This window comes from Argopecten irradians, chromosome 4, assembly GCF_041381155.1.
Source record: "Argopecten irradians isolate NY chromosome 4, Ai_NY, whole genome shotgun sequence".
Classification (NCBI taxonomy): domain Eukaryota; kingdom Metazoa; phylum Mollusca; class Bivalvia; order Pectinida; family Pectinidae; genus Argopecten; species Argopecten irradians.
The window spans coordinates 22068483-22190053 of NC_091137.1; the positions used below are offsets into that span (position 1 = coordinate 22068483).

General features: G+C 34.8%; 5 protein-coding genes across 22 annotated transcripts; 3 read left to right on the forward strand and 2 right to left on the reverse strand.

The window, feature by feature from the left end:
* Positions 1 to 3193: 3193 nt before the first annotated feature.
* LOC138320963 (uncharacterized) lies at positions 3194 to 18158 on the forward strand. Its single transcript, XM_069264293.1, has 4 exons — positions 3194 to 3562; positions 13674 to 13860; positions 15264 to 15452; positions 16569 to 18158. The coding sequence occupies exons 1-4, from the start codon at positions 3542 to 3544 to the stop codon at positions 16592 to 16594; spliced, it is 423 nt and encodes a 140-aa protein (XP_069120394.1). The 5' UTR covers positions 3194 to 3541; the 3' UTR covers positions 16595 to 18158.
* Positions 18159 to 25522: 7364 nt separating this feature from the next.
* On the reverse strand, positions 25523 to 33790 carry LOC138320966 (MKI67 FHA domain-interacting nucleolar phosphoprotein-like). The gene is made up of 5 exons (XM_069264312.1): positions 33632 to 33790; positions 28372 to 28503; positions 28042 to 28150; positions 27012 to 27229; positions 25523 to 26150 (listed from the first exon to the last, which is right to left on the reverse strand). Exons 1-5 carry the CDS (start codon positions 33752 to 33754, stop codon positions 25563 to 25565), a joined length of 1170 nt encoding a protein of 389 aa, XP_069120413.1. The 5' UTR covers positions 33755 to 33790; the 3' UTR covers positions 25523 to 25562.
* A 34-nt stretch (positions 33791 to 33824) lies between these two features.
* LOC138320964 (putative malate dehydrogenase 1B) lies at positions 33825 to 40267 on the forward strand. Its single transcript, XM_069264294.1, has 6 exons — positions 33825 to 34098; positions 35363 to 35475; positions 35909 to 37004; positions 38416 to 38546; positions 38961 to 39135; positions 39430 to 40267. The coding sequence occupies exons 1-6, from the start codon at positions 34077 to 34079 to the stop codon at positions 39615 to 39617; spliced, it is 1725 nt and encodes a 574-aa protein (XP_069120395.1). The 5' UTR covers positions 33825 to 34076; the 3' UTR covers positions 39618 to 40267.
* Positions 40268 to 41143: 876 nt separating this feature from the next.
* LOC138320965 (uncharacterized) lies at positions 41144 to 94238 on the reverse strand. Of its 18 annotated transcripts, XR_011208267.1 has the most exons (7): positions 94110 to 94238; positions 91767 to 91923; positions 90295 to 91236; positions 89336 to 89718; positions 75563 to 75672; positions 73489 to 74604; positions 69951 to 72252 (listed from the first exon to the last, which is right to left on the reverse strand). XR_011208267.1 is itself a non-coding variant. In XM_069264308.1 (6 exons), the coding sequence occupies exons 2-5, from the start codon at positions 91900 to 91902 to the stop codon at positions 55933 to 55935; spliced, it is 1554 nt and encodes a 517-aa protein (XP_069120409.1). In that variant the 5' UTR covers positions 91903 to 91923; positions 94110 to 94238; the 3' UTR covers positions 52227 to 52357; positions 55928 to 55932. The 18 variants fall into 18 exon arrangements, 14 of the variants coding, with proteins under 14 accessions (XP_069120410.1, XP_069120400.1, XP_069120409.1 ...); XM_069264308.1 differs by lacking the exons at positions 69951 to 72252; positions 73489 to 74604; positions 75563 to 75672 and adding exons at positions 52227 to 52357; positions 55928 to 56025; XM_069264297.1 differs by lacking the exon at positions 69951 to 72252 and having other exon boundaries at positions 72259 to 74604.
* Positions 94239 to 97965: 3727 nt separating this feature from the next.
* On the forward strand, positions 97966 to 105447 carry LOC138320967 (protein CDV3 homolog). The gene is made up of 5 exons (XM_069264313.1): positions 97966 to 98310; positions 101869 to 101951; positions 102494 to 102621; positions 103271 to 103508; positions 104307 to 105447. The coding sequence occupies exons 1-5, from the start codon at positions 98089 to 98091 to the stop codon at positions 104413 to 104415; spliced, it is 780 nt and encodes a 259-aa protein (XP_069120414.1). The 5' UTR covers positions 97966 to 98088; the 3' UTR covers positions 104416 to 105447.
* Positions 105448 to 121571: the final 16124 nt, after the last annotated feature.

Sequence of the window (121571 nt, forward strand, 5' to 3'; positions counted from 1 at the left end):
TTTTGGTCTTGAGTTGAGCGTTCGCCCCTGTGAGGAAGGCTTTGGGTTCTGTCCCCTGGCCGAGGCGCACCAAAGTCTATAAAAGTGGTAGTTTCTGCTCCGGCTTAGCGATCAGCATACAGGGAGTGGGCCGAATGGTTCGCCTGTTGTTAGTATAATGTGACCGGGTGGGGTATGTTGCTTGGTATTTTCGGCAGCATGCTTCAGTGATATAGCACTATAAAAGGACAACAGTTTCACTATACAAGAAGACAACATGAATATACGCAGTCTTCCAAAACACTAAAACACGCACTTTGCACAACATACACGCAACACACCCCATACATGGGAGGCCGTCCTTACATGACCATAGCTGTTAATAGGACGTTAATAAGTCAAACAAAGAAAAGTCTTGCCAAATGAAATAATAAGGTAACACGCTACTAAATTATTGAGCTAGGAACAGATGTACAAGAAAACCTAAATCAGTTTACCACCCCTAATATATATCTTGTTATGCAAAATAAAATTGGCTTTAAAGATAAAATATATTTTGAATGACTAACGATTCATTTCATTCAGTCTCATTATAGAGACAAATCTTGCTACCATTGTACCTAACTTTTATCTCAGACAGTTTGTATGTATTCTCATCATTATATGAGGCACATACTTAGTAAATTCATTATTCGAAAGCTATATACGTATGGTTGTATCGTCTTATTCATATATCGGGCCCGAGTGAGATTTTGTAAATCCTAAGTAGTGTTGTTCTCATTGTAAGTGAAAGATAGAAAATACATTTAAACCACGAAATCAGTTAGGATTGATTGATGTTATAAAAGCAGGGGATAAACAAAGTGAATGTGATGATTTTATAATAATTAATAGGAACGAATGTAGCCACATGGACAAAACGTTGATTGACCAGTTAGTAAGTCTATTTCACTGCCACTTATTCCAGATCAAATGTATTATTTATGAAGAGTTTCAAATAAATCTCGACCGTTTTGCACGCTGATGGAAAAACGTTTAAATTAACTTCCTTTCACGTCGTTGAAAATGAGGAAATCTTCTTTTACGACGCGACCCCCCCTTCTCTCTCTCTCTCTCTCTCTCTCTCTCTCTCTCTCTCTCTCTCTCTCTCTCTCTCTCTCTCTCTCTCTCTCTCCCCCTCTCTCTCTCTCTCAGATTCAACTACAGTAACAAGTTAACTAGAGCGCTTTAATCGTAAATCTCGATTTAATCGCCACGTCAAAATCGTTGAGCAAGAAAATGGGAAATTTAGTCACAGTGTTAATGTGATGGTTTACGATATCCATATTATATATCCGCGTGTCAAACTTGATGAGTCGTCTGCTCCCAAAAATACTCAAGTCATAATTACTGAAAGTCTTTGTTTAGAGTAAGGGCGTCGGCGATAACAACAAGTTGATATAAAATGATCGCTAACGCCGTTAGATTTTTTTTCAAGCAGGTACCAATATTCTTGCAAATCATCTATTCAGAAAATAAATCGAACGAATATTTAACCCTGAAAAAAGCCAAACTCAAAATGTTGGCCACTTGGAATCGTTTTACATGTATCTGCAGACAAGGTACTATAAACTTCGCGAAGACAGATCACTTGTTAAACTCGAGATATTGCAATGAACGCTTACAGCATTCAAAGCCATTGATTTAGCCTGTGTATGGCTTTAGCCAAAATTCTAAGCTCATTAAACGGTGAAAGAGGAGTATTCGAGCCTGAAGGGAAAACGATAGCTCAATTAATGTGACATATATCTACATTGGCGTGTATGAGGCTAGGATTGGAAATCCAATCATTATTTAATGAGCTATTTATTAGCTACCATCAAACTGTCTTCCTTCAGTCAATGAATTGTTATGTTATGTCTGTCTATAGGGACAAAAGACTAAAAGAGAGTTTAAGTTATCTTGTCGATTTATCTTCCAGACCCCGGTGAAATCTGACTTCAGTCATTGCTTTACATATAAGTTATACATAGGAAGAAAAACTCCTTTTTACTTAAGTTTTCACTTTTGCTTTGAGAAATCGGAGTCAGCTTTGGGAGAAAACTACCCTTTCTTAACAAACCAGGCTGTTGAAACGCTATCCCGATAAGCTAAGCTAATAGATGCCCCCCCCCTAAATTTGCCGAGGGTATCATGAGATATCAGTTAACAGTAAAAAATACCGTGACCCTCGAAAGAAGAAGGTTGGACGATTTAAGTATTTTATCGACTCCTATGTCTCGATAGTTTCATATTAGAATTCCAAACATAGCGACTACACATACGCTTCCCTGGCATAATATCCAATTTAATAAGTAAATGCAACATTTGTTTTTGAAAAAAAATCGTCAAATTATAAATCATGACATTAATACAAGTTAAATATTTCCACAAGAATAATAATTAAACTGATAGTTTAAATCGCTTAATTTTCCTAAGCAATATCGACCACTGAGGAAACAAATCGGTTAGACATTAATCCTTTAAGCATATTGTCAAATACTACACGTGCTGTTTACCGAACCGTAGATATTAGCCCATGGTAAAAACCAAAACAGGGGATGGGTCTAAATTGTGTCCTAATGTAATTGTACTGACAACTACGATAATCAAGTCACCATTGGAAGGTACCAATGCTGGCATAATACACCGGAAGAGTTTCTAAAGATTGGCTATTACATGACACATGATATTGTTATCAGTTATCACGGATGAAACGTTATCATAAGTCTTTTGGGGGCTGACCTGTTGATCAATCAAACACACTCATCGGGTTGTGTGAATAAAGAGCATTTTCCTGTTATAACCAAACATTACGAATAATAGACTTCACTTCTAGATCCCATTATTGAAAGGGACATAACTTTTGGGGACAATGGTCAACTACTGACCTAACGCTTTAACGACAATTTCTCAATAGTCTATTGCACCCATGATAATGGCGCTATGTAATGTAATAAATATTTAATTTTCTAAATGAACGATATAACCGAATTCGCAGCACTTCCTAGATACCGCTAATAAGTTTCTGTGGTATGTGGACATCCCTACGGTCAAATAACCTCACGAAAGGTTAAATGATGTTGGTCACAGCTATCCCATGGCGCATGCGTCCCATACATGACATTTGAGCACAATTAGAACTTAATATACAAACAAAGCCGATATGATATACGTCTTATCGTAAACTATGATGACAGTATATATCGTCTATTTCCATAGATATTTCTGTCACCTTTGTGACTGTAAAAATGTGGTTTTTATCTATTGTATTCAATAATTCGTCCCTCGATGGAGGACATTGGGGGATGACCTTTCTGAGGGGGCGAATAACGATATAAGTCTATATCTTAGGTGATGCTAAGCTATTCACATTGGCGTGTGTGTGCGCGGGGGTGTTCCACGTCTATATGAAGCGTGGCCATACTTTTAACACGACAACTACACGCCTTTTAGACGGAGAGAACCAATGGACTTATACCAACAGAAATCTAATCAATCCTCTAGGCTTTGAAGAAGTGACAGGAACCTTTTCACACTTTTGATGTTTTTCAAATTCAGAAAGGTAGGTGTTTAAAACCATCCTCAAGTGATCCTAATTATAAAATGTTAAGTGTGATTTCAGACTTTACAAACCTATTTTATAAAAAAAAGTTGAGTTACTCTAAAGTACTGTTAGCTTTGATTTTGAGCTCTTGCTAACGTTAGATTAAATTAAATTAAAATAAAGGAAAACATTTAAATAATATTAATTCCATACTTTCAAAAAATACATTGGAAATTCAAGATGAAGTTTTACTTAGCAGGCTTTTGATTCCATGTGCCAGAGGATGGTTAATGAGTTCGAGAATTCGCAAAAAAGTCCTTCAAATTATTTTAATTTTTGTAACTTCTTTCTCTAGAGGACACCCGTTTTGACATTTACCAATGGTTTATGAACGACGTACAACACAACGTCACGCTAAAACCATTTATCATACCAATAATCAAAACGGATTCATCTAATAACCCAAATCTTTAAAAAGTGAAAATTTTGTGACCCAATTCTAGACTTTCAACCTCGTTGATTGACAAAATTGGATGAGCGCTTGCGTTAAAATCGTACATGTAATATAATCATGTTGTTGGCTACATGTGACTTAATGTTCGGTATTAACATTCATATTTATTAAAGCAAAGATATTACAAACATACCATATATATAATACTTGTCTAAATATTATATTTAAGCATTGATTTCAGTTTTTCTTAATATTAGAGGTGGATGAAAACGAATTCTTGGCAACCTACATTTTAAGACGATTTCATAATTTTTTCAAAGGATTTTTTCCGAATCAATACGCAACGTCGATGTCGCTATTATGATATCACGATTACGTTAGGTTTCCGCGCCATTCTCTGAATTTTTCATAATAGTATGAAAAAAAGAATTTCCCATTTACAAAGTCAGATTTGGTATACAAACAAAGAAAAATGTATTAAAAAGAATTAATTACAAAACATTTAGGATAATTAATTTACAACTAATTGTTAGGATGAAAATAACCTCTAAGTTCCTGTCCTGTGATATCTATTATATATCTACTATTCAATAATGTCTTAATCTACTATCATAAAGTAAAAAAAAAAAAATAGTTACTGATATTTGAGCACATCCTTATGGATGCTTAAATATATATATATAAATAGAACATATAGACATACAGATTTTGGCGTAATTTCGCGTAATAACTCATGGTCAAACGCGACCAAAATGTTTCAAGAAATATTGTATGAACGTAAATATGAATTCACAATTGTCAGGAAGGGTTCTTGGTCGTGGATTTATATATTCACAAATGTATTGACAATAACGACGACAAGGAGTATATGTGAAAACTTATTGGTTAACAGTATATTGTAATTGTTGAATTTGTTGACTTTATTTCATGCTTTCATTAACAACAAGGTACCCGAATATAAAATACAAACTGTTCTTTTTCCTCTAAAAAAACTTAATTTTGAAAAATGTGTCTCGCAGACTAGAAAATATTTTCATAGTTATGTTGATTCTGTTAACATAGTTTTCACATTAAAACGTCGATTTTGTATATAGGTCTGATATAAGCAACCAGTATTAAGCTCAAGACATTCATGTACATGGGAAACGTATTCTATGGGAAAACGTATATTTTTACTTGCTATAAAACCCTAAATTGTAAGCGTTTACAAGTCAAAATTGTCTAATTCAATTGTTATGCGGTTTATGATTGGGTTAGTCAAAATAATAAAGTTTTCAAGTTATAATCAAATTCTTAGAGACGTTATTTATCATGTTTTGAAACCATATTTCGTATCAACAGTGTGTGATTAAGAAGTCAAACTCCTTTAATGTGTCGTACAAAAGTATACTGATATCAACCCAGGTTTTAAATATTGGCTCACAATGATTCATACATTGTAAGGTAATCCGAATCTTATTACATTACCGTACAGCTTATCTGTCCTCCATGGACTCGTGTATCAGCGAGTGATACTAAAGATCAAAATCATGGAAAGTTAAAGCGACTAAAACTAAAATCAGGTAACAAACCAACAAAATAACATAGAATGCACGGGAAGGGTAAAATTACATTGTTAAAGAATTAAGAAAATTAATAATTTCTAACTTTAAGCTCAATGAAAATTCTTGGATGAACGGAACATTTCAGACAAGTCCTAAAATATCACCACAGTTGTATAATCTTTAACGTGATTCCTAGAACCACGACAAAGGTAAACTTTATTTTTACCTATATAAATTTGACTTATAACATTATCACACTTGTATAATGTATTTTACATGTCTACACATGTGTTCTTCATACTTACCTGACGAGTCCTAAAACAACATAAAGAGTATGACGTCCTCTAAGCATCACTAGGCATCGCTGACGAGTCTTGCTGGCACTGGTTTATGGTGTCCATGAGATGATTTATTAGTCCGGAAATAACGACACAAATATATATTCTGCATATTACTCCTCTTACCGGTATGTTGATTATGACGTCATCTGTTATTGAGTTTAACGTCATAAAACTTTTCCAATATCTCCCAGTGTTCATTGCGGTTCCCAGATTTCTTCCCTGTAAACGGCCCACGGATATTTCAAGTTTTGAAGTATTTATACTTAATCCTCTAATGCATAGTTTATGTTTTCTTTTGTATCATTTGCCTATCAGCGACAGCTAGTTCTTACGACGCGAGTTTATTCACAAAATAATGACATCACAATGGATACATACCCAAAGAGGAGTTAACTTTTAATGTGCAAATAGTCCCAAATAGCACGTAGGAGTTTCATGATGACGACAAAGGTGATCGATATATATCATAGGTTGACGTTATAACGTAACAACACTTTTAAATCTGTATATTTGTTTTCGTTTGATCGAAATCTCTCAAGAAAAACTGCTTTAAAACTGAATCACGTTTCTTGAAACATGATATCCATAAATTGCATCAAGCTTTTAACACAACAGCCATGTTAAATGAAGCCTGTCTCGTTTGTCAAATAGAGCTGTATTATGTTTTAGGATCAGAATATTTATTAGGCAATATTTGAATTGTATTATCATATCACCACTAGACGCTCGTGGAATAATAGTAAATATTAAAATGTGGGAGTTATGACAGAGACGTCAGTTTGCATTCTCGAATGAAGACGCGTGTTACAGGCGAATATCACCATATCCATTTGATCTATGTTTTAGCATCATACGGCTCATAACTTTCTTGTCTATATATATGATAATTGGAAATTGATACGATTATTTTATACATTTTTATGTATGGTACAAAGTATTAGCAGAGGTTTTATTCAGAAATGGTTTGATATGATTCTGACTTACAATGTACCAATAAATAGGAAATGACATTAAAGATATGTCAGGTTGACATCTATAGAGCATTCACAAATGAAACATACACCGTTATTGACATCTAAGATATAGAGGTAGTGGATAACAATTATGATACATGTATATTGATTTACCTGTTATAGGAAGATTTATAACTTTAGTAATATGAGCATACAATAAAATACATTTATACAATCAAAGAAGAAAATATCAAAGAAGAGATGAGAAGCCCTGTAAGTATTATTCCAGCTGGAGGATAGGACATAACTTAAAGAGAAAAATTTCACTGAAACATTGAAAACAAAAACATACCTGCATTGCTCGTACTTTATTATCAACATGTTTCCTAAACAATTTGTTCCATGTTTTTTGCGTAATTGGTTTCTCCAATAGGAAAACATAAATAAAATGACTTGATGATGAACTTAAATATTTCACATAAAAAATGGATGTATGTTAAAATATGTAAATCAATGCAATACTAATTAGCTCAGTAGAATATACCAAAAGTAATACGTGATAATAATATAATTTAATATAATCAAATAAATCACATGACGAGTTACAAATTAGTAGTACATTTTTGTTAAATTGATATTTTTGCATATTACCTGTAAGAAATAATGTTAGAGGGACATATCTGTCAATGGATATCGCTGTAATAGGCATTATATAAAGTTATTCACATCATCCACCTATTGTGATATGATATATTTGGAAAGCAATAATACGTAAAGAATGGCGTTCCTACCCAAACGAACTATTTCTAAGATTGTAACACGGATGATATCACCAACTGAATAATTCCTAATATGGCAGAACAGGGACAGATACAATGATAACTTTGATTCTGTGACATCGACCAATCGACGGCTACACTATTAGCGGTCATTTACAGACTCTATAAATAGAAATTAAAACATCGCTCATAACAGCTCCACAGAACGCAAACCTGCAATCCAAATGTAAATTGTACAAGGGTGTGTTTCCGTAGAGAATATCAAAAATGGAATTAACAATACTCCTACACGTCCGATCATATTCTCATCATTGTTATATAATTCCAACAATAAGGCTCTAAATCATTTAAATTTAAATGCTTAAATGGTTTTTAGATGGTAAAATAAAAATCAAATAAAAAATGATATGAAAATTGTGTTTAACAAATAGTGAAATTGAAAGCACTTTATGAAGTTCTTTTGTTAATCCGTGTTCGTGCATGGCCGCCTCTATTACCTCCCAATCGACCATACTAACCTTGATAGTATGGTAGCCGATTGAAATTTACAGCACACTACAAGTATCGCCATATTCGTTCATTCAATTTCTGGTCATTAAGTCACCATGCATGTATTTCAATCATTTATGAAGTTGAAATGAGACAACCCTCCAGTTAGTGTAACTACCAACAAATGATTTCATTTGAATTATAGTCTTTATGGCATGTTTTTAGATTTCCCAATAGAGTTTAGACATCGGAAACTATAACATTATTCCCACGCACTACTTGTCTGAATTTGATACTCCCTCAAAATTTGTATATATATAGGACCAATGATATTTCGTGGTCTTGTCGCTGTCATTCCTCTTTCTAAGGCCATCTTTTACGTTCCTGCTTTTTGTTTCGTTTTAGCTAAGGTAAGTTTGGTATGTTGATACGTTTATCTGTTAAAATTGTATTGTCTTATTATATTGCTTAATACAAGCAAGTTATTTGAATGTGAGATATGTATTTCATTTCCAATGTGTTGTTTACTTGACGAAAATATTTGGAACAAATATGATAGTTTTCGTCATTGATACCGATATAACAATGCCAGTCATTAATTTGTATCCAATACTCATATTTAAAGCAGTGTAATAACCCTACAACGTAATAACATTATATGTATTATCTTTTCACATAGGATAAAAGAAAGCTTAATATTTTCGTTAAGGACCTAACATTATATGTATTCTCTTTTCACATAAGATAAAAGAAAGCTTAGTATTTTCGTTAATGACCCTTTGTATCTAAACGTGCCAATCTCACTCAAACCTTTCTTTAATTGCGGAATTTGAATATCTTTTCCATTTTGATGCTTTTTGCTTTACAAAAATATTTGGAACACTATTGTTCAATGTAAGGAAGTATTATTGCTAAATAACGGAAGATGCAATCATTTTAGTTATTCTTACAAGATAAAATAATTTCGTTCACGCAACAATTATTCAACATTATCTTGACAAGTTCATATTTCTTTGAACTTCTCTTGTTTACACATAGTATTGAAGACTTCATATGGCAATTTGTTTTGCTGCTTCACAAGATTTTAATTTATTTCGGGAATTTTTTTTTCTTGTTCTAGTTTCTAGTTGGATTTATTATTATTATTTTTATACTTTACAGAAGTTGTATATGCATTTTAGCATATCTGTCGTACAATACATTATACTTAGTTTCGAAATCACAAATAATCATATTGATCATATGCAATTTAAGTTTGAAAACGTCTTCGTCCCATGGTATGAAAAAAACAACACCAGAAATAAAATACATTATCATCAGCTAGTCTACACATTATTCTTTGTTTAATATGCTCTTCAATAACCATTTAAGGGACTAAATCGTTAAAAAATCATGTAATACAAAAAGATTAAAAAGAATTATAGTATTGAAAATAATTGTAAAAGTTGTGTACTTTGTGTTAAAAAAGAAAATTTAAAAGTTTGTATAACCATTTTGTTCAAAATGGAGAAAAACTGAAAATAAATAGAAACGACCGAATTACTATTTCATATTATTATCTTTCGGCGAGTGTAAACAATCCCTATGTGCATGCGCGATGCGGGAACATTTAACCGAAGGATATCTCATCTGTCTAATGGACATTTCTGCTATCGACTGAAAACACCAATTTATCGACTACAAGTTCCTGATTACTGTGTTAAATCTAATAAACGTTGAAACGTATGCAGAAGTATTTGGAAGAGTTTCTAAGTGTAAATATTCATATACTGTACAGTTTTTTGTAGCTATAAAGAAGAGTTTGCATTATATTATATGGTTTTATACTTGCTTCTACAATTATTTAATTTTCATTTGTCAAGCTATAAGGTACTAGTCCGCTAAACCTGCCAATATTATTATATTACTATGCTTTTAAAAAAATATTGGCCTAATATGTAGATTTTATAATAAGGAAAAATTGGAAACAAAAACTAATAATATAGGCATGTTTAGCGGACTAATTAGGTGCATGTATTTTTTTATCATTATAACAATTGACATTACCTATATATATCCTTAGTTATAATGTCTATCCGTCTAATGGACATTCCCTATATATCTCTAGTTATAATCTCTATCCGTCTAATGGACATTTCTTATATAGCCATAGTTATGATAAATATACGTCTAATGGACGTGCCGGATTCGAGATCTATAAAGCTAGCGCGAAATTGAGCGTGAACCTTTGTGACGTCATTATAACGTAACTCACTTCCTCGGAAGTTATTTACAAAGCTAGAAAACTAGAGCGATGTGTTCCTAAAGCCATGCATTATAACATCTCGAACCGAGCAATATTCCGTTTCAAAAGAAGCGTGCAATATAACTTCGAACTGTGCAATATAACAAGGTTTTATCGAACAGTCGGGATAATAGTTGAAAACATTATATTTCCTCATATATAAATTGGTGTAAACAAATCATGTAATAAATATACCTATTAGTCACCCACGTCGATTATGTATTTTGTAATCCGCGTATTGGATACTATACTATTATGAGTTCAGTAAATATCATGTGACGTCATCAATATGAAATAATTCGTATATCAATACAACACTTCTATGCGAGGCTATATACACAGCATATAAAAACATCCTTCACGATTCTTTATAAACGCAGTCTATAAAAACATGCTTTATGTTTATTTATAAACACAGCCTACAAAAACATCCTTTAAGATTCTTTATAAACACAGCCTAAAAAAATATCCTTTATGATTCTTTATAAACACAGCCTATAAAAACATCCTTTATGATTCTTTATAAACACAGCCTATATAAACATCCTTTATGATTCTCTATAAACACAGCCTATAAAAACAACCTTTATGATTATTTATAAGCACAGCCTGTTTAAAAATCCTTTATGATTCTTTATAAACACAGCCTATAACAACATCCTTTATGATTACTTATAACCACAGCCTACATAAACATCCTTTATGATTATTTATAAACACAGCCTATATAAACATCCTTTACGATTCTCTATAAACACAGCCTATAAAAACAACCTTTATGATTATTTATAAACACAGCCTATATAAACATCCTTTATGATTACTTATAAACACAGCCTATAAAATGTCCTTTATGATTCTTTATAAACACAGCCTATATAAACATCCTTTATGATTACTTATAACCACAGCCTATAAAAACATCCTTTATGATTCTCTATAAACACAGCCTATAAAAACATCCATTATGATTATTTATAAACACAGCCTACATAAACATCCTTTATGATTATTTATAAACACAGCCTATATAAACATCCTTTATGATTCTCTATAAACACAGCCTATAAAAACAACCTTTATGATTATTTATAAACACAGCCTATATAAACATCCTTTCTGATTCTTTATAAACACAGCCTATAAAAACATCCTTTATGATTCTTTATAAACACAGCCTATATAAACATCCTTTATGATTACTTATAAACACAGCCTATAAAAACATCCATTATGATTATTTATAAACACAGCCTATAAAAACATCCTTTATGATTATTTATAAACACAGCCTATAGAAACATCCTTTATGATTCTTTATAAACACAGCCTATAAAAACATCCTTTATGATTCTTTATAAACACAGCCTATAAAAACATCCTTTATGATTCTTTATAAACACAGCCTATAAAAACATCCATTATGATTATTTATAAACACAGCCTATAAAAACATCCATTATGATTATTTATAAACACAGCCTATATAAACATCCTTTATGATTATTTATAAACACAGCCTATATAAACATCCTTTATGATTCTTTATAACCACAGCCTATAAAAACATCCTTTATGATTCTTTATAAACACAGCCTATAAAAACATCCTTAATGATTCTTTATAAACACAGCCCTTATAAACATCCTTTATGATTCTTTATAACCACAGTCTATATAAACATCCTTTATGATTCTTTCTAATCATTTGACGGAAATGATACTCTGTCAATATTCATCAGCGAATTAATCGCTTATAGAAACTACCAAAGGAAATGTCAGATTTGAAAACCTTATCATTAACCAATATTGGTTTGGCCTAAATGACGGTCATTTTCATGGCATTTTTCTCGTGAGAAATTTGATATTCTGCATGTTACAAATTATAAATCCATGCAAAAATATTTGTTTAAATATGTTGAGGAATAAGCAACATGAATTTTCTTTACTTTTTTATTTTCTAAATTTTTCTGTTTCCCTTAAACTTTACTTACTCTAGAAACCAGAAACACATTATTCAACGTAATTTGAAAACCAGACTTAACCAGAACATGGCAGAACATCTCATTTGACTCAATTTCTCTACGCTAGTTTTGGTTTTACATTACATACATACATTTGTATCAAATATGTCACCTCTGTATGGACACAGGCTGCTAAAAAATCAGTAGTCTTTAAATGAAACACACATGTGTCAAACTACTAGATTATTCTATAAAATCGTTTTTTTCTCTATCTTCCCCTTCTTTCTTGAATATTGAATACTGATACAAAATAAAACTTAGGTAATTATTTGGATGTTACCTACATTTAATATTGCATTTAATGTTGAAGCGTCTTCGTTTAGCACTTTTGATCAATTGGTCGTTAATTCAAAATGACTTCTTCTTCACATGTCTGATATCTGGAGTTAATACACAATCTGAAATTTAATATCTCTGGGGAAAACGAAATAGACTGTAACGACAGTAAAAAATATTAGTCCAATCTTCAATTGTCGTTATGGTTTTTAATGCACATTGAAAGCTATTAAGATATGTAAATAAGTATTCTAATCAAAAACTTGTCGTTTAAGTTAGCTATTATCTCTGTAATTTGTTTTACAAAAACATATGTTTTGTGTTTTGTAGTATGAATTAATACAAGGAAAAACCCATTTATCATCTCCCTCAAATGAACGTTTTGCACTGGCTTTAAAGAGCATAGTGTACATAATATTAAAAGCATTTTGTAGACTATTGATTATTCTTTATGACAGAAAAGTAATAGAAATGCAGCTTTTAAAATTGAAAAGAGTCCACAATTTTTGCCGTTAACTGTGACATTTTCTGTGTAATTGGAACTTACTGTAAGGATATAGATTTTAAGACTTTTTCCATTGTGGTAAAACCCGATGCTTGCCATGATCCTGTATGAAATAGTATTTTTCTCTTAAACCTTGATGTTTTATTGCAATTTTACTACAATGATTTCCCGCGAAATAAATTCGAAAAATCTTCATTATATCTTGTTAACTCGAGGTCATTAAAATATTGTAAACTCGAGGTCATTAAAACCTTGCTAACTCGAAGTCGATGGGAACATATTCACACTTCGAATTATCCTTAGTATTTAGATTAAGTGTACTTGTGTGTATATTGAACAAATTGAAGGGTACCAACAAATTATATCGAATTCAGCATGGTCTTCGAGTTTTAAAGGATCGATGACTAACATATAGTTATGTAGTTTTTGTACTACTTTTCATTTTTTTAATCACGACTTCGTCTATTTTTTTCATTTTCAGGTAATGAAAACCCACACGATAAGACAGATTTACAGTGCTACTGTCATCCTCGTTATAGTCCTAAGTGTTTACTGTGAGGCGGCGGTCGCCCGATCTTTGTGTGAAGGCAGATGTGAGTCGTCAACGCCAAATCTACAAACGTTGAAAAATGTGTGGCACACCATGTCCAAACGGATAGGAAAACAGGGCAAGTATTTACACCTGTAAACACTTCTGAGGGGAACTGTCTGTTACCTACAAATGCTTCAATGTATGGGGCTCAATATATTACTTACAAATTAATGTCAGATTGGACAGGAGTCTCATTTAATTTTTACACACAGGAAAATACGTGTTACAAAATTTTACTTCAAAATGAAGCAAACTTTTGAATGGTGCTAGACAAATATAAGTTTTGCAGCAGAAAAAATCAAACTTGACTGGAAAACAGGAAAACAATACAACCAAATTAAGATCATCCATAAACAATATGGTAGCTTCGTCATTGATTGTGCATATTCGATTTCAGTTTGTTTATGCAATCATTCAAGAGAGTAAGTTGCTGAATACTGCATCATCGTACCATTGACTTCAGGATTTTAAAAACATGTATCCTTTGAATTACGATTTACTCGCATATATCATTTATTATAAATAAACCGAATCTCAAATTTCACTCATGAATCCATATTTCCTAGAAGCAGTTTCTAATTGTACATATTTTATAACTAGACTGATGCTAAACAAAATTAATTATAACCGGCAATGAGATATACCATAGAAGTTGTCGAGTTGACGATAATCCGACAATGTCGTTTGGACCCTTCTGCACCTAGTGCTATTCTCTTGTCGTTCTGTGATTGTGCTTTGACAATCTGTTTAGCACTAATTAGGTTATAATAGACTTTGAAATTGGCAGACGATACCAGTAAATTTGGCGCGGGAGTAAAACGTGATTGGCCGTCGGGGGCAGTAATGGGCTATAAGTCAAGTCAATGTCTTAGGCTGCGATATATGGCTGATGATTAACGTAGAAATAGCTGTATTTATTTCTGTAATAGACAATGCAATCCTACATATACTGTGTATAAATACGTTTTGAAACGTTCACCGTTATGGCCGATCTATCATTTTAACAAGATTATTCAATGATTATTTCAAAAGTGCAGGCGACACAATTCGTGCATCGCGTGATTTGTACATGTAATTTGTAATGGCTAGCACTTTTTTTTTAAATTTTACCAAACACCAAAACTATTCATGTTTAAACTTAAAGCAAAATTCTCTTCATTTTATTCTTAATGGTAACTTCCTGAGTATGTACAAATAATTTGCAATTTTGATTTGTATTTCATTTTGAAGAAACAGGAGAGATAATAATAGCAATCTTTTGAATGTAATTAGAGGTTATCATATGTCTGTAAGATATTTGCAAAGTTAAGGAATGTATTTTACATGACAATTGGGTGAAAATCGGGTGAAAATGGCCAATATGATCCATTTTTCACATTGGTATGAGTTATGAATCTCTAGGAGAGTTGCCATGAAGTGCATTAAGCAATTATACCTGTATATAAGTTTTCTCCTAAAAGTGTCGTTCTCAATTTACAGATATGTCATTTGAGACGTTTGTTAAGTCACTAGTTGCGGCCTCTGAGAAATACCCATGGCTAAAGCCGGTCCGTGGAGATCTTCTCGGCATGATAGCGAAATACCAAGACTGTGTAAAAGCTTGTGAACATCAACACAGCAAGAGGACTTTCGAAAGGGCATCCGACGCATACGTCCGACCAGCAATATGTAAGCAGAATTGCGGATGGATTATGATAACATCCTCTGTATTCCAGGGATTTTTATCACTGCCGTTACATTCGATGCTTGGATATGTCAAAGTTAATCTGAAGGCATTTAAGGAGAAAAATTGACTAATCAGAAGTATATACAGAGATTTCTTTTGAAGATTTACAGAGAACAACGAACTATAAGCTCATGCATGCATTGTCGGACACATAGCCTTCAGTTTTGCAATGACATATTCCAGGGATAGATGGTACGACAGTGACAGTGACCCCTAGCTCCAAAATCACGAAACTTTCTTAAGTGTAAAACAGTCTCACGTTTAGACCTAGCCAATCGCAATTAATGCTACAAAAATGTTACGGCATGTTTCATTGGCAAAGTCTAAACTTAACTTTAAGATTATTTAATGACCCTTGAATATTGAATACCGATGATGTTCTGATAGGTGTATGAGCATAACTGGATACTTTTTAAAGCATAAAACAGACTAATAGATAAAAGTTATTGTAGTTAAAGTCGGTATTGTTTATATATCGAGGTAAAATATTGATATAATATTTATAATGCCAACATTATTCCGTAACAGCACATTGTTTGGAACAGTTTGATTCGAGTTGATGTAAAAGTTAATTATTAGTTGTTTTATTTCAAAATTACTATTTCCGCGGATTCTCTGTGTAGAATTTAAATGCGTTATTTATACGACAGGCTATAATATATGAAAACATCAATTTGATAAATTTGGCGAGGTACTTAACTTCGCGATAATGGATGAACCCAGAATTTCATTACCAACTATTGTGTAGTGTCTAAATAGAAAGTCAATAGTCTATTTAATACTTTAGGCCAAACGAACTATACTTTAAATACAATCCGGAGTCGAATCTCACATGCAACTAATCCGAATAAAACCGGTTGGGGCTGCACAATGAGAGGCGTCGTAGGTGTTTTCACATCTGGGGTATGAACGATAATCAACTGCTATGGAGTCTATCACATGATTTTTTTTTTCCATTCTGAAAGATGCATAGTCCTGGGATAAAACATTTAACCAAAACTTGTTTCCAGAAGGTACATTAATTAATTGTTCTAATATTCACTTATTGTTTTTTTCAGGTATAACAAAAGATTTCTGCCTTTAGCTGTCAGACTGGATCAGAAGGTTGCCTTGCTTCAATCAACAGATTTCCACAAAAATATTGTGACGGGAATTAAACAAAAATCTATCGACTGGTTCAAAAATGTTACTTCAAATCATTAAAACATGCAATGAAAATTGAAATACAAAATTGATGTCATTAATTGTGTCTTAGAATTCAAATCAAAAGCTCTAAGTATCAATGTCCAATCATTGATGTTTCAACACATGGTTAACGGTAGTATGTAATCAGTAAACCAATACTACGTTACGTTTTGATTGCAACCTCTGTCATTATCTTCATTTTCGTTATGTACAATACATGTAAAATTTACCAAACTTTGGAACATGTGCTTTATGATGGTGTGAAATAGAACAGGGTGTCTTCTAATCTGATTAGAAGATATATGTTCATAGCTTCATTTACAAAGTACTACGTATGCCTGGATTGTGTTCAGGCAACGGAGACAATGAACAAGCCGTGAACAGGCGAGTTTATAATCACATTGGGTGTCTTAGGCAGTATCATCTCTAAAAGAATTAAACGTTAATTGATTTTACTTTGATTGCGAAATAAATTGTTATAACATAACTTATAGAAGGATTACATGGCTCGGATATAGGTGCGTACTATACAACAGAGATTTTCAGGGGAAGGAAATTGTACATATTGTGCAATTTAAGTCCAGTTTATTTATAAATAATACTGACACGAGAATAAAGCATTATGTATCTTCATTCTCTCGTAATTTATCCAATGCGGTAAGCAATACAAATATAGCATTGTATTCTACTGTGACAGAAGGCGCTTCGACTGGAGAACATTATATTTCGTTATACAAGCAATTCTTTCTACTACTAACACATCATTTATACATGTTACAACAAAATGAACGTTTCTACTTTAAAACTTTTTTAAAGGAAGGTGACTATTTTGCAAAAAGCATGCATACCATGTGTTCTTGGTTAGACAAGGATGCATTAGTAAGAACGCAAAATGTCTACGTTCATGTGATACAGTAACATGTAGTTATATTAATAATAATTTCGAGCGTATTTTTATGTATCTACGAGGAAAATATGGATATGAACAAAACTAAGGAAGTTTTAGCGTTTGGCATGAACATATCTAATAAAACACAGATAAATTAATGCGAAATTAATTTAAAATCTTCTTTCATGTAACCGCTTTTCGTTGGTTACTGTATTTAGAACTGAATCAGAATTTTCATCCTAATGTTATATGCCTTTCATACAGTGCAAATCAACTGTCTAAACTTGTACTTCTTGATCAATGAATAAAATACGATTTTCTCAAGAAAAGTTGTTGAATTTTCAAAATACCTTTTGTTCATAAAAATGGTTGTAAAAAACTTTTGTTCATGAAAATGATTGACAAAGTTTTTTGTTAATATCTAAAGTTTTTGACCATAAATATGATTGACAAATGCTTTTGACCATGTCTAAATCTTTTGACCTTAGATATGATTGACCAAATATTTTTACTCACTGTAACTCACCGTTGTTGACGTTATACCGGTATGGCTACTAATAAATTTTGAAATGTGTTTTGTTTTTTCCATGTTGTGTTCAGACGAGATTTAAAGGGGTTCGGAGTTTTAACACTGACTACAGTTGATGGTAAACTATTCAGGTTTTCAGTGTCATGGTTTGAAAAAGGTTTCACGTAGCTTGGTTCTAAACCGCTTTTAATATACTTTTCTTCTGTAGGTCTTTTTCCAAGTTTCTAGGTTGTTGTCTCCCTGCCTCCCATCCTCGATACTCCAGGGGTTCCGATCACTTACGATATCTACATCCCTGGACAATTGAAGGCAGCTCAGCGGAAAACATTTGACCAATCCCAGGCTAGCAAAGATTTCCTTTAGACTACAGATAGAGCGACGCCCAAGCCACAGTCAACCACAATGTACCGTTATACGGCTCTATCTGTTCTGTTGCATCCAGTTTTATTATGAGATAGTCCAGGGGTGTAGAGATCGTATGTGATCGGAACCCCCGGAAAACGGAGGATACCTGCCTCCTTGAATCGAGTAAAGATGATTAGATGTGTCATTCCTATGATAGATTTGCATTTTTCCTGTTTGAGGGACATCCATGTATGTTATTGTCTTAAGCTTTTGTCCGTGAAAATGATTGACCAAAACTTTTATCTGTGAAAATGATTGTCCTAAATTTTGTCCGTGAAAATGATTGTCCAAACTTTTATCCATGAATATGATTGACCAAAACTTTGTCCATGAATATTATTGACCAAAACTTTGTCCATGAATATGATTGTTCAAAACTTTGTCCATGAATGATAGTCCAATTTAAGCTTCTGGCCATTAATGTTAATACCCTTCAAATCCAGTGGGGATAGAGCACAGTAAATCCTAGCTGCAATATTGTAGCTCAAAAGACTTTTAGACAGAAAATGGTGTCGTCTTAAGAGCTACAATTGGTGCCTATTACTGCTAATGGAGCAAAGTAATGATTATGCAAACCGTTATAAAACGTTTATTTGCATTTTATCTTACTTGTTCGATATCGCTTACTTACTAGGCAATAAAACTGAACCACATAGATTATCAAATTCCCACCGAGGCATTATTTTTTTACGTAATACATATGAAGGTCTTTCTGAAGGGGATTTTTACGGTAAGTCCAGAAATTGTGAATATGACGTTGTGTGAGCGGTACGGTATATATTAAGAATGGTAGTTATGTTTGTTTTGGACAAAAATGATATGTAATGCATGTATACGCATAAAATAATTGGAAACCTACAAAAAATATAGAAAACTGTGCCCGAGTGATTTTCGGAGGCAGTGCTCCACTACGACACATAGGGACCAATGCGTACCCGGCCGAAAGGTATAGCAGGCCGGGTACGTATATTCGTTCTAAGTAAATCCACATTCTACTTGATATGGGTTTTATCATACTAACAGCTGTCCCGTCCCTGTGGGAATTGTCGGAGATTCAAGAATTTTTGATGAACTGTTGTAACATCAAATTGTGAAATCAATACCGAGTTGTCAATTGATTATTCCATTCTGAATTAAATCTTGCCTTTTATAATTGATATAATACTCTGCAGTTTCTGTCATGATAAATTGTGCATTGCCAATGTTAATATTCCGGAAAGGGTCTCTGCTAACGTACAGTTATGATAATGATTAAAATGTTGCAGAGTCAGTACTTCACGGTGTAAACTATAGTCAAAACCCTCTGAAACAGTTTGGAATATCACAGAATTGCCCGAAATACAGTAAAGTAAGTATATATGACATCACAAGTCTTCAAAACTCAGTTTTTCAGAAGGTGATTGGGCTAACCAAAATGTAACGACAATTTAAGAATCAAGATTAGATAATATCTGGTAATACGAAATTCACACAAAATTATCAGATTCGTTAAAAAAAACTTCATTCTTTACCTGCTTGCTGATTTTGATAAAGATATGATCACAAATTTTGCAGCAAATATAAATAAGAAATAAAATATTCACTAGAATTTATTTGAAGATTTTTCCTGTCGCTTCGTGGTTTTTATATTCACGAGTTTGTACATTTACACGGTTATTCTTTTCATTTCTGATATGCGCAAAAACCACCAGGGCTGCACTAAACTTACAATATGCATTTATCAACAAAACACTGTGCAATATGAAATCTTCGTGGTTTTTTTTCTAACTATTTCATGAATAGAGATACTCTCGGTTTATCTGTGTAACTATGATTCCATTGTTCAGTTGCATTAATCAAATGGTGTTATTTTCATCCATGGCGCAAAAGCACCGACGACGAAATTCTATAACAATACATGATGACCTCAGTTATAGCGTCATCCTCGAGAACATATGTTTAATTATAATGTTTATGATCACCATATCAAGAAATTCAAGATGAATGTACCTGAGGATGCCCAAGAGGCTGAAAATTTGTAAAAGAGGAGACATTTTTAAAGATGCTCCATCGCTGACAAATGGTATTTTTTCACTATAAAAACAGGAGCAGACGATTTAGTATTTTTCTTCAGTTACAAAAATTACTTACTTTACACCATTACCATCATTGAAAAGTTTGAGCTTCTAATTTTACTTCAAGTTAAAAATATGAAAATAATTAATTGCATCCCGAAACAAGAGATCCCAGAGGGATCTTGGCGCCCACCAAAGATTGATCTATGTCTGACAAATGAAAGAGGGATCTTTTCTCTGCTTTTCAAACTTACACTTCTTTTTTCTGCTTTTCAAACTTTAAACTATCAAAATCCAAGACAGTGGTCGCAAAATGCAATAGGCAGAACTAGGGTCCTAGAGGAACCTACATATGATATTTGAGAACAATCCCTTCAATACTTTCTGAGAAATAGCGGTAACAAACTTTAACTATCAAAATCCAAGATGGCCACCAGTCGGCCATCTTGTTGACCGATCAGTCCCAAAATGTAATATGCACAACTGGGGTCCTAGGGGAACCTACATATGAAATTTGAGAAAGATCCCTTCAGTGCTTTCTGAAAAATAGCGGTAACAAACTTTAACTATCAAAATCCAAGATGGCTACCTGGCGGCCATCTTGTTGACCGATCAGTCCTAAAATGCAATATGCACAACTGGGGTCCTAGGGGAACCTACATATGAAATTTGAGAAAGATCCCTTCAGTGCTTTCTGAGAAATAGTGGTAACAAACTTTAACTATCAAAATCCAAGATGGCTACCTGGCGGCCATCTTGTTGACTGATCAGTCCCAAAATGCAATATGCACTACTAGGGTCCTAGGGGAACCTACATATGAAATTTGAGAAAGATCCCTTCAGTGCTTTCTGAGAAATAGCGGTAACAAACTTTAACTATCAAAATCCAAGATGGCTGCTGGTCGGCCATCTTGTTGACCGATCAGTCCCAAAATGCAATATGCACAACTGGGGTCCTAGGGGAACCTAAATATGAAATTTGAGAAAGATCCCTTAAGTACTTTCTGAGAATTAGCGGTAACAAACTTTAACTATCAAAATCCAAGATGGCGGCTGGTCGGCCATCTTGTTGACCGATCAGTCCCAAAATGCAATATGCACAACTAGGGTCCTACGGGAACCTACATATGAAATTTGAGAAAGATCCCTTCAATACTTTATGAGAAATAGCGGTAACAAACTTTAACTATCAAAATCCAAGATGGCTGCCTGGCGGCCATCTTGTTGACCGATCAGTCCCAAAATACAATATGCACAACTAGGGTCCTAGGGGAACCTACATATGAAATTTGAGAAAGATCCCTTCAGTGCTTTCTGAGAAATAGCGGTAACAAACTTTAACTATCAAAATCCAAGATGGCTACCTGGCGGCCATCTTGTTGACCGATCAGTCCCAAAATGCAATATGCACAACTAGGGTCCTAGAGGAACCTACATATGAAATTTGAGAAAGATCCCTTAAGTACTTTCTGAGAAATAGCGGTAACAAACTTTAACTATCAAAATCCAAGATGGCTGCCTGGCGGCCATCTTGTTGACTGATCAGTCCCAAAATACAATATGCACAACTAGGGTCCTAGGGGAACCTACATATGAAATTTGAGAAAGATCCCTTCAGTACTTTTAGAGAAATAGCGGTAACAAGAATTGTTAACGGACGGACGGACGGACGGAAGGACGGACGGACGGACGGAAGGACGGACGGACGACGGACCACGGACGAAAGGCGATTTGAATAGCCCACCATCTGATGATGGTGGGCTAAAAAAGCCATTACACTATATCCTATAGGTGATGCGCATGCACCAAAGGCGAAATAAATTAATTTATATTATTTTTTGTGTTAATTAGGCATATATATACACGATTAAACATCAATTATTGCTGAAATGATTAATATCATTTATGATCTGTCGGCGGTGGAGCATATTTAAATTACAGTATTATTCTCCCTCTGGAGGACAACTTTGCTAGCCAAGGGTATTAGTCCGATTCTCTCGGACTAATACCCTTGGCTAGCGAAGTTGACTTGAGGATTGAATTATTATAATTCTATAAAATGTCAACATATATTCAGACACATTTTAATGTAGCCTAATGGATTGATTCAAAGGTCATTTTATCAATATCAGTCAAATGTAAACGACAAAGAACGTTTTGATGACATCGTTCACCCACTTTCATTTGTAGAGAAAAGTTAGGTGATATCGGCCACACCAGCAAACATAATTCCTATAGACATATACCAACCTTACACTACTTCAGATTTAATTCAAATTAATGGTCAGATTTAATTCAAATTAATGGCATTTGAATGTGAATTCTTATTTAATAAACAATATAAAAATCGTCTTCCTACTCCTTTTTGAGACCATGGCGAACAACTTTTACTTAATTACGTTTCCGTAGTAACTGTTATTAAAGCACGTGATGTGTCTGTATTGACAAGGTTCGAAGAATAAAATGGATGATCAGTTATTGGCCATTTTACAAATCTTGTGCAAAGTTACCTGGTTACCATGACAACCATGAAAATAAAGGCATTGTTATTGTAAAGTTTCATTGAAATTAGCCCGAGATACTCTGGCCCTGACACCAGACTTAAACATTATGACAGATAGATGTCTGTCATAATGTCTTAGTCTGGTGTCAGGGCCAGAGTATCTCGGGCTACATTGAAATTAGTCCAATAGCATAGAAGTTGTTGTTTATAATGCCCTGCAGGTAGGGCGTCAAAATTGTACCTGCTGCCCCTATTGCATGATCGTAAAAGGCGATTTAATTTAGGGTCTTGTTTTTCTTTTCTTCCAAACTGACTTTGTTCTTTCTTGCATCTCGATCCTTGTCACTGCCTTACTTTTGGCCTTTTGTTGAGCGCTCGCCCATGTGAGGTAGGCTCTGGGTTCTGTCCCTTGGCCTAGACACACCAAAGTCTTTAAAAGTGGTAGTTTCTACTCCTGCTTAGCGTTCCGCATACAGGGGGTAGGGCGACTGGTTCGCTTATTGCCAGTATAATGTGACTGTGTGGGATGTGTTGCTTGGTGTCTTCGGTGGAATGCTTCAGTGATATAGCACTATAACAAGAGGCCCAAGGGCCTTAAGTAACGGTCATCTGACTACCTTGACAATAATCATATAGGGAATTAGTTAGATATAGTGTCATGGTAGCCATCTTCGATTTGGGATCAACCAGAGACGTAACAACACTTTGTCGGGACCATGTCAGGATCATTCCATGCAAGTTTCAGCCAAATCGCACTGGCAGAACTTGAGAAGAAGTTCAAAATGTGTTTTCAAGATGGCGGCTGTGGTGGCCATCTTGCATTTCGGATCGACCCGAAAAATAACAACACTTTGTCAGGACCATATCAGGATCATTTCATGCAAGTTTCAGCCAAATCGCACTGGTAGAACTTGAGAAGAAGCTCAAAATGTGTTTTCAAGATGGCGGCTTTGGTGGCCATCTTGGATTTCGGATCGACCCGAAAAATAAGAACACTTTGTTGGGACCATGTCATGATCATTTCATGCAAGTTTCAGCCAAATCGCACTGGTAGAACTTGAGAAGAAGTTCAAAATGTGAAAAGTTGACGCACAGCGCACGGCGGACGACAACGGACGAAAAACACAACGACTATAGGTCATTCTGACCTAAAAAGGGCAAGAGTTCTACTATACAAGAAGACACAACACTATACAAGAAGACACAACACGAACATACCGCAGTCTCCCAAAACACGCACCTCGCACTTCACACACAGCATACATAGCTTTAGCTTTTAATAGGACGTTAAAATAATAATAAAAAAAAAAAAAAAAAAAAACCCCAGACAAATGTCTTTCACAAAACGAAAACTTGTGTTTAGTAAGCCAGGTGATACCACAGGAAACAACATTTCCGAAAACAAAAGACTTTTTGCACATCTGCACACAGTCCTCAACATTTTTGTGTAATTTTACCAAGATGAACCCTGTAATTTAGAAAGCCTTTTCAGACATTTTGTTTCTACAAAAACTGTTGTATAGTAACCTGGTTACCATGGCAACTAATGGAAAATAATAGTGTCTGCACATCTACATATGGCTTTCAACACTGCTGCCAGTTTCATTGAAATTGATCCAGTAGTTTAGGAGGAGTTCTTGACTTTTTTTTTCCTTCGGACAGACAAGCTGATTCCAGCATATGAGCACAGCCCTTCCAGCAAGGCACAAAGTGTGAAGCACTTCAAAGGTAACACATACATGAAAATATAAGAAAAATCCCATTATTCAAAATTTGCTCCTACATACTGACAGCTTGAGTTTGCAGCCGGCATTATTTTAGCCTACATATCCACCTGAATGTGATGCTTTGTAGTAAGCCCATTATATAATTGAGTGGTTCAAACGCGGTTATGATCTGATGAACGTAATCTTCATCCAGCAGAAGCTCAGGGCTATAGCTCTTTATTTGCAAGTGTTCAAGTGATTTGGACCACCTTCCAATATAATCAGCTGACCAAAAACGAAATATCTGTTACGGAAATAAAATTCCTTTCTTCTCAAATGGGAGTTAATTGGGACAAGGATAGTGTGTGAAAATGTGAATAAAAAATAAACAGAAAATTCTGCTCCGTCATTTCCATAGATTGCACTTTTTAACATTGCATAATTAATAGTTACTGAAACATCTGGCTGTGCCCTTTAAGGCTTTGCCTTCAGTAATATTACCCCCTAACTTTAAAGGGTGGGAGGTGGGGGGAGGTTAACTTATAAAGATGACTTAAAGCTGATCAAGGTAGGGAAGACTAAGCATTATGATCAATTAATGCAGAAACATATGCTTTTTGGTACTTTCTCATGGTAACCAGGTCACTGCATACAATTTTTAAGTCCCCTGTGCGCTTATTTTGTCAAATACAGTACCAGCATTTATAGACAGATAAATTAACAATAGAAGAAACAGCTGAGTTGTTTTAAAACAAAGATTTAATGGTCAGCCAGCTGATGGTTACAGAGACTTGCGTGTAGATTTATTTTTTTTCACTGATAAAGCTGGTCGAGTGACAGATTTAGAATTTCTCTTTTTCAGTTTTTTGGCTGTAGTCACAGGCGTTGACTCCTCCACACTTTTCGCCTGTGTGGATTTTGAAGGCATGGACTGGGCTAACTTTCGTTTTGAAATCCTTACAGCATTTGGGGGTGTCTTAAAACTGATCTCATCCTCCTCACTATCACCCACAAGAAGGGATTTCTCTGCCTCCCTGGGCTCTGACCCAACATCTGTCCTTGATGTTTTGGACTTTTTGGCCACTCTTGAAGCTGATTTGCCAGACTTATCTGGAGTTTTCACGGTTTCAACATTTTGCTGCTCAGAAGCTAGTTTTGAATTTGAGTTCATTTCTTTTGATGCTTTGATTTCTTTTTTCTTTTGTATCATACGTTCCTTATGCTTAGCTCTCCTTTCCTTTATATGTGCTATCAAAGCTTCTTTCTCCCGTCTCTTGAATTCCTCTTGTATCCGTTTTCTGTCTTTGTTTTTCTCATGATTTTTTTTCACTTGAACTGCAAGCTTCTCTGATTCTTCCTTCAGATCATCCTATAGAGTAGACACAATGACATTGTATAAACATATTATAATTGGCATGAAATAAATAATATCATCTGTGCATATATGCGAACATTTAGAAAGTAAATCCTTTAAACATGATGCATTAAATGTATATATAATGTGACTCTGTTATGTTGTCAATCAAAACATAGGTGAATACAGTTCACTATTCAATTAATTTCACCTGATTACATAGTACAACCAATCATCACTACAAGTTTATCCACCAACATTTTACCATCTTGTCATCCTAAATTCTACCATCTTCTATGGTATACATACCCATTCAACATCGTATTGTATATATTGTAAACCATGTTTATAACGAACACATTAACAACTATTTTGTGGTTATAATGTAGAAATGTTCATCTACTGTGGTTCCTATAAAACATATTTGAAAATGTGTATACCAAACTATGCTAACAACAAAGTAATTCATTGGTCCCCAGGTGTTTGTAAAAACCATGTTTAAATGTGATTTCCTGGTCTGACAGATGAAGATTACACTTGCTAGAAAACATCACAATCACTTTGTTAGTAAATCTAGTGAATACATTTCTTTCAATGGATTGCCTTCTTGATATAGATCAGAATGGATACCCAATCAATCAAGATTTCTACTCATTTTTCCACAAAATCCCCTGACTTGTAAAGTTAAAGTTTCCATCTGTATAACTGTGTCTGTACATCTGTACAGAATAGTGAGGATATATCAGCTACTTGTCAAACTACCGAGATTTCCTTTAGTTAACTAGGTTAATGTCAAACTACCAAGATGTCCTTTAGTTAACTAGTTTAACATTCTGTGTCAGTGTTATGATCAAATTGTCACTCCCATTTACTTACCATGCCAGAAAAATTAAACTCCATTCCCAACGCTTTCAGCTTTTCAGCCTTCTTCTTGTTTTTTGACATGAATGTTTTCATACTCTTTAGTTGCTCTTTTTTAGATTTGGGTTTGTTGTAAATATTGATGTCCTTCTTCCTGCTTTTAAAAGGCACAATAGTTTTCTTTGCTCCCCTGAATGTATCTTCGTGAACTTTTTCATTTGGAACAAACTCACCTGCAAAAACAATAGCAGTAATATAACACCTATGTACATTTTAACATGGAAATATCTCTTAAGATTTTAATTGTTGACAACTGCAAATCACAAGAAAAAATTCCAAATGCAGAAATAATGCCCATGCAGATCAATTTACATCTGCTCTATTTTTGCATATACAAAGTACACTAAAACAAACTTAAATTCCCATAGACAAAGAGCTAGATCGAGGTTCAGACGACTTGTGTCGTAGTGTTGCAACGATACGCTTCCCCCACAACACAATACATATTTGTTTTGCAATACTTGTCTCAAGATATACAATGTAATATGAATCACGGTATTTAGTAAATAATTAATCAGTCAAAAAGTAAATAATTTTAGTGTCTCTGGGTATTTGAAGAGCTGTTTAAATTTGTAGCAAGATACTCATAATCACTGAAAAATTCTGGATTTTGTCAAATCTTGAAATTTGTGGGGCGTACCGTGATATAAGGAAACAATACCGTGAACCAAACCATGTAGTTTATATAGCGTGATATATCATCCCACACTTTATCGTTGCAGCACTACGTATATATACTCTGTCGCTCATATGGATTTTTACAAAGGAATCACTTCTCTTTTCTGCTTTTACAGGTCTAGAGAGGGGGATGGGGGATTCTGTCAGTACCAGAGTCACCTTTTAGACATGTTTCTCATTAAAGGTTAAAAAAATTCATTGTGATCGTTGTAGTATATATATTTGTAAAGTACCTCGGAGATGAGCTAAAATTCAGAAATCTCTTTATGAAAAAAATCAACTATTATTAACTGAAAGGTTCGCTTACATTTCAGAAGTCTTTCAAACATGAGATAGTTATTCATTGTCTCCACTACAACTTTTGCTACATCTTCATGTAAGAACTCCACAAAGGCATAGCCTTTACTGTGCCCTGTCTGAAATGAGAAAAGTACTTATCAATTTTCTTACTATATACATAATTTGCATAATTATGTTGTTCTCAATTAATTCTATATCAGCAATTTTTCATTCCTTATCAGATCATACAAAAAATATAAAGCCATTTGGACTTGAAATTTTAGATATATAAACAATAGCCTTAACATCAGTCAGGAGGTTTTTTTTGGAATGATTTTTTTTAACAACAGTGCAATACCTTTTTGCTTCTGGAGAGTTTAAGGCGTGTTACTGTGCCAAATTGTTGGAAGAAACTCTTCATTTGTGGCTCAAAAAATCCACGAGGAATGTGGCCAAGGTAGATAACTCCTTTGGGTGCTTTATTTTGGGTCTGTAATGGAAATGATCAATAAATTAAACATGAGAAATTTATATATTTCTTTAAAAGTCATGATTATTTTTTTACGAAGTAACTGAATTTCAAATTCTGATCAATCCAAAGTGTATTAAGGACATTCCGAACAGTGATCGAATTAGCCGTTCGTTCGGACCTCCTCGGGTCAATGAGTGCATTCGGAACTGCACATGAAAACTCTTTTGTGACTAAGATTATGAAGAATAGTGATCTACATGTTACCCGTCTAACAATATCTTACCTTTTAAAGTTAAAATCAGGATAGTATAGTCGACAAACGGCGTATTTGTCGATATTGTACTTAGTTCGGTTTGCCGGAAGCTTGATAACGGGTGAAATCAAAGTTTGTACGGTAGGTGTAGGACCTAGTTTCAACAAAACTAGAAATTTGAAATATGTCTGTTAGACATTAATTGCTCGCTAAATACTTCCTAACCTTAATTTCCGCTATGAAATCATCCTCTGCAACAGGTGTACGTAGCGTTTTCGCTCATTATCCTTGGGACTATTGCAAGGAGATGGTTTACGCCCTTGGTGCATTGTAATAAATTCTTTCCTTTACTTTATCAGAACTTTAAATGTGAAATTACTTTGAAGTTCTTTGTTAAATAAAAGTGTGCTCAGACACTCAGACTGATATTTTATATTTTTTTTTATTCTGTTTCTCTCACACAAAGCTATGTAATTTTATACATATTACAGTGTGAATAGAACTACAGCAAATGCGGTCTATGGTCACAGGGTTTAGTAAGCTATAGTGCAACGTACACCTAGGACCTAGGATGACGTGAAATAAATTAAATATGTGGCCGGTATTAAAAGTTATCCGTTTTGTCACTTTCTTTTATTGACTATATAAACCTGAATTTCATAGTAATGTTCGGGAACTTTCCAAAGTTGATCAGATGCTTAGAATAATTTGTGACCAATGCAAGAGTTTGTATGATACACCGCTTGAAGTTTACACAAAATAAATTCGTCTATCACTATGAAATATCACTGTTGTTTATTTATAGTAGATTATCGCTGCCAAGTATATCTTTATATTTTTTTTTGAAAGTTTGGTGTCACTAAATCAAGGTGAAATCTATTATGGATGTTTTCTTCTGAGGTTTCAGTCCCGTTGAAGTCTCGTTTCGACAAAGATTAAAGAAGTTATGAGATTTTCAAATATATTTTATCAATATCTGTAGCAAGTTGCCAGATGCAAATTTTGTCAAAAAATTACATTTCTATTTTCAGTAGATTTTTTTAAACAGGGATTTTAAGAAATGGCACATTTGGCGGCCATTTTGAAATTGTGTCTTTTTCCTCTTTAAGTAGAGCCATAGTTTAACCATTTTTTACTGAAATTGATTTTACATAAATCATCACTGCACCAGCATTTTTAGCTGTATCGAGTTTGCTGTTAATCTTTACTAGGTTCGTGTTTATTAAAATATTGAGCATTATTGCGTGAAATGATACACTTTTATCACTTTATTTTTACATTTAATGGTAATTCGAGCACTTTTATTTTTTATCTAAAATACTGAAAAATAACACATATTCAAATGGGGCAAAAAAGTAAGCACATGGACCCCCCATTTTTCTGCCTAATTTAGAAAGAACAACCCATTCCCTATTGATATGCAAAATATTAACAAAAGTTTAATACCACAACTGTTTCTATAAAGGGTTAAAGATGCTCCACCGCCGACAAATGGTATTTTTTCACTATAAAAAATAGCAGCAGACGATTTAGTATTTTTCTTTAGTTACAGAAGTTACTAACTTTACACCATTACCAACATTGAAAAGTTTGAGCTTCTAATTTTATTTAAAGTTAAAAATATGAAAAATAATTAATTGCATCCCGAAAAAATTCTGTGGCACTATATTCTATATATGGAATGAAGTACTGATTGCACATGCACAAAAGGCAAAATGAATTATTTTATATTACTTTTTGTGTTAATTAGACATATATATACACGATAAAACACCAATTATTGTTCAAATAATGAATATCATTTATGCTCTGTCGGCGGTGGAGCATCTTTAAATGTGGCAAAAATGGCTGAAAATGGTGTATTTTGTAGCTCAAAATTAAGGTGCAGGGGTAGCATATGTTGTTATTCTGAGAAAAATTATGAGTCTTATTAATCAAAATTTGCATATTTTTAAAGAAGACTACAGAAAAAAAAAAATTGGCAAACTTCCATACATATCAAACACCTAATTAGGAAATTATGGCTTTAAATTCTTGTGTACATGGTCAAAACGGCAAAAATCCCCAAAAAACAAATATTTTGTCAACTTGGTATCTTTGAGTGACAATAGCTCAAAACCAACCACACGGACATATGTTTTTTCTTCCATTTTCTTTGATGGTATGAACTAATATTTCCAAAAATCTATATGAGAAAAAAAGTTTAATACAAGAAAATTTTGACTTCTCAGAGGAGTACATCCTTAAACGCCATAAGACAGTGACTTCCGTTATCGCGTGTGCAGTTGGAATCTGCACATAACGGATGTACACAGACTCTACATCCGACAAGGAAAATAATAGTACGAGTACACTCGCACTGAAAATACTATTGTTAGATCTTTGAATTTGGCTAGGCTATATATATATAGCTAATATAACATGAAGCTACATGTTTCTTTTGAGAAGCAAATTAAATTACATAACTCATACAAACAGACTGATATATGCCGCTGATATGGTCTTGTACTGAATAAAATGATATTTCATAACCATCAAGTGATTAAAACATTTTCTGTTCAACTCTGTTAAACTGTGAATATTTGACACTTAATATACATGTGTTTTAAGGTGGTTCGATACAGTTAGGCCTAAAAATTTCCCCCCAAACTTTAATTTTCTTTAAAATTTGCTCATTGAAAGATTGGTTGATAAACTGTTTATTAAGACTTTTAATTTGAAATTTGACCGTGCGGTTTTGGAAATATTGTACATTTAATAACCCTACTTTACCGTCAGTTTTTCTCAGAATACAATTTTACACACATATTTTCAAAGCTTGATAATTGACTGAAATATTACAAACAACAACATTTTTTATCTTTAATATGTAAGTTTATATGGCTATCAATGACATCAATGTCGTTTCCACTCTTAAAAATACAACAATTGTGAATTTTTCACGCGAATGCGTGTAAATGAGGCCTAAAAAAGGCCAATTTTTGAATTTGAATTTCAACTTAAATACTTAATTTCAAAAAATTGTGTTGTTTAATTTTCTTTATTTTTTGTCCACATAGTAAAACAGTTGTTTGGGTTATGATGAAAGAATATAAAAAAAAAATTGACGACAGAATTTTTGAGTAATTAGCCTTTCTATACCCCTACCCCCTAAAAAATGACTTTTTTCACAATTATATTATTAGACCAAAATCGAGCAGTAATATTTTTATAAAGAACATCTTAAATATTGAATATTATAAAGTGTAATAGTCTGATAATATGAATTGTTATACCTGTTAATTTTATGTCACGATACCACTGATTTGATGATATACAAAGCTAAGAAATGGCACAAATAAGCCATTATTTTGCCTGTATATAATATCTGAAAAATGAATATGGAAAATTCTGTGTAAAGATTCTACTTCAATTACCCTTTAGACAATCCATGATTTTATATTGTTTTAGCAGAAAAATATTTTATCAAAATCTATCTTTCCATCGTCAAGATATCTTAGCTTCAATAGTTGTTTGAGGCAGATATTCAAGCATAAATTTGAATTTGGCACCAAAATTGTAACGATGAAAAGCGTCAACGTGACAACTTTATCATAACAATGTCAATAAAATCGATGTCATCATACACAACTGTATGTCTTTGTATGTTTTTTGAGGAGATATCTGCATATCTAATACATTTAGATATATATTTATTATCCGAAGTAAACTAAAACAGATTTTTGGATCCTCAATATAACCTATAGGGCAAGTATACACCTAAGAAAAAATCTCTTACTCTGAATCCTCAATCTATGTTCAGCTGATTACTGTAGACAGGAAAATAATTAGTCTATGTCTACATGTACATATTTAGTTTCTATATCACAGATATAACACTGATGTTGACACTAGCTTACATGTGCTTTTTCGTAAGATAGTATTTGATCAACTGAATCAGAGTACTTCCATGCATTTTCTAAAAACAGATATACATGCATCATCTTATTACAGTAGTTGGACCTATTTCTTATTGTACATGTGTAGCGGGATTGGACTGGGTCGATCATCTGTGTTCAGGTAGCTCAGTTGGTAGGGCACTCGGCTAGTGTTCGGAGGGTCCCGGGTTCGAATCCCGGTCTGGCCGCTACATTTTCTCCTCTCCTGTTACAAAATTGGTGTCCAACTAAATAACCCACGGTTGGGATGTTTGGAAGGGTCTCGTATGTCTTTGAGGATGAAGACTTTGAGAAAGGAGGGTGGAGTGTAGCGAGATTGGACAGGGTCTTTCATTGGTGACCAGGTAGCTCAGTCGGTAGAGTACTCGGCTAGTGTTCGAAGGGTCCTGGGTTTGAATCCCGGTCTGGCCGCTCCTTTTTCTCTTCTCCTGTTACACATGTATACAGTAAATAAAGTCTTGTTTCCCGATCATGTTAGTGCTTATTGAAGATCATATTAGCTAAACATGACACATGTAGATATCATACGCATGAAATATACTAGCTTGTACAAATTGAACGAAAAGCAGGGGTGGGGCGATGGAGAGATGAAAATATTGGGTAACTTATTGATTACTACAAACAGGTAACTGTTACTCAAATGGGTAACTATTACCCATGTGCAGGGTTGTGCCCAACCTCTCTGATTTAATAGTATTGAAGAATAGCATTTAATAAAAAGCAATGGTCGGACTTACGAACTATAAGTTTAAACAGTTTTAATCTCGTTCTGAGGTTACAATCCTAACTATAACATTGTTTACACGTAGCTGCGCTCTTATGAGGCTTTGCCTTAAATTCGTATTAATTTATTATATCGTCACCTAAGACCAAACGCATGTTGGGGAAGTAAAGTCCTAACTGGATTGTATGACGGCCCGAAAGGCAAAAGCGGAAGAAAAAATTCCTAACTTACCTTCGCTTTGATGTTCTTTACTTTGTTCTCGAATTCGACTTGCTGATCTGCTTCTAAACAGACATTTGGGGGCATTTCAAATTTGTTTTCTTCTGGTCCACGTTTCTTAATGGAGGCTGCCATCTTTGTTTCGTCAAAAAGGAATGGTGCATTGTGGGGAAATGTAAGGGAGACAAATCGTACATGGTGCGTTAATTTAAACTCCGAGTCAAAACACTTTCTTAAAAGGGCCAATTTATGTGATAATGCATAAACATGCGAAAACAGAGAACACATGGGCCTCCATTATTTTTTAACTGCTGTTAACAGTGGACTAAATCCGGATCAAAAAGTCCTGTTTTGCCATATTTCTTTAGTTTTTAATTTGATACACTTCGGACTTCTTCATCGACCTTGGTGAAAGGGTGATGTGTTCCGATAGTATGCCTGGCAACGACTAAACAAGATGGCGAAGGTGGTCATTGCAGGTAGGAAAATAATTGATATCTAAATGTTTTTACTGTATTCTGATAACCAATTCGCTTTTGTGATACACTATCGAACAAAACAATGGCTAATTAACATTGATTTCTACGCAAAAACCGCAAACTCGGTAGTTTGACTCTACGTTACTGAATCTTGCCCATTGACTCCTTACCACTGATGTAAAATATTGTTTATGTGAAGCAGGATGGGATCATATGTACTATTTTCATACTGTGCTATGTATAATATGCTTTGATGAAATAAAAGATATTAAAACATTGGATCTACTATATTGTTTCATACAAATTGAATTGGTAGGCTATTACACAATTTTTGATGCTCCAAGGGTTACTCTTACTGTCGTTAGTTATATCCACCCCTGCACAATCTCATAGTAAAACTGGAAGCAACAGAATAGAACAGGTAATTTAGCCCTTTTTTGTAACACAAAATAATAGAATAACATTACAATGTGATTAATTCTGTCGCCTTGTAGTTGGGTATCAACATTGTTGGAGTAAGTCCAGGGATGGATATAACAACAGTAACATTAACCCATTGAGTTTTGAAGATAGCTATAGCTGTAGCACAGAATATTGCAGGATACATGTTGTGAACAAGAACATCTACTGACATTTACACACAATAAGAAAATCTACTGTATTGTAAGTGTAACTTGTCCCTGATGTGTGAAAATATCTCAAATGGCACATGCCCTCTTGCTGATAGAAGCAAATACTTCTATATTGTACTATGTTGTTTTCCCTTCAAAATTGACAATGAATTAATTAATTATCAAGTAGACTTCAAATAATTTGGAAATAAAATGTAGACTTATTCCACAAACATTCAAACAAGATATGATAGCTAATCACCAATCTTTTCTAACTTTTAGTCAGAAAACATTCCTTCGGTCTCAGTTAACATGTCATCCTTGAACAAATCAAGTCTGCTTTTCTGTCAATGTCAAACCCAAAATTTCAATAAAAACATGCTGCCATCCATTTGTCTATTCCATAAAAGTCTGATCTCCAATCTCTCTCAAGTCATTATCTTCAACTTGCTGAAGTTGGTCATAAATGCCATGCAATCAGAAGTGCCTGACATTTTGTTTTCTCTTTACACATGTCTCAGTTGGCACTAATTTATTACTAATAAAATTTATTAGATTTTGACTATAAATTGGGCAAATTCCACATTTTTCATCATGGTCGCCTGTTACTCGTGTTACTTAGTTGATTTCTCCTGTTTCTTTACCAATTTCAGGGAAGGCTGACTGTCCATACTATGCCCGATGTGAACTGCTTGGAGACAAATTAGCTAGAAACCTCCCAGACTTTAAACTCCACAAAATTGTGAAGCAGACTGGTGAATGGGAGGTGAGGTTTCTATCTCAAGAACTCTCATTTTTTTAGTGTTCTATGCTATCTGGAAACTTTTTTTTATTTAAGGGGGTTGATCAATATATAGAGAATGCATGGTCAGTATAAGTTGTATTTTGGTGAGGGTTAAGAAAAAGAAAAGTGGAGAGCCTATAATAATTACAGATGTACGTACATATAAAATTATCTAAAATGCTATTTCATATTATAAGGCATATGTCCATATTTTCAAAGTCATCTCTTTGAACAGAATGATTCGTCTATGAAAAATAACACAAAGATTAATACTTATAAGCTTACATTTGGAATATTATGTAAAGTAGACAGTACCTCACATGTAAACAATACTGTTTGGTTATTTAGATCAATTCACTACATGTGAAGTGATGTTACCTTTAAATGAATGAACCTTCTTTTCGAATTACCACAGAAATGGCTGAAAACAACTTGTAATGAGCGTGGATGGTCCCACGTGAAGTCACCAATAGTTTGGAGGGAGTTGATTGACCGTGGTGGGAAAGGTGTCCTGATCGGTGGTGCCAATGAGTTTCAAGAGTATGCCAATGGATATTATGGGATGGAATCAGAACTTATCAGTTCTGATATGATTAAAATCTCAAAAGAAAATCTCCAATACAAAACAGAAATGGATGAGGAAGAGAGAGAAATAAAAGCACAGAGCAAACCTCTACATGTATGTATTACTGTAGCAGCAAGCCCTGTGTGTTATGCCATGGTGAATGCCATTGCCAAGGGCGATGTTTTTGGAAGCAAGCAGGAAATAGCGCTGCACTTACATGATGCCAAGGACAAAATGGAAACTTTGGAGGGATTAAAGATGGAAGCAAATGATCTGGCCCATGGACTTCTGAGGGATGTGACAGTTGAAACGAACGTGCGTAAAGCTTTTAGCAACTGTGGTGCAATCATCCTTATGGATGAGGTTGTCATGAAAGATGGTGAAAGCAAGGACGCATGGTACAAAAGAAATTCAAATCTGTTCTCTGGTTATGCTAAAATTATTAATGAAGTAGCCAGAAAGAATGTGAAAGTGCTGCTAACAGGAGATGGACCAATCAATTTTAATGTGTTTATGATGATTCAGAATGCTCCCGATATTCCCCGTCAAAACTTTGCTGGACTCTCCAGGATGTTGGAGAACCATACCAAGGCTGTGATTGCTGACAAGTTGAATGTCAATTCTAGCGGGGTTGTTAACGTTATAATCTGGGGCAATATCAATGGTGAATACTACATTGACCTTGACAACAGCCGTGTCCATGGTTACGAAGGTGCTATTTGGGGCCCGCCATCATTTTCATTACCAACTAAAGAAATGATCTGGGACAAACAGTGGCTTACTAAGGAATTCCCAGAACTTGTCCAAACAAGGAAAGCTACTGTTGAGGGAGAGCTCAAGCATGGAGCCTCCATGTCAAAGGCAGCAGCCATTGCGACCATGCTGTGTCACTGGTGGAGCGGGTCTCCAAATGGACAGACCTTTTCACTAGCTGTGTGCTCCGAGGGTAAGTCTTCTATGGGGAAATAAATTCCATATACATGCAACCACTTATTTTTACTACATCAACAATAAAACTCATTGAGTAAAGAGAAAATTGGGCTGTAATTTGTAAAGGTCTTTGTTATTTCAAACAGTTGTCCTCCAGAGGAAGGAATTCCAAATTACATATTAAATAATCAATAAGAATGTCTCTTCTTCGCACATTTTCAAATTAAAGATAGATTTCACCTATCTGGCTTTTGATTCCATGTGCCTGAGAATGGCCAAGAGGCCAAAACATTTTGAAATGAAGAGACTTTCTTATTGATTTGTTTTTATCCCCCGCTTTCTCCGAAACGGCGGATATAACTGTAAGAAATGTAAACCGATTTTCTTTAAACTTAGTAACAAGGTTAAATGCCTTAAGGACACGGCCAAGTTTGATCTCGACTTTCAACGGACCTTATTTAGTGGAGTTATAGCCCTTTGCTTAAAGATGCTCCACCGCTGACAACTGGTATTTTTCACTATCAAAAACAAGAGCAGACGATTTAGTATTTTTCTTCGGGTACAAAAGTTACTTACTTTACATCATTACCACCATTAAAAAGTTTGAGCTTCTAATTTTACTTCAAGTTAAAACTATGAAAAATAATTAATTGCATCCCGAAAAAATTCCGTGGCACTATATCTTACATGGAATGAAGTAATGATTGCGCATGCACCAAAGGCGAAATAAATTATTTCATATTATTTTTTGTGTTAATTAGGCATATATATACACGATTAAACATCAATTATTGTTCAAATGATGAATATCATTTATGCTCTGTCGGCGGTGGAGCATCTTTAAATTAAAAAAAAAAGTCAGTTTCTGCCACTTCTGTGCAATAACTGTAATAAATTTTCTTCAAACTTGGTATTAAGTTTGAATGCCTGAAGTGCCTGGCCAGGTTCGATCAACTCTTTCAGCGGATGTTATTTATCAGAGTTATGGCCCTTTAATTTACTACAAATGTCATTTTTCTGCAGTTTCTGTGTAATGACTAACAAATGTTAAAACTAATATTGTTAAAACTTGGTAACTAAGTTAAATGCCTCAAGCGCTTAGCCAAGTTCGAGAGATCTTAATTAGCAGAGTTATGGCCCTTTGATTTAATAAAAAAAGTCATTTTCTGCTACTTCCATATAATAACTGTAATAAATATTAACCAGTTTTCTTCAAACTTGGTAACTAAGTTAAATGTCTTACTTCCGAATAAGACTTCAGTTTATTTTTTCATGTTATAATCAAGGTAAAACCTTACCTAAATAATGTTAACCTACAATATGTCCTGAAAGTGGGGGAAGGAAATTCCACAAATTTGCATGTTGTTTCTAGTTTACAGGAAGTTGTTTATTTAAAGTATCACCACCATTGATCCTTTATTTACCAGGTTGGTATGGTATCCCTGCTGGCCTTGTCTACTCCTTTCCAGTAACCATGCACCCAAAAGGTTACTGGTATGTCGTACAGGATATTGACCTTTCAGAGGAGGTCAAGGAAAAACTCAAGGTCACCGTACAGGTGGGATATTTTACTTATGTTAATTTAGCTATATATGGGTATTACTATAGTTTACTATCATGGAAATATTTCTTAAGTAATCCTTTTCATCTTATTTTTTCATTCATTAAAATGGAAAATAGTCATAAGTATGATTAATTTGACTTTTCTAATATTTTAATATTTCTTACCTGGTTACATACTGGTAATCTTAATTCATCGGTTTTCACCTTTCTTTGGTATACAAATCTCAGAAGAATTTTACATAAGAATTGAACAAATTGCTGGAAGCATATTATGACTATATTTAAGAAATGTAATTTGAATTAAACATTTGGAATAAAATTAAAAATATGTGGCAATTCTCACAGCTCTTGCTTGCCAAATGTACCTGGTAAAAATATTGTCTGTCACTGGTTGATTATTTTCTATCAGGATTTGGTGTCTGAGAAGGAAATTATGTACCCACCTCCAAAACCTCCTACCCCACCACCAGGTGAGGTCAAGGTCACTATTATTGATCCCAAGGAGGAAGCTGCTGCTGCAGCTGCTGCAGCATCAGAGAAGGAAGAAGAGGAAAAGAAAGTGGAGTCAGGGGAGGAAGGCACAGGTATGCTTTAATTTCTACTACTTCAGCTTGTTTAGGAATATTTTATTTGACCTAAAGTCAGTCTGGATGTCCTGAAAATATATTCTATAGTGTTCTTTGATGTACATGTACATGTAATCTGCTATGCACAAACTTTATAATTTGTGTTTTGTTTAATAAGAGTATTTGCCCTTTCTTCGACCATGAAATTATTTATATAACAAAAGTTAGTCATTTTTTAACATCTAATGGTTTTACTGTTTAATTTCCCTAGGTTTAATCCTACAAATTTAATCATTTCTTTTCTTTGTATAGGAAGCACAACAACAACATCTGATTCAGCTGTAGAGGTCGACTCGTCTACTGAGCCAAAGTTGGAGACAATTGTGGAGGAGAAAGCAGGCAATGAGAATGCTAATGCTGCAGCCAGCAGTGAAAATGAAGCCAAGGGGGAGAACTCTGAACAGGAAGCTGCTCCAACAGAGGAACCAGCGACAGAATGATTAGGATTCCTGGAAAACGTAGGATATCAAGATAACTGTTGAGTGACATTATACATGAACAGAAATTCCCTGACAAAGTTCAAGACATTATCATATTGATGACTTTAAAAATTAACATGTAACTTCCACCTTGTTCATGTTCCTATTTCTACTTCACTTAACAAAACATTCACATGGCTTTTGTCAATTGGTTAAGTTTGTGTATGTAGATAAGGCAGGATACTCCATCATATTTAAGTATTTATAGAGGTGATTGCTGTCCTTACAGAGTTTCTCAACAAGTGTACTGTGCCTGTAAATATTGTATCACCATGTAGTCTAAATTCTATGCTGAGAAAGAATGCAATATTTATTCAAAATGTTGGAGATGCAATGTCTTTATATTCAAATGTGTGTGACACTCATATTTTCTTCAAACTGAAAGCTGGATAAAATACTGAAACTTGACAAGTGCGACTAAAATGGGAAAATCTGACTGTGATGGAAGTGAACAGCTGCACCTGAAATATATAATTTCTTAAGTCTTTATGTTATGTGTGTATAATTTTGAAGACATGTAAATATGTATATAAAGTATCTATGGATGACAAATGTATTGCAAAATTCTTTATAAAGTAAAAATCTAAATGAAAATAAATATCAAAGTCCTACCATTTTGTCAATTTTTCTTGGACACTGTATGACAAGACGGTCGAAATATATAATCTATTCATACAATACATGAAATCTTTATATAAAATATTTAGATTTCCGTGTAATAACTCAATATCTCTTTGACAGATCAAACTCACAAAGTACAAATCTTAGATATTTGCTTATTACAGATTCAGGAATTTGAATCTTTTCCTTACTACAGTAATGATTGCATGAGAAAATTTCTTAATAAACTCCAGTATTCTTTGGATCAAAGATGATCAAACATGCAGTGTGCTTTATCAATAATGTCTGCTTTGTATTAAAAAATACCTAATATTCGTGATTGATGCTGATTGTGCTTGAAAAATTAAATTGATCAGTTGCTGGCAATGGGCACATCTTTTTTTTTCTAATTCTTTTTACATAAAAATCAACTTCTGTCAGTGTTCAGTACACAGTACTTCTGTGATGATCTCCCTTCAACAATCAGCAATTCTTTGTTTCTTAGTAGTAAGTGCAAGCAATATACTACAGAAACTTCTCATTTCAATAAGAAATAATATTTTTATGTTACTATCTTAAACAGCATACCGTATTTGAATCAACAAGTGCTCCCCCTCCCTATAAGCACTCCTCACCATGTTTCCAAGGCCTCATTTAAGTTCACATACCTTTAAATCTAGTTTTAAATCCATTAAATACATTGTGTCAACATGAAAACCATAGTTTCTTTATTTTGTGGATTACTTTTAATAATTTTATGAAAGGTCTAATTAATTTGGAGCAATTAAGTGCTCTCTCAATATTCTCTGCTTTTGAAGTGCTCTGGGTGTTTATTTGGTCTGGGACTGTCAAATACGGTAGCAACAAAGGACACACAACATTAATCAAACAGTTTATTTTTATTTTCTTTCCAAGTTTATTCTGAACTATGACCAACAGCTGCTGGTACTAATAAATAACCAAGAACAAATACAGGTATTATCATATATACATTGTACATCCATACGTTCACACTCAATTCATAAGTCAACATTGTCACAAAAAGAAAATGATATACCTGTGCCATAATTTCCTGTGTATTACCCGCACCGGCATATAGCCTGCCGGATAAAAAATCGGGCATTTTTGATGATTTGTAAAATAATTTCCAGATAGCCCGCACCGGCAGATTGCCTGCGGGCTATATATCGATTTACCTATGGAGATGGATGGTGATTCGAGACCTATATACTGAATACAGGATCTATTTGCCCATATATTTGATGCCTAAGAGACTTCAAAACATATTTGTAAAACTATATCAGTTTATTAAATGTATATTTGGCTGAAAGATGTTTAGCTTTGTATTTCTTTTTTATTTAAAAAGAAAACAGTACTTTAGCTATCAATTTTCATTTTCATGCTTTCTTCAATACATTTTGAAATCCAGAATACTGTATAGCCCCCATTTTATTCAAATCTGGTTATGCAATTAATAGATAGCCCACATCGGCAGATAGCCTGCACTTGACGTATGTTGACTGTACGTGTACAAATTTCAGCGGTATTCAAATTTTAACGCCTTTCACGCTCAAGTCATAGCGCTAATTCAAGTACAGCGCTAAAATTTGTCCCAACCTACACTATAAATGTAACAATATTTATTCAGTATAGCATCACGGTCCGATGGAAATATGAAATTTGGGTGGCATGTGTTGGTTTTTACTTGATATATTAATTACTTGTGCAGGGATCATTTCACCGGCGAGAGTACATCCGGAAACAACAGTCACCTACAATTTTATAATATATCAAATTAAACGCATGATAAGGTGAATACAGTATTAGTATTTCTTAATGACCAAAAAAAACCAATCCCTTCCTACCAACCCTTCATTTCTGTAAAGGGTGTTACCAGAAGGAAGTAATGTATATTTTTTTATTTGGCCTAATAAGATTTAGTGCAATATGTAATGCTGGTATCTGTTAATAAGTATCCATAAATGGATTTTTCTTTTCATATCTTTAACATTTACCCATTTGGATAAAAAAAATGAAATGATGAAAATAATTGAACATTTAACAAAAGTTTACCATCAATGTATTGCTATTTTCATTATTTTTTCTTTTTCTGTTTCCTATTTCGCCACTATCATACAGTAAAACGTTTTGGACTTAATTTTTTTTTTTAAATATATATTAATCAGTCTTGTGGATAATTGAACATAAAGCCAAAATTAAGCAAGTAAAACATCTAAATCCTGTAAGATTAAACAAAAAATGCTTGTTCTTGTTTATTATTTATCCCATTCGGATTTTTCAAAGTTGATAAAATCACATCAGAACAAAAAACTTTAACAGGATAACAACAAACGTGGGTCATAATATACATATAATACAAAAATAAAGACTTTTTAATTGAACTACCTACGTTCTTAGTAAGTGCATGGGGTAAATGAGTTCAAATACAAGTACAAAATGTAATGGTACATCATTAACCTTCAGTTACTAACATAATATATCTATTGATGTTTAAAGACATTAACATACAAAATCCATATAATGTTCTAGCTGCAATATTGTAGGCTTCAAGACAAATAATGGTGTCTTTTTTTAACTGGAAAGAATGTATATATATATAGAAGGCTGGGTACATATATGTATACATATCCTTGCCTGTTCTTGTTTTTATAACTGATGAAATATACGATTTATCGGTGGTGATAGTACCCTACGCAATTTGTTCACATCTTCACACAGGCAACTTTGTTCTACTCTGACCTTACTGATACCTGTGCAGAATATCAGGGGAGAGTTCGCTTTCTTGCCTGGTATTTGATATTCCTCACTCTATGCGACAAACCCTTGGAAAACATACTCTGAAAAACAAGAAAATATACATTGAAAAATACGTAAAACTTACAATTTACATTTCAAAACTACAAATGAAGTTGAACCTAAGGCCAAACAAAAATAATGTCTGTTTAGGGTTACACTGGCAACAAAAATAGGGTCGGTAGGTCAGTGGGATTTATTTTTAGTGTCTTTCACTCTAAAATAATGGCCGAAACCAGAGATCGAAATCCCGACTTTTAATTTTTTTTCATAGAAAAGTGTGAAAAAAAAAAAAAAATAGGGTCAGGGGTAAAAAATTAGGGTCGGTCGGGTAGCCCTAAACAGACATTTTTTTTCCCTTATGTCAATAATGTAAGATCTATCAGAGATATCTCAGTACTAAAGGAAAATAAAGGGAACTAACTGTGGAAGATCAGAATGCAGGCTTTTCAAAACAAAAGATGAATCTAAAAATGGTTTACAGACAAACCTCACATTTCAGCTCCTGAAACTTGTTTTATGATTAGTATTCTTTTCTAAATGCAGTACCAGCTGTTATATACTATCACCCCACATACCAAATTGAATTCTTATCTAATAAATAACGATAGAACAAAACTTTTCCATGATATGCTTTCACCCTATGGCAGACTGTGTAGAGTCCATTTCAGATCTTTGATTCAAAATTAAAAGAGGAAGATACACAAAAAGGAATAATATAAAGATATATATACCAATAAATCAGAATGGCGAAGCCATTATATTAATAAGCCCCTTATTGTGTGGCACATGGGACATAAAATACAGTGTATTCCTAAGTAACATACCTTGGTACACTGCATATGTTTTTTTGATAAGATTGATGTAACATCCAATATATATATATATGTATGTCATAACATCTTAAGCATTATATTTTTGATAACGATGTGTTTTACATTCTTCAATTAGGTACATGTATTACAGATGGGAAAATCGTCAGAAAGTTGACACTGAGACAAATATTGGAGCAGTCGTATCACATGGGTTCAAGTTAGGGGGCTGTGTGGAGTGGGGATATCACAATCTTATATTTACAGTTTGCACTGACACGGACTCAATAACCATGCTTTCTAGTATTATCATTATCAGTGTATAATGATAGTAGAACACATGCGACAATTCTATTGTTATGGAAATAGTCGCTGGCATAGCAATGTGGGGTCATGACCCAACTTTTGGTGGGAACAAATGATTGACACGATTCCAATCAGTTGTTCATTGAATTCGTTGATGATGATGGGAGAGAGAAAAATATGGGTACTTTAGTAAAAAATATGCAACTGTAGTGAGAATAAATTATATTAATTTACGTGAAAAAACTGTAACTGCTTCGCCGGGGTTACATAATTTACATGTGCTCCATTATCATTATACCCTCATAACCTCAACAAAACAAAAAGCTATTCCTTAAATAGAGGTAGTGTAGGACTGCACAACTAACAAAACTACAAACATGTTACAAAAAATCTGTCCATTGAAGGCAAAAATATTTCTATTTTCAGACATTCATTTAACACGGGGGTAATCGTGGTACATCGGTTTTTTAAAACCGTCAGAGTGGTACAACGATATTTCAATTCCGTCAGAGTAAAATGGTTGCTACAAATTCCGTCAGAGCAAAATGTGAGACATATGTGACTTTAATTACATGTAGAAATATTACTATTGTGTAATATGCTTCGATTATTGCGGTATGTCACAACATCACTATTTCGAACACTTTATTATTTTATTTTTGGCGAGTGTGAATATATTAACTCCAGTTAAATGCATATTTGTATAGGAAATATGTCAATTAGTTGAAATTACGTTTTGGAAACATAAAAGAGTTCTCAAAAGTATTTTGTTAACCAAACAATATAAGGATATGATCATTTGATCATAATGACAGATCAAAGCCGGCGAAAAAGAAATTTTATGGCAGTTTGCTTTGATCGGAATAAAGTATTTGGAACAATAATACATTTTCCGTTCACTACTGATACAATTTTCGTTACCTACTGATTGAAACATGATACAATTGCCGTTCATCATCAATTAAGAAATAAAAAGTTTTATTACCGTTTTATCGGGAAAATGTACATAAAGTATGTATGCGAAGCACAATAAACATCCTCACTAGATAAATTATTATTGGTATTCATCAAGAAACAAGGAATATTCTATTTATTACAAAAATGTACATTTTTTTTCTCGCTCTCATCTACAAAAAAACATCACTTCTAGTTTGGCCAAAGTTTATTCCGTCATTGAATTTTAAAAGTTATTTACTTTTTTCAATTATTAACTATAAACTAATGACGTAGCAATCAAAATGACATTTTCACTGCCAATGCTGCATTCATATTGGTGAAAAGCGAGTGAAAACAACAATTGATATTTTCACTGGAGTGAAGTATATTATGTTCACCTTATATTTTACTGCGAAAAATGCACTTAAATGGTCTATACCTTTTAAATTAAAAGTCAATGAACAGTATTTTTATATGCTGACCAATGGAAATAATAGACATTGCTATGAAGGAAGGAGGAGTACCAGGTGTGTCAGGATGCATTTAACACAGTGTTCTAACACAGATCATCAGAGAGGCCAAGGAAAGGAAAGAGGATCTGGCTGTTATGTGGATAAACCTGGAAAATGTGTATGGTTCACGCTGTAGAGGTACCATGTGCCAAAGAAGATAAGCCATCTGCTTAAGGAGTACTTTGACAGACTTCAGATAAAGTTTACAGTGCTGAATTACACAACCACCTTGCAGTGTCTAGTAGCTGGAATAGTTACTGAATGCACTGTGTCAGTGATTTTATTCTCTACGCCTATGAACCTGATTGGTTAAATCTGTGGAAAAAATGAGTAGAGGGCCATGGATGAAAGCAGGTATTCGACAACCCCAGTAAGAGCTTTCATGGACGACATGCCGGTAAGCACAAAGACGGCAGTCGAAGCTAGGTGGAGCATGGTATCGAAGAAAGGGAAGGTTACCAACATACATTTGAGATAGATGAAGACACTATTCCAACCGTGTCCATGAAGCCATTGAAATGCCTTGGTAAATCAATACTACAACGGCTCATTGAGTGACACCAAGAACGTGAGTGAAACGAAACAGCTGAAGAAGTGGATGGAAACAATAGAAAGAATCGGTCTACAAAGCCCTGGATTTATCAACACGGCGTGCTACCTCGAATCCTTTGGCCTCTACTAGCGTACGAAATGAAAATGACGGCAGTCGGCTTGTAGTTCAGAAAAAAATTACAACTTCCCCTGATATCACTAACAAAGGATTACAAGGTCACCAAAGTCAGATAGCTACTAATGTTAAGGGACAGCATGGTGACATCGTGTGAAGTGTGGCAGTGGGCAGGCAAGCACTTGGTGTAACAACTAGAGCAAGATGGGGAACAGCTACGGATGAGAAGAGACAGCTTGTACAGAAGGAAGTCCGCCAGATGGAGGAACACACAAGAACAGTCCGGGCAACAAGCTTGACGCAGCAGGGCAGTTGGTTAAATTCGGAAGTTACTCGTCAAAAGAAGTTAACATGGAGCGATATGTGGTCTATGGATGCGCAGATTCTGCAGTTCAAGCTGAAGTCAGTATATGATGTTTTGCCCTCACCAACAAACTTCGTAACATGGGATATAAGAGGAACCCAATTGCAAGCCCTTGGACAAACTAGCAAATGTAGAGCACATCTTGTCTTCAAGCTCAGTTACGTTGGCGGATGGACGATATACATGGCGTCACAACAAGGTTATATCTGTCCTTGCAAATACATTAGAGAAGAACTGGAAAAAGCCAGAGAAGGGCAAAAGGGTATGAAATTTTTCACATTTGTCCGAACAGGAGAGCAGATTACGAAGTGGGCTACTTTGCGAACAAATCTAGAATGCCGAATGCAGTTTCCACCAGAGATAACAACGACAAATCAAAGACCAGGTATTGTCATATGGTCTTCCAAACAGGTTATCTTGGTGGAGTGGGAAAAACGCGTATGAAAGTAAGGGAGCCAAATATCTGGATCTAGTAGCAGACTGTCAGCAAAGAGAATGGAAGATGGAAGGTATGATGCATTCCAGTGGAGATGCGAATCATTGGTGCCACCTGAGCAGAGAGGAAGAAGTTGACCGTATGTGTGTGCCGGGAGACAGAAATGGCTTCATCATGGCTGTGGAGGAAACGAGAGGAGCTGTAGCAAGTGCTTGTTAGGAATTTTGTCTTTATTCCCTTCAAAACAAGAAAACTGAACCTGAGATGGTGTTCTTATGAACAAAACAGATATAATTAGCTTTGTCACCACAAAATAAAACGATTGGAATAAGAAATACAGATATATAAGCTACAAATGTCTTCATTGATGTAAATGGGATATCTAAAGACATGGACGGAAATTGTATTGTACTTCAACGGAATTTGTATCATCCTACATTTTTAACTTGACGGAAATTGTATCATTGAATTTTACATACAGTGAAAAAAATCTACAAACCATGAATTTACTTACCGAAAGGTCACTAATTACAAAAATATAATGATTATCTTGATAATAACTCTAGTTGTGATCTATTGAAAATACGAAGTACATCTAAAAACACACAAAAAGCAATTTTTACCAACTTTCAAGGCAATCGTGATATAATTCCATAAAAACAAAACAAGTTATTTTATATTATTTTTTGTGTTAATTAGACGTACATTTACATATGTTGAGTTAATATCAATTATAGTTCAAATGATGAGTATATTGTTGCTGCTAAGTCAGCAGTGGAGCATCTTTAAAGTTGTATTTCTTGTAATTTCCACCATCACAAACTGTCATAAAACATACAATGTGTGAATTTGTGGATCGGCTAAGCATGAAAATCGTTCAAAGTTTGAAGAAAGCATGAAACTTTGCAAATGGCTTCTTTTGGACATAAGGTTTCAGGAAAAAAATGGACCCCAAAAAATCATGGCCTCTGTTGGCTACCATATTGGTTTTCAAAGTTAACGGCTAGACCCATACTTTAAACATCTACACCCATATCATTGATACCAAGGAACATTCTGGTAATGTTAAATGTCAAGTAGAAGGACGCTATATTGTATTTCAAGATGACCGCCAACTTTGCGGGCTATATCTGTATATAATGCAACCAATCTAAATGACCTATCTGACTTAAAGCAAATAAACACCTGAGAGTATTTATATTTTTGTAGCGTTTATTACATAAATAGTTTGATTCTTATTTTAATTTCAAAATCACTGCCATTTTGAAATCCAAGATGGCTGTTTAAATTAAAGTTGTTTCCAAATTTCACTCTGTAAGTAATTGAGCAAAAAATAAAATTAATAATCTTAAGTGTCTACATCCATATTATTGATATTTATTTTTATTGATACTTAGGATCATTCTGGTAGTAGCAATGTAGAAAGACCATCATTTTGCATTCCAAGATGGCCCCCAAATTTACTACATGTACCTATATCTATGTAAAATAATAATTATATAATGATTGGCTAAGCTGACTTTAAGCAAATAAAATATCTGCAAATACAGTGAGTTTTTCCATTTTTTCTCGTTTGATACAAAATAATTCAATTCTAATTTAATATTCAAAATGACTGCCAATCTGAAATTCAAGGTTGTTTGGCAGCATTAGATTAAAGGTACATAAACAAACTGAAATGGCTGATAATTTGTGAAACATTACTTAAAAACTTGAGTCCCAAAAGGTATAAACTTCTGTAAATATTACACTTATTACTATTCTCTGAACCAATCTGAATAGAGGAATCAAATGCAAACGTTAATTTTCATACAGCGGGTCGTTTATGATCCCCGACGATGTCCTCATATACACACCGTTGTTGATTTTCACTTCAGCTATTAGTAAATTTGTAAACATTTCATTCTTTCGGACAGGTATCGGACTATTAACTCTTTCAATGTACAGCAGCTTGAAAAAACATTCATGTTTCACATCCATTTTCATACCTTAAAGATAACTACAGTTCTAGAATCAAATTTTACACGACAGCAATATTGGTAATTCTGAAAAGAACATTCAGACAAGAACTTAGTGTAAATGCTCTAACTCTAAAAAGAGGCATTGACAGAGACTTTTTAACACAAAATTTAAGTTCATATTCAATTAGAGAAAAATCACATAGTGCTCTGTGAAATCGTCTATAGCATGTAATTGGAAATAACCTTTCCTGAAGGAGATCTTCACTGCATCAGCACAATAACCTATTGGTATATACATTGCACGGTCTACAAATTAAAGATTTGCCAAAACCATATAAAAGATACTGTAGAGACTCAGTAATGTCATCTGTCATTTCCGTCATTAAAAAAAAAAACAATTGAGGACCATCTCATTTTTTAATGTGGAGTGTAAAATATTATTTGCCAGAAAAATGGAAATATTCATGACGGCTAACGAATATATTTCTGCTAAAGCAAGAAAGCATTCAAGGCTTCAAACAGTTATGGCTGCAACAATTTAATGTATATAGATGATATTACACATCTTTTCCTGACCACGGCAAGGAAATTATCAGAAAGATATCTAAACGAAATCACTGAGGCAGTCATCGGAGAGAAACTTTGTGGGATGGAGATTCATTTCAATATCAGAGCTGCAGACAGAAGTACTAAATGCAAGGATATCATTTGGAATTTGTCTTCCAAAGGAGGCTTCATGGAACCATGATCAGCCGTCAACTGCATCCCAGGAAGTTTGATGTGGATTCAGTGGATTTTATTGTTAATATCAGATAAAATGTCTTGGAAATTGGTTCGATGTAATCCTGAACGACTCCAACAACATCAGAAGACCTCACATTAGGAAGAACTTCGGGTTAGTTCATAGCAAGGTTTTGCCGCCAAAGCGTGCTTGTGGTACGTCTATCAAACATGTCCTTGCGAAGATAGTTATAGGTTCCTCTATGGCGTAGAATTCCCAATCTCAGGAGATGAAGATGGCGATGGCAAGACAGATGATGTTGTTGAATTAAGAACAGAGATCAAGTGCTATGCTAGCGGTGCAGTATATGCAAAATAAATCCACCTAAATCACATAGCCACCTTTAGTAAAACATGCATACGGCACCAAGGACTGGGCGAAAATAAATTCCAGCGATTTGGAATAGAAGAACATTAAGCCTTCAAACTTAGTGCAAACAATGGAGATGATAGAGAGTATAAGCAATATTGGGACCACATAGACAGCAAACTAACTTAGTCAGATATTGGCCATCTGGACAGAAAACTAACTTAGTCAGATATTGGCCATCTGGAGCCTTGCCTATGACAAAATGTGGGACCGATAATGCAAGCTGATGACTGTGCCACAAGGAACTCTTGTGCGTTCTACTACCCCAGCTCATTAAAAAAAGTATAGCTGTTGTCTTGAGAAAGTGCTAAGTAAATTGGCAGACATTTTGAAAAGAGAAAAAAAAGAAGCCCTGGCCACTAAAAGAAAATAATTTTATCAATTTTCTTACCACAAATAGGGATGACAGACGTTAGTATGACCTGAAGAAGGAATGCATACATACACACAAGAAATAAGGTGGATTTGTTCTCAGACACCATAAGGTGAAATGCGCCTAGATGTTCTGAAGTGGTTATAGATGACTTGCCATATCCATACGAGTTTTACTGTAAGGAGGAATTTGAAAGGAATGAATCAGGTAATATCTGCAAATGGGCAGTGATTTGGTCAATCGATGTTGACTTGCGAAATTGAAAATATTCTAGTTGAGGAGTCAATAAAGCCACTGAAAGATCATCCTTCGATTGCGCATGTAAAGTTCAATCCAGGAATTTATTCCAATATAACTCGGTCACTATCAGAGTAAAAAACGGAAACAACTTTGATTTAAATGGCCATCTTGGATTTCAAAATGGCGGTTATGTTGAATATTAAATTAAAAATCAAATTATTTATGTATCAAACACTACAAAAATATAAGTACTCTCTCTATATTTGCTTAAAGTTAACTTAGCCAATTATATGCTTTGTATATAAAGATACAGCTCGCAAAGTTTTTGAAATTAAAAATGGTGGTACTTCTACGTGAAGTTTAACACTACCAGAATGTTCCTATGTATCAATTATATGGAAGTAGACGTTTAAAGTTTGGGTCTAGCGGCCATTTTGAAAACCAATGTGGCGGCCAACAGGGGCCGTGATTAATTGGGGTCCATTTTTTTCCTGAAACCTTATGTCCCAAAGAAGCCATATGCAAAGTTTCATGCTTTCTTCAAACTTTGAACGATTTCGCCGAAAAATCGACCTTAGTCATGATCAAAATTTCAGGAAATATCAGAAAACCGAGTTGCATCACGTGACAAACATCGGCAATACCCGTTTAATTCGGAACCTCCCTAGTTGTATCATGTAGTCAACATGGGCAATACCTGTATAGACTAGAATAGATCGGAACAGTTTGGAGGCTTATGAGCTATCTTAAATGTGTATGTTAAAAATCAATATTTTAATTAAATTGTTTAATAACTTTACGAATACAAACTTTACAAAAGTCGGTAAGTATCGAAACTTAAAGAGGCGAGAAAAATATGTGGAACACTTTAAATACTTTTACTATGCCAAAAAAATACAGCATGTCACAGACCATATGACTTTAACAGTACCTCTGATTACACACAGACTTAACACATTCTGTATCTCAAATACTGGCCTCCTTCAAAGAACATGGCGGTAATTCATTATTCCACAATTTATTTGCTTCATGATTGACACTAGAGAAACTGGATTTTGATGATATTACAATAGACAAATCTGTTGCTTGCTCTATGATTCTGATTAAGTCTCTAGAGTTGTAGCTAGCTACTGTTGTCATGTTAAAGGATTTGTTGTTCAACTGGATTTTATTGCTGCAATAATTTACTTTTGCGAAATTTGTTATTATCTATTCTCAGATCCTGCTGTTGATGGAGGTTGAAAGTTTATGTTCCAGTTTTTTAGCTGTGAAGAATCAAATTGTGGCAGTCAATATATGCACACACACTTGTTGCCTGAAAGTTTGCTTTTTCTGTGAAGAATTACACTCTGGTAGTTAATCTGCTCACTGACTGGTTGGACATTGGAAGTTTATGTTCCAGTCGAACTGTGAAGAATCAGACTCGGCTGTCGACGATGCTCCATGATGATTTGATACAGCCCTTGTTTTAACCTTCTGGTAGTATTTTATATTGGTCATACTGCGACCCAAAGCTTTGGAAAAGGCCACCTGAAATCAAATTAAAACACAAATGGATTTTCTGAAGACAAAATTTTCTTTATGTGTCTACAAATGATTACAAGACTATAAATAATATCAAGGGCTGTTTGAACAGTTCTGTTTACAAAAGTCACCATGGCCTACATATTTACATACTTTACTTCTTCACCCCCAGAAACACATTTGAACTCTTCTAATTCAAAGGATGGAGTAGTTCAAAATGAATTCTCAGGGGTGAATGAGAGAAATAATTCTCAGGGGTGAATGAGAGAAATAATTCTCAGGGGTGAATGAGAGAAATAATTCTCAGGGGTGAATGAGAGAAATAATTCTCAGGGGTGAATGAGAGAAATAATTCTCAGGGGTGAATGAGAGAAATAATTCTCAGGGGTGAATGAGAGAAATAATTCTCAGGGGTGAATGAGAGAAATAATTCTCAGGGGTGAATGAGAGAAATAATTCTCAGGGGTGAATGAGAGAAATAATTCTCAGGGGTGAATGAGAGAAATAATTCTCAGGGGTGAATGGGAGAAATAATTCTCAGGGGTGAATGGGAGAAATAATTCTCAGGGGTGAATGAGAGAAATAATTCTCAGGGGTGAATGAGAGAAATAATTCTCAGGGGTGAATAAGAGAAATAATTCTCAGGGGTGAATGAGAGAAATAAGCTATATATTAATAATGGGATAAAATTCTATATGATTCATTTCAATAAGATTGGCAGAAACACCATTATACACTAAAATCCGATATATATTCAACACTTTTTAGTCATGAAATTTTTTTTTAACAAAAATACCATCGGCAATATATACACCAGCAACAATCTGTGATATTTTAGAAGACAAATTTAAGATACGACAGGAGGGGACAACTCTGTGATATATTAGGAGACAACTTTAACATACGACAGGAGGAGACAACTCTGTGATATATTAGGAGACAATTTTAATATACGACAGGAGGGGACAACTCTGTGAGACAACTCTGTGATATATTAGGAGACAATTTTAATATACGACAGGAGGAGACAACTCTGTGATATATTAGGAGACAATTTTGATATACGACAGGAGGGGACAACTCTGTGAGACAACTCTGTGATATATTAGGAGACAATTTTAATATACGACAGGAGGAGACAACTCTGTGATATATTAGGAGACAATTTTAATATACGACTGGAGGAGACAACTCTGTGGTATATTAGGAGACAACTTTAACATACGTCAGGAGGAGACAACTCTGTGATATTTTAGGAGACAACTTAACATACGACAGGAGGAGACAACTCTGTGATATTCTAGGAGACAACTTTAACATACGACAGGAGACAACTCTGTGAGACATCTCTGTGCTATTCTAGGAGACAACTTTAAGATATGACAGGGGAAGACAACTTTGTGATATATTAGGAGACAACTTTAACATACGACAGGAGGAGACAACTCTGTGAGACATCTCTGTGATATTCTAGGAGACAACTTTAAGATATGACAGGGGGAGACAACTCTGTGATATATTAGGAGATAACTTTAACATATGACAGGAGACATCTCTGTGATATTCTAGGAGACATCTCTATGATATGACAGGAGGAGACAACTCTTTGATATTCTAGGAGACAACTATAATATATACGACAGGAGACAACTCTGTGATAAATTAGGAGACAACTCTGTGAGACAACTCTGTGAGACAACTCTGTGAGACAACTCTGTGATATATTAGGAGTCAACTTTAAGATATGACAGGAGGAGACAACTCTGTGGTATATAAGAAGACAACTTTAACATATGACAGGAGGAGACATCTCTGTGGTATATTAGGAGACAACTTCAAGATATGACAGGAGGAGACAACTCTGTGAGACAACTCTGTGATATATTAGGAGACAACTCTATGATATGACAGGAGGAGACAACTCTGTGATATATTAGGAGACAACTCTGTAACATATGAGAAGGGGGAGACAACTCTGTGATATATTAGGAGACAACTTCAAGAATGACAGGGGGAGACAACTCTGTGACATATTAGAAGGAGAAAATTCTGTGATATGACAGGAGGAGACAACTCTATGACAGAGGATAACAACATAAATCACTTTGTTCAGTGTGTTGCTTGTGCTGCATACTTCATCTTGCACTTGGTGTTATATTAAGAGACAACTTTAAGATATGACAAGAGGAGACAACTCTAATATGACAGGAGGTGCATAAATAAGAATGAGACTATTAACTCTATTTATCTATTATGGCCTGGTTGATAGGGCACTATTGCGTCATAGTATTGTTGAGGGATGGAATATCCTATCACAAGACAATACTTTTAGGCAATAGTGCCCTCTCAACCAGGCCATAATGGGTTTAGTACATCACCCTCACATGAGACCTGTTTTCCTATCATCGTAACAGAAACACATCAAGCGATACCTCGGCTATCTTCATTTCCACACCAGGTTGTTACATTAAAATTACAAATGAATTGTCACAGAAAACTGCATTTCTATAAAACAGGATTCAGCTTCATGAAGATTAAAAGTATATCAATATTAGAACATGAGTAAACTGTCTTTTTTAGAAAAGTAACATTTGCTTCCATCCCCACACACAACAGCATGTCTGCCATCTTGGTTGAAGGGCAACGCTATAATGACGTCATGTAATGGTGACGTCAAAAAAAATTACGTTCAATTTTGCGCGACTTCAATAGTGCCCACTTGCCTGGGCACTATTGCAAATAATACACATGTGTGTAGCCAATCAGAATCAAGTATTCTGTCACGTGATGTACTAAGATTTATTAGACAGCTGTGATACAACAAGTTGAGACAACTCTATGGTATAAATCTGTGAAATATAAAGGTTTGTTTGTTTGTTTGTTTGTTTGTTTGAGTTTTACGACCAATCGACAACTAAGGGGCAAACTAAAAGTCATATATAATAGTTTAATAGGAGACAACTCTTGGTATACAAGGATGAGACAACTATTTGACATGACAGTAGGAGACAACTCTATGATATGACAGGAGGAGACAACTCTTGGTATGTAAGGATGAGACAATTCTATGACATGACAGGAGGAGACAACTCTTGGTATATAAGGATGAGACAACACTATGATATGACAGGAGGAGACAACTCTTGGTATGTAAGGATGAGACAACTCTATGATATGACAGGAGGAGACAACTCTGTGACATATTAGAAGGAGACAACTCTATGATATGACAGGAGAAGACAACTCTTGGTATATCAGGATGAGACAACTCTATGATATGACAGGAGACAACTCTTGGTATATCAGGATGAGACAACTCTATGATATGACAGGAGGAGACAACTCTGTGACATATTAGAAGGAGACAATTCTGTGATATGACAGGAGACAACTCTTGGTATATCAGGATGAGACAACTCTATGATATGACAGGAGGAGACAACTCTGTGACATATTAGAAGGAGACAATTCTGTGATATGACAGGAGGTGACAACTCTTGGTATATCAGGATGAGACAACTCTATGATATGACAGGAGGAGACAACTCTGTGACAGAGGATAACAACATAAATCACCTTGTTCAGTGTGTTGCTTGTGCTGCATACTTCATCTTGCGCTTGGTGTTATAGCGAATGTTGTATATACAGCGTGTGAGAGACCTCTGAAATTCGTCCTGCAACGGAAACATCAGCAGTTCAAATGCCATAAAACAATCAACTCACAAATGACAAATATCAGTTGATCAAACACCAAAATCAAACACTCAAAAATAACAAAACTTTGGCTATTTCTCATTTTCTGTGAAGCATACATAATTTGAGTTTTAGTGCATTCACACAATGAAGTAACAAAATGCTTCTTGGTAACATTGGTAATTCATACATTTGCTTCATTACCATATTTTCCGGAGTACAAGTTGCCAATTTGGGAGTGTGACCTATACACCAGTAATGTAGTGTTAATAATATATAAGAACTAACAGTTATTTGTCTAATGTTGCAATGAAGGTACCATACGGCTAGGGCCTCTGTACTATTAGGTCAATTATTTTACATTGTGGTTTGACCTTGATAGGTGAAAAAATGCAGTCTCTTCGTGAACGCCTTGCTTTATTCTATATGCACTACATACAAAGCTGAATTATTTGCTCTTGGTTATTTCAGTTAATTTTGATAAATTGATTTTCACAATGTTTAGATATGTGTTCATTATTTTCTCAGGACAATGTAAATCAGTGCTACTGTGACTAAAATACCTTAACTTAACTTGTTTTTTCCAATGTAATAAATGAGCTTATACACAAATGTACCAATATTTGCTACTCAAAATAGTTTGTTACTTTACATTCCATCTTGTAAGTCTGTATACACCTATATTAAGACCTACTTAAATTATATACTAATCTTATATTTTCTGTTTACAACAATTCTTACTATTTTGTTTTATGCATATTACAGAGTTATCTGCCCTTGTGGGTAGATGTTAATTGTAACTTCATGAGTATGTTTGGGAACATAACAATATACTTTTCAGTGAAAATGACGCCAGCTTCACTCTCTTTAATAATTATGTGACAATGTCCTACCATGCATATGGGAGGTAAGTTTGTAATATAATGGAATAGCAGATCAGAGACAAAAACCAGTAATTGCTTAGTTTATTTAAAGGTCATTTAAAGACATGCCAGGTTAAGGAGATGGAGAAAGGTCAGAGTACCTGAAGAAGAACTATCCACCAGCAGTCAGTACCTGGCAACTGCCCAATGTAGGTTTCAAACTCAAAGAGCTATATAGTAGAATAGTGTTGAGATATTGTAACCACTAGGCCACTGCAGCCTCTTTGAATTAGGCCAAAAAAAATATGTCTGTTTAGGGTTACATTGGTAAAAAACAGAAGGTCGGTCGGTCGGGAGGAATTTTGGTTTTTTTAGTGTCTTTCACTCTCAAATGATGGCCAGAGTCGGAGTCTGAGATCGAAATCCCGACTTTTAAATTTTTTTATCGAATAAAAGTGGAATGAAAAATTAGGGTCGGGGGTGAAGTATTAGGGTCGGTCAGGTAACACTAAACAGACACATTTTTTTTTTGCCTTATCTGTTTTAATATTTAATCTTGATAACCCTATTAACAATGTGCTTTAGAAGAATGTATATACAAATAACACGCAAGGTATACAAATCCCCCGTCTCTTTATGAAAACCTTATATTTATATGTGTACATGTGCAGTTAGTGGATCACCATTAATCCATCGTCTATGACCAACGGTTGATTGCAGTACACTACGCTACACTTATCACCATGGGACAGCTCAATCTCAGAGCACCGCTTCAATGACGTCACTCTATAAATAAAAACCAATCAACATTTTTAACTCTTTTAAAATGAGAACTCATTAGGTTTGGAGGAAGAATTTTTATGGTATCAATGTTGTTTATGCACAGCTTCTGTGAATGTATGTTACCTCCAATCTCATTCGCTAAAAATCAGTAGGAAAGTCCGTCGGGGCCAATCAGACAGCACTTGACGAAAGCGGGGCTCTGAGACCGATCTGTCCAACAGTTGATAAGTGTAGTGTAGTGTAGTGCAATTAACTATGGGTCACCGACAATGTGATAATTGAGACGCCGAGAGTCTGGAAAACTCACAATCCAGATGGCATTATCAGGGTTGGGTTTTCTGTAATGTTTATCTATCGCTGATATCATTACTGGTAAATATGTCAAATACTCAAATATGGTTGTAAAAATCACTTGATGCATGCACATTCAGCTCCTTTGCTGTCAATGCTAGGGAATAATCATTCTCAGACAGATAGACAAACAGAAAGACGATACGTAATAATGTTATGTATCCTTTACCATAAACCAACTTGTTTTCACATGAAATTAAAGTGAACAGTCGGGCAAGGATGGCTAAAGTCAGTAAAAATGGTGTGAATGTATCAAGTATAATTTTTTATGAAATGGAAAAATAAAATCTCTCGTCAAAATCTGTCTCCGTACGAAGAAATTAATTTAAAGTATGGGAATTCTAAAACGTCCTCCCGGCTCACTATGTCCGTGGTTACATTTCCACACAGCCTCGCTTTCAATGCTTTCAACTTTTCTTTACTATAATGGTCAGAACTGGGAAACTAAGCAGAACTTTACCGTCGTATTAATATGTGAGAACTTTTGGAAGGCCAATGAACGCATTTAGACTGGTTTTCTTTGCCCGACTATTCACTTTAAATTTCGCAAAACCATGAAAATATTTCTTCGTGAAACTGTTTCAAATACAGGTAAAATAGGACACCAGAGTTTAGATTGTGAAATTAAATCTCCACGGAAACGTAAGTTGGTTTACAGTATATAACATTTTATAGGGAGATCTAGAGATGTTTAAAGGGAGATCTAGAGATGTTTATAGGGAGATCTAGAGATGTTTATAGGGAGATCTAGAGATGTTTATAGGGAGATCTAGAGATGTTTATACAAACAAAATAAAATGTAAATAGTCAACAAGGTTTATTGTCTCAATTACATACAAAATAACTACAGCATGATATACACTATTAGGGATCAAATACTGTACTGACTCTGACAGCAATGGCACATGTTACAGATATCAAATGAACAAAATATCTATATATATATGATTACAATATACATTTCATAGGTACCATGTAATAATGTTTTCATAATTTGACATTGTACACAATATCAAGGATTTAGCAATATTAAGCTTCTTTCTTGAAGAAGTAAACACTATTTAGGTGCATTTAAATAAAACTTCCAACAAAGTAAATGCAAAAAGATTTGATGAAATAAACAAAGCAAAATATATATTTGTACACTGTACAGTACATGTAAATGTAACAGGAAACAGGTCTAACACACCAGTATACCTGGGTACATTTAATGTAAAGAATTGTTACAAATCTGAGTTTAAAACATGGCTGTGATATCATCTATTGTTATGGCTTGAGGTATAGTCAGAGCAAAGTCTACTATTATCACCTACAACTGTGGAATACTTACATTTTGCTGTAGAATAGTTTGTGAACTATTCCACAGGAAAAGGTAACTTTTCCACAATTGAAGGTAAATGTAGAGACCAGTGAATACATATAGCTTATCATGTAGTCAGAAATACATCATCATCCATTAAATTCACAGAGAGATGGATTGAAGATTAACCCATGTACTTGTCAATGTTGTCGTGATGTATTTGTCAACTTATTTTCATGATACCGATATATTCAATTTTCATCACTTCATTCAAAAATAAATTTCATCATTTCTTTCACAGCCTCTGTATTCACAATCCAGAAAAGAATTCACTTTAACAAATCCAGAGGAGAGAAGATTAAGATTAAATTCCATGAGACAAAATGCTGAATTCTCTGCAAAAATGAAATTACAGATGCAATGCTTGACATGATTTTTCCATATTTCGTTATCCAAATCACTTCATATTCCATAAAAATGGCATCTATCACACAAATTTACATCCCAACACCTTTCATGAAGATAATAATCCCAAAGGAATACTTTCAAAAACACACTCTTTTGCCACATGATGTCACTTTTTTTCTATTTGTAACAGTAGTATTATGATCCAAAATATGGGTATTTTGTTGTTTTTTGTTGTTGTTGTTGTTGTTGTAAATTTTGATTATCTCCCTCTACGGGCTGTGCTTCATTGGAAAAGACTTTTGCCCAAATCACTTTAAATTTATATCCAGAAATCATCACTTCTGTGTTCAAAATCTGCATACATATATGTATGGTCCTCCATGTTGAACTGTGAAATCTAAAAACATATAGTACCTGTGAATGGTTCTTTCAAAAAAAGCATGCAAATCATGATTCTTGTTCTCCGAGTAAGGTAATGAAATGAATCATGAAAAGGTCTCAAGGTTTAAATAGGTAGTAAGGGTTTGTCTGGAGCTGTGGAATAGTTAAACAATATCCAGTGTAATAGTGGAGAGTACCAGTGACTTATATACAGTGCCATGTTTTAAGTATGAGAAACACCGAAAACTGTGGAATAGTCAAGATAATGAATAGTTCTTGGCCCTTATGCGGTTCTTGGCCCTTATGATTCATTATCTTGACTTTTCCACAGTTTTCGGTGTTTCTCCTATACATATTCTATTGGACCTGTTTCCTTTCACAATTATTTACTTATGTAACCAAGGGATCCACAGATACATGAATGAGAAATTACCGTACGTTTTTTGGGGAGTTTTACTGTCACCAACAGCCCGTAACCACCACACCCTAGGGATGGGGAGTTTTACTGTCACCAACAGCCCGTAACCACCACACCCTACCCCAATGTAATACATTGGTAAATAAAGCCACATGTAGTTCATGAGTTTTCAATAAAATAAACTCAATTGATTGGAAGTTAGATAAAACAGTTTAAAGGATGCTTTTTAAAATATACATAACATGAACAATTGGACATCACTTATAATATACATCAAGAAAATATTGGGAAATTTCTTTCAACAATAAATTAAACTTTTCCATCAAATCCAAGAGCTGTCAATTCTTGTTGAAGCAATCTTTTCAGAAAAACAAATAGAGATTGAACAGTGTTTTAATTGCGTTAAAGGTGGTATGAACGCAATGGGATACAGACATATTCAATGTAGCGTGTTAGCGCTACATGTAGAATATGTCTGTATCCCATTGCGTTCATACCACCTTTAACGCAATCTAAACACTGTTCAATCTATATATTTACATAAATAAGTCTACTTTTACGTCAAATTTAGAACATGAATTCAAAATCTATCAAAGGCTCATTGCCTTGTTTATAGTGTAATAGAAGTATATTTAGATTTCAGATCACAATTGAGGCTTTGCTACAGGCATGAACAATAGAACCTCCCATTAGTGTTTTACTGTCATTTCATTATAGATGCTCAGCCATAATATGTAATATAGCAATTATGCCATCATAGACTATACATACCCAATTATTAAACTATTCATGGTAACAACAGATAGATGTTAAAGAAAATAGATACTATCAATAACATTTCAAACAAGCAAAATTAAAATTGCAAGTTTTAACATTGTCCTTGTGAATCCCAGTATTTGCTTTCAACTGTCACATACATCACATTCACAGCCTTCTTAATGAATTCGCTGAATCACTGAATATGTCTAGAAGGGCTGTACAAGTTATATTGATGATTCAACATTTAATGAATGATCCTCCATCATAATTCAATTTGCACCCAGCACCAACACGAGAAGTATTAAATCATTTTTCAAAATTCATTGTTAGACACATGTAGCTTCTCAGTAACTTTTAGTAATCAAGAAAATCAAATTCCTCCATTTTTTCACAATTATAAGTCATATACAAAAGCATCAGGTTTTCCAATGAACCAAAATGCTGATTTTTTGGTATAATTAATATCTATAATAAGCTTGGCCGTTACCTAAGTCATTTGCCGTCTATGAAGCCTGAGAACATCACTGATCGTCTAACTCATTCAAACATTTACTCTTCATCACCTGCTTTGTTCGGTTATAATAACGTATGTTGTATGCACACTTTGTGAGTAATCTTCTAAACTCGCTCTGAAAAATACAAGTACCAAACTTCAGTTTTCTGTAACTACCACCACTGATCTTACTAAAGTCATTGTAATTGTCTTACTCTATCAAACACCCTTAAATAATGTCACTAAATTCCTATTGAAGTCAAACCTCAACTGAAATTGGCACTATCAACATCTGTTGCACTGATAATGTATTATTTCTAATAAAATCATTAATATCTGACAATCAATGTTTACCTAAAAAGACATTTTTCACTTAATGCATTTTTAAGCTGTCTACTGTACTGCAAGAGAACAGCGAGTTGCATGCATCCATTCTTTTTAACGAAATTATCTTCTATTTCACACTTGATGACCTTGACCTATTAATTCATGACCTAGAGATTTATCTTAGTAGATGTAAGGATCGTGACGTGACTTTTTTTATTAACCATATGGAATAATACACTTCCTTTAGCACTGTGGTTTTACTGACAACATTGGAATACTATTGCAATAACAGATCTTCCCCGGTTTTTTTATTTTGTAGTTTGAATAAAGGATTTACTGTCTATTGTATGTGTATTTTGACAACCCAACCAAAGCCCAACCCCTCCACCCAATGTGGAGTTTATCATAAATGAGAAAAAAAACATGTATTGAAGTGTTGTTGTCACTTTTAGAAGAGAAGGTTCACTTTACCGGGGGGGGGGGGTGGTCATTTCACCATAATGGTATTTTGACCTCGTAGTCATTCTACCATGGCGGTCAAAATACTATACTACAGGGGTACTATCATGAAATATATTAAATGATACCATATGTATCACATGTGTACAGGGGGTCTTCATGACAAGATATTAAAAATGATGGCAAAAAGTTCAAAATCAATACAAAGCACTGAAAAACACTTCTTGGAAAATATCTATACACCATGATAGGTAGTGATAAAATTATGAAAACAATAATTCAGCACTTTCTGGAAGTCAAAAATGTTCTTGTTAACTGATCAATGTCTTCCTTAGTAATATGTAATGTAAATACATATTTGTATGTAGAAAATGAAAGTTTTATGTTTTAGGAACTATGTATCGGTAATATAGAATGGAGGTTGGTCCTTAAGTTTAAGAGCGATCTGTGCGGGGTCGGCTTTCTCAAAACTCAAGTTATGAGGTTGATGGTCCTTTAAAATCATTTCTTCCGCAGTTTTAATTTGCATCATCATCATTTTATCCACTTTTGGCTTGCTCCTATACCGGATATTTCTCACGCAGTGGGACAGAGAATTCGCAAGAACACTCTGAAAAATAAACCATAAGGCTATGATTTCACATGTGGACTGAATGAATATTAAAAAGTGTAAGCATTAAAAATGGTTCACTAGTACAGTATAACCTTCTATAAAGGACCAATCTATCTAAAGGACACCTGTCTATAAAGGACAGCCATCAACCTCATTTTGTGCAATTTACTATATAATTGACCTCTATTAAAGGACATTGGCTTCTCCTTATGGTGATTTTTTGACTCTATCGAGGACCGAGTGAAATGAATTCAGACAATTACCTGTAACTGTTTGAACTTATTGTATTGATTCGTAAATATAATGATACTAATTCCCTTACTAACATATAAACCTGGTGCATTCCTTTACTGTCACTATGTCAGCTAGAACACTACATTTGCCCCGGATATAAATAAAATCTGATACTATCAGCAAACAAAAGTTGTTTTACTCCTTCCTTTCTGTCCTTCTTTTTCTAAAAAAAACCACATTATTCCATTGTACTAAATTGCATCCCTATAGTTTTCTGGCATAAGCCTTATTTATTGATTTTTGCTAATAATCAACATGCTGATAACTTGCATTCTAATATAACGTCATAGATTATTCTAAGTCTACTTTCCGTTTTTTGTTGTTAAAATGTATTTCTGTTTCAATATATCTTTATACTAAACTTGTACGTTTCACCTTTTCAGCACTCCATTTTACTATAAAATCTTACTATTTGTGATTTTATCCAGTTTTAATGGCTTCTTTACTTTTTTCTAATTATTGACATTGCTACTTCTGTTGATATACAAGCAGAACGTGTCACAAACATCAATGTGTAAACATGAGGGGCTAAGGGATTCCACATTTTGTATACTGATATCTGCTGTCAAGTGACTTGATCTATTGAGCATAGATTGGACACTCCAAATAACATCCCAGCATGATTCAGCTGGGTCTTCGACATATGTGACCTTGAATGAATTTCAAGGTCATTAAATTAAACTAAGTCGGTAGACCAGTGTCATAACTATGTGTCCAATAAAAAGTCTGACTGGATCATACTTGGTACCGTACATGCTTATAAGATTTTAAAATCCATGACCTTGAAAGTAGGCCAAGGTTAGTGATTTGAGGAACCTCCATATTATCAAATTACAGCTCTAACAAGTCTCCATGATATTCTAATTGTTATTCAATCTGGCTTATAGCACTTAAATTTGAAATGTACCTTTTTTGTCTTGACAGTGAATGATAAATCATACAACAAATATATTGAATGTTGATTGAATTTGATACACAGATATTTCTTCACTCTTCCTTTCATATAACTCCAAATAAATTAATGTAGATCCATTTTCATAGTTGCATTTAATATATCCAATCTATGATAAAATTTATTGTATGTAGTGGCATTTATAGATTTACAGAGAAATAGAAAACTTTTCATTGAATTGGATTTTGGGATCACTTCAACGTTTTTTTCATAAATATGCTATCCATTCTCTGAATACTGTGAGAATACACTGTCTAAATTGCTTGACAGCATTTCTGATGTGTGTGTTTGGATAAGAAGTAGATCTTTGTCCTCCCCAGTATCCTGAAGCTGACACTCTGTACTTTGTTTATAACCTGGTGTCACACTGCTAACTGACCGAGAGCTGAGGTCTTGTTTAAAATTAATCCTTCTAAATTTTTTGCGCAAGTCGCGTACTTTTTGTGAAATGCCTCTCGCACAATCCGTCTGAAAAATATACAAGGAAAGGAGTCAGTGCACCGCTTGTCAAGTTCAATAATAAAATTATCTAAAGCCTCTAAATTTTATTATCAGATTGACCTACATCATCCTAAACCCACAGTTGATCATACTTTGTTACGCTACACTTATCATGTGACAAGTATAGCATGGTATAGTGCGATCAATTGTGGGTATTTGACGATGTCTGACCTCTTATCAGCCATTTGTAGAGTAGTCATTTTACACTAAAACAAAAAATCCTGCTTAGTACAGAGTTCCTCATCAACAATTTCTATAAACACTGAAGCTAGATGCCTCTTCTTCAATATTGTAAACTTAATCAAAAGTTATGACCCTCTTGAGAGTTAAAGTCCCCTGACTTTTGGTGTACATGTGTATTAAGCATGCCCTGTGCTATCTTATCTAGACTTTTACATTTTATTTTTTAATTTATTTGAATCATGATGTAATTAGGATTTACAGTGGGTTATTCAAATTAGTGTAAACTATTATTTGTTCATTTATTTGCTATGCATTTTTACACAATTCTTGAAAATATTAATTTTAGCCATCAATGTATAGAAATCAGAATACTTTAATTTCCATATCATACACTGGTATTTTGTAATTGCATATTACAGAGTTATTTGCCCTTATGGGTAGGTATTGATTGTGACATCACGTGTTTGCGAGTGTAAAGTAATATTATTTTAAGAAAACGATGCAAATTTCGCTCACAACATAGTGACGTCACAATTGGTACCTATGTGCGCAAGGGAAATAACTCATCAGTATGTGAAGACCGAATTGAAACAGCTGTGGTCTTTAGATGGCTACACAAGCTGAGCTAAAACATTTGTTTGCAATAGCACTATCATCTATCAGGTAGCAGAGATTAAATGTTTGTTTTCAATCCTGTAAATTGGCCACTCTTGATCTCTCAGTGCATCAGTTAATGTATGGAAACCATGAAGGCAGAAATGAAAAGTAAATTCTAATTGTCATTTTGTTGTTTGTGACAGTTGGTGTAAGAGGATCAAGGCTGTTTATCCAAGCTTTATGGTCACTCTTTGGTTGTATCATCGACAGAGAGCTGTTTCCGTGCTTTCCGACGGAAGTTACGCACTCGTTGGGAAACGATTCTAGCAAACTCCCACTGAAATAAAAACAATCCTATCTGTTAGAAAATAGACATATCTCATCTCAAAAATTAATATTTAAGTTGACTTTGAAATAATTCCAATTGAGATATGCTAATATCAAAATTTCAAAGCAATGTTTTCCATTTTTCTGTTTTATCAATATACAGTAATATCTGAGCATAAAACCTTACATTTCACTACCTGAACTTTTCTTTTTATATATATATAAACCTGCCATGATTATAACTGTGATTTTATATATCAACACCTGTACCTAATTTATTTGTAAACTTGTGTGTCAGATAAAAAGAGGCCCAAGGGCCTTAACAGTCATCCGATTACCTTGGCAATAATCATTGAGGAAATTAATTAGATATAGTTTGTTTGTTTGATTATTTTAACGTCCTATTAACAGCCAGGGTCATGTAAGGACGGCCTCCCATGTATGCAGTGTACATGTGTAGTGTGTGTGAAGTGCGATGTGCATGTTTTAGGAGAATGCGATATGTTCGTGTTGAGTCTTCTTGTATAGTTGAACTGTTGCCCTTTTTATAGTGCTATATCACTGAAACATGCTGCCAAGGACACCAAGTAACAAACCCCACCCGGTCACATTATACCGACAACGGGCGAACCAGTCACCCCACTCCCTGTATGCTGAGCGCTAAGCAGGAGCAGAAACTACCACTTTTATAGACTTTGGTGTGTCTTGGCCAGGGGACAGAACCCAGAGCCTTCCTCACAGGGGCGAACACTCAACTCATGGCTAAACATGAGGCGGTACCAAGAGAGGCATTAGGAAAGATAAAGAAGAGAAAAGATTAGATATAGTGTCATGGTAGCCATCTTCGATTTGGGATCAACCAGAGATATAGCAACACTTTGTCAAGACCATGACAGTATCATTTCATGCAATTTTCAGCCAAATCGCACCAGTAGAACTTGAGAAGTTCAAAATGTGTTTTCAAGATGGCGGCTGTGGCGGCCATCTTGGATTTCGGATGGACCTGAAAAATACCAACACTTTGTCGGGACCATGTCAGAATCATTTCATGAAAGTTTCAGCCAAATCGCACTGGTAGAACTTGAAACGAAATTCAAAGTGTGTTTTCAAGATGGCACTGTGGCGGCAATCTTGGATTTCGGATTGACCCGAAAAATAACAACACTTTGTCAGGACCATGTCAGGATCATTTCATGCAAGTTTCAGCCAAATCGCACCCGTAGACCTTGAGAAGTTCAAAATGTGCTTTCAAGATGGCGGCCATCTTGGATTTTCAGATCGACCCGAAAAATAACAACACTTAATAGGGACTTTCCAATGATCATTTAAGGCAAGTTTCAGCTAAATCGCACTGGTAGAACTTGAGAAGAAGTTCAAAATGTGTTTTCAAGATGGCGGTTGTGGGGACCATCTTGGATTTCTGAGTAATCGAAAAATAACAGCACTTGGTTGGGACCATCTGAGGATCATTCCAGGCAAGTTTCAGCTCAGTCCCACTGGCAGAACTTGAGAAGAAGTTCAAAGTGTAAAAGTTTACGCACGGCAGAAGGCAGACGGCGACAGACGAAACACGATGGCTATAGGTCATCCTGACCCTAAATATTCCATGAGGATGTAATGTAATATGATTATCCATCAATGAGATTTTTTTTTACAAAACAGATAACAGCATTTACAATTAAACTTTATAAGGAACACCGGACCAGCATTAGATAATAAAATTTATTCAATCAGAACACAGGATACAAAACATTTACACTAAAGAACTATTTATCAGCAGAGTATATTAATAAGCTAAATCAAATATCAAATTCATCAGAGGGATCTTGGCGCCCACCAAAGATTGATCTATGTCTGACAAATGAAAGAGGGATCTTTTCTCTGCTTTTCAAACTTTAAACTATCAAAATCCAAGATGGTGGTCGCAAAATGCAATAGGCAGAACTAGGGTCCTAGAGGAACCTACATATGATATTTGAGAACAATCCCTTCAATACTTTCTGAGAAATAGCGGTAACAAACTTTAACTATCAAAATCCAAGATGGCCACTGGTCGGCCATCTTGTTGACCGATCAGTCCCAAAATGCAATATGCACAACTGGGGTCCTAGGGGAACCTACATATGAAATTTGAGAAAGATCCCTTCAGTGCTTTCTGAGAAATAGCGGTAACAAACTTTAACTATCAAAATCCAAGATGGCTTACCTGGCGGCCATCTTGTTGACCGATCAGTCCCAAAATGCAATATGCACAACTGGGGTCCTAGGGGAACCTACATATGAAATTTGAGAAAGATCCCTTTAGTGCTTTCTGAGAAATAGCGGTAACAAACTTTAACTATCAAAATCCAAGATGGCTACCTGGCGGCCATCTTGTTGACTGATCAGTCCCAAAATGCAATATGCACTACTAGGGTCCTAGGGGAACCTACATATGAAATTTGAGAACAATCCCTTCAATACTTTCTGAGAAATAGCCGTAACAAACTTTAACTATCAAAATCCAAGATGGCTGCTTGTCGGCCATCTTGTTGACCGATCAGTCCCAAAATGTAATATGCAGAACTAGGGTCCAAGAGGAACCTACATATGAAATTTGAGAACAATCCCTTCAATACTTTCTGAGAAATAGCGGTAACAAACTTTAACTATCAAAATCCAAGATGGCCACCGGTCGGCCATCTTGTTGACCGATCAGTCCCAAAATGCAATATGCACAACTGGGGTCCTAGGGGAACCTACATATGAAATTTGAGAAAGATCCCTTCAGTACTTTCTGAGAATTAGCCGTAACAAACTTTAACTATCAAAATCCAAGATGGCGGCTGGTCGGCCATCTTGTTGACCGATCAGTCCCAAAATGCAATATGCACAACTAGGGTCCTAGGGGAACCTACATATGAAATTTGAGAAAGATCCCTTCAATACTTTATGAGAAATAGCGGTAACAAACTTTAACTATCAAAATCCAAGATGGCTGCCTGGTGGCCATCTTGTTGACCGATCAGTCCCAAAATGCAATATGCACAACTATGGTCCTAGGGGAACCTACATATGAAATTTGAGAAAGATCCCTTCAGTACTTTCTGAGAAATAGCGGTAACAAACTTTAACTATCAAAATCCAAGATGGCTACATGGCGGCCATCTTGTTGAACCGATCAGTCCCAAAATGCAATATGCACTACTAGGGTCCTAGGGGAACCTACATATGAAATTTGAGAAAGATCCCTTCAGTACTTTCTGAGAATTAGCCGTAACAAACTTTAACTATCAAAATCCAAGATGGCGGCTGGTCGGCCATCTTGTTGACCGATCAGTCCCAAAATGCAATATGCACAACTAGGGTCCTAGGGGAACCTACATATGAAATTTGAGAAAGATCCCTTCAGTGCTTTCTGAGAAATAGCGGTAACAAACTTTAACTATCAAAATCCAAGATGGCTACCTGGCGGCCATCTTGTTGACCGATCAGTCCCAAAATGCAATATGCACTACTAGGGTCCTAGGGGAACCTACATATGAAATTTGAGAAAGATCCCTTCAGTACTTTCTGAGAATTAGCCGTAACAAACTTTAACTATCAAAATCCAAGATGGCGGCTGGTCGGCCATCTTGTTGACCGATCAGTCCCAAAATGCAATATGCACAACTAGGGTCCTAGGGGAACCTACATATGAAATTTGAGAAAGATCCCTTCAGTACTTTCTGAGAAATAGCGGTAACAAACTTTAACTATCAAAATCCAAGATGGCTGCCTGGTGGCCATCTTGTTGACCGATCAGTCCCAAAATGCAATATGCACAACTAGGGTCCTAGGGGAACCTACATATGAAATTTGAGAAAGATCCCTTCAGTACTTTCTGAGAAATAGCGGTAACAAGAATTGTTACGGACGGACGGACGGACGGACGGACGGAAGGACGGACGGACGGACGGAAGGACGGACGGACGACGGACCACGGACGAAAGGCGATTTGAATAGCCCACCATCTGATGATGGTAAATCAAATATCAAATTCATCAGTTACATAAAAATCTGTTGTAAAACACCTATAATACATCAAAGATCAATGTGTATTGTATACAATTAAGATATATTCAATATAATATGCACCTTTTATCTATTTATAGCAAGCAACATCATAGAATTTGTATTCCGGGGTGATCCCCTCATCAAAGGGCAATAACTACAAAAAACAGAGAGATTGACAGAGCTTGTCAATCAAATTGAAACTATACAGTATTTAAATTACTGTAACTGAAGAAAAAAAGTTGATAAAAAAGACTGATTGATGAATAAGATTGTTTGACATCTTGTGATTAAGTGTTCGAAAAAACAATTTAATCAAGGAGCCATAAAATGCCAAATTAAGTTCAGAAAGGAGATGTTTTGACTAACAGAGGGCAGTTGATTGTTGCAAAGTATTGTTTATCTGTAAACTATTAGCATTTAACATACAGCTATAGCTTCTATATATTGTTGATATATATGTAATGATTTTAGATAGAGAATATACTTCCTGATACAAGCTGGATACTTAATCAAAAGTCATAATCCAATCTGAGAAAATGTTTAAAATTTTATTAATAACATACAACAAATCGTTTATGAAGATTTCACTCTCCATATTGCCTCTGATTTATTATAAACAGTAGGCAATTCAATATAACTAAATACATAGAAATTTGTCTTAGTGACCACCTGTGTAAACAGACCAATTTTATAGGGTCCCATCAGGTCATTTATAATACAATTTGACCTGTGTATAGAGACCATGGGTGCATGGTCTTCATAGCCAGGGTTGACTGTAGTTAAAAGGGCAAAGTTTTGATGATGAATCTCTCATCACCTTGTCCTTGACATATTATACTGTTAGGTCCATACATTTATTTGATCACCAGTGTGTAAAGAATGATAACCATATTATGCACTGTGTGTTCTAGGAACATTGAATAATTAAATCGTATCCTACAAACTTTTCACATCATTGCATACACACATGGGAGTTAATCAAAACACCATCCCATAGACACTGCCTGAATCAGTAACCAATACATCTGGTATATTACAAAGCCTTAAAAGAACCTGCACCCTTCTTGAATAAGTCATAGCGTATAAATACAACAATGATGATAAGGAAGTCAAATTACCAATTTGATTCTTGATGACCATGTAGGTATGTAGCTCATGCTTTATGATATATTATACAGTGATTATATAAATATATAATATGTACATAATTTATGAACATCAAAACATGACTTCAACTTCAAACCAAATAATGAGAATATTACATCACCATTATAACCAATAGTGTTCCTCTAACATGGGTCCCCTACATGTATTTCCTTAATCCCCATGTATGGACAGGTTGACTTGCTCTGTGTACACTGAACTTCTTGTTAACATGAATGTTATATCAGCCAAAGTGTCTTTGAAAAGTAGCTGATGTTTTACATAATTCAAACTATTACCAAGCCATGGCAAGGATTTCCTCAACTTTATACATGTATTCTCTATAGGAAAGTATTACAGAAGTTAAAGAAAGTTCCTTAATAGTGTCCCCTTAACTTCTGTAATGCTTTCAATGAAGAACTCATATTGTTGACATTGATACTACCTGAATTATTAAAGCATAGTCTATGCTATTTACATAACATTTATTTATTGTCGCCTCCAAAGTAGAAGTGATGGTGACTTATATCAGTCCAAATCAAGGCTGTGTAATTTTTGCTAAATTCTACATTACAGGATCCAGAGCGAGCACTAGATCACGTCTGTTTTAATCTCAATCAGTAATATTCCACTTTGTTCCCATACAGTTAACAATATATAATGAATCTCCTTCTCAATATACCCTTACTTCCTTACTTCTGATATTCCAATATTTGACAAAAACATATTCAGAGCTTCATTTTCCTTACACAAATATAGATATTTTTTATCTGTGATCAACACTGTGGCTTATATTACAGTGGCAGCTGAGCATGCATAATACATAAATAAAAAAAAAAAAAAAAAAAAGTTCCTTCCAGTGTTGACACTATACCGGTATTTGTCTGTTTTACTGTATTCCTTCCAAGTGAGGCGAGGCCTATTTTTCATGCTTATGAGATTTGGCCTGACTATGTTGCCGGCTACGAAATTGCTTACGTAAGTTGCGCACTTTTTGGGAAACACCTTTAGCAAACTCCCACTGAAACGAGAACAGTTCAGTGTTTTAAAATGTGAGCTATAAAAATGTTCAGACCAAAATAAAATATAAAACAAGAGAAAGGTATTACACAAGTTTCCATTCAAGCTGTCACTCAGAATTAGCATTACACTGGCAAGATAAAACTTATGACACGCCTCATAAATATATAATGAAATGGAAACAAATGTCAGATTCTGTTTATCGTATAAGTCTATATTAGGTTGTGACGTATAATGCCATGCTTGTATAAGAACTGAGACAATGGAAACCTCAAGTTTACCTTTCCTGAGGTGTTATGTAGATATATGATATGTAACACAAATATTAAAGATGCTCCACCGCCGACAGAGCATAAATGATGTTAATCATTTGAACAATAATTGGTGTTTAATCTTGTATATATATATGCCTAATTAACACAAAAAATAATATGAAATAATTTATTTTGCCTTTGGTGCATGCGCAATCAGTACTTCATTCCATATAGGATATAGTGTCACAGAATTTTTTCGGGACGCAATTAATTATTTTTCATATTTTTAACTTGTTATTTTTCATATTTTTAACTTGAAGTAAAATTTAGAAGCTCAAACTTTTCAATGGTGGTAATGGTGTAAAGTAAGTAACTTTTGTAACTGAAGAAAAATACTCAATCGTCTGCTCCTGTTTTTTATAATGAAAAAATACCATTTGTCATCGGTGGAGCATCTTTAAAGAATTCGAAAGTGGCAGACTAGTTTAGTGACTAATCATGTTGTTATCACAATAAACAGGTAAACTATCATATACCAGTAAACTCAATACATGTACAATTGACCTTTACTAATTATGTACTCATCAGAAACCAACATGTACTGTAACTGATTATCTCCCCTTCATACACCGACATTTGAAATAACTCCTCTAAAGGTTAAAACTAAAAACGATCAGAGAGTGGGAAGAGGATGAGTATTTAATGCAATCAACTTGTTTGAGGGCAAGAAATATACAATAAGTCAGTTATTACATGATTTCCTGTTACTCGAGGCCAATGCTTAGGTGTAAATCCCTTATTACCCAAAAGCCATGAAATAAACTTACTTGCAATAATTTCAAATTGTATTTGAAGTGAAATTACTTCCCCTGATGTATGGACTTAATTCACAATTCCTTTGATATTGATAAGCAAAGAGATGTAAAAGTTTAGCGATGAAGTCGGTTAAATAAGGACAAGGAAGCTTTATACTTCAGGTTTACCTGTATTAACAACGCAGAGGTTAGGTCTGATAACAGCCAAGGTCAGAGACTTGCTAGTTTTATGAGGTGGAAGAAAACCAGAGTACCCACGAATCAGAGGTAAAGGACTTGTGGTAAAATGTTGGGACATCTTCTAACCACATATACCAGAGGCTATGTGATACAAATTTTATCAAATTATTAAACAAGTTAAAAAAAATTTCATATCACATAGTCACGAGTGTAAAGTAAAATTATATTTATCACATAACTTTTAATAGTATTATAAATATAAGTAAAAGTTAAATTCCGTCTTATATAAAACAGCGGAAATCAGCCTTGGATGTGATGTCCATGTCTACTGAGACAATTATGCAACGTCATATTTAGCATTGTACATCTTTCACTATAATGAATTAATCATTCGTTATTAAACCAACTGATTGTCAAGGATGGAACAGCCATTTGAACAGCCGTTTTTCGTGATCGATAGCAGGACAATTATGACGTCACAATGATAATGTCATACAAAGCAATTGAAGTTCATAGACTATATGAATACTAACTGCCCTTAGTTAAGTTACATACCGGGACTGCAGTGATATTGTAAATATATAGATTATGACGTCAAAACTACATGTGACGTCACAATAGTGTGACAAAATGAGTGCAGAGATACTAGTTTTTCCTAATAGTTTTACAGAACAACAGATGTCAAGCAAAGGTGAATAACTATAGACAAATTTATATTCATTGAAAAGTAGTTCTTTCCCAAAGAAAAATTGTTTCATCTCTATCCAGTCATCACATTTTAAAGGCCACAATTAAAACCTTAGAGCACGGTAAAAATAAAATGTTCAGATGGAGTGATGCAATGGAGTGACAAAAAAATCACTTGTAGTTTGATGGTGAAGTGTCCACCAAGGCAAGTTAGAATCATCAAACATCACAAGGATGCTGTTTTTTGTTGTTTACTATCACAGTGTTTATGAACCAATCTCAAGCACAATTATCTACAGAACAGGATAGTTTATAACACAATTAATTGTTAGGGAGAAAATCAATCCTCCTTTGTTTCAGCTTGCTTCGAAAACGAACGTTTCTGACTTTTTGGGACACGCAAGTTGCAAAATGTCTCTGAAAAATAAACAGAAAACTATTTAAGAATATTTGTAGCTCAAGTTAACCTGTTTTTTTTCTTTAACGAATAAAGCTATTTAAAAGTTTGTAATACCTTTAATAATACATCATATAAAACTGACCCGTTTTCCTACTATACATCAACCTTATAAGGCTGTAACTATTTATATTATTATACCAAAATATGTATATTATTTGAAATCTTTTTTGGTCATACACATCTATGTTTAACACTTGGAGACAATCTTCAGGGAAACTGCAGATTTAATGTATTGCAGAATGTTTATATTGACACAGTTCTTTTGATAATCATATAGGTCAATGGCTTTGTAGGTTTTTTTAGCCAAATGACACAAAGTAATCTTAATTTTTCTCGTACTTTTGTACTCCTTATATTAGTGTAGTGATATAGGTAGCTGACCTTGACCGTCCATCTTTATCATTATTATTATATATATATATATATATATGTACTGACTTTTCAATACAAATCTAAATTGTTGCATATATTTCTGCAAAAAGCATATCTCATTGAAGTCTAGTTTGATTTATGTATTATCCCATTTGTTATCCATTCCTTTTAAGCCTCAAGTTTACTGTTATAAATAGATCACAATTTCTCAAATCCAAGGAGATCTAATTATGATTTACATCAATGTTTATATATGTTAGAACTTCTCTTGTTTCACATTCTCCCAAATGTTTATATCACACAATTTTTTATTAATAATAATGATTATTTCCGATAAAGTAAACATTTTTCGATAATGTTATAATTGATATATTCTCTAGTTTCACAACCTTCCCCAACCAATGGCATTGAAATGGCCATTGTATGCTATAAAAACTGTCTTTTATTTATTTTATAATAATATGATTCTAATTTCTCCTCCAGCCACAAATGACATCATGCCAATATCTACAATGTACTACAATCAGTTGATTAAGTGTTTACCTGCCACCTATTGTCATTGAGAAACCTTCACTCTGTTGAGCTGAACTTCGTTTTTTTGAGAAGTACCTAATATCTCGGATTTTGTGCGACACCGATTTTGAGAAAGAGCTCTGAAATGGGAAATGGAATTATGAATACATATTCTGAATTCAACATTTTAATTTAATTATATTTATACTATCTGGACCCTAAATATATTGTAAGTAACGATTTTAGAAACATCATTGTAGTAATTAATTGTTACCGATAATCAAAAACTCTGGGTTATCCTCTTCCAATATTGTGCCATCACAAAGCATATTAACCAACAAATAACAATTATTTATGTTGATTACGAAAGAAGCAGGAGGGAACTTAATTCTGAGAGAGTCGCTAAAATGGTCAGGCAAATTAACTACTTTAGAATCATCAATGAGTTGCAGGTACTGCCTAATGTCTTTTTTTATAAGTGTAGTTCTAGATGACAAAACTCTACCAGTTAATCCCAGGAAATTAATCTCTAAACCATTCATGAAACAAATAAAACATACTTAATATATAGGATAACAAGAATTTTATTTTAACTCCACATTTAATATACATGTACAATTATTTACACATTGCCCACTTTTCAGAACACCCACAATTTAAGGAGCTAGACGTTATAAAAATTCATCTGAAATCATTCAATATTTGTTGACACAGCATTTTACGCAGATTGGACATTTTTTTTTCAGAGGATCAAAGAAGAGATAATTCACCTGTATTTGCAACATTTTCTCAATGATTTATTTTTACAATTTCTTATTGTCGTCAATATTTAATTTCATGGGGAAAAAAATAATTACAATACATAAGTTTGTGATTAAGATCTACATAAATAAACCTGATGCAATAAAGTAGTAACACCAATATTCCTATACACACATCTGATCCAATATCAGAGAGGTTCAGCTTACAGTTATAACCATATGGCTCATTGGTACCTAAATACAACATGGTACCGACATGGTAAGCAGGCCTTTAAATCCAAAGATACAAACTCATCCTTGGAGATATCTTTAAGCCTACATGTTATTTTTTATTTAAGGTCTACAATCATGATGTACTAGCTAAATATTTAATTATCTATTTTTAAATTAAATCATCCATTAATGATAAGTTCCTTGTATGTGTATATCAAGCAAGAACCAATTCCTTACATCATTTTAACAGATAAAATCACAAGATAAAAGTTGGAAATACAGTAAGTGAATTTTCTCCCAACTAGAAACAGCACCATTTAAGTACTTCTATAGTGCTAATAACCAAATTTATCACCAGTGTCAGATGACCTTGTGTTTGGTTATCCCCACCGTTTCAGATGATCTCCTTTGTGAATGGTTATCTCCTCTTTAGTCATATAATCTCCCTTGTGTGGTTATCCCCCTTGTGTGGTTACCTCCCTTGTGTCAAGTGATCTTTTTGTAGTTATCCTGCTTTATTCTGATGATCTCCTTTGCGTATTGTTATTCCCCCTTATGTCAATTGATCTCCCTCGGTATGGTTATCTCCCCTGTGTCAGTTGATCTCCCTTACATATGGTTATCTCCCCTAGTGTCAGATGACCTCCCTTACATATGGTTATCTCCCCTTGTGTCAGATGATCTCCCTTGCGTATGATTATACTATGTCAGATCATTTCCTCTAGATCTTATTATCCCCCTTATGTCAGATTTTTCCCATGTGACAGACATCAACATATTTATTATACATATACTTGTATTTTAAAATGAAAACACACACATAGTTTTACTTATCACCAATTATTCTCTTCCTGGAGCATAAATCAGATTTATTGTCTCATAAAATCAATAGTTAAACTTATAAATATATCACTACTTATTAACAACCAATGCAAGTTATCAACATCATTTCAGATATATTTAAATATGTAGTTTTTGTTTTAATGTTTGATAAAAATGAACACACTAGGGAAAAAAACACAGAGAAAAACCCACTTCAAACTTTCTTCCTTTTGCAAGATTTATCATAAAACAAAGTTATTTTTTGTACCTCTGATCACTCATGATCGATATCATTTTGATTCTTTGGCATATATCCTTGTAGATCCACTTGATCAAATTTTGATATCAGTTTGATTTAGCACACAGGATGAACACCAACCTGGAGCACCTAGTAAAACCAGCACATTCTGGTACTATTCCAACAGATCATTGAAAAGGTGTGTCCAAAATGTCTAATACAAACAGTACAAAACGTTCTATATCCGAATATTTACAAATGTACACCATATGTATTGTTCTTTAATCTCTTACTGAGAATAAGGTCCAGGTTCCATCATCTCACTAGAGACATTGCTATCATTATTTTTGAGCAACAAACCCTCCATTTCCACAGCGTTTTGCACCATGATCTTGCATTTCTTCTTGTTGCTATAGCGAATATTGCGGATACTTCGAGAGAGTGTTTTTGCAAAAAAACTCTGAAAAAAACAAAAAAGAGTTTTGCACTTTTCTAGAAAAAAATTCTACAATCTTTATACTGAAATGTAAATTTCAATAGTGCTTTAACCACGGATATTATATTGGTTAATGTCATCCTAATTCTTGAAGGCTGAAGCATTGTTCAAATAGCCAACCACTAGCACCTGTATCACCACAAAAAAACAGCTTAGAGTATGTAACTAAAGATCAATTTAAATCTTCCTCAATGGTTATTTCCTAATATCCTACAACCTCTCAATCTTGAAATCAAATCCTAAATTCCAAAATATATCAACTCGAAATGCTCAACTGTTCAAATACAATATTTCACCCACTTTTTCGTCCTTGGAAACAATATATATTTATATTCCACAGTCTATTCATCCTTTAGTACAAATTATTTTTTAATTTATGGTTCCAAACTCAGGGATATAATTCTTCTCCTTGGCTAGTTTTCTTGTTTTCCACCTAAGGTTGCGAACACTGGCCGATATAGATTTTGCCAACACACTCTGAAAGTAAAATAAGAGAGTTTTGGAGAAGAGTCCAGTTGAAATGTGATTCTTTAACATTACGGAGGGCAACCAATGACTACCTTGCTTCACCACCAGAGTAATATAATGAAGCAGTACATTTTCAGAGATGGAGTTTTACCAATGCAGAGGCGATTGCACACAGGTGTATGAAATAATGACAATGATAAAGAACATCAGCATAAAAACACAAAACAGGAGAGAAAAAATGTTTTTAACTCTTTTATCATACTTTTTATGTGACCAAATATCGAAACATTTCATGTTATACTTTAAATACCTAAATGAAAAAAAAAAGAAGATACAATTGATTGCAACAGACATTTTAATATTAATACATGTACTATCATAAACAACATTACAAGACATTCATTCTGTTTTGTATATGGCTATTTATTCCTTTATATCCTTGCAATCATGAAACTGAATTTTTTGTTGTTATATTTTTGTTTTTTGTTTTTAAAGAACATATTAATTCAATGAGTGTTTTAAGTGGATGGATTTTTGTTTAAAAAAAATACTTTTGAAGTAATTTACCAAGTTAAAGGCCCAATACCTTACAGAAACATTTTTAACTTTTAAAATGTACATGTAAAACAAAATTGCTAATTTCCAAAAGTCATTAGCTTACCGCTAATACAACAATTATTATCACCTTCTAGACAAATTTATTCAAATAATTAAATCTTATTTTTCATAACATGGGTCATCTTATGTTTCATGTTGTCATCCTATTTACAGAGTGTTATTAGGTGACTATTGCTGTGCCAGGTAGCAAAAAAGACTAAATGAATTGTAACTGTTAACACAGATTAAGCAAGGAGTATTGCATTTGTTTGGTGTTCTTACCGATTAATGTCATTATAAAATTTTAAGAAACTTTTAAAGTTTGTTTCGGAAAGGTAGTGGGCTTTTACTGTTCCTAATATTACATATAAAGATTGTTTCTCTAGAGTTTACATTGGAAATACTTAATTGATAAGACTCTCTAGAGTTTACATTGGAAATACTTAATTGATAAGAGTTTCTCTAGAGTTTACATTGGAAATACTTAATTGATAAGACTCTCTAGAGTTTACATTGGAAATACTTAATTGATAAGAGACAATTAATACCTCTCTATTGCCTTAAGCTAACAATTGCAAGCAATGCTTCATATCATTTGCTTTTCTTTTTGCCTTCCATCTCATTTTTCTGACACTTGAGGAAACAGATTTGGCAAAGACACTCTGAAAATACACAAGGATATTATAGGTTTACTGGAACATCAAATATCTTCTTCTTTTTAAATAGTCTTTGAAAAAAATTATGAATTCTTAAGTCATTAAAACAAATACTAAATACTTTTACTTTGTTTAGATCCATGCCACTTTTACAGATATTTTCAATAATATACAAGATGTCTTGTAGGTATGTATGTCATACTTTAGTACAAACTTGTACTTGTTATTTTTTCTTAGTTGTCTATTGAAATTTGAAAATCATAAGTTTTGATGAATTTTAGCTGTGAAAATTATTCAAAGGCAAGGAAAAAACCATGTATGATACCTTATAAACATTTGCAACAACACAGAAGTTATGGACTGAAGTAGTTCTTGTTTTTTATACTCTATGTATGTTTAGATGAAAACACATATGAAGAAATCTGGCAATCATTAGGCAGTATGTAGCCATGTCTATTCAATGTCAGAGGTAATGTCACAGTATACACAATACAAAATGAAAAGTCACATACAGTATGCATGGACGGTGTGACAATTGATGCTCCGTCAACTACAGTGATGGCTCATAATCAACTGGCCAGGGCTCCATCAAAAGTTGGATCTTCAAAAATTCTATATGTAAAGTGCTCCAGGAGAGGTAAAACAATCCAGGATAATTGAGGAGTTTCACTTCGTTCTTTATGTTTACTGTTACGTCATGGGTCCCATCTTCACAATATATTGTTGAATATAAATCATAAATCTACATAACTGAACAATCATGCCGTAACTACTGATCAATATCGACGAAGACAACAGTTTAAACTCCAACAACTCAGCTCCAAATACTGTTTAATTATCAAATAATCATAGCATATTAAGTTTGTATGACAATGAACCAGGGATATATTCCTTCATAAGTTTCTCATCTGTAACAGTGGACTGATTCCGTTTCTGCCAGCGAATGTTGCGAACTTTCTGTGACAAGGTCCTAGAAAACAGTGTCTGGAATGAACAGGACAAAACTTCAGTAGGACTTATTTGATAACTGGGAAATGTGTTGAGGAACGACAGTAATTATATAATGATACATAGTCACTGAACAGAGAAAGTTTAAGTAACCTTTACTGAGCACTGATATGAACACTGTTCAGTTATTCAGTAGTATTTGAATCTATAATGATCTTCAATATCCATACATGCATAACTCCCTTCCCTCCTAACCCATTTCTTTGTATATCTGTATTCACTTCAACATAGAATCATTTTTGTCATCAACATGTATGTACTATCTAGATCTCTTGCATTATACTTTTCAATCATCAATAAAATATTCAAACCATTTTGCTAAGGCTGGCAATACGTGATCAAAATCCGACTGCAATGACCATCATGGCATTATATGGCAACTTTTTTATTTACAATTAAATTAATTTCCATTAAATTCTATGACCAGAGCAATAAAATATATATAAAGCTTCTCTAGATCTGGTCAGCTTTAACAATGACTGTACATATTATATTATGTACAATGCCTTTGTTTTCAAAAAGATCCTCTGTTGCAGTACAAAAACTTTAAAATTGGAACATAAAATGGAAATAACACAAATAACTTTTGAACACTTATATAAATACAATGAAATACAACAAATACGAAAAATACCATGCAATAACATCCATTTACACATATCATGTTATCAGCAATAAATTGCATTTGGCAGTCCTACACATCAATGACATAATGCTGATCTTTTTGTATTAGACCTAATGTAAAAAACTGCTAAATTCTAGATAACCACATATCTATGTCCACGGCCCATTACTTGTTCGTGATCATGAGAAATCTCCCTGAATTTTTGACAATGTTTTCATTGAAGATATTCATAGATACCCGAGTAGCTAGTGCTAATGGGTAAATTAGAGTCTATGGTATTTATCCTTCCAATATTATATATAAGAGACAGGGAATATCCACTCTGGATTCACCAGTTACACACACATAAGATCTTGTCACAATCAATGTCTTTGGATAAGATTGGGATCCAAGTCATTCCACATATTTATCTAAGAATAAACATTAACGGTAGGAAGTGTATTTAGCTAATGCTAATCGGTACAATATATATAGAGACTATGGCATTAATCTAAGAATGAACGTTAACGATAGAAGTGTCCATGGGTAGCACTATCACTTATTTTGATGTCATCAACATCAATGAGACACTGCAGTTGAAAAGAAAGACATCACACGGTAACGTGGAACACTTTTTTTTACACAAGACACTGACTTATTCCATTCATCACATATGCATCTTTATTTTCCATGGATCAAGTGATCAGGCATCATACATACTGAACTTGTGTCTATTACTTAAGCCTCATCATCTATTTTCTGAATACTCATGTTTGTGGGTCTCTTATTCTGCCATCGTGCAGTCCGAATTTTCTGTGACACAGTTTTTGCAAACACACTCTGGAAAGAGGACAGAAAAGGAATTTATAGCTTTCAGACTTATTTAGGAAGAAAGATTTCATTTTAATTCTTATGAACTATTTCAAATAATCTACTGGTTTCTTTAGACAATGGTATTTTCACCATTAGATAAAGAAGTCTTTTAGTCATATTCAATTCAGAATACTTTTGCCAGCTGTATCACAACATATTCCCTTTTCTCTTATCAACTAACAAATTTGTTTTTTCCTGCAAATTTTCTCAATTTACAGATTCATTCAAAACTGCTCTAAGTGATACAAGTCTAAAACTGTGTTGCAATATAGATTTAGTTGTATCAAATCCCAGCCAAAACATCACATATATCTGCTGGTCAAATCAAGCCCTCTAAATATCATATATCTGGTCAAATCAAACACATCATATATCTTGTCACAATCAAATCTGAGCTAAAACATCACATATTCCTGGTCAAATTATGCCCCAATATATAATATATCTAGTCACATCAAACCAATCAAGGTCCGCCTTATGTATCATATATCTGGTCAAATCAAGACTTAAAATGAAATAGATCAAACTAGGGCTGCCGCGGTTAACCGGTATATTGGGGTATTGCAATACACCACCAAAAAATATTGTACCGCGATACAGTTTTACCTGTACCGGTTTTTTACGATATATTTTCTTAGTAGCATAATTTCATTAATTTGATATAATTAAAACGTCCTGTCATTAAAACATAACCAGCAAGTTGTATTTGTTTTCCTTTCCGATAATATGAAGCCATGTGGCCCATGGGTATCCCTTTCGTTTTCATTCAATTCCGATGTCGGTCAAACGTTTGTAACTAACGTGTATAATGTTCAAATGATTCAAACATTTGCATGACGTTGAATATAAACAATATGACATTAGGCTAGTTTCTGAAATATTATCAAGTTGATTCGCTCCATCAATCAACAATACCGGAATATATAATTCTCTTAACACATTTAAGGTCCGGTGAATACATTGGCTGCAGGGATTTTGCCAGCTATTTCAGGCTTCATCGTCCGCCGCCATTTTCGAATTCCTACACGTGTCAAAACAACACTGCAAGCCGATCAGCCCTTTGAACAGACATATCTGGTCACTTCGAGCCAAAATATTGTAGTACATCATATCTGATCATATTAAACCCTAATAAATCACATATCTGGTCACATCAAGTGTTTAATCATATCATAGATCATTTATCTATATCACTTATCTGGTCACACAAGCCCCAATATCACATATCTGGTCACATGCCCAATATATGTCTAGGCCCCAATAAATCACATATCTGGTCACCAAGGCCCCAATAAATCACATATCTCATCACATCAGCCCAATAAATCACCTCACATCAGGCCCCAATAAATCACATATCTCGTCACATCAGGCCCAATAAACCCCATACTTCAATCAGGCCCAATAAATCACATATCTCGTCACATCGGGCCCCAATAAATCACCCACATCAGGCCCATAAATCACATATCTGGTCACATCAGGCCCCAATAAATCACATATCTGGTCACATCAGGCACCAATAAATCACATATCTGGTCACATCAGGCACCAATAAATCACATATCTGGTCACATCAGGCCCCAATAAATCACATATCTGGTCACATTAGGCCCCAATAAATCACATATCTGGTCACATTAGGCCCCAATAAATCACATATCTGGTCACATCAGGCACCAATAAATCACATATCTGGTCACATCAGGCCCAAATAAATCACATATCTGGTCACATGAAGCCCTAATAAATCACATATCTCGTCACATCAAGCCATAATTAATCATATATCTGGTCACATCAAGCCCAAATTAATCATATATCTGGTCACATCAGGCCCAAATAAATCACATATCTGGTTACATCAGGCCCAAATAAATCACATATCTGGTCACATGAAGCCCTAATAAATCACATATCTCGTCACATCAAGCCATAATTAATCATATATCTGGTCACATCAGGCCCAAATAAATCACATATCTGGTCACATCAGGCCCAAATAAATCACATATCTGGTTAGAAGGAATATATGTACCCGACCAAATATACCTTTCATCCGGGTATGAATTGGTCTGTATGTGTCGTAGTGGAGCACTGTCCCCGAAAATCACTAGGGCACAGTTTTCTATACTTTTTTGTAGGTTTCCAATTATTTTATGCTTATACATGCATTCACATATTATTTTTGTCCAAAAAAAACATAACTATCATTCTTAACATCTACCGTACCTCTCACAAGACGTCAAATTCACAATTTGTGGACTTGTCGTATAAATATCCTTCAGAAAGACTTCCATATGTATTATGTAAAAAAATAATGCCTCGATGAGAATTTGATATTTTATGTGGTTCAGTTCTATTGCCTAGTAGGTTGGCGATATCAAACAAGAACGATAAAATGCTAACAAATGTTTTATAATGATTTGCATAATCATTACTTTGCTCCATTAGCAGTAATAGGCACCAATTGTAGCTCTAAAGACTACACCATTTTCTGTCTAAAAGTCTTTTGAGCTACAATATTGCAGCTAATATCTGGTCACATCAAGCCCCAATAAATCACATATCTGGTCACATCAGGTGCCAATAAATCACATATCTGGTCACGTACATCAGGCCAAAATAAATCACATATCTGGTCACATCAGGCCCCAATAAATCACATATCTGGTCACATCAGGCCCCAATAAATCACATATCTGGTCACATCAAGCCCCAATAAATCACATATCTGGTCACATCAGGCACCAATAAATCACATATCTGGTCACATCAGGCCCCAATAAATCACATATCTGGTCACATCAGGCCCCAATAAATCACATATCTGGTCACATCAGGCCCCAATAAATCACATATCTGGTCACATCAGGCACCAATAAATCACATATCTCGTCACATCAGACCCCAATAAATCACATATCTCGTCACATCAGGCCCCAATAAATCACATATCTGGTCACATCAGGCCCCAATAAATCACATATCTGGTCACATCAGGCCCCAATAAATCACATATCTGGTCACATCAGGCCCCAATAAATCACATATCTGGTCACATCAAGCCCCAATAAATCACATATCTGGTCACATCAGGCACCAATTAATCACATATCTGGTCACATCAGGCCCCAATAAATCACATATCTGGTCACATCAGGCCCCAATAAATCACATATCTCGTCACATCAGACCCCAATAAATCACATATCTGGTCACATCAGGCCCCAATAAATCACATATCTGGTCACATCAGGCACCAATAAATCACATATCTGGTCACATCAGGCACCAATAAATCACATATCTGGTCACATCAGGCCCCAATAAATCACATATCTCGTCACATCAGGCCCCAATAAATCACATATCTCGTCACATCAGGCCCTATTATATCATGCATGATCAATTGTCTGGTGATCAGATCATAAACAGTAGAAAGAATTATTACATATATTATCTTGTCGGATATTTGCAGTAAATCATGTTTCTGGTGACATATTAAGCCTAAATTCAACATTTATCTGATCACAGCAATACCCCATACATCAGATATCCTTATGTATACATCTGATGTACACACATTTTTATATCATTCTTATATTACATATAGGGTATAATCACAATTTTCCTTATCATCGGTTTGTGAAATGTTTTCAATAATTATGTACATGTCCTTGGTTTGGATTTGTAGTCTATGTATATACCTACATTCAATGCCAACTCACTGTCAATGTCAAACTGTTTATTTGCTAATTTTCTAGGTAAGACTAGGTAAGACTTTTATTTACTTACAATATCAGTTAATCATTGTCTCATATTAATATAGAACTTGTATTCATATTATTGGTTCTAACTTACAATATATTCATCCTATCCTATTGTATCAAGCCTTGGTAGTATTTGGACAAACAGCTATATACACAATGTACAAATAAACTTCAAACCTATCATTCCTTTGAATTCTTGTTCAACAACATTTAATGACATATGCATGGAACCTTGCAAATGTTTCATGAAGTAAAATATACAAAATCTATGTCATGAATGCCAATCAACTCTATATGTTAAGAATGCAAAGAAATTTATTTTTCATTTTCAATCAATCATAAAAGTATTTTTGCTGATTACAGAATTTATTCTGTCTTTGCATATAATGAGTTATCTCCACTTGTAGTTAGGTATCATTTTGTTTCTTCTTTATAATTAATTTGTGAGGAAAAATAAAATTGTTTCTTCAGAAAAATAATATTTATGCCCAACAATCAATACCTACATGCAAGGTCAGATAACTCTATAATGTACAAATACAGAGTTATAAACAGTGTGATTCAAAATATTAGTAGGAAATTTTTATAAGCATAACTCAATTCATGTAAAATAAACATTAACAAAGTTCCAATTTACTTTAATAATCATGATAAAATATTCTTTAATATTTCAATCAACGTGTACACCTCTGCACACAAAGCAAATTGAGATTTTGGAAACGCCAAAGGACTGACAGTTGAACTTTTGTTGATATGATTAACTTACCTGTATGTGCTTAAGTGCTGATAAGCAGAATGTACTCATTATTTGAAATTATTTGTCTACAATAACTATCTATGACTGCTACAAGACTGCCACAAAACGAGGAAAGGTAATTAATAACACTAGCTATTTTTTTCATGTATCACTTATCATTTCATTAACATGTTATAAAACCAATGGCAAATTATATAAGATACCAAAAATTACTTGACACTTGTTTGATAGATTTAAAGCACAACCACTGGTGTTGAATCAAAGCAAACTGAGAAAGAGTTTTGAATAAAATTCTTGATTCTAAGTAAATGTATAAACATTTTTTGTATTTTTTTGTGTGTTTTATATTTTTAATCTATCCATGATCCTGTGACACAAGATGTTGCAATACACAATGAAAGTGATGTGTGTGTGTTAGACATACATATTGTTGCTAGTTGAAAGTTGAACTGTCAGTCCTGTACATTTTAGAAATAAAGTAAACACAAGATGTTCCATCAACAAACAGAAGGTCAAGGTCACATCATTTCTCGGGTAAAACCTAATTCCGTCTTTAGATATTACAGAGTTACCTGCCTTTCGGGTAGGTACACCATTGTGACGTTGACGTTTTTGTGAGTGAAACTAACATTGTTTTCTCTGAAAATTATGATGTTACACTCACAAACATAACTCTGTAATATGCAAATACGAAATACTTTCATCATGACCAGTTTTCAGGACAATGCAGCTGTACATGAGCATGTAAATGAATGTGTTTTTTAACTGGATGTAGCTAATTATCATGATCAAAAATTATATTAAAATGCTTAATTTTAAGCTGCTATTTCAGAAATTTCACCTGATCATGATCATGAAAAGACATTTGATAACAAAATATAAATATGTATAACTTCAAACGAAAAATTAATGTCCATTTTGAAAAAGATTTGAAGAAAACTCATTTTCAATATATACTGATTATATTAAGATAAGAATAATTTTTGTATTAAAACAAAATCTGTAAAATTACATATAATCTTAGAAAACAAATGTCCTTACTTTACAGCACGAGTCTTGTTGTAAAGATGTGATGTGACCTATACTCCCATCATAAACCAACCCCAGCCTGTTATACGCCTATCATTATTATACCATGGGACAATACCCACCAAGACTGCCCCACACCTTAATTGAACTGCTCTTCTTGTGGGATTTGGTCTCAAGAATTGAGGCTATTGGTTCCAAATGTATAACTATTTCCAATACCAAGTGTTTTTAAAATTTTGATGAATCCAACAGTGGCCAAGTGGTTAAGGTGCAACATATTACCACTAGCCATCCATCTCTAGGTTTCGAGTCTGAATCCTGTCGGGAAAGTTAATGGTACTTCTCCTCATACTTCATCATTCGTCCAGTCTACACCAGCTGGCTCAACCTTAAATGACCCTGACTTTTCATATGATGTTAAACACGAACAAATCCCAAATGGAAAGTATGAGTCACATATTCATGAACCAGCTGTTTTTATTACAAAGAAAGACTTCACTGTAGTTAGGTCCAAAACAAAAGAATTAGATGTTCCTATTTTTTTTTCTAAGTTTGATTGATCAGATCCTTGAGCAATCAAAATACAACAGAACTGAATCATAGTTGATGTTGATAAAGTTTGAAAAAATCTGGTGAGGTGGAGCGAGACTGACCCAACCTTATATATCCCCATTTTACACAAGTCAATACCAAGTAGGGTATGTTTATATACACAGCTGTTATATATAAAAACAATGGAGCATATAGCAAGTGATTGTTTAATGGTATGGCTCACCTTCAGCAATAATGTACAATAGTACAGCGAATGCCAAAAGTTTTGTTTTCAATTTCTTTGATAGTAATAGAATACCTATACATCAAATCTGATAGAGAGTAGCAATTAACATCTGCATATAAACATTATTTCAACATTTTAGGAGATAAAGATATTGTGTTAGGCCAAACATGATCTAAAAGAATATCATTAAGTTCAAAAGAATGCTGATAATATAAAAATAAATTCCAAAACCAAGATACCATTATAAGTCCATAATTTATCATCTTGAAGCAACAGATATTTTACAAAAAATCTAAAATAATCAATTTTAAATTCAATGCAAGTAATATCATATTTCATAATCAAATATTCAAAGAAAGCTTGCTCAATACCATTCACTGTCGTTTGCTTGTAAGTTATACAGTAATTATAACAGCTGTGCATGATCAAAACACACCCTATTTCAGGGCCCAGTTTTATCAACATTCCTTAACTTAAGGTTCTCCATATATAGGAAAGCGTTCTAAAAGTTAATTAAAGAAAGCTCCTTACAAAGACTTAAGATATTTTCCTTGAATTTGGTAATGCTTTTCTCTGGAGAAGGTTTTCAAGATAAGAAAGATTGCTGAATCTAGGCCTAGATGCAACGGTAAATACAGATAGTGATGGAATATCTAGTGTTTAACAATGCATAAACAGCCAGGAAATCTGGCTATTTACACAACATAAGGGAAATCGTGTAAACACTTACCCATGGATTTGGCCCTCGATTCGTTCCTATACATGGATATCGCAGATAAAAGGCTTTGCTGAACAGTTGATAGTCATGTTTGTGAGGGACTCCTTTCGATAGCATATGATACGCACATCTCGTGATAATCTTGGACCACATATGTCGTGAGGGGGCAGCACCATCTTCTAACACTCTTCGAACTAAAGGATCTTCAAATTTCGGTAAATCAACTTCTTGTTCGCCGACAGTATAGAGACCTTGACCGAATCCGAGTGGTGGCATGTTTCCAGCGCCTGTGTTCTGTTGTGGGGAGTAAGCCTGTCCTTGATTAAAACTGGCTTCACTGTCTGATAAACTGTTGTCGCCCATCATATACATTTGATTGCTTTGTTCGTCTGTACCTGGTGTAAAATAATAATGCTCTTATACATGCGGTCCTAGTTCTGCTGTTGATTTTAATTCCTACTTAAATATGAATTGAAACATATATCACGTCCATGCAAAATCAAATGTCAGAAATTGGACTGTGTTTGAAAATTCTAAATGGAACATATATCATAACAATGTACTGAACATTGTATTTATAATATGATTGACATTTTATGTCTATTTTCACAGTGATTCCAAGATTGAAAAGTACACAAATCTCTAACCCAAATTACAATAAAATACTGTTAAACATCATTCTATATTTCATAGGTTCATAATATAATCATAATATAATAAATAGTCTAACTAAATGAGCATGCATAAATATGAAGGGCATGCATATATACACATATGGAGGTTGTTGAATATACACATGTTAGAACTTTTTTCAATCTTCTGATTTAGACATCTCCTCTTGCCAATTTTGCAAAAGAAATATAATCGTACAAAAGAAAGCATACAGCAAATTTTAGTGAAACAAGTCAAAAGGCGAAATAAGTTTAATCTGAAAAAGGGCCATATAATTTTAACTTTGAAAAGCCTGATACCTGTTAGGAAACTATCATCAAAACTTTCATTGGCTTCTTGTTTTATTTCTGTAGTGGATGGATCAATGGAGGAGGATGTTTCCATGGGAGTTGACCCCCCAGGGTCAGTGGGACGCGCCACATGAAGGGCTACAGGTACTGGTTGTGGCATTCCAGCAGACTGTTCTGACAAACCACTAACAGATACAGTTTGATTTGGAGACACATTTTGTGTGTGTTCATTTCTAGCACTCATTAACAGTTCAGGTCTAATACTGGTCGGTGGTGGTTCATATGTGGATTCATGATCCTCTGGAACTGACGCATTGGATAAGTCAACCATGGCGACCTGTCTTTTCGGGGGAGAATTTTCTCTAGGAGGACGCGAGAAGGAATCCTGATCTTGTCCCTCCTGTATAAAAGATGATCCTGTTGTGCTCCCAGCCATAATAAACCCACGACCACAGTCTTGTTTTGATGTGACTGTGGATGAAACTTGAGGTCTACGAAGGCGTGGATTTCCCCGGATAGCTTGATTAGATATCTCTATAACATCATCATCTACACTAGATGAATCTTTGCTCTGAAACACTTTGTCCATTTCCTTAATGTCCTCTGCTGTGAGATCAGTGGCAGGTTCTAACGAAATCACAGGTGGCATCATGTCCTTATTACCTCCCCTTGAACTGGAATTCTGTACATTGTCCCCAACACTAAGAACTTCATTTATATATGATTCATTTCCTTGACGACGGAAATGTAAATTTCTATTTCTTTGTTGCTGCCGTTGAAATGAGTTTTGGTTTCTTCTTTGCTGGAATTGATTTGAGTTATCTGACCTTGTTTGACCCTGATTGTTAGTATTACACTTCGGACAGTTCGGTGGCTGTGGTGCTAGGTCACGACCAGCATCATTGTCATCATCAGGACTCAGCCAACGGGGTTTAGTTGTTTTTTCATGATCTACAAAATATTGAAAAGCAATTAAAAATACTGTACTTTCTCGTCTAGGAAAAAAAACTGCCAACCAATTTACAAGTATATATATCCAGAATGAAAGTGTGGAAAATAGTAAGTTCAGGCCTAAAGACATATGGGAAGAAAAGCTCTGACATATGGGGAGTCTGAGAAAATATCTGAATTTATAATAAATTCATGCATCAGTATTAAAACTGAAAATTTCATCCTTTTATCAAAATACAAATTTTTATTCATGTCATTTTTGGGGAGCAAACAAATTGAATGGAATATATAGTTTTCATTTTTGTTTTGAAGGGGCACACTAATAAAAAATATTCAATAGTCCTAAATTTCATTTTTCTTAAGTAACTTGTGACAAGCATCAACTGATGCCTTTTTACATCATATGGATAAAAGATTAAGAAGCAACTAATAATACAACACATAACAAACGCTCTGAATTTTACATTGTGCATTGATTTTTCTGAAAACTTAAGTGAAAACAACCTGAAACAGAGATTGTGTATACTCACCTAGGACCATGTATCCTTTAATTTTGTATTCAGATAGTTTGAGGTCGAGCCACATGACAAACTGAGTAAGGGTCCATGGCTGGGCTTCTTTCACCATTAATGAGAAGTCTTCCTTAATTTTGGACAAGTCCAACATCTTGCAGGTTAGGACAGTATACTGGAAAACAAAACAAAAACATATTAGGATGTTGCTACGCTTTAAAAATTCCAAATATTTTCAAATCATTATGTTTATCATATCCTTAATCAATGTTAATGGCATTAAAAACTTTGTTCAATAACACAGATTTCTTTATTTTCTGAGGTTTGTATTTTACTGACAGTAAAATAATTGAATTGTCGCCATGTTGTTTACATTAGTGATGACATTCGGAGCACATCGCAGGAAACATTCAAGCAATCTGGGTTGCATGAGAGAAAATGTGAATTTTTTTCTTTCAAAATGTTTGTTATAAACCGAGGAAGTTGGTTTTGTGTAAAATTTTATTGTGTAACTCATATGTCGTCTGCTGGACACAAATTATCAAACATAAATCAGGTAACGCTAAGTACCTTGTCGTCTGTATACGACAACAGGGATGAGACGGCACTTTATTCTGTCTTCTGTATGTATACGACAATATGCATCAAATTGCTCTGAGGACTTTTATTCACATTTTTTTTTTTTTTTTCATAGTATTTGTCAGACAGGAAGATGGCAATTGATGGTCTGAATCTATCTTACCGTATCAAGCCGTATGTGATTTACAGGTATAATGTAAAAGGAACAGGTTAGTCTGGCTTGTATACACTGTTAAATACAGGTTGGGCACATGGTTTTTTTATTACTATTACAGCAATATAAAGCTATTTATAGATATACAAAACAGCTGAACAACATTTCTGGAGATAAAACTGCTTTCGCTCAAAACCGACACCTGAAATATATTGAAATCAGTCTCTATCAGTAATAATTATCATTAAGCTAATTATTGCTCTATTGTTTTGAACCAAACATTTGCATAGTGTTTAAATTATCTTTGTTAACCATTGTTGTAATTTCAGGCGTTGTTTTTGTCTGCAAGCATTTCTATTTCCAGAAATATTGTTTTTCGCCAGTTTTGTATAGATATAAATAACTATTATAGCTATATATTGCTAAAATAGCTTTAAATAAGCATGTACCCAACCTGAAATATGGTCTCCCATCCATCAGCTGATCGAAAAATTCTTCTTTGGCTCAGTTAGTAAAGCTGTACATTTTCACACATGAAACTGGGGTTTGATTTCTGCACAAAGTACTTGTTATTGTGTGTTACCGGGCGAGAGTAGTGTGCCGCCAGCCAGACTCGAACCCACGACCCCAGACTTACTGGTCCGCCGCTCTACCAACTGAGCTAAAGGGAAATTCACCCTAAAGCAAAGCTAGGAGGCGACTGTATCAGTATAAAACCTGCTACATGTGTATTTTTCCTTACTGTTTTTGTGATAATATTTGGTTGACCCTCATGTTTGTACCACTACTAATCCTTTCCATACCAGTGATGTATATACCTCGTTGTATGTTTAATATTTTATAAGTACACTAGTGTTGGACCGATTCTCGATTTTAATCGATGATCGATCGATTATGATTTTTCAAAAGACTATCGATTATGAAAGGTAATAATCGATTATTAAAATGGGAGATAACTCATGCTTATCTTATACTGTTCTGAACCTTTATTATGTTATATATCAGTGCAAAACCACATATCAAAATATTTTAAACATCATAGATACTCAATAATTTGAATTTTAAAAAAATAGTTCTTCACACTGTTGGTTCAGTGGATATCTTTCTAAAATTCTTCAGAAAAACTAAAAGGTGAAATATATAAATATAGGAGAGCTTTCTATATATAGTATCCCATTATAAAATCGATAATTAGTAAATTGTCCTAAACCGATGATCGATTACCATTTTACAACCGATTCCCAACACTAAAGTACACTGGTGTTGATTGATCTTCCTATGGAACTGGAACCTCAAGCTAATGTTAGAACCCAGAGTACTTCGAATGATACAAAGAATGTGCAACAGTTAAATCTTTCTGTGTAAACTAAACAGCTAAAGTAACATACGTAATAGAAGTAGAGTTTTAGTGGCGAAAAATTAACATTTATACTAAAAAATAACAACTATAGCGGGGTGCAATAGTACAACAAAAACTAACAACGAAATCCGAGTAAATATTCATGACGTCACTATCTTATCACGAGGCATGGCAGTGTGTTTAATGTTGAAAAATTAACTATTGCCAGCTTATTCATGCATGTTGTTTCAGTGCATTGTTTAAATTAAGTTCTTATTATGCAGCTTACACATAAAAGGTAGACAGGCTATGCAACACTTCCTTGAAAATGCCGCTTCTTTGGTGGACTTTCTACGCCGAACAAAAAGGTACGCTAAAATGTTAATTACTTCCGGTTTCTATATAACCTACAAAACGTGTGGGTTGTGTAGTTCCGGAAAAATAGAAAAGAAAAAAAAATAACATGGTGCGATCGTCCCTCGTATGATATATTTATAATAGGATGATATCAGTTGTTTTTGGTGTCACTTAAGACGGCGTTTGTAAAAAATGTTCAGTTTCAGCAGAGATTAAATATCTGATTTTAGTTTAGGTTTAACATACAGTATATATATTGTTGTAAACAACTGATATAAGGATTATGCACATGTTAATTACTACTTAACTACTAAAAACCCTTTCAACAATATGGTACAAAATATGCAGGTGCATATAACTTTACAAAAAGATATAACTACTTTTTCATGGACACATAACCGTAAAGTATAAAGAGGGGAGTTTGAGAGAAACTGCAACTTTTATTTTCTATACTAGTATAGGTAATATCAAATCCCAAATCCACAAGAGGCGTAGTGCAGTTTACATCATACTGAAGTTTAGACAATGTTTTTCGATGGTGATTGGTGAGGCAATACATAATGATGATAAGGATATAAGGAAATAAGTGGCCGCAGTAGGACTATATAAACTCCACCTGTCACTCTCCTATACAAAATGTTCACAATTTTATGCTCATTCTAGTCGTTTTTTCCAAAAGACATTGACCTTCCACCGTTTTCCTAAAACATTCACTCAGTATCAACTGTGCTATCAATGTTTTTTTTGGTCGAATCTACAGCCGAACTTCGGCTGTTTCCCCTAGCCAAAAAATGCCTTATTTTCCCAATTTTGAAATCAAATTTCCCAATAAAAACTGATCAAATTCAGTGACTTTTGTGTTGATAATTTGTAATAGATTTTCATTCCTAAAATGTGGAAATATAGTCTTCATTACTTAAACAAGAGATCCCAGAGGGATCTTGGCGCCCACCAAAGAATGATCTATGTCTGACAACAGAAAGAGGGATCTTTTCCCTGCTTTTCAAACTTTTACTACATACTATATATGAACCTTGAGAAAGATCCTTTCAGTACTTTCTGAGATATGTAGCAGTAACAAACTTCAATTATCAAAATTCAAGATGGCTACCTGTCAATCATCTTGCTGACCGATCTGTCCCAAAATGCAATATGCACAACTAGGGTCGTAGGGGAACCTACATATGAAATTTGAGAAAGATTCCTTCAGTACTGTCTGGAAAATAGTGTTAACAAACTTTAACTATCAAAATCCAAGATGGCCGTCAGTCGGTCGGCCATCTTGTTGACTGATTGGTCCCAAAATGCAATATGCACAACTAGGGCCTAGGAGAACCAACATATGAAATTTGAGAAAGATCCCTTCATTTGAGCGGTAACAAACTTTAACTATCAAAATCCAAGATGGCCGCCAGTCGGCCATCTTGTTGACCAATTGGTCCCAAAATGCAATGTGCACAACTAGGGCCCTAGGAGAACCAACATATGAAATTTGAGAAAGATCCCTTCAAAACTTTCTGAGAAATAGCGGTAACAAACTTTAAGTATCAAAATCCAAGATGGCCGCCAGTCGGCCATCTTGTTGACCAATTGGTCCCAAAATGCAATATGCACAACTAGGGCCCTAGGGGAACCTACATGTGAAATTTGAGAAAGATCCCTTAAGTACTTTCTGAGAAATAGCGGTAACAAACTTTAACTATCAAAATCCAAGATGGCCGCCAGTCGGCCATCTTGTTGACCGATTGGTCCCAAAATGCAATATGCACAACTAGGGCCCTAGGGGAACCTACATGTGAAATTTGAGAAAGATCCCTTCAAAACTTTCTGAGAAATAGCGGTAACAAACTTTAACTATCAAAATCCAAAGATGGCCGCCAGTCGGCCATCTTGTAAACCGATTGGTCCCAAAATGCAATATGCACAACTAGGGCCCTAGGGGAACCTACATGTGAAATTTGAGAAAGATCCCTTCTGTACTTTCTGAGAAATAGCGGTAACAAGAATTGTTAACGGACGGACGGAAGGACGGACGGACGGACGGACGACGGACCACGGACGAAAGGCGATTTGAATAGGCGACCATCTGATGATAGGCGATAAAAAATAATTTGGGATTAGAAACAATTTTTATTTCACAAAATCGAAATGAGCATAAACTAGGTCGCAAGGTGCACCTTCAGTTCAGAGACGTTTTACAGACTTTCAAGCTGATAAAATCAATAGTTAACTGCTTTTAAGTTATATTACAATGTTTCTAGAGTTAACTTATATTTTTAGTCGTCTAAATATATTTTTTTCGACATAATCAAGGAGTTTTTCTGTGTAAAACGATCTCTGTTCAAGGTAGGAAGTAGCACTTGGGATCTAATAATGGAGCCGGAATCCGGTTTCCGGAATTCAGGAATTTAGAAAAAATGTAAAAGTGAAACGAAAAAAAAAAGTTTTAAAAATGCAAAAAGTGCTGAAAATTAATTGTTTTATTTTTCTTCTAATTATAGAAGTAAAATATCTTGTGAAATAGCATTAGAAATTTTTATTAGATAATTCTCAAGTTTTTGATTTTCAATTTTCTAGTAAGTACAGAACTGCGAAAAAAATATGGTATTTTTTGGGGGCAATGGAATTTAATTTTGGGCAATTGCAAGGTAATAGTTGGGCCCTACTTGCCTGGGGCAAGTAGTTTTGAAAATTTTTTACACCCCTGAAATTTTTCCCAATTTCTTTCAAATTCCGAGTTATTTTCCCAATTGAAAAGGCATGGGCTGTTGAAAATAATAAGTGAAAAAAACACTGGCTATCCTCGATACTCCAGGGGTTACGATCACACACGATCTCCTTTGTTGCACGTTAAAAGAGCCGTATAACGGTACACTGCGGTTGGCTGTGTGGCTTTGAAGTGGGCTTCGCTCTCTCGATAGTCTTCAAAGGCAATTTTGCTGGCCTGTGATTGGTTCAGGTTTTATCCTCTGAGCTGCCTTCAGTTTTGCTATGAGACAGTCCAGGGGTGTAGAGATCGTAAGTAGTCGGAACCCCTGGAGTATCGACTGTGTCGACATTTATACTTTCTTGCACTTCGGTCCTGATAAGGGGCATGCTCGTCAATGACTTCCAACAACAGTTGATATAGGCTACATTCTGTCAAAACACAAAGAGGTATTATTAATAAAACAGAATCATCTGCAAAAAGACGGGATACAGAATAAAAACAACCACAATATCGTTTATATCAAATCATATATTAAAAATAATAAAAGACCTAAAGAGGAACCTTGTGGAACCCCAGCATCAATATTTCCTAATCTCGAAAAAGATACATTGATTTACATAAACTTCATATACCATGGAATTTTACTAATATACAGGCCATTATGACACAACAGAGATTGAAATTGTATACTCTTTAAATCTTTGGCCGCATGTGTTTTCACTTTTGTTAACTTTCATGCCGAATTTTTTTATCTAAAATCAATAAAACGTCTAAAATGGTCTATGGAAACTCTGGTGAGTCCAAATTGATTTAGGTCTTAAACTATAACTAATTTATCCACAGACCCATGTGCAGCTACTTGAACAGGTGCGCGGGATTTTGATATGCAGTGCGGGCTTACAGTGGGTAATTTCTTTAGTTTTTTTTCTTTATGATTGTATGGTTGTACATTTGAATAATATCCATACATGCTTTAAAAAAGAATGTTTGCATATTTTATGAGTTCATATAGGCCTATATATATGTTAAAATATATTGCGCAACACTGTACCGGAAGTAGGAATGCTGCGGTCCTGAACTTCTCTTCAAGAAAAGCATGCGCACATGGAGGGGATAGACAACACGTTTCAAGTTTCTCCACATAAAAAGTGTATATTATACGTTAATTCTTATAAATTATCAAAAGACTATCAACAACATAATGGCAGATACAAGTCTTGACGACTTTTTCGCGAAGAAAGACAAAAGCAAAAAGAAAAACAAGTCTAAAACAACACCAAGTGACATACTGTCGAAGCATGACAATTTCGTCTCGGGAGACGATTCGACGAAAGTGAAGAAGAAAAAGAAAGAGAAAGACAAGCAGAATACTGCAACGTCAAATTCAGATTCAACAAATAGTGGAAATACGAATCAGACTAAGGTATAGAAGGTTTGATTATATAAATAGGCCTAATTGATATATACTTGTATGTCTTGTTTACTTTACGGCCTGATCCTTAGCCATCTGGTAGGCTTTGTGAATGTTGACAGCCAATCTAAATTTACATGTCCGACCTAATCTAAAGTTTCGAGCATACAAGTGAAGTGTTGACAATGAGCGTATTATATAAAAAGAATATTGGATCACTCACATTATATGCTTATCACCTTAAATTTACACAATAAACTAATAAGGATTGTGATCGTAAATGATTTTATAAGCTAGTGTGATTTGTGTTGCATTAGTCCTAACCATTTATTTCCTGATAAAATTGTCCCACCTCATGATAGATGTGGGGTTGTGTAACGCAAGGTATGTGGCATTATATGATACATAACGATACAGGGGTCATGATACATGCCACAATATATGAGATGATATATCTAGCAGTTGATCTGTTGTTAAACAAAATAAGTAGTCATGTTAGTGCTATGCAAGACGTTTATGTGACATTTATTTAATAGCAACTGATCAACCATTTGGCAATTTCATTGCACGTCAATATATTCTCAAATAAATAATCAACTTTGACAGAAATCCAATAATATTAGATGTATGATGTTGAAAACTTCTGATGAGCAAGGTTGACATCTAATCATAATCATGCAATTCTGTTCTTTGCATCTTTTGCCCCGATAAAAAGGCAAAGATTTGACGCTAAGTAATGGACTGAAAACTTAACAGAATGTCATTAGACAAGGATAGCGTGAATCAGTTACTATCCATGCATGAACATGTACATACAAGTCCTGCCACAAGAATTACATGGTATGAAATCATATAAATTAATATGAAATAATTTTATTTTGATAACATACATATCTGACCTATCTGACTCATTACACAACAAACATGCTCATTTATGTATATTCCAAATATCATCACTCTTGCTACATCAAATTCTGGGAATATGTATGAAATAGAAAGCACAATATTTGTCATAATTGTTAAATTGTATATGTATGAAAAAGTGTATAATTTTGAATTTTGCTGAAATTTTGAAACATTAAAAATAAAAAACTTATATAATTATAAAGGTTGTCAAAATTCTGTAGATGGTTTTGAAGATAAGGGTAATTTTACATCCTAAAACATAGGGCTGTAACAATAGAATGATACACTGATAATATCGGTTTCATTCCCCAACCATGATACACGATGTGTGAAATTAGTATCTGAATACCTATAAAAATAATTCAATAAGAGTTGTCACCCTTCATGCTCTCTTCAATGTGACTACAACAGCAACAAAATGGCGGCGAACTCAAACAAATTGTCAGATCTACCGTTGTCATTTGGATCACCCGTGTGGCCCCATTTTGGATTGAGGAGACATATTTGTGGTGGATCCTGTGTATTTTATTGCGCACCCACAGACCCCTACACACTACTTGATGTTTGTTCACAGTTTTGTTCTTGAAAGGAAATTCAAAATGGCGCCACATGGATGATCTAAAAGAATCAAGATACATATTGTATCGTAGGTTAATTATCGAGATACATATCATATCATGACCCCTGTGTATCGTTACAGCCCTACTAAAACTTCTAAAGATTCTAAAGTTGTCAGTCTCTGTTGACTTTCGCCAACGGAGACTGACAACTTTAGAATTTAGTGATACATTACGCAATAAATGATGCACAAATATATAAATTTAATACATCAATACATACGATCATGCATCAGTGAATCAATCAAAAACATAAAACATCACTTTTGCTTGGTTACCATTTTTGCTGAATGGTTACAAAGTTTCGAACACAGACTTATGACACAGGACTTAAATCTTACAGACTTATTATTTGATTGCACATTTAGTCAAAGACTCTTCTTTAATGCAGTAGAACTTATAAAAACTACAGTATTAAAGCACTGTGATGGTTAAAATAGTCTGAAGGGTTCTTTCTATCTCAGGGATATACTAGTTTGAACCTGTTCCTGTTACAGCAACATGCTGTTGTATTGCTGTATCATTCAAATATTATTTGAAACTACCATTTTTAGCTCACCTGTCATGGCGCGGCGTCCGTCGTCCGTCTGTCTGTCAACATTTCCTTTAAATCGCTACTAGTCATAGAGTTCTGCATGGATTGTAACCAAATTTGGCCACAAAACATCCTTGGGGGAGGAGGAACAGAATTTGTATAAATTTTGGCTCTAACCCCCAGGGACAGGAGGGGCGGGGCCCAATAGGGGAAATAGAGGTATATCCTTTAAATCGCTACTAGTCATAGAGTTCTGCATGGAATGTAAGCAAATTTGGTCATAAACATCCTTGAGGGAAGGGGCACAGAACTTGTATAAATTTTGGCTCCGACACCCCGGGGGCAGGAGGGGTGGGGCCAAATAGGGGAAATAGAGGTTAATCCTTTAAATCGCTACTAGTCATAGAGTTCTGCATGGATTGTGACCAAATTTGGCCACAAACATCCTTGGGGGAAGGGGAATAGAACTTGTATAAATTTTGGCTCTGACACCCTGGGGGCAGGAGAGGTGGGGCCAATGGGGGAAATAGAGGTAAATCCTATAAATCACTACTTAATTGTCCTAGAATTCTGTATGGATTCACAAGTAATCAAATTTGCCCACAAACATCCTTGGGGGTAGGAGCACAGAACTTGTATAAATTTTGGCTCTTACACCCCGGGGCAGGAGAGGTGGGGCCCAATAGAGGTAAATCCTTTAAATCGCTACTAGTCATAGAGTTCTGCATGGAATATAACCAAATTTGGCCACAAACATCCTTTGGGGCCCAATAGGGGATTTAGAGGTTAATATTAAAATTCTTTCAGAAAAGAAACAATGAACCTGTATTCAGAACATTACTTGGCATTACAAACCAGGTGAGCGATACAGGCCCTCTGGGCCTCTTGTTCACTCATTTTGATGGAAAATATGCGTTAAAGCTCATTTGATATACCATCCAGGCAAAGGATTTCTATAGCATATTCTATTGATAGGAAGGGTCAAGCTTCCGAGTCACTAAGATGCACCGGAAATGCGTTTGCGTAACCATGAATACAATGTTACCTATAGCTAGCACAAGACAGCTTTCGGTTGGCATGATGTACAAACAACTATTTTGTTCAAATATGTCTTTAGTGTTTACAATATCAGTAGCAATTTTAACACGAAAAATATTTACATTTTATCTTCAATATGTATCGTGTATCCTTTCAGTGTATTGTCAATACATTTGGTATTGTTTCGGCTGTTTCGATACCCAGCCCTAGTATATATACATGCAAAAATCTTCAGACCATGATTATGTAGCTTAATACACATATATAGAAGAGTTAAAAGTTAAATTTGATTGATGGAGCTGACAAGACCCTGTACTTCGAATTCTTTCCTTGCCTATTGCAAAGATGTCGACTGATGAGTGATTATAATAGAGGTTCCTGTTAATAATGAATATGAGTATCATGCATGTTAACATGCTTAAGCGTATGTTTACAAATGACAACAGTGTCAAAACTTATTTACTATTTTTGCAGGAAGATGAAGAGTGGGTAGATTTTGTAGATGAATCTGAGAAAGACTACACTGGATTGAGGATACAAAACCTGCAAATATCACAGTAAGTTATTATATCAGGCTGAAATCTTCAGTTTATAAATGAATCCGTAATTATAATCAACTGTACATTATACAGTTGTTGACTAGGGTTTTTAGTAACTTATTATTTATATGAATTAATTGACTTCATTCTTGTAAAACTAAAAATCAACTTTCGTTCCAATATTTTCTGAGAATCGCATCTGAAACCCACATTTTAGGCACAATATGTTCATTTAATCACATGCAGAGGAATCTATGCAGATTGACACAGTGTTAATAGTGTGATGGAACCCTGACAAGAATTACGGTTATTTCTTGAGATACTGTTATAATCATCATTCAAGATGCTCACCACAAACAGAACAGACAACAAAATATTGGCTCTGATGTAATCTAGAGGTTCTACATCATACAACAAAATACAATGTCCTTAAAATTGTTTGATGCTTAATCTGTAGCTTTAAATATGATGTAACAAAACAAAACTGGAAACTTTTTCTGTTCAAATTGTATATAGAGATTGTTTTTAATCCTTATTTAATACATTTATTCCCACTGCAGGAAAGAAGGGGAAGATGTAGAAGAAGAAGATAAGGACAATGAAAAAGACGAGGATGGAGAGAGTGGAGAGAAACGTGATATGTCAGGCCCATGGAATGTATCACAATCAAATCGACCTCGGGCTGAAGGTAATATCGTTTTGACATATTTCAGACAAACGGATAAAAAGATGTGTCCCTAGATTTGATATATTTCAGATAAATGGAGAAAGAGATATTTTCCTATATTTCATGTTAATAATCTTATTCATAATGCAAGGATGGTGTATGCTTTTCTAACTCTTTAGGTCAATGTTATTTTTCCATAAGTTTAAAAAGAAGATAAAAAAATTATAAAAAATGATGAAAACATTGAAGTTTTTATGCGTGGTAATTACTTTTTCTTTTGCTGAACAACCTCAACATGTTATGTGTAGATTAAAAAAACTGGATTTCTCTGAGGGGTTACAATCAGTGTTGATATGCAGCTGAGTTGTACATATTTAAAAAAAATGTTGCAGCCGCAGTGGCCGAGTGGTTTGAATGTCCCGACATATTTCCACAAGCCCTCCACCTCTGGAATGCTAGTTCGAATCCCAAGTGGGGGCAGTTGCCGGGTACTGACTGCTGGTCAGTGGTTTTTCTTTGGGTACTCCAGCTTTCCTCCACCAACAAACCTGGCATGTCCTTACATGACGACCCTGTCTGTTAATGAGACGTTAAATTAATAAAACCCAATACTATTAAATAATTTCTTGGAAATCATTATGATTACGACATTGTTCGTTGTGTGTTGTAGTGGCACCTGAAGCAACACCTACGCCAGCGGAGGAACCACCTAAAGAAGAGGCCCCTAAAGCGCCAACTAAGTATGTGCCTCCTGGGGCCCGCGGGTCTCAAGCTTCAGGGGAATCTGGCATGGGTACAAGGGCGGCCATGATGAGGAGAAAGAAAGGGGCACCAAACCTGAAAAGTGAGGATGACTTCCCCACACTAGGAGGCGGTGCACCAGAAGTGGTATCGTGGGGCCCATCAGGGTGAGTAAAGCTGTCCTGTTGTGTAATTAAAACAAATATTTCTGATAACGATGTCAATGTTCCATTCCTAACCTACTCATAGTCACAAAAGCTAATTAACATGATACTGTTAATCAACATATTTTTTCATGCAATTCATTTTTGCGAACAAATCTCAGAAATATATTTACATTCCACTGCACAGTAGCATCCAATGTGTGATAACTTCTAGTATCTATACATTCATGAGAGTTGAAGAGGTTACTGGTTTACGTCGGTGTGAGCATTCACTGAGGAATATTAGAATATACTTAAAATTGACCAATATGAAAATATATTCTAATGAAAATATTTGAAATGGATGGAAGTTTTGTATTTATCTGTGTACATCCGATTCAGCAATGAGGAGACATGTAAAGTAACATGTGCTGTTGTAGTACACTATTCCCTGCTTATGCTTAATAATTGCACTGAAAAAGTACCATGTATTTCCCAGTGAAATAGAAGAACCTTATGACTTTAAGCCACAAAAACAAATTAGCAAAAACACAGTTTGACATGGAAACACAAATTAAGTTTCCGCACAAATAAGTTGGCTTACAACTAAAGGTTGTCCTATGTCAGTATGATAGGAACAGTTTCTATATTTCTTCTATCTATTAAAGGTTTCTGTTGGTTAATATTATCTTTTTGCCATGTCACCATATCATGTAATTTAAAACAAGAATAGCCTGTCGTAATCAACATAGACTTTAAATGATACATATGTATGAGACCTCACACAAAGTATATTCATTATATGTTTTTCAATCTATACAGGACTGGAAATTTTGAGCGTGTCCAGGGAGGTGGAAAGCAAATGGAGGATCCATCTAAAGTGAACATGCAGCTGTCACTAGGAAACAAATATGCTGCTTTACAAGACTGAACTAATACCTGTGTAGAATCCTGTGTCTTACTGTTGTAAGGCACAACAGATTGTCATGGTTATGTAGCTGTGTCGTCACAGTTCTATTGGTTATTTTCCCTGGCAAAGCTATCCGTTCTGAAATGTTATTGGGATGCCATCCTTTTATCCTGAGGGTGAAATCATTGTCATGATAATACTGCTAATTGTCATGTTTATGTCTAGTTCATTGTCATGGTGATGCCACTAGTTCATTGTCATGTTAATGCCACTAGTTCATTGTCATGGAGATGCCACTAGTTCATTGTCATTGTGATGCCACTAGTTCATTGTCATGGTAATGCCACTAGATCATTGTCATTGTGATGCCACTAGTTCATTGTCATGGTGATGCCACTAGATCATTGTCATTGTGATGCCACTAGTTCATTGTCATGGTGATGCCACTAGATCATTGTCATTGTGATGCCACTAGTTCATTGTCATGGTGATGTCACTAGTTCATTGTCATGGTGATGCCACTAGTTCATTGTCATGGTGATGCCACTAGTTCATTGTCATGTTAATGCCACTAGTTCATTGTCATGATGATGCCACTAGTTCATTGTCGTGGTGATGCCACTACTAGATCATTGTCATTGTGATGCCACTAGTTCATCGTCATGGTGATGCCACTAGTTCATTGTCATGGTGATGCCACTAGTTCATTGTCATGGTGATGCCACTAGTTCATTGTCATGGTGATGCCACTAGTTCATTGTCATGTTAATGCCACTAGTTCATTGTCATGGTGATGCCACTAGATCATTTGCATTGTGATGCCACAAGGCACTAGTTCATTGTCATGATGATGCCACTAGTACATTGTCATGATGACGACTTTGGTTCTTTGTCATGATGATGCCAGTAGTTCATTGCACAATGATGCCACTAGTTCATTGTCATGATGACGACTTTGGTTCTTTGTCATGATGACGCCACCAGTTAATTGTCACGATGATGCCACTAGTTCATTGTCATGATGACAACTTTGGTTCTTTGTCATGATGACACCACTAGTTCATTGTCATGATAATGCCACTAGTTCATTGTCATGATGACGCCACTAGTTCATTGTCATGGTGATGCCACTAGTTCATTGTTATAATGACACCACTAGTTCATTGTTATGATGACAACATTGTCACATACCTCTTACTTATATCACCTGTTGATTACAATGGTAGATCATGATGTCACATTTGTTTTCATGTTAGGGATCAGCTATCAATATTAAAACTTGATGAAGAGAAACTGAATACACTATTAGTGCTATCTGGTTGGAAGGATGGACTTTCAGCTAGGCCATATATGATGTTGATTGATGATGTTGTTGTTAGATATGTTCTGTATAAACTATGGATGAATCGTATAAAGTCATGCTTCTGTACACTACCCACAAATACTAGGGAAAACATTGTGTATATGCTGTTAGATTAGGGTGCTAACTCTGGAGTGTGATTTGCTGAATGAATACAATTGATTGTGTGTGTCAAATGAGGTTAAGTTATATATAGACACTCAAAGGTATTGTTTTTGCCTCACCTTTGTAAGCTTTGTCCCATAGGAAAATGCATGCTGCATGTTTGATGATATACAAGGGAGACAACTTTAATCTACATAGTGAATTCAAATCAAATTACTATCTATATTGATTAATGTTATCATTTCTATTATAGACTATAATGAAACAAACACAACTGGGTAGATGTATATGTCCAATCCAACCTGGTTTCAGCCTGTAAGACTTTTTGTGCTTGTAGCAAGTTACTCCGATACATATACTCAAAGTTTTCTCTGCCTAATCATCTCTTCACTTTCATTAAGCTGATTATGAATAAAAAATTCAATGACCTTAATTCTAGTTTAAGCAGAGGATTTTCTTTTTTAATTGAACTAGACGTAATAAATTTAAAGATCTTATTCTTCACAACCATATCACTTTAAAGTGATGGGATATTTAAATACAAAAGACATATTTCAGTGTATCATTAGAATACAAGAATAATGTTGATGCAGTAAGTTTATCAATTTCAATACATCCATCATCTCTCCCTATTTTTGCTCACTTTAAAATAGTTCCATTTCTGTATGATAGATGAATCTAAGCGCCTTTGTATTTTGGCTTCTGTAGCTAATATTTATATTCAATCCTATTTACCCTCATAGATTACCTACTCCTGGAATATCCACACTTGTACCCCAGGCTGTTCATACTATCGTTTTCGTCCGTGTGATTTCTGTTTAAAATAGATGAAATCTCTCCAATCCTTCATTCTGTTTAACAATAGATTGTGCTGCTGTTTTTGTTCAGAATATTTTCTGCATTACATTGTCATGTGTTGGGTTAGGTCCATATGACCTTAAACGTTTTTGAATTGTTTTTGTAATTCAAATTATTACATTTAAATGATTTTCTGATTGATAAAATAGCTCTCTGGTATTATAGGATAAATTTAGGATACCATCCTATATGATATTTAATAACAAATTTTAATAGGGAAACCCTTTGGAACCCTTTGAAACACATGTTTAGTAAATAGAACACTGTTCGAAAAATTAAGATACCAATTTCAATAAACCTGATTAAAATACATGTATGCAATACAATAGATATTTTCAATTGGTCGTTTTATATGATTCTGATGTAATAATTGAAATGATATACTTGAAATGATATAAGTGTCATTATATTGTGGCAATACTATCAAGGGAGATAACTGATATAAAATTTTACAAGGGAGATAAGCAATATAAGATTTTACTAGGGAGATATAACCAATACAAATGTATAAGATTTTATATTATGGTATAAAGGTACAGAGGCTATTTGGAGTTAGAAGTGTTGTCATTTGTTGATATAATTTTTGTTCATACCATCTTAATGTTACGTATTGTGCTGTAATAAAGTTGTATGCAGTATTCCATCTTTGCATATTATAGTTATCTGCCCTTTGAGGGAGGTATTGATTGTGTCTGATCATTATTTTGTGTTGATACTTTCTCAGAAAAAACTATGGCGCTGTGCATGCATGTAAACATGTTACAATCAATACCTATGGCAAGGGCAGATAACATACAATATGGAATACCTGCAAAAAAAAAGAAAAATTGTTCTAATGTAACTAAATCGCTACAGCATGTGCTCCTTTGATCATATATTGAAATAACAGCTATGTTTTATAGGAACTTGCAGATAGTAATTGCTACACCATATTTAAGTTGATACATACAAATTTTTACATGTGGTTTAAAGTATTTCAATGGATTATCCATGTTTAGTGCTGAAAAACTATGATTATTAAAGATAAGTCTATCATTTGAGATTTGGTGTTATATATTAAAGAGACAATTCACTCGGTCTAAGTCCTCCATATACTCCCTAACTATATAACTAAATAACAACAAACTAATTGTATGCAGTTAGCTGCTTGGCATCTGAAACGTTTAATTCATGTATGTGTTATATATTACGTACAGGTGGGTCCCACATGCAACCCCCCCCCCCCCCCCCCCCCCCCCAAAACCTCCGAACCAATATTTTTCTGAACCCTTATGACCCACTGATCACAAATCAAAATGTTAACATTGCATAAGTTGGGATGAACTTCCGGTTATGACGTCATCAAGATGGCCGCCATCTCGAATTTGACTAAAAATTGAAAAATAGTCATAACATTGACATTTTTCAACCGAAGTAGACAAATGAGGTATCAAAATGACCACAATAGAACAACAAATACATATCAGGACCAAAAAATCCAATATATGTAGTGATTTCTACGCAGGAAATGAAAAAATCTGATTTTAACCTCAAAAATGGAGATTTTTCAGCATTTTTTTCATATTTAGCTTGACGCAGCAAAAATGTTTCCCAACAGCAAACTATTATTTCTAATAAGTTTTTTGACCACTTATCAATCAGTTTAAGCAACAAAAACAACAAAAACCAATGTTAACATCGTATAAATTCCGGTTATGACGTCATCAAAATGGCCACCATCTCGAATTTCACTGAAAAATGCAAAATAGTTATAACACTGATATTTTTCAACTGAAGTAGACAAATGAGGTATCAAAATGACCACAATAGAACAACAAATACATATCAGGGCCAAATAATCAATATATGTAGTGATTTGTACGCAAGAAATGAAAAAAATAAGATTTTAAGCTCAAAAATGGTGATTTTTCAGCAAATTTTTCATACTTGGCTTGACGCAGCAAAAATGTTTCCCAACAACAAATTATTACTCGTAATCAGTTATTTAAACTCCTATCAATCAGTAAAAACAACAACAACAACAACAAAAATATACAGGAATGCAAAAAAGAATTATTGTTATACCCTCAATTGTGTAGATTAGCATGTTCATAAAAAATAAATATATGGTCAAAAAAATAAATACATGTTCATAAAAAGTAAATATATGGTCAAGAAAAATAAAAATATTTGTTCAATCTGTATTTAGGATTATTGAATATATATTTATACATTCAATGTGCCAAAATAAATATATGTTCATAAATGTTGCATTGTGGGACAGTATGTAATGACACCAAGGGCTTTCGTTACGGCGTATTTGATTGGATAAATGAAAACGAAAGTAGTCTTGATCATGGAAGTGTTTGTTTTCAAATGAAGGCTGCAGACGATTTGACGATGGAAGTGGAAATGCTATTTGTTTTGGTGAGTAAACTAAGTAATACCTACGTGTACATCTCAATTAAATGTAACTGTGTGACAGGGCACATCGTTTGCAATTGGCGTCCGACCAGAAACATATATAACGTTACGTAACCTCCCGTCAAATAGTTCAATAAACCACAACATGTCATGTAAGACCAAGACCGTTTTCGGTTTATTCGGAGCAACCAGTTCGACCGTTTGTTATTGTCATTATCTAAAATGTAAATCCTGAAACGGACCTGCAGTTTTTTTGATGACCTATAGTCATCATGCACCGTCCGTCGGCGTCCGCCGTGCGTAAACTATTCATTCAAACGACTTCTTCTCAATAACCGTTAAGGCCTAAAGTACTCATATTTGGCCTGTAGCATGCTGGGATGAAGAACTACCAAAGTTGTGAAAATGAATGACCTTGACCTACTTTCAAGGTCAAAGGAGTCAAATAGGCTAAAATCTTTGAACAACTTCTTCTCAATAACCGTAAGGCCCAGAGTACTCATATTTCTAAAATGAAGTATGCAAAATGTGCAGGAGGACCCATTTTTCTTTCAAATGTGCATTTTTAGAACATTTCAGTCGGCTAAAATGGGGGGGGGGCAAAAAGACATGTTTGGCCCTGTCCTGGGTAACGGGGGTGGGGAGGCGATTACCCCCCTGCCCCCCTCTTCCTACGTCCCTGCCAAGGACGTATACTTATAAATCCTTGTTATGACGGATAGAGGTCGGTGTCTAAAAAAGCGGTCTTTTTCGGCGATTCTGGCCAATGTTGGGAAAAACCCTGCTTGTTGCAATATCACAGATGTAATCCAAACAACTGTACTTTCTAGTCAGAGGTGGTTTTATGATCACAAGGTATTTGTTATTGGCCTAACCTAACCAGCCTGGGTATATTCTTGTGTGTTCTACAGCAACTACAAACAATGCAATTCCATCACATCGCTGCTTCCTGTCATCAGTCAGTAGACTGTTACCCTCAACATGCTGTAGGCCCTATTGCATTTAGGTCAAGGGCATTTCAACATGTTTGAATGAAGTCAACCATTTGAATGTAAGGGTAATACCTTACATAGCATCATTGTAACAGCATATGGGGCATTTCTGCATGATACTCCTTTTTTAGTTTAACATTTTTTAAGTAATCGTTGTATTGATTTCTTCAAAACTTATGGGCCAATTATTTTGAAATTTCATATGGTAATAGCTGATAGTATGAACCATGTGCAATACGCGTTTAAGTTTTTCCTGGGAAATCCAAGATAGCCAATTTAAAAATTGTCCGATTTCAATTAAAATTGGTATCTAGGTTCTTTTGGGACACTGAATATCATAGTTATAATTTTGAAGTGGTCTGGAAATCCAAAATGTCCCCAGTGGACTCTAAAGGGGTAAAAATTAAAATATCTTTTTTTTTATTAAAAATTGGTATACAGAGATTTTCAGGGACACTGAATACCATCATGGTTATTGGAAAGTTTTGAAGAGGTCTTCAAAGAGCCAGCATGCTGCATCTACTGTAGATAAGAATGGCTGGACTTTGTAATTGTTTTCAATGTATTTCAATCTTGAAATTAGATCAGAGAAAATCTGACATAAATATCAAATTGTTACATCATAAAATATGGCAAGGCATGCTTGCCTCTTGAATTAGTGCTACAAATTAATATAGAAACTGATCAATAGATAAGAAAAAGTTACCCTGGTATATGGGTTTAGATTATAGTGTTAAAGACTGTACAAGTACTGTTTAGACTCATGGACTTGTTGATAATTCTGTGATCACTTGACTGTTTAGAATTGCGGACATGTTGATAATTCTGTGATCACTGGACCGTTTAGACTCCTGGACGTGTTGATAATTTTGTGATCACTTGACTGTTTAGACTCGTGTTGATAATTCTGTGATCACTGGACTGTTTAGACTCGTGGACATGTTGATAATTCTGTGATCACTTGACTGTTTAGACTCGTGGACATGTTGATAATTCTGTGATCACTTGACTGTTTAGACTCGTGGACATGTTGATAATTCTGTGATCACTTGACTGTTTAGACTCGTGGACATGTTGATAATTCTGTGATCACTTGACTGTTTAGACTCGTGGACGTGTTGATAATTCTGTGGTCACTTGACTGTTTAGACTCACAGACATATTGATAATTCTGTGATCACTTGACTGTTTAGACTCGTGGACGTGTTGATAATTCTGTGGTCACTTGACTGTTTAGACTCGTGGACATGTTGATAATTCTGTGATCACTGGACTGTTTAGACTCGTGGACGTGTTGATAATTTTGTGATCACTTCTGAATTGTATGTAATTTATTGTTGTTATAATAGTTTGTTCACCATTAAAAAGTGCAATTGATACAGATGTAGTCAGAAACATATTCATCTTGCTATGTTTCGGATGGAGATTTTATAATAGTGTAAATGGTGTGAATTACTATGACCCCAAATCATGTGTAATCTGACTAAAACTACATGTTCTGTTATAAAGTACACAGGGTCTTGGCACAAATATTTGCATGGTCATTATGCCATACCAAGCCCCTGTGCTACCGACAGTTAGTTACATAATTACACCAGTGAAACCTGTAACTATGTGCACTCGCTTAGATTCTAAAAGCTTCTGAAAGCTAATTGGCTAAAGAGTGTATTCAATTCAAAGTAACAGTACCTGTAGTTTAAGTTCGATTAATTTGATGCATACAAATAAAATGTAAGTCTAAAGTCTTTCAAAGAATCATTTTATTTCTTAAAATAACTTCATTTTGTGTACGATACTATAACTGTGAAATCACCAAGGGAAAATTATGGTGTAACATTTCCACTTTGATCAATAAAGAATGATACTGAACTTGGTTTTATTGTCATTCTGTGCTTAGCTCACTTGGTCCATATATATATAGAGCTGGGGATCTTATGCCATGAAGCATGTTCCACCATCTCTTGGTCGTCTGTGAACATTTCTTCAACAACTTGACATAATATGGGAACATAGCGGTCATTCCTCATCAAATCACTATTAGACATAAAGTTCTGCATGGATTGTAAATGGCTAGAAAAATCCTTGGAAAAGGGAACAGAGTATGTATAAATTTTGGCAGATAGTTAGAATCCTGTATACATTACAATGTCTGTAACATCACACAGACGAGATCACATACAATGTATCTTTGAAACCTTCAGCATATCATGATCAGTGGTACAAATTCATGTCACAGGTCCTAAGTTGTACAACAGGTCCACTGGTCAAAAGTTGTGTCACATGTCCATAAGCATAAGGAATGTCACTTGTCTGAATTCATGATGCTGGTCCAATTAGTCATACAAGTGTATGTAACACCAATGATTTTCACAACGTGGGCTCATCAATGTAAAAAAAACCACCAGACAAGGAAAGGTTGATTTGTCATTTTATTCCACAACACAATAACTTATAAAGACCCCACAATTATAGTTACATTTGATGAAGGACATATGCTACACGTTATTGTAGCTATAAAAAGCGATGAATACACATGGGTAGCTAGGTATTTTAGAATAAAATTTTATAGTACGTGTTATATCAAATACCAAATTTTCTCATTCTTAGTTGTAAAATACCCAGTATTGGTCATGATTTGGCTATATCTTCAAGAATCCAATGTCCTTTGAAATTGTGAAAAATATTGTAACAAAAGATGACTAAACATCATCACTGATTTTATTCTCGATTTACAAAAATGTTAGCATTCAGCTACAACAATTGAATTGCTTGTGTAAATTAATAGAGATTATTGTTCAATTTAAAAAGTCTTGTAAAATAAAATATTTATCTCAAACTAATTGGATTTAATACTTATAAAAAAGACAAAATTACAATATTCAGAAAATTATAACATTACTTTAAACTATGATTTTAATACTAAATAGTAAACACAAAATGTTCTCTAAAATGCACAGGGACTTGGCACCATTCCCAACTCTATGCATAAGCATATGTATGCATATATTAATTGACAGTTTGGAACTGTGACAAATCCCTGTGTTTATACCTAAATAGACTAGTTTTCACACACTTATGATGTTTAAGGCAGCACTTTTATGGCATATTTGGCACAATTTCTTAGCTATAAGATGTTACTGTCAACAGTGATCTTATGGCAGTGCAATGATGACAGTCTATCAATAAGAGACTTAATATACACATTTTAAATTCTTACTGGTATGAATTTAAACAATGCAATGTAAGGAATGATAATGAATGTTTGATTATAAAGAGCTATTCAGCCCCTTTGACATTGTGGTTATGGTCTAAACACCTCACACTTAACAATTCTTAATTGTTTTACAGCATATACATAATACTAATTTACAGTAGTAAAGAGTAGAGTATTTTGTTCAGTGTTACCATGTTAAATCAGTGCTCATGCCGAGATTCCAACTTGTGACTTTTTATTAACAAGTGCACTACCCTCACACAAACCTACCGCTATTCAAACAAGAATCAATTCTGCATACATAAATGTACATTAGCCATATCACAACCATTAGTGTTCATCTTCCGATTTCAGAATATGTTTGAATGATTTCAAATTGCTAGGTGGTCCACGCCATTAAATTCCTATACAGTATATTTGCATCTCATGTCTGGAAGAATTTTTCTAATTGATTACATAATGAAATTTTATCAATGCTGATGTCACCACTCAAGCCTCCCTCACAGCTATTGACTTGTGTTAATTGACAATTGTTCACAAGTGGAATAATTTGTGTTATATAAATATTCTTATTCTAATTAATGCACTCTGTTTTTTGGGCATTTGCATTTTTAGCTAACAACAAACTGGTAGTGCAATATTTTCCACAAATATATCATAACAAAATTTTAGACTTAGTACATTTATAAATGTATAGTTGAATGCTATCAGAGCAAAAGTTAAAGCTTAAAGAGAAGATTACCACTAACAGTAATCTACGGGTATGGTTCTGATTGGAGAGTACATAATTTTGTATATGAATATCCACACACACAGATATGTATAAGTTCACAAAGTTCTAGGTTAAATATGTTCCTCACAGATTACTACTACACATCTCGCCTACCATTGGAATGTACAGAGTATTTTCATTGATGTAATGTTGAAATATTTGTTCCTAAAGTAAACACAAGGCAGGCCAGAAACATAAGGACATACAGTATGTATCACAAATGAGATATATCTCCTGTCTAAAATGACACCGTCTTCAGGAATCTATTGTACTGGCGAGCTCATAGATATGTCATGATTCAGGAGGATATACAGATAGAGCTCTCAGCAAAATAAATTGAAAACAAATATATACTTTGGACTGGATAGTGACCTGTGGTTAATTAATAGCAATTCCTTCTTTTCTTTGAAAAATTCTTCTTTCTTCTTTAAAGAGTTTATAAATATTGAAAATTTTGTTTAGCCTTTGACATTATTATGATAATTTTTTGTCACTCTCCTATCCTTTGGTGCTTCTGTGTCCTGCAATCTGTCACCAATAGTCTATTTGCCAGCAGCCTTTTCCATGAAGTTAGCCAGTTTAACGTCCCGCGTCGACAGACCACCCACATCATGAGTACTGAGTGTTACCTGGACCTGTAACAATGGAAAGTTTTACAATTGGAAACAAAAATACCTTCCAGTTACATAGATAAGTCATTTGTTATTTAGTCACAGTAACAGATTACTCGAAATCGTGTGTGTAGCGTCATTTATGATGTTTGTGATCGACATAAACCCAACACACTTATCAGCTTGACTGTATTCATTCTCCATCATAACAAGCACATGGTATACACAAAAACTGATGACATCATAAACCGGAAGTACCATTTTCAAGGGAGTGTCTATTATGGGGAGAAACCATTATTGTAGTTTCTATATTATCGTTACATCCCCTTTCTTTAGCACTGTTCATAACTCACTATACTCATCAAGATCAGAGTCTCTTTCGCGATGGTGCCACTTTTACTTAATTCACAGTCTTCGCTGAAATCATTCACATTAACAAATGAACTATTAAAACAAGAACAAAAATAAAAAAAGTCTTTGGTAAATTGTCCCTTCAATCGCATGACTAGACAGACTAAGTTACTGAACTGTTTATCACTTGCGCATAAAGTAAACATATTATTCAAGGATAGTGGCACGTTTCACGAGACACACAAAGTCCTTCAAGTAACTTGGTCGATGTACTTCTCGAGTCGATCTCCTCAGTGGAACCTCTACGACTGTCTGTTCATGCGTCCTTTGTGGCGGCCTCTCGTCTCCTTCATTGACGTTCGTCATCGCTGGTTCAGACACCTCCGATGGGTTGATTGTCATCCTCAGTGAAGACCTCTGGGGTCTTCTTGAGATGATGCCGATTTCTACGATATACTGACCCGTCCTCTGTTTTGACTGTGTATGATCTAATGTTCACCTTATCTTGCACGCTTGCTTTTGTCCATTCCTTTCCGAACTCAGTTGGTTTAATTCTGACTGTCTCACCAGGCATTAGTTCAGCCAATGCCTTGGTACCTTTATCATAATATTGTTGTTGTTTGTCTTTCCTTCGCTCAATTTCCTTTCGAGTTTGTGAGTTTGGAACCACATTAGGCTCCAACAGCTTTGTTGTTAGCGGTAACAGCGTACGGGTGCGTCTTCCATATAGCCGTTGGACAGGGGACGACTTGACAATTTCCCCTGGTGTGTTCCTCCAATCCAACATGGCCAAGTAGGGATCTGTCTTGTCCTTCTTGGATTTTTCAAGAATACGTTTGGCGGTTTTGATAGCGTTTTCCACTTTCCCATTAGATTGCGGGTATCTTGGCGAACTAGTGACATGTTGGAACTCATAGGCCTTTGCAAAGTCAGAAAATTGTTTCCCGTTGAAAGGTGGCCCATTATCCGACATAACGACACACGGTAGACCATAGCGCGAAAAATGAGCTTTCAACTTTCTGATTACCTCAGTGCCTTTCTTGTCATGGAGACGGTCGACTTCAAAAAAATCTGAATAATAATCAACGGTTAGAAGGTAGTCTTTCCCATCCAAGTAGAACAGGTCAACGCCGACTTTTTCCCATGGTCTACTAGGTGTCTCATGCGATATCAGAGGTTCTCTGCTATTCTCCTGCGAATATGCATTGCACGTGTCACATGCCCGAATAAACTCTTCAAAGTCACGATTCAGATTCGGCCAATATATTGACTCCCTTGCTCTTCGTAAACATCCCTGGAGACCGATATGGCTTGAATGTGCTCTTTCCATCATGTTACGGCGTTCGGAAATTGGCACTACTACTACACGGTCGTTCTTGAATAACAATCCGTTGTGGACAGTCAACTCTTCTCGAAAAGGGAAGTACTTCTGGACCTCTTGAGAGAGTTGTTCTTTCTCTCTGGCCACCCACGTTGAACAACTCGCATTAATTCTATAAGACTTGCGTCACTTTCAGTGGCCTGTTGTAGCTTATGAAGCGTTTCAGACGACACTGGCAGATGTTTCACAGTGTTTACGTGTTCAAATTCAGAAAGGCAACTCGCAACACGTGTCTCTTCATCAGTACTTGACAAAAATGCCCTGCTTAACGTATCCGCCATGTACATTTCCGTGCCCTTCTTGTAGACGATTGTGTAGTCAAAACGCTGAAGATTTAGCAACATACGTTGTAAGCGTTTAGGAGCACTAAACAGGTTTTTCTTGTCAATAATCTCTAATGGCTTGTGGTCTGACTCGACAACAACATGTGTTCCATACGTGTATTGTTCAAATTTTGTCATTCCAAAAACCACCGCCAGAAGCTCTTTCTCAATCTGGGCATAGTTACATTCTGTTGCCGTGAGCGCTCGCGACGCGTACCCCACAGGGTGTCCTTCCTGAAGGAGACATGCCCCTAGTCCATTTTCTGAAGCATCACATTGCAGTACCGTTTGTTTTGATGGGTCGAAAAATTTCAATACCGGCGCATCAGACAGTGCTTTCTTGATTTCATCAAAAGCCTTGCCTTGAACAGTTGCGTCCCACATAAATTCTGAATCCTTTTTCAAAAGGTCACGTAACGGAGTGGTCATCTCTGACAATCGCGGTGCAAACTTTTGCACAAAGTTTATCATGCCTAACAAGCGTTGTACTCCAGCTTTGTCTTTCGGAACGGGCATTTCGGTGATGGCTTTCACTTTAGCCGGATCCATTTCCAGACCTTTCGCCGAAATCACATGTCCCAAATACGTCACAGTGCTTAGGCGCAACTTTAACTTGTCTCTGTTGATTTTTATGTTCTCATCACGACATCTGTCAAATAAAGCCTGAAGTTTTCGATCGTGATCATGCTTTGCTTCTTCATCTGTGTCACCACATCCGAACACAACAATGTCATCGTGTATCGCCTTAACTCCTTCTAATCCTTCAAGTGCCTCGTCCAATCTCCGCTGAAATTCCTCTGGGGCAGGTGAAATGCCAAAAGGCATTCTGAGCCATCGATACCGGCCCCAAGGGGTTCCAAATGTCGTTCAAATAACTGCTCTCTTCGTCTAACTCAACATGCCAAAACCCGTCCTTCGCATCAACTACCGAGAATATGCGTGCTTTGTTCAATTCGGGAAGGATGTCTTCTATGGTTGGCATAGCATAATGATTCCTTTTAAGTGCCTGGTTTAATGGTTTGGGGTCAATACAAAGTCTCAGCTTTCCGTTCGGCTTTTTCACGACTACGATTGATGAGATCCAATCTGTTGGAGTGTTTACAGGTGCAATCACACCAATATTGGTCAGCCTATTGAGTTCAGTTCGAAAATCATCCTTTATCGCCACAGGGGGCCGGCGCACAGGTATTTTCGAAGGTGTAACATGAGGATCTACTTCAAGATGCAGTTTTCCTCTCAACTTTCCGAGTCCTTCGAAAATTGTCCTGTCAGCTTTCACTTTTGACACATTTTCAGTCGATGAATCCGTTGTCAATGGTAACTGACTTGTGACTTGTGATTCATTATCCACTGGCAATGAAGCATTTGATGTGGAGACGATCGGCACGTGAGTGGATGACTTAAGTTGTAGAACTTCCTCCTTTGGAACCTCAGCCCTCGAGTATAGGTTTTGTGTGTTCACTGTTATTAAGTCCATTGCTTGTATAACGCGGGAACCTAAAATTGGCTTCACTTTTCCATCTACAATTACAAACTCGACCGAATACCGTCTCCCATTTTTTGGGTTGATGATTTGAACTCGTCGGGCCCCGACCGGAGACATTTCAGAGTTATTGAACATGACAAGCGTTACATCTGTCTCTACTAAGTGTTCCAACTGAGGATCCTCAAAAACTTCCATATAGATAGATTTGGGCAACGCGTTGACGCTTGATCCGCTGTCGAGTTGACATTCAATTAAAATGCCCTTTGTTTCAATTATGGTATATAGCTTGGTCGGTATCTCCTCATGTTTTATAGTGTTTACCTCCTTTCGATCGATTGTGAAACAAAAGTCATCATCTGAACTCTCGTTTGTAGCCTCCACGTAATATACCTTTGGTTTTAATCTCCGACCAGGACGTCCATTTCCTTGATTTTGTCTTTGACCTTGACCTTGACCTTGACGAGGTCTTGACCTACATTTCTTTGCAAAATGATTCAGCATTCCGCAGATCGCACACGTTTTCTGCCATGCCAGGCACCGTTCGCGCTCGTTTACATGATTGTATCCACAATTGCCACAATTCACTATTTGTTTTTGCGAATTTCTCTTTCCACTACTTGTTTGCGGACGGTCCTGTGGTTGAGCGTTATCAGTTGCTTTTTTTCCGCATACCTTAACCTCTTCATTTGTAATGTCTTTCATGTGTTGAACTGATTTTTCAAATGAACGGCAAATGTCAATACACCTATGCAATGTCAGTGACTGATCCTGCAAGAGTTTTTTTTCTTGTAGCATTTTCCCGAACCCCCATAACGATCCGATCTCTGATAAGACTTTCCTCTAATGCACCATAGTTACATGTCTTTGCAAGGGACCTTAATGCTGCGACATACGCATCTATTGTTTCTCCTTGTTCCTGACTCCTGTTATTAAAGAGGTAACGTTCATAAGTCTCATTAGTCTGTCCAATGCAGAACTTTTCGAATTTGTCCAACACTTTGTCTACATCTGTTTTGTCGTCATCGTTGTCAAACGTGAGCCCATCGTATATTTGTAATGCATCTGGCCCTATACAGGTTAGCAGAGTAGCATTTCTCAGTTCTTTAGTTTTGTGTTTTAAGCCACTCGCGATCTCATAATTGTCCCAAATACGACGGAATTTTTTCCAGTTAGCACATAAATTGCCTCGTAAGTCTAGCGCTGTGGGAACGGGAAGGTTTGCAGGAGTTTGTACAACAATGGGAACGGCATTTATTTGGGCTTGGGAAGTCATGGGAATTGTAGTAGAGGCTGTGTTTGTAGTACCAGTAGACATTTTCATGGACACGGTGATGTTTGCACTTGAGTTAGGTTTTACCGTTTCACTTTGTGTTCATTATTTGACATTCGTCACTTCGTTTGAATCTCCCAGTCTTACCACACACTTCTGACACCATGTAGCGTCATTTATGATGTTTGTGATCGACATAAACCCAACACACTTATCAGCTTGACTGTATTCATTCTCCATCATAACAAGCACATGGTATACACAAAAACTGATGACATCATAAACCGGAAGTACCATTTTCAAGGGAGTATCTATTATGGGGAGAAACCATTATTGTAGTTTCTATATTATCGTTACACCCCCGGGATGAGTTTTATGTATTTTGATGATCTTGCGATCGCCCGAAAGCACGAGATATTCGGTGTTTGGGGGGTCCGGGGGTCTCCCCCGGGAAAAAATTACAATTTAGAATGGCTTAGATGAGTTTTACGATGCATTTTGATGAATTTGCAAGCGCCCAAAGGCGCGAGAATTCGGTGTTAGGGGGGTCCGGGGGGTCTCCCCCGGGAAAAAAAATTACGATTTAGAATGGCTGAGATGAGTTTTACGATAAAGTTTAATGATTATAAAGCGTTCTAAACATGGTAATTTTTCGATTTAAAGCTACCTGAATTTAGAAATGATAATTGTGTCGTCATAACATTATGGAACCCTACTCGATCTGAATATACCGGCTTCACACCATCGGTACATTGTTGTGTAACAGAAAAAAAAATGAATTAATTGTCTCGCTAAGACATATAAACAAATTGATCTTTTAAGAGACATTTTTTAAATAGTACATAGAATCCCTTGATGGACATTTTTAGTCTAGTTTGTGTGTATTGAATTTTTACAATTTAAGGTTTGACATTATGTGCTTGAACCTTTTAGGAAATGCGCCGCATTTTTTCTTTCAAATAAGCTTTTTTAGAAAATTTCATTCGGCGAAAATAGGGGGGGGGGGGAGCAAAAAGACATGTTTGCCCCCCCCCCCCCCCCCCCCCGTCCTGGGGAACGGGGGGGGGGGGGCAGTTGCCCCCCCCCCCCTGCCCCCTCGCTTCCTACGCCCCTGATCTATTCCCTTCATCACTGAGCCTAAAGAAATACAGAAACGTAATTTTCAATTGTGAATGAATGAGCCAATATCATAGTACGTGTATATCATAAAGAAAAATGGTTAGAATTAGAACTAAAACGTAATAAAGGTTTTTATGTAAGTATGAAACCATTTCACTGATTACAAATTCCGAATTACTTAAACAGCTAACCGAAGTTGTACTGGGACCCAACTAGTAGTCGTGACGGAACCGTAGTCGTGCTTATGTGCATATTCTACTGTGTGTGAGTGTGTCCAGATTTCTGAATGTCTGGAGCTGTTGATGAATACTTCATGATGGTGTTGTTTTGTTTATGTGTAAATAATGTGTTTCGTGAGATGCAAACAATTATTGAAATAGGACTTTTAGAATAACGCTATGGATCCTTGGAACTTTGCGCGACTGGAACAATATAATTAAATTGGTAAAACAGCATAAAGTGCCAACCGACTGTCTACAAATGTAAATTTGTGCAGTCTTTGGTTTGTAAAACACTTGACAAACAGTTTTTGTAACATGTGGATGGTGTTGTTTATAATACTACATGTGCCTGCTATAAGTTATTGTTTAAGTTTAAGGTTTATTGTACCATCACGATAAATCATAGTTTACAAGTACGAGCTATAAGTTATATACATTAACATGTGAAGAATTGACAGAAATATACATGAACTGGTTCGTGTCAACTCATCAATAACAAACAGTGCGTGTTTACTCATCATTTTACAAAACTAAAGAATTAACAATGAAAATGATGTTTACCGTCAGAAAAGTTAGATGTAGAATTGAATCTAGACTATCCCATTTCGGATGGTATCACATTTATAGCGAGCGACGCAGGCTAAACCCAGAAAACGTACGAAAATGGTAAAGTTCGTGTAAACTACCAATCCTACTTCGAGCAAAGTCGCT

Bases quoted from the DNA above. Each gene is read 5' to 3' on its own strand.
- LOC138320963 (XM_069264293.1), top strand. From the start codon at position 3,542: ATGTTTTTCAAATTCAGAAAG. The intron at 3,563-13,673 runs GTAGGTGTTTAA...TTTCATTTTCAG, and splicing joins TGTTTTTCAAATTCAGAAAG to GTAATGAAAACCCACACGAT. The intron at 15,453-16,568 runs GTAAGCAGAATT...TGTTTTTTTCAG, and splicing joins ATACGTCCGACCAGCAATAT to GTATAACAAAAGATTTCTGC.
- LOC138320964 (XM_069264294.1), top strand. From the start codon at position 34,077: ATGGCGAAGGTGGTCATTGCAG. The intron at 34,099-35,362 runs GTAGGAAAATAA...TACCAATTTCAG, and splicing joins GGCGAAGGTGGTCATTGCAG to GGAAGGCTGACTGTCCATAC. The intron at 39,136-39,429 runs GTATGCTTTAAT...TTCTTTGTATAG, and splicing joins GTCAGGGGAGGAAGGCACAG to GAAGCACAACAACAACATCT.
- LOC138320967 (XM_069264313.1), top strand. From the start codon at position 98,089: ATGGCAGATACAAGTCTTGACGACTTTTTCGCGAAGAAAGACAAAAGC. The intron at 98,311-101,868 runs GTATAGAAGGTT...CTATTTTTGCAG, and splicing joins GAAATACGAATCAGACTAAG to GAAGATGAAGAGTGGGTAGA. The intron at 101,952-102,493 runs GTAAGTTATTAT...TTCCCACTGCAG, and splicing joins CAAAACCTGCAAATATCACA to GAAAGAAGGGGAAGATGTAG.
- LOC138320966 (XM_069264312.1), bottom strand. From the start codon at position 33,754: ATGGCAGCCTCCATTAAGAAACGTGGACCAGAAGAAAACAAATTTGAA. The intron at 28,151-28,371 runs GTATTGCACTGT...TTCTCATTTCAG, and splicing joins AACTCTCCAGAAGCAAAAAG to ACAGGGCACAGTAAAGGCTA. The intron at 26,151-27,011 runs GTAAGTAAATGG...TCTACTCTATAG, and splicing joins AGTTTAATTTTTCTGGCATG to GATGATCTGAAGGAAGAATC.
- LOC138320965 (XM_069264295.1), bottom strand. From the start codon at position 91,902: ATGTTGGACTTGTCCAAAATTAAGGAAGACTTCTCATTAATGGTGAAA. The intron at 91,237-91,766 runs GTGAGTATACAC...AATATTTTGTAG, and splicing joins TAAAGGATACATGGTCCTAG to ATCATGAAAAAACAACTAAA. The intron at 89,719-90,294 runs GTATCAGGCTTT...ATTTTACACCAG, and splicing joins TGATGATAGTTTCCTAACAG to GTACAGACGAACAAAGCAAT.